At 38.6% G+C, this 144,179-nt stretch overlaps 1 protein-coding gene across 7 annotated transcripts; it reads left to right on the plus strand.

Moving 5' to 3' along the window:
* Window positions 1-2,107: 2,107 nt before the first annotated feature.
* LOC126194660 (uncharacterized) lies at window positions 2,108-120,706 on the plus strand. Of its 7 annotated transcripts, none has more exons than XM_049932859.1 (9): window positions 2,108-2,210; window positions 8,389-8,466; window positions 39,143-39,178; window positions 96,295-96,345; window positions 96,576-96,641; window positions 99,843-99,946; window positions 101,436-101,498; window positions 109,512-109,606; window positions 120,543-120,706. In XM_049932859.1, exons 1-7 carry the CDS (start codon window positions 2,111-2,113, stop codon window positions 101,496-101,498), a joined length of 498 nt encoding a protein of 165 aa, XP_049788816.1. In that variant the 5' UTR covers window positions 2,108-2,110; the 3' UTR covers window positions 109,512-109,606; window positions 120,543-120,706. The 7 variants fall into 7 exon arrangements, with proteins under 7 accessions (XP_049788816.1, XP_049788811.1, XP_049788814.1 ...); XM_049932854.1 differs by having other exon boundaries at window positions 99,843-99,936; window positions 101,393-101,498; XM_049932857.1 differs by having other exon boundaries at window positions 99,843-99,936; window positions 101,423-101,498.
* Window positions 120,707-144,179: the final 23,473 nt, after the last annotated feature.

The raw sequence follows: 144,179 nt of genomic DNA on the forward strand, positions 1-144,179 counted from the left end.
TGTAGGATATTGGTGTAGGCTTTATTTGTGACAGTTTGCTTTTGTGGTGTTTAAGAAAAAGACTAACCTACTTTTACCCAGCAATTTTATCTTTGAAAGGGTGTTCAGAGTTATTTCTGTTTGCCATTTGTATGACCATTCCTCACAAGTCATTATGAATAAGCTAAAAGATAGAAGCTTCGACAGCAAGATGATGCTAAACCAGCTCTTCTTCAAAATCTTTACCCAAAATTGCAGGTCTGCCTCTTTTTGGTTTTTATGGTTCCACTGGTTTACTGTAATTCATGACATCATAACATTACATCATAACTGTTGCTTTTGGAACATTAAGCTATTACCAGCCTTCTTCCAATCCATATTCTTCTTCTAAATTGGATCAATCACTTTAGTCATTTCCGATGGTCTCCAGTCTCTGTGATCAGCCTTCCTTAGTATCATCTTGCAATCTGAAAAGGGATTCCAAGAGAATAAGAGAGTGTACTCATAATACAGTCAGACTTTAAACATGAAAAAGTGTGTGTGTGTGGGGGGGGGGGGGGGGGGTTAGTTTAAGCAGCTGAAGGGAGTCCAGTATACATGTTTCAGCCTACATTTTGGTGATAGAATAAATTTTTAACCAAACATCTAAATCAAATGGTTTGGTCATAAAAAGTAAGTTTAAACCTTGCCATTCAAGAATACGTATAGACTGAAATGCTCACCTGCCAATATGTAGCAGGAATAATGAAAAATATAGTACAACGTATAAACTTTTTCCATTGTCAAAACATGTAGTGGCACACTGATAAGCAACAAGTGGAGCAGGGGACCTGACTTGTGCATGCTGCTAAAGAGTGGCAGAAGCCTAAACTGCTATTTACATTTGGTCCCACTAAAGTTCAGGAGAATTCAGGGCAAGCTGTAGGAGGATGGTGGTGGTGGGGGTGGTGGGTGGTGGAGGGGGGGGGGAGTCTAGATTAGAGCAAAAAAAAAAAAAAAATGGTTCAAATGGCTCTGAGCACTATGGGACTCAACTGCTGAGGTCATAAGTCCCATAGAACTTAGAACTACTTAAACCTAACTAACCTAAGGACAACACACACATTCATGCCTGAGGCAGGATTCGAACCTGCGACTGTAGCGGTCGCGCGGTTCCAGACTGTAGCGCCAGAACCGCTCGGCCACCAGCGGCCGGCAGATTAGAGCACTTCCCTCTAATATTACTAGAGTTGTTAGCCATTGTGTCTATAGATACCTACACTATGTTCATCTAGTTGAACCCTCATGTAATCAGATAGTGCTCACTGGTCATCAGCTACATTGCTCAAGCATCCAGTGTCATTAGACCATAAAAAGCAGGCCTTGCTTAGGTATAAGGTATTTTGTTGTTATTCTAATGTGACTGAAATTCTGACACACACTAAACTAGTGTAGTTGTTGTATCAAATCTCACAGGGCAGTCAGTTTCACCATTTGTATTAAACCTACTTACAAAAGGATAATATTGGTTAAATCTGTTTAGAAAAATAGCGGAAACTCAATTTTACAGCAGGAGGGAGGGGATGGAGGCAGCTTTGTCAGTTTTATCAGGGGTGCTGGATCACCATGGTACAGCTCTGACTTCATCTCTGTGGGAGATAGGTGGTTCTTATCCCAACAGAGCTTCTTTACAGATAGTAAGTGATTCATGTACTTTGTTTGGTTGAATTCAATCCAGTGGTTTAGGAGGAGACACGGAGTGTACATACACAGATATAGTTATTTTTATTAATATAAACTGCATAAATATATACTGCATCAAGATCTGCTGTAACCAGTATCTATGCTACTGAGATGTTGCACCATATTCAGAAATTTAACTCATGGTGATGAAAATGGGGATAAATTTGGTAAACTAAAGATTTCATTATGAAAGGACCCAGTTTATTTTGTTAAAAATGTCATTCTTCTCATATTAATCTCTTGAAATACAGTCTTTAGTGGCACTATCCAGGCACCTCATAAAACATTAAAACACAATAATCTCTTACTAACTGCTTACTTTATCACTGGTATATCTTTTTATTAATTAACTGGTTGTATATAATGCATTCAAGAGCATATCAATTTTTAATTCCTTACAGAAATAAGAATGCTGCTATTGCAGTTTCTCTCTGGTTGGCTGCTACTGGTGGCTTCCTTCAGTGAGTTTGGTGTTCTTGCCCTTGCAAATGGACACAATATCTACAAAGGTAAGCAATTTCATTGAAAATTTATGCTGTTACAAATGGTACAGTCTGAATTATAAATGGAACCTTAAAATTTAATCAAGAATGCTCTTTTGTTATTGAAGGTTTGCAATGGATTAGGCTTTTTTAGAGGGACACAATAATATAGTGGTCAAGTAAAGTACTATAAAAGTCTTAAAAGCAAATATCACCATTGTGCATATCAGAGACTAGATATAGTGCATTAGGGGAACCCAGTGACCATCTTGTAAACAAAATTCTTTTAATGTATATTTCAGTCTGTAGTGACATAAACAGTGTTATAAACAGTTTTAATCTCTTAACAAGTTATCATCAGACTGGTGAAAATCACCTTAGACTACTTGCCAAGTAATTGAAACAAAGCATAATACCTATTTGTGATATGAGGCTGAAAAATACAATTAAAATATATGCTTATCAAAGACCTCTTCAGTACTGTTGTTTATTATAGATTTGGAGAGCATCCTCTTTCTCAGAATTTTCAGTTATTGCCTTAATATATCCAAATTAACCTCAATTCTGACAGATGGTGAGCTTAAACTTTAACAACTATTTCTAACATAGATTTCATAAACAAAAATAAAGAAACACAATCATTCATTCATAGCTGAGTGACTTAGAAACATGTGTCTTCACTGAGAGATTACTAGCCTTCAGGTTTTTGTCTAATTTAAATGTTCCACACAAACACATAATCAAACAGACAGCCAAACATAATCTTCTGAAGCTGTGGTAACACTGACTGTTTATGAGTGACTCGGCAGTCAATGAGAGACATGATAGAGTGAGAGACAGGTGGTTCTCAGCAACCATAGCAAAATAACGACTGAAAAAATAATGACAAAACTGAAAAAGAAGTAGAGACAGAGTGAGAGAGGGAGGAAAGAATGAAAGGGAAAGATAAGTGAAGGACTTGGGCAGGGGAGGAATGGTGTAGAAAATGACAAGAGAGAAAAAGTAAGGATAAGGTAAAAAGTGTGAAAAGGGACATATAGAGGATTGGGACCAAAGGGATTCTCAGAATGGAGGGTATACTGGAGGAATAGTTCTTACTTACGTATTTCAGGGGAGCTGTTGCTAGGAGAAGCATCAAAATGGCATGGGCACTGAAGTAGCTGCTGAGAAAAAGGAATGAAGATCAGAGTTTAATGTTCTTTCAACTGTATAGTCACTGGAGAAGGAGTAGAAGCTCAATATACAAAAGGCATAGGAAATTGGCCATGCCATTTTTGAAGGCACCATCCAGACATTTGTCTGAAGCAATTTAGGGAAATTATGGAAAACCTAGATTTGGGTGTCTGGACAGGGATTTGAACCATTGTCCTCTCAAATGACTGCACCACTGCACTCATCAAACTCTTGAAATCATAGATTTGTGGTGTAGAGCATGTTGAGAAACTAGGTGCTTGAGTTTGCAGTTAGCCACTGTTTGTTGGTTCGTAAACAGTTAGTTAGTTTTTATCCCTTCATTGATATTTACTGCAATATATTACATGGCTTCTTTCACATGTGAATCTTCTTATTTTGTGTTCCATTTGTGTTGACCACAGGTGAATGACCTGTGTGAAGAAAGATTAAGAAAAGAGTTGAAATAGGAAGTCATGACACAGTATGTGCTTGAGCTTTTCAAGGCCTGAATACCGTTGAGTGATACGAGGTGTACTGTTAAGGGACTGGTTCACGCTGATGGTATCTTTGTTGGTGTCACAGAAAGCTGTTTCTGGACTGTTCGCAAAGCTCTGGCAAATGTAGTGTCATATTTGACAAACTCCTACGTCCCATTGCGAATGACTCTCATGGGCAGTAAGGCCCTAGAGATGGTATTTTTGAAATATGGGATTGGTGAAAGCTGTGAAAATGTAGAGGTTTGCTAAGTGATGTGGTGGGTAGTTTTCAGATATCCTCAGTAAGAGACAGACTCACCGAAGTCCAAGACCAGAGTCACAAACATTGTGTTTTGGAAGAATGATAAGCTAAATATTGGTTTCAAGGTCATGAACAACTGTTTATTCTGTAGCTGTGATGTTGGAATAGTTAGGAGAAACTTAGGGAATAAAGTAGAAGCCAGACTGGGGGTGAGAAATCCTTGCATAGTTGTCAGAGTGTGACTGTTTGGGAGGGATTTTGGACAATTTTTAAGGCAAGTGGGAACAATTCAGAACAATGTTCTTTGTGCTCTTTCAGCTGTCTGTGGTCAGTAATACGGGAAGCAAAGAATTCCTTCTACTCATAGGAACAAGTAAGGAAAAATAGATCTTTCACTAGTCCAGTTTGGTTAAATCAGGTTTTGCGCTAGGGCCTGTTGAGAGAACTGAATCTTCTGTAGGGGGCGAATTTTAGAAAGCTAAATTGATGAGAGTGTTGGATATTCAGATCATTGTAACTTACAAGGCATGAAAGAGGTTTCAGGGGCTGAAGAAGGTAGAGTAGATTGGCAAAGCAATATATAGGGGTGAGAATGGGACTGCTGAGTGAGGTGATGGAGGATTTTGGAGGGGACTGATAGGTTATTTGCTGGCTGGAGATACTCACATACAGGACTGAAACATGAAGAGCTATGATAGCTCCCTCAGGTGTGGTTGGGAATGTTCTTCAAGCTTTTGGGGGGCAGCAGTTTCCATCTCAGAAATAAGATGCAGGAAAGTACTGCCACACAGTAAAAGGGTTTTGTGAATAGAAACAGGGGTGAGTAATTAAGATCTTAACTTGGATGACATTGTTATTTGGAACAAGAGTACATGTTACTTCCTCAGCAAGTAACAAATAACATGACTACCTTCGTCCAAATTGTCACATAACTTTCCCCTCAGACTGAGCAGCCCCATACAAAGTCAGTCTCACTGCAGTTAGAAATAGAGCAGTAGTTTCAAAGCTAAAGCTGTCTCTGTATTGTTGTATATTGTTATGCATGAATCATCAATAAACTACTGGTGAATGATTAACAAACTACATTTTTGTTTATTGTATCGATCTTGGAATTTCTATTAGTGAGGCATCGATTTATAAATTCATAACCACAAATGTTCTCAACATGGTAAACTGGAAACTCTTTTTATAATGTTAATACATTAACAATGGAAGGAAAATTTGCCCATACAAGCAGGCATTATAAAATAACTCATTGGAGAAGGTGAAAGTATATTACACATAGATAATCACTGTGTAGTGGTAGGGAGCCGGGTTGTGTTTGGCGCCATAAGGTGCTAGACCATAGTAACAACAAATATTCAATTTAGTCACCCTCAGTACATTTATTAAAACAACTGCTCAATTTAAAACTGAACAGTACAAGTGGATGTCACAACAGGGTGTCCTGGGTGGCTGGGTTCATGGACTTTAGGAAGCATCTAGAAAGTAGGAGGACAGGGAGTGGTAGGTGTGAGGAGAGAACTGGACCCCAGGAAGAGGTCCTGGGATGGTTCCAAGGGTTTCAGAAGTGACTGGAGATCCAGCTGGATTCCTGGAATGGGGTCATCATGACAGGGTTTGTACGTGGATGAATCTGACAGCTGCAGGAGTCCTTCTGCCCAAAAATCATTGCAGTTTAAAACAACAGTGCTGAAGCCTTTGTCAGCAGGTAGGATTTTGAGGTTGGGATCAGCTTTTAGGTGGTGGATTGTAGATGTAAGGTAAGCTTGCATGTTCAAGGATTTGGGGAAAGAGGGTGAGGCAATGTTTGAGGTTAAGAAATTCTGGAACATTAACAGGGGATGATGTTTGGGGGGGGGGGGGGGGGTTGGTGTCAGTGTGTGTTAGTGGATCTCAGTTGGATGGATGAGTGAACTGAGTCAGGCAGGGTGCAGCATTGGTCTTTGGGTGAGTCTGATTGGTAGAGTTGATGGCAAAAAAGTGTTTCCACTGTAGGGATTGGGAGAAGGAGAGAAGGTTTTTAACAAGTCCTGCATGATTGAATTTCGGAGTAGGGTAAAAGGGGAGGCCTCCAGAAATGACTTAATACATCTGTGGGGCCAAGGCTTTGGGAGGAAAGGTTCATGATGGCATTTTGGGTCTTTTTATGTTACTGGAATCTGTATGGTGGTGGGAGAGAGTTTTTGAGGGTGGGGTAAGCATAGTATGTCTGTGAGGCAGGGTTTGTCAGCTATGACTGGAATGTGGGGGAGTTTTGGAGGTTGTTGTGTGGGTGGTGGATTGTGGTAGTCCAAGGTCAGAGTAGGAAGTGAACACAGTGGAGAGTTTTTTGAGGTGGCATTGTGCATGCTGCTGTAGTTCCTAGAGGGCAAGAGTTTGAGTGTGTGGTATGGAATCCAGAGATTTGGGATTGGATAGCAGGAGAATTTTGTGGATGCAGAGGAGGTATTGCAACATTGTTTGGGCTTGATTAACATGGTTTTGCAGGACTGTGTTGATGAGAATTAAGGACTGGTAGAATCTGAACAGATATGGGTCATTGTGGAAGGAGGGATTGCATCCAGAGATGGATAATTTGATGGTAAGGCCATTTGGGGGGATTCCATGTGACAAGCAACAACACAGGAACATGATCTGGGACTGGGTTCTGGGTAGGACGACAGAAACTTTTCTGTATTGAAACAGATGGAAGGAGCACTGATCCATGGTAGAGGATAAAAACGTGTAAAAATACATAAATAATATTGAAATACATGCAAAAAATTCACAAAAATACACAAAAATTGTGGGAAAAATCATGAAAAGGATGAAATGGATGAAATATGGGGAAATAAGATGAAAATTGGGATTAGCCCGATAGTGAAAGGCGAAAACCAACTGAAATCGACATGAAAACATAAAGAGATCTAATAAATAAATAAATATATAAAAAATAAAAGATTGTAATGATGGTAGCAGATCTGTGGGTGGATAAGTTGAAGAAGAGGGACAGCAGATTGGTTAGATCAGTGAAATTAGTACATGCAAACTGGAATAAGAGAGGAGAGGGAGTGTGAGGTGGGAAGGGTTTGGTAGGATGAGGTACAAGTTTGTGTGGCACAGGAAGGTATGGAAAATAACTTGTGAAAATACTTCAGTATTACATCTCTGAAGCAGTAAGTTGCATGTTGCGAATTATTTAGCTTTGTTTGTCTTTATCAATCTGCTGCAAATGTTCTTGACTTGTTGACCAATGTTGGTTAAGAGGGTTTGGCAGTTTCTTGATTCTCTGACATGGATTTGCTTCCACTTCCACAGCAGTCCCGTGTTTGTGGCGAACCAAAATGAGCCCATCAGTTTCAAATAAATGGAACCTGGATTCATCCTAAAACACTGTCTGATGCCATTATTGTCCCCAGTAATGTCGTTCCATACACCATTGCCATCTACCATCTAGCATGTTTCTCCACATTGTCAAAGGTAGGTGGAGAAGTGGACGACACGCATGTAACCATGCCATAACAAACAGAGATGGACTGTCATCCCTGATGGTGTATGATGTATTCCACTGTTCCACTAGAGCTGAGGAGGATACAGATCTGTCCTGCAATGCCATTCGGATGAGGTGTCAATCTTCTTGGTGGGGTGGGGGGATGAGGGTGGTCTGGGTGTTGCGACCTGACACCCATCTCATTGTGTTCTGTGGCCTTCTGTGAACCAATCTACACACATCCATTGCACTGCCAAAACACTTTGTCCCATGTGAGCAGCAATTTCCTGGCTGGATGGATCACATTCTCTCATGCCAACAAAATGCCCTCTTTCAAACTCACTAATCTGACAGTACAGTTTGTGCATGCATCTTTGAGGCATCCTGCATGACTGCTCAAGTTGTACTTATCCATTACCTTCAGTTTATAGTGACAATGAGAGTTGCAGTCACATTTTATCCATAGATGGTGGTGTCTCACGATATCGATGTTAACCTCGAACCCACAGGCTGCTATGATTCAAATACTAATAATTTCTACAGAACATATTAATTTACTTGTCTTGTGAATATGAACTTTGTACCTCTAGTCATTCAAGGTGTTCTGTATTTTTTTTCTGAACATGAGTGTATATTAATACAGCACTATATGTATGATCTGTCTGGTATGAGAAGTACATAACTTGGATTCAGTAAGACAAGTCAGAGTAATTCAGATTGAAATCAAGGTATGTAAATGATCGTATAATATTTCTATAGATTAAAATAAAATCTTGGAGTGTAATGTTTTCTTGTTTATTTACTATATGTGCTATATTTTAGACATGCTGCGTGGGAAAACAAATGAAGCATCTGAGATGGAGGATATAGCTGTACCTGGTCATTTTCCTAAGTTAATGTGTGAGTAATCATAGATAATCTCTCTTGAATTAGCTAATATAAGAACTTAAGAACATTGTCAATGAGTAGTAAAGGTCCATAAATGAAATGTCTTAAATTTATGACACTCCAGAATTATTGCATGATTATGTAGACTTTATTCTTCTGTCAACATGTTCCACCAATTTTTGAGTTAGAATGAGTCCAGGACATAATTAAGGGCTACCTTTATAAATCTTCACCAATGTATGCAGCAGTTTACAATCAGGCATTCCTCTATAAGTGATACAGTTCAGTTATGCTTTGTGACTGACTGATGTCGTTAAGTGGGAGTGGAGCTTCAGGCTCATACACTACATGCCACATGCTCATGGAATTGATAGTTGTGCACACAGAAAAAAAGTACATGCCAAGTGTAAGAGTAACTAAGTAGGAAGAGCACAAGTAAGGGATGGGGATTAAAGAGATTTCAGCCACAGGGATAGTGATAATGGAGGAATGTTTTGAGGGACAATTTGTGCCTGTACAGTTTGGAGGAGCTGGCACTGAAGACAGGATGAAGTCATTAGTGTTGTGGTGTCAATCCTGTTCACTAAGTGGTACTCAAGTTTCCTGTTTGCCACAGTTCAGCACTGACCATTCCTGTGGGTAGACAACTTGTTATTTGTCATACTCACATAGAGAACTACACAGCAACAGCATAATACCTAATGTACAATGCAGCTGCTTTCATACATGGCTGTAACACCGATTAGATAGGAAATGACTATGACTGGATTGTAGTGGTAAGTGGTGAATGGATCTGAGGGACAGGCCTTGTATCTTCTGGTCATCCTGAGGGGACTGGTTTGTGGGATGCAGGGCTGAGGGTAGGGGTGGAATGGGGATTACCATAAATGTTTTATTGACTGGGTGCAGGATTGAATACTACTTTTGAGATGAGTGTAGGATTTTGGACAGGATACCCCTCATCTCAGAGGTTAGTGAGAGTTAGTTGATGGCCTTGCAAAGTATGTAGTTTCGTCTTTCAAGGCCATTTGTGACAATGAGTGATACTGGGAGTAGTATTTGTGGTTACTTCACAGTGGCAATGACTTTTCTGCAAATAAATGGCATTATTGTCTCTGGATTAGTTGGTAAGGATTGTCTACAAGCAAAAAAAAATTGCATAAATATGCCAGAAAAAATTTGAAAGTGCAGTCAATCTGAACATGAAATCTTTCCTTACATATGATGTTATAGTACTTCAAATGTACTTTTCATTTTAGGAGTTTTATGTCAAATTGGAAAAGAAATTGAAAAAGTGGTTGGCTAATGTCTGAAATCAAAGGTTTTTATTGTAGAAAGAGAGATGTCATTATTGAAATATTAAATTCAACCAACTCAGTGTTATTTAAGAATGATTTGTTCATAGAATACAAATGATTCAATGTCAAATGAATTACAAAGAGTTTTTATAAAATCAAGAATACTTCACATCACTGTGGAATGACACAACAGTTACAGTGAATCCTCAACAACTTTTCATTTTATGACAACATTTTCTCCAAATGGAAAATTGACCAGATAAAAAGTGAAGGAATCCTGCCTCATTTTCTGCACATCAGTCTCTCTATGTAGCAAACTAAACTGAATGTGTTTCATGATCTTTGTCAGAAGATCAGCCAACTGATTTTTTGCATTGATATGTTTCAACATAATTTTGCAGTTTAGAAATATTTTAGAAATATAGACATGTTGGACCTCTATATGTTTTGACTGTCATTGATATTCAACATTTTTTACTAGTCTTAATGCATCAACTTTGTAAATGTAAAGTGTTGGGGGAAGTTCTGGCATTTTAACCTATTCAGACTGTAAACAACATGATCAAATTAATTTTTTGCCCCCTGCGTTTGCTGAAATAATTTCTACTTCAGTTGTAAAGGTGGTCATTAGCTTCTGCAACTGACTTGTCAGTAATATTTCCCCACCAGTGTAGGCCTACCTTGCCGCAGTGCTGGTTGTTGACTGGCTTCTCCACTTGTCATCTGCCAAATCAGCATCACTGTAAATTCTCAAATCATCTCTCTCATAAATAATACATAAATGGATGTGCAGTTCCGATATCAGGATATCTGTTTCACTTGATTCTAGTCTCCATTATGTGGTTTATCCATGGCCTGAGCAACTTTAATCAATGAGCAAACTGGTCTTCCTTCAGGAAGACATCCAACACCTCTATGAATTGTCGTTGAAAGATACATAAGACATCAGACTGCCTCATGGTAGATGACAGAATTGAATCTAATTTTATTACTGTAAAGACCTAAGAGGTCCAAGACATTACAGGCATCAGTAGAGTGACAATATACATTGTGGCATTGCATATCTCAACATATTACTGATTGGAATATTTACAACCTTAAAATAAAGAATGCATTATGTTACATTTTACTGGTAGGTCATATCCTAATTCTACAAGTGCTGTTATAAAAATTTACAGTCACATCATTTTCTTTCTCTCAAATAAAAATTTATCAGCTTCCTAAGGACTCAGTTGTAGTAGAAATACATGAAATCAAAAATTTTTGATTAAAAATTTTTTTTAATGCCTAGATCACAAACTCTTTTTCCTTAAACAATTACAGCATGATAACTAGTTTTGGTTGCTTTCTTCAGATCATCCAAAACATAAAAAGCAGTGAATATGCAATAAAAGCTATCATCATTAGCCGTAATCATGCAATTGCATGTATTTGTATTGTGGGTCAACAAGACTATGACTTTATGCAGTCACAAATATCATTGTGAGTGAGCCAGGTTGTAAATCATCATCTCACAATATGTCAGCTTGATGCATATGGCATCACAATTAACAAGGACAAGTGTGTGTTTGCTAAGGACAAAGTACAATTCTTGGGCTACCTTGTGTCAAGAGAAGGTATTTCTCCTACTCCTCAGTGGGTCTAAGATATTTTGCAGATGTCCCTTTCTGTGATATTCAAAGAGTTATGGTGGTTTGTAGGTATGGTCAATGGTTGCCAGCAACACCTGCCAAAGTCTGCAAATGTTAAAAAAACCTATCAGTGATATGCTAAAGGGCCAACGTACTTCTGGTGTCAGAAAACTCCCCAGGACAGGTCCAACTGAGGAGGCTTTCAAGTCTGTGAAATTGTCTTTAGCAAAGGCTGTCTTATTGGTTCACCCAATTTCTGGTACACAGGTGGATCTTTTTATTGGTGCCAGGAAATCGGCTGTGGAAGCAGTACTCCAAGAGTTGGTATCAGGAGTGTGTCAGCCACTGACTTTCTTTTCAAAATGTCTATCTACACAGCAAAAAAACTTTAGTGCATTTTTCAGAGAGTACTTGCTATATATCTCTCTATCAAACATTTTTGACAGTACCTCGAAAGCATGAAATTCAAAATTTACACAGACCACAAACCCTTAACTTCACTTTTTCAGCAGGTGTCTGATTTGAACTCCCAACATCAAATCTTTTACATGTGATTTATTACCGAATACTCCACTGATGTGAGCCACATCTCTGGGTCCAACAAAATTGTCACGAATTGATTATCACACTATTGTGCACCTTTCGCATGTATAGTCTGCACAGATTCATTTTTACAACAGCATCAGCTCTGTCCTGCATCCACTAGTCTGAAACTTGAATGTGTGCCAGAACAGGGTTCCCAATCCTGTCTACGATGTGACACTTCGCTGAATGTTTTGCACCCGTTTATTCTGTTACATTGGAGATGCAGCATCTTTGACATTTTGCATGCCTTGTCCAATCCTGGTGTCAGTGCTTCTGCTAAGTTTGTGGCCTCCAAAATGGTGCAGCAGGGAATGTGGAAAGATTGCCAGCACTGGGCGTGTAATTGCATACCATGTCAGAAAAACTAAACTGATTGCCAGACGACCTCTCCCATGGATGCATTACCCACCCTGATAGGTCGCTTTCCCCACATTCATGTTGATGCTGTAGTACCCCTTTCTTGCTCAGAGGGGTTTTGCTATGTTGTCACCTTAATTGACAGGTTTTTAAGGTGGCCGGAGGTGTACCCAGTATCTGACATTTCTGCTTGCACTATTATTTGAGCTATCATCTCCACATGGTTTGCTCTGTTTGTTATTCCTACAGTAATTACATCTGTCAAAGACTGTCAGTTTGATTCCCAATGATTTAATGAATTTCTATGTATGACAGGTTGCAAGTACCTGCAAACTATGATCTACCATCCCTGTAGTAATGGGATGGCAGAACGTATAATCTGGACTCCGAAGGGTGCCTTGGCATGCCACTATGGGGTGTGAACAGTTGCCTTGCCTGTTGTTTTTTTTGGACTCTATAGCGTTGGGAGTTCTTCAGTGCAGTTAGTCTACGGTGAAACATTGAAGGTACCCAGTGAATATTTTGCTTCATCCCCTTTGAGGGACATGGGAACAAGTGACTATGACCAATTTGTGCATCAGCTACAGGCTGCAATGCAACAGCTACAGCTTCCTCCACCATTGTGGCATGGTTCTCAAGCATTCTTTCTCCCCAAAGACCTCTTTGCTTCCCTTAGGTATAGATCAGGGATGACACCATCAGGCCCCCATTGGCTCCTATTTATTTAGGACCGTGCACTGTGATTTCCCATAACATCAAGATCTTCATAGTTGATAAGAATGGAAAACATGTTACAGTCTCAGTTGACCTCCTGAAACTGGTGTTTACTGAGTTACCACAGCCCCCCCCCCCTCCCCCAACATGTAGATTCTCTGACCAATCTTCCTCAGCCTCTTGTGCCAGATATCCCTTCTCCTTCAACTCCTCAGACCCATTTTGGCTGTTGTATCAAATGCATTTACCATGAGGTCCAGGGCACTGTAGGTTCCCAGAGTGACAGTGTCCTGTCTGTTTGAGCATAGTCTCCAAAATGGGATGGAGGGGGGTGGGGTGGGGATGGGGGAGCTAATGACATGAATGCAGTAGTCAACAACCAAAAAGTTAAATGTTATATTGTAAGTTACATCTTTTGTTTTATTATCATTTGTCTCTTCTTTGTATTATTGTCTAGGTGTGAAAATGTGCCTGTGTTGTGCTCATTTGTTGGGATGTGGGTAAGTAGATTGTGATAAATAAAGAAGGATTCATTAAAGTGCATATTGTGTACACTTGTAACCTATATTATTGTTTCATTTTATTTCAAGGCTTCTCATAAGCACTGATGAGAGATTGAGCCCTATACTCTCATTATTGTTCATCTATACTGTAACATTTCTTTAAGCAGACCAGGAAGAATTTCTGAATCATACATGCATTCTGAATCAATGATGGAAATTTCTCTTGGCAAGCAGTGTAACTCTCCAGATGAATGTTATAGTCAAGGTTTCAGTGTAAAACATGCCACTCTTTTTTACATATTATCCTCTCACTGCATATAGTTCCAGGATAACTGAACAGTACAGCTGTACTTTTCTATATCCAAAGGGTTTGTTTGTACTTTTCCTAAGTCCAATCACTGAGGGATGAAAAGGCACACATCTAAGGCTAGACACCTTTTAATGCATCTAGTCCAACTCACATCTCAGAGAAACATAAACTTCTCTCCAGTTTCACAACTGGCTCTTTGTGTCACACTCCACTCACTAACTATTTTTGACCTACACCAAGAACAGCACTTCTCATACCTATTTCATGATCAGATTTGGTTGATTAAGCTGGCCATTTCCAGGTCTGTTTGTCTTTCTGACTTGAAGGAGCGCTGTTTGGCAATATATGAATGTCCAATATACAGGGTGTAACAAAAATGCATGGCAAAAATTGCAGGACACATTCCTCACCTCATAGATGAGGAAATTATTTTATATGAATGTGGGTCTGGAGATACTTTGTTTCCATGTTGCAACTCATTTTCTCCAACTCAGAAATCACAAGAAATATGGTACACACAAACAGAATGCACCAGCATACCACATGCAACTCTTTCTCACAGGTGATGTTCAGTATGCCCTCCATGGGCATTGATACATGTATCAATTTGCTGTCACAGTGAATCTCAGATGCACTGATGTATCCCTGGTGTACTACATATGGTTTCAGAGCCTTTCATAATACAGGCATGGAGACTGTGAACATCTTGTACTGGGGTTCCGTACACAAGAGCTTTCAAATGCTTCACAAATGAAAGTCCAATGGGTTTAGATCTGGAGAATGTGGAGGCCAGGCAATTGGTCTCTCTCTACCTATTCATCTGTCATCAAATCTAATATTTAGAAACTGATGGATATTGAAATTAAATGAGGGAATGCTCCATTTTGCATTATGTATATGCTTTGTTGCACAGTTAAAGGCACATTTGCTGACAGATCAGGTAGAATATTCTCTATGAAATTAAGTTGACTTTGTCTGTAGAGCCAGGGTGGAAGAAAGTGAGCCCCTACCAAACAGTCACCAACAATGCTGGCTCAAACATGGACAAAAAATCTTTGTTAATGACTTGCTTCAACAGTTATGAGCAGATTGATGTCTACCCATACATGCTGATTGTGGACATTTACAATCTGATCTCACTGAGACTCATCAGAGAAAGTGAGTTGTAACATCCATGTTCATATAACATAATTTGTACACCTATGTGTGAGGAATGTGTCTTGCAATTTGTACCTACATTTTTGTTACACCTGCATAAGTTAACCCTTTGACTGCTATGCACAACACGGGCAGTCACACCTCATGTGCTGCATTGTTGCACCGCTCACCATGTGCTGGGTACTGAATGATTTTCGTGCACTCACCATGCACAATGCTTCCAACACACTCACTGTTCTTCAGCTTTCTATTTTGTCCTGGTCTTCTGACTGGCTTTGGAAGAATTGGAGGTATTTATTTACACTTCATTTTCATGTGAGGTGCATTTTTATTATAATATACGAGGTCTGTCTAAAAAGTATCCGACCTTTGACTTTCCCACGCAAAATAGAGATGATAGAGTGGTGCCACTGTACACAATAAAGGTAGAGAACTTTATGTGCATGTGTGAATTTTCTTCCCACCTTCCATTGTGTCAGTCGCTGCCTGTCGGTCACTGAGTGAGGTGCTACACAGTGTGTTCGTCGGGTTACCGATTCTCTCAAGATGACTGAACGTGTTGAGCAAAAATACTGCATCAAATTTTGTCAAAAGCTTCGTGATTCTCAAAGTGAAACAATTCATAAGATTCAGCAGATGTTTGGAGAAGGTTTGGGTGTAACACAAATTAAGGAGTGGTTCAACTGATTCAAAAATGGCTGCACATCAGCGGAGAGTGACCAGTGTTGTGGCAGGCCCCAAACTGCTCAGAGTGCAGCTGTTGTTGAGAGGGTGCAAAATTTGGTGATGGGAGATCATCATTTGACCATGCAGGAGATTGCCCAAGAGGTTGGAGTGAGTAAAGATTCTGCACATGGAATTTTGCATGATGATTTGGACATGCACTGAGTGTCTGCAAAATTCGTGCCCAAGTTGTTGTCGCCGGAACAAAAAGACCTCCATTTTGACATTGCACATGACCTTCTGGACACCTCCAACACTGATGCTGGGTTTCTGAACACCATGATAACTGGAGATGAGTCATAGGTGCACAGGTATGACCCAGAAACAAAAAGACAGTGATCGCAATTGAAGCATCCCGGGTCTCCAAGGCCGAAGAAAGTGTGGCAGGTGCGAAGTAAAATCAAGGTGATGCTGACTTTCTTCTTTGACGTCCATGGAATTGTGCATCATGAAAATGCACAGACGGACAAACAGCGACAAAGGAGAAGTATCAAAAAGTTCTCTGGAGACTCCGTGATGCAGTTCAGCGCAAAAGACCAGATATGTAGACAGAGAAAAACTGGCAACTCATCACGACAATGCCCCTGCACATTCATCCCACTTGATCCAAAATTTCTTGGCAAAACATGGAATTACAGCTGTTTGCCAACCTCCCTACTGTCAAGACATGGCTCCTTGTGACTTCTGGTTGTTTTCAAAATTGAAGAGTCCCCTGAAAGGATCCTGTTTTGAGAGTAGAAAAGAGATAATGCAGAACATGACAACGGAGCTGAACACCATTCCAAAAGAAGACTTCCAGAGGTGTTTACAGCAGTGGAAGGATCGATGGGCTAAGTATGTGCAAGCACAAGGGGCCTACTTTGAAGGGGATTAGTGTCCCAACCCCATCAGGTATTCAAAATATTTTTTTGGGCCAAAGATCAGATACTTTTTAGACAGGCATTATATATACAAATAAAGATGTTTACAAGAGTAATAAACTTCTTCATTCTCTCAAAACAAGATTTAACAGCTTTTTATTGCTGAAGTGGTTAGTGATAAGTTTTGAAGCCCGGATAAGCACAAAGAGTTACATTGCATTCCTTACAGCACAACTTAGTTTGTTTCTTAACACCATTTTTAGCACAGACTATGCATGTCTTGTACTTTTCCCACTGATCTGGTAAATGTGTCGACACATTTAGCCTTGTAGGATACTCTTATCGTTTAGCGCCACCTGCTCTCTTGTGATCAACATAAAAAGTTGCAGAATTTTCTCTAATTACATAGAGATGAAACTTTTAGTACTTCATTTTTGTCCCATATTCGTGGTATAAGCAAAAGGCATTGACCATTACCCATGTCCGAACTATGGAAAAACAATTTTCTGACCACTTAGGTGTCTTCCGTGTACTTTCCACTATTATTATTAGCATGTCACTTCGGTCAACTAGTCCCACTGATTTATCTATTATCACACTCAGTTTCATTTTCAGATAACTACTCTTGTGACCTCTTTTTGAAGTCAAATGCATTTCAGCTTTGTGGTATGTTGATAGCATCCAGACTTCCTTATTTTCCTGCCACTTCAGAGAGATTAGCTTTTCTGATTCTGAAGATCGGAAAGTTATTTCTCCTTGTTTCAGTTTCTCCTCCATTACTGGCATTTCCTTCTGTGTTTGCCTAACTGTACCACATGTGTTTGTCGCCCTATCATTCAACCAACAAAATAGATCTGGGCTGGTATACCACCTGTCGACAAACAGTGAATGCCCTTTCTCCAAGTAAGTTTGGAGTAATGTGGCTGCTGTGTTTCCACACACTACCATACCATGATTATCAGTGTCTGTCTGTGTGCCAACATAAATGATAAAATAGAGTATAATTTGTCTCGAAATCACAAGTTACAAAAATTTTAATTGAAAACCTATTTCTCTTTGCTGGAATATATTGCTTTACTTTCAGGTGGCCTTTGAACAGCATCAGAGATTCATCTATACAGAGTTTCTCATAAGGATAGAAAGTTTCCTTGAACATTTCCCAAAAATGTTCTGCAATAGGCCGAAGTTTCGACAAGTAATCCCCATTTAGGGGCAAAATTTTGTCATTGAAATGCAATAAATTCAACAGCAAAAAATATCGGTCTCCAGAGATTACTTTGGAAAAAATTTGTGTTTCCAGCAAAGGATCTGTTGACCAACATTTACTCTGTTTTAACTTTTTTACTCTAACCATCAGAAAAGAAGACACTATAAAAATATACATTTATGACACATTTGTGTCACTCCACTTGTTTATACTAGAATTTGTCTTTGATTTGAAATTGGCTGATTGATATGTATAATACTTATTTGTTTCCTGGCAAATCTTTTCAATAATGTCTGTATTTATAAAAAGTTGAAAGAAACAGAGGCAGTTCTCATTTTCACTTATATGAGCTTTCATTCCTAATGAGGATTTGTTGAATTGATGCTTCTTTGGATTTATGTTTTCACATCTCCATTTGTTTTCTGTCATCCTTGTGGGTTGCTGTGCATCTTCATTTGAAGATGATGAGCGTTGAATAGATGTACTCAGCTGTGGACTACCTCTTGATGTCATAGGCTTTGCACTAGTAATTACAGATGGAGGTGAATCAACAATGTCTGTAGATTGTAAACTATTCACAAGAGAATCGTCTTCACCTGAATCACTGTCTATTGATGAACACAGAGATTTGTCAGAGTCACTCTCCATTTACATCTGTGTTATCTCTACGGAGGTGAGGAGCTTTTTGCATCCCATCACAATACATAAATTCTCTATGCAAACATAAGTGAATAATAGGCAACTGATGTCTGAACCAAGAATAGTCTCACAGAAAGGCATGAAACTACAGTTTGACAGAAACCACAGTAGCATCATCTGTTGTGTCTAAAGCAAATTACTCATACAAGTGCTGTGAGGGTCTGCCAAAAGTGCTGACATTGACTTCAAATGTAGTCATGTTCCGTGTATTGAAACACTATCTGTTGCGGTTAGAGCAAATGATAAGATGTGGCAAGAATCTGCCAGTACTGCTGCAAGTAGACATCTTATTCAAGCACAGCTAAACAATAAGCAAGCGAATATCTCAGAACTCCTACAGCAGTCGGCAGCACCTGAGGCACAGCACGCTTGGCCTCTGTAGCAGTCGTCTGCAGTCAAAGGGTTAAACCATGTGCATCCACTGTGCTGTTTTAAATTACTGTGGTTTCCTGAAAAATGGTATGTTTTTGACAGTTTCCACGACTTTTTAACAAAATCTGCATTAATTTTATATATCTGTGTACATTAGTAACTTTAATATTATAACCTTCTGTAGCTTTAGAGCAACAAGTATCAGTCAGTTTCCATGTGTATATCTCAGTATAATACAAACACATTATGTTATGATTTTCAATTACTAGCTGGAGAACTACTGAATGGATTTACCTCAAATGTTTTAAATATAATTCTTCAAACATTGTGAAAATGAAAATAAAATTTATATCTTGTCATACAATCCAAACATATTAGAAAATGTTGTTCAGTATGTTGAAACTTACTACTTTTGCTTCTTTACTTGGAGATTTTGCTGTTCAAGCCATGGCAGATATTAATCTTTTGTTTTGGTTTCTGCATCCTGCTATGGGACCTTTCACTCATCTTACAAAGGACCACCAACCATATGTTTCCTTTCAAAGGGTTTACTATGAAACAGAAAAGAATTTGAATCACAGTTCTGAAAACCTATTTTCTTCCTGACTTCCAGAAAATGGTTGTTGCAGCAGTGCAGTGTCCTTCCACTTAACTGTTCTGATTAAACTCCCTGACAACCTTGTTGTTCAGGTGATTTGCATAACATTTGCGACGATGCTGCATTAGCCACTTTGCACATGCAAAAGGCAGGTGGTGACAGAATAATGTCACTTGTGGTAGATGCATGTTCTCTGATGTTGCACACTAATGAACAGTTCTGCCATATCATCAATTATTTGTAAGGTGACACCACAGAGTCTTCAATGGGAAACCAAGTTTTGGGGTCTTCAGGCAAAAAATGTGCAGTTTAGCTAACATATGCTGTACTGTATAGACATTCTTGAAAATATGCCCATATGGCATCAAGTTATTTGAACCAAGGATGCTGTCAAACAACAAGAGCAAGTCAGCATTCACAGTTTATGGGAAACTATTTTCAAAACTGTACAACACAAATGTTACCCTAATAAACATACCAGTGTGACATTATCTCCTGCAGTGGTCGTGTGCTAATACAGAAACTGAGCACTATAATTTAGAACTGCAGAAACTACACAACAAACTAAATCATGTGCACTTGCTAGACATAAGCAAACTGAAACGTGAAGAACATACCAGACACAGACTTCTCTTAAACAGAAATGGAAAGCTCAACTTAGTGAACCAAATAACAGAACTTCATAAGGAGCTCCATAACCACAGACCCAATCATCTTGGATTATAATCAGCAAGCTTTTTGGTCTCAATTTCAAGGAGAACTTAACCCATTGGATTGGAAAGAAACCTTTTCACATGCCAAAGAAACCAACTTAGAAGTGAGTAAATTGTCATTACAGTGTAATAATTTGACTGATTCAGAATACCATATCATAAAGTGTTGTAAAATATCAGTGCCCTTTAGGATAATACATCTGAATGTGCAGTATCTAGGAATAAACTCAATTTGCTGCAAGTATTTGTGGATGAGAATTCACCACACCTGTTAGTAATTACTGAACATGTACTAAAAGACAATGAAATTGAGTATTGCAAATTAGATGGTTATGTATTATTAGATAGTTACTGCAGGCAACGCAAATGGGGGTGGGGTGGCAATATTTGTAAATGAAAATTTTCCATTTAAGAAAATCTCATTTGTTGAACAATACTGCAAAGAAGGAACATTTGAAATGGCTGGTGTTGTGGTCCACATAAACGCTCATTCAGGCAGGTTAACTAAACATAAAGTTATTGGTATGTACCACCCACCAAATACAGATGTGTTATACTACCTTGATAGACTTAACAGGGCAATTAGACACCCAGACCCCACTGACCTTAGCATAGTTGGAGACTTAAATATTGATGCAAACTCCTGTAGTATAACCTATTTGAAAATAACAGATATATTAAACTCATATAATCTCACAAATATAGTGAACTCTGACACTTAGTAACCAAGTCAAGCTCCAGTGAGACAGATTATGCAATAGTCAACAAAAATGTAAAAGACACTGTTAACTTTCAAAGTGTTGATTTTCATTACTCAGATCACTATTGTCAGGTATAAGATAATTGAGAAGAAGCAGGTCCTGACAATCACCAACATCAGCGCCTTCAAAACTAAATTATCAGAGGAGAAATGGGACACTATTTACCAAACCAAAAGGTCATAAAACAAATGGTAAAATTTTATAGGACACTACTGAAGCATTTCAACTGCTGCTGCCCTCTCAAAGAAATAACCAGGGTATGAACTAACACTCATCTTGAAAGTAATATTAGGCTGAAACTTACACCTAGGCTGATTAAGTTAAGGCAGAATATAAATGATCTTGACTGTTTATGTAAGGAAACAAAGCTACATACATTTAAGGATAAGTACAATTAAGCCAAAGAAACTTTTAAGACAGACTTCTTACACTTGAGGAAACAGATAAACAATGATACAATAGAGCTTTCAGAAAACGTAGGTAAGGTATCCTGGAGACTAATCAACAAACTTCGTAAAGCCACCAGCAAGGGACAGAGTGAACCGATTTGCATTAGACATGAGGGTAATCAAGTGAAAGATCCAAATGAAGTATGTAATTTATTCAATAAGCGTTTTATCTCTCCTTTTGACCAACCAGCCCCTATTGTAAATCTACAGGCTGGCACACTAAATGATGTCACAGATTGTATAGAGCCTGAATTTTTGGAGGTGAATCAACAGGAAATATTTAACACAATACAAAAGCAAAAGAACAAGCATTCATCTGGATGGGATGGTATCTCAAGTGTGGTGTTAAAGAAATGCGCCAATGAAATAACTAAATCACTTACCTTGTTAATGAAAACATATACCCAAATGCCTTAAAAATAAGTGTAATTCAGCCAATCCATAAGAAGGGAAGTAAAGAAGTTTCAAATGTAGACCAATACCACTAATCCATACCTTCAGTAAAATATTTGAAAGAGTTATCCTATCACACACAACATTTTTCTCAAGAAACGAAATGCTTACTGAATCGCAGCATGGGTTTAGGAAAGACCTAAGCATGGTCACTGCTGTTACCAGTTTCTTCCATGAAGTATATAGCAATATAGAATGGGGTATGCAGACAGCCAGAATATTCCTTGACCTGAGCAAAGCTTTTGAGTGAGTAAACCATGAGCTTCTCTTAAAAAAACTGCGGGGGCACAATATCAGTGATGCATCAATGAAACTTCTAAACCACATCTCTGGTGAATCAGAAACAGTGTGCCAAACTTACACATCAAATTGACAGTAAGATCTTAACTTTTAAATCCACAAGTGAAACATGACACAGGGAGTCCCTCAAGGCTCAATTCTTGAACCGTTCCTCTTTTTAGCATTTATTAATGACGTTGTACACCCCATTAACTCGCACGCTGATGACACCTCAGTTTTATTTCATGGTAAGGATTGTGAAGAACTGAAATTTTCAACAAGTAATGGGCTACTAGAATTAAATTCATATTTTAATGCACAAGGATTAAAGGTCAATGTAAATAAATCCCAGATGCTAATATTTACAACTGGCAGCGCACACAACTCATGCATAAATGAGATATGTGGGCGTAGAGTTAGAGGAAGCAAATGAGTGTAAATTACTAGGGATCCGCCTGGACTCAAACCTCTGGTGGATTAGCCACATTAACACTATATGTAAAAAAGTCAGCAATGGGCTGTATCTTCTTAGCCAACTGCCCAAAATGGTGCCCACCCACACGCTTAAAACTGTGTATTATGGGGCAATCTATCCCCATCTTATCTGCTGTATAGAAATATGGGGCTGTGCTGCAGACATTCACCTTAACATAGTACTATTGCTACAAAAAAGAGGGTCAAGGATTATTCATGGACTAGGCTATAAAAACACTTGCTGTGATGTTTTCAGACAACACAAGTACTTCACCATATATTCTTTGAATCTTTGTAAATTAATTACTTTTTTGTCTCACAAGAAACTGAAGTAACTGATTGTAGTGATAAGCATGACCACGACACCAAGTCCAAAGAGAACTACTACCGACAAAAAAACAGATTAAAAATGATCAACCAGAGCCCATGTACTAATGGACTGACATACTGTTATAAATTGCTAGAGTCCATGAAAAACAGTAATCGAAAGCAATTCAAATCAAAACTAAAGGAATTCATAATTGAAAAGTGTCTTTATTCACTCAACCAATTTTGAATGGTTAAGTTTAAGAGCTGTGAACCAATGTATAAAAACAGTTGGCAGTATTAATATGTGTAAGATGTAATGTATTTTGACAAACATCAATTTACTGTTTAATTACTACCAGTAAGGCTAAGATCTAAATGTATTTTATGTTTGTAACTGTACTTGACATTTGCAAAAGCCATCATCTTGATGACTCCGCGCAAAAAATCTAAATAAATAATCCTGTTTCTCAGTTACAACACAGCAGATAATTTGGAAATCTTCATGTGTGATCCTCTCAGCTAGATTACAAAAAGAGGAAGAAATGGGTCTGTCACCTTAATAATCATCATGGAAGCATGGTTGGATTCATAAAGGAAATGATCACAATGACATGCTTTTGCACAAAAATGTGGTGCAAGTCCAGGAACACCAGTCTGTATCAAGCTATTTACTCATCTTACATAAGGAAAGCCATAAGATGTAAAGAAGATAACATGGAAACTGTGATGTGCATGCTCTACATGTTCTTGTACACAAGTGGGAAAAGAATTGTTATCACTCTCACTCATAGCTTCATACTTATACTATTCCTAATTGTTCATTGCACCCCACTGTGCATCAGAAACAGAATAAGCATAGGCAAAATGACTCAATAACATTTGTTGGATATCACTGTTATTGTTTGGTAGAAAGGTAATGGTGAGCATTTCCTGAGTTTATAGAAACTGTACGGTTGTCATGGGTCATGAGAGCGGGTTTTGCCATGATAGTGAGTAGACAAAGTAAGATGCACATACTTTTTCCATGAAATGTAACTTTATTAAACTTGAACACAAGACACATGCTTTATTACAGACATTCCAAAATGAATTATAAAAAGAACAAGAATAAACCAAAAGACATTATGCATATAGTATTCTTAGGGCTTGGTTTTGCTTACTTGTATTTTAACAGGCCTCTTGCTCTGTTGGGCTCAGTAATAGAAAACCAACTAATATAGCAAAAATAGGTATTTAATAACAATGGGCCCATTTGTGTGATAATAAAAAATGAGCAAGTGGCTGTTAAAAACAATAAAAGTTACTTACCTTGGTATCCTTCACATAGAATTCTTCTTCTGCAGTTTGTCTAGGCCCATGATTTGCTTCCTCTGAGAGGGGTAGGTTGTTGCTTTCATATATGTACAGTGAAATGTAATAATGAAGCAGAAACTCTATTCAACTTTTTTAATGTATGTTGATTCTTTCACTTCATGGCATCAGTCAGAACACTTTGCATAATTTGAAGAAAACATTTATAAAAACCAACATTTAATGCAGCACATCATGGCTGCTTGCACCTCATTCCAACATAACTGTAAAACACCAGATTCCAGAATCCAACCTACTACATCATCATACAACCATTAGTAACTCATAAATTGACTAGACTCAGACTGATGACTACTTGCTACATACGCAAATCAAAAAAGTGTAGTAAATGATTAAGTGGCTGTTCAGGGATCTTTTATGTTACAAACATATTGTACAGTATTGATATGATCAAAATTATTTCCAAAACAATTTCATTTGCTGTGGAAAAATGTTGTTTGCAAAAGACCATGATCTACTTTCAGGCTATGGCCACACAAAGTATTACAGTCTGTCAAGAAGTTTTTTCATCAGTTGTTAACATTGGTCTGATACAATTTTACACTTTTGAATGCTTGATAACTGAGCTTGTGGAGACTGATCATTGATTCCAGTTACTGTGGGTGTTCTCATAGAATAAAAGAGAATGGTCACTGTGTTAATACCTGTGCTGCCGTCGAACCTTTGCCAGTAATTGAGATCTGTGAACTACATGAACATTAACCCAGACCACCTTCATCCCTTCATACTTGATGTCTTTGCCAATGGTGATTGTATCTTCCAACAGGATAACTATCCATGTCACAGGCCAGTATCACACTACAGTGGTGTGAGGAGTGTGACAGTGTACTCAAGCTTTGTACTGGCTGGAAGATTTGCCTAGTCTGAATCCAATGTAACACATGTGGAATGTTATCAGGTGCCCACTCTGTGCCCATGAACCACCAGCCCACAGTTTATGGAAATGGTGTTATCTTTGCATAGATATCTAGTGCCACATACCACCAGAAGCCTACCAAAGCTTGTCAAATCTAATGCCACAATGCTGCTGTCTTGCATTCCAAAAGTGGATCAAGATGCTATTAAGCAGATGGTTGTAATGTTTTGGCTCATCATTGTGTCTTTGTAGCCTAACAACCATAGTCTATGTGTACTGGTTTAGTGCATACATTCATAGCATTTTTCCATAAGTTTAAACGCAACAGATATACATAACAGAGATTTTAGTCATCAGTAATATATTTCCCTTCACTATTTGCAACAGTCTGCCAGTGCTGGGGTAACTTTTCAATTCCGTAACTGTAAAAATCATGTAGGTTTGGGGCAAAGAACTTGCCAAGCAATATTTGCAGCACATTTTTGTCCAGAAAAGAAGTTTTTGAAGGCTGTTTGATAGAGACTAGAAAAGGTGGAAATCTGAGGAAGCACGATCAGGTGAGTAAGGTGGGTGTGGAGTGACTTCCCAACCCAATTCCTGTATAGTGTTTTTTTGTGTCTATCAGAATGTGAACAGGCATTTTAGCAACATATCTTAATCTTACATTTGTCTTTCCTGTAATTAATTTGACTTGTTATTCCAGTTCATATCATTAACAGATATTTGTACAATGTGAAAGGGTCCAATAGTTTTAACACTAATACTGTGAATGATTATACAGGATTCTTTTATTTTTACTTTAAGCATTATCTTGCATTTGTCTCAAATTAAAGCTGATGTTTAAATTCACTTTTCTAGTGACACATAATTTTACAAGTGTGGGCAATGTCATCCAAGTAGAATTGCATTATGATTTGTGCCCACAGAAATGATTTTTATTCTATTCTGCAATTTTGTAATTCGTGCAGTATGATAATAATTTACTCCATAGTGGTCTTATGGTTTGATATCCAGTTTAATACAACACTTATTCCTGTGAAAAGGTGTAGCTTACATTATTATTTGCTTTAGTTTCAGTTTGTATGAGTATTTATGGATAAGCCACTGCTTAAGTCACTTTTTAAAAGCATCTCCCACCAACATTTTAAAACTGCTTGGCAGCAAATTATGAAAGAAATGTCCTTTGTCACAAGTATTTTTTGCTGTTAATGTTAATCACCTAGTACCATATGGAAATTTATTTTATGTTCCACAACACGATTTTGAATTTGTGTGTTCCTATTTGTGATGTTAGAATCATCTTTAACTAATGTAATGCTTTGTAGCACATACATGGCATAAATTGTAAGAATTTGGAAACTGACAAATAGGCTTTTACTAGTTGTTACTGCAGGTCCAGTTTATGACACAAGTGACATGAGCCGTTGCTTGGGGAGTCAAGCTGAGAGCCAGAGGTGTCACAGTTGTAAGATTTATTTTCAGGATGTGTCACAATGATCAGTGCCACCTGGGGAACCAAGCTGAGAAGGGTGCCAGGGGCACCCAAATGTAAGAAAAACCACAATCACACTGTGTTTTGGTGAAGTAAAAAATGTTTATTATGATCTTACTTGCGGAAAATATATGTTATATTTACATATGCATCACTGATGATGGCACAGTGATGCTGAAACATGTTTGGGTACTGAGAAGAAAAGCTGTTTTGCATAACTGACGGACCTCACATCCTACAATTTTAACTGCAAACATGGTCAACACAAGGAGCTGCAAATCCAAATGTTGAATATTTATAACTTCTTTTTAATACTGTCTGTTTTTAATCTCCTGCCTTCTTTGGGGAACTATTATTTGCACTGCTTTTTGTGTTCATTATGTATCTCAGAGTTAGTCAAACAATGAAAAATCCAGGATGGAATGTCAGGCAGACTGTGTAGGCTATTATTGAATGGTTTTCTGTGAATTGTTTCACTCTCTATTTTGAAAGACACAATATATTTAGTTCTACACATCTGGAGGTACTACACCAAGAAGTTTAATGTATTGCAAGGAAATAATAATTAGAGTAGAAGCTTCAAAATTTTGAGGTGTACATATTGATGAGAATTTGACCTGGAAAAAAACAAATTTTGTAACTTCTAAAACAGATTAGTTCAGCCATACTTCCACTTTCAATCATTGCAAATCTTGAGGAGAAATATGTGAGAAAGTTGACTCATTTTGTGTACTTTCTTTAAGGGGATACGGAATCACCTATCCCCGCAATGTTAATATATGCCTACTATAGGGAACATTTTCTCACAAACTACTGGAGACAGAGAGGTAAAAATTTTACTGTATGTGCATTCATATGTTACAACAATACTGAAACAACAGTTTATTGTCAAAGTATTTTCTTACAGAGATATTGTACATTTATTTTTAAGTAAATTTTTTCCATCTCTTTTTACCAGACTATCACCCCTAAGTCTTTTGTAAATCAAGTAATTAAAAAATCGTTGTTTCAGTATGTAATAGGGACCTATGTCACTACGTCATAAAAATTTCAGACTTCTAGGTTGACCAGTACCTGAGATAATGTTCCTAGATGAAGTAAAAAGTAAACTTACGGGAAACGGAGAAAGAAGATTAAAACATTCCTGATCCGTAGCTAATACCCCCTTCACAGTCTTCATAATCATCTTCAAGTCTTCTTTTGGCACCCCTCTGCACCTGTCTTGCTTTTTTCACTAATGTCTTGATTATATTATCAGCATGCCTTAGTCTGTGCTGATCTAAAAAGAACATAGCACGTACCGTACGGGAACCAACACACATACCCAACTTTTGAAGGACCTGGCATTTAGTTATATTTCCAAGATTGAAGGTTGCCACAGCATCATACACACCAAAATGTAGTGTATTAATTCCGACAAACACTGTTTTTGGGAGACGATGCCATATCACACTATTCAAGCACTCGTTGGGGTTCTGCGTTTTTCCGTGAAGACATTTCATCAGAAGACTTCTGTCAGCCAGATCTCTGAAAATGGGCTTTATTTCTGCCATGATGGCTGATGGTAGACTGTGGTGGTGAATGTATTTCTCTCCTGTTGTTAGTCCCCTATTGTATTTACACCAGCTGTTTTCACCTTTGGGGCACAAACCATGTTGTGGATGCTCATCCGTGGATGCAGTGTGGAAATATAAAGCCCATATAGCTCTCCTCATTTCTTCAAGATTGCCTGTATTTTGCCTGATTGCAAGGCCATAGCAGTTCTGAATGTAGTCTATTATGGAATCAGTCAATCTTCCTCTGCCATCCAAGGTTTTCCCATCATCTAGTTTTTTCCCTTTCATAACTGATTTTAACCTTCTCAGCCTGGCACCCATTCTCTTCTGCACATGTCCTATACATTCAAGTTTGCTTATATTTACACTGTTCCCATATGGTTTGCTTTCCAAAACTTCTTTGAATGCTTTAGAGTCACCATCTCCCAGATATTTGACATAGCGAACATTATACCACTGTGAAGAGCGATGAAAAATTTTCTTCACCCCAGCAACCTCCATGCCACCACTACTACCATAATAATTAGCAATACAGTCATCACTGTGTTCATTTTTCAGCCTGCCTGTGCACCTACAGTATTTAGACATTATTGCAACATCAATAACCTTGCCAGTATCAACACTAGTTGCTGTTACAACACCATTGTTGGAGGTGTGGCCCCTTTTCTGCCACGTGCCATCAAACGCCACTGTGAGGTCACGACTGCCGTCATTTTCTTCCACTGCTTCTTCCACAGCAACCTGCATTGACTTCTGTGCTACATCTTCAACTGCAGATCCTAGTACATAATTGTAAGCTTCAAACTTTGAAGGTGCACTTGGAAGATTTAGAACACCACATAGCATATCACCAGCTGCTTTGCCCTTACCAATTGCTCGCAATCCATATACTAACCTAATATTTACACTATAAAGTTCAGTTTTCTTGTATCCATTATTTACAGTTACTGAAACCGAACTTGGAAACTTACAGCTGTATTTACAAACACTGCATATTAAATTAAACTGGGCAGCCAGGCCAACATGGGATTCTACTTTCAGAGAAACGTTTCCATGACATTTTTTGCAGCACAAACTGTTTTCAAGAGCTTCACACAATATATTCGTATCAATGAGTTCAAAAACTTCATTCCCTCTATCAAGTAAATTATATTTCTCTTCCAAATCTCTTAGTTTTTTATGAGAAGCACTGTTTTCATTTGGTGTAAGTTCGTTCGGCAAATCAGTAATAAGTGGATTCACATTTTCCAACAGTGATGATGATGAACTGCTTTGCTTTGCTAATGAATCATTATTTCTTTTCTTTTGCCAGTTCACACGCTTTTTCAATACTTTTGCTTTAGCTCTAGGCATTTTCACTGCGAAAAATGAAGCACTAAATACGAAATAACTCAACAACAACTACTTTCTTATATCACACTGTTTACAAAACAGTCCCGCCACAAAGTCAAAGAGTAACTTGAGGAAACCAGAGAGAAACATTTTCGGGCAACTAGTGTATAAATAGTCACTGGAAACCGGGATATTTGAATTCATGTCACTTTAAAGGTACTGCCAAAAAGTTCATGGTCAGCCACGAGAGACGTGTATAACTAAAGCGCAATACCCGATCTCACAAATATATAAAAATAAAATAGTTATAATTGTAGTAGAGCTATGTATGATACGTCATTTTAAAGAGGAAACATGGCAGAATATAATACGCCAATAAAAAAAATTCGATTTTTTAACCCAAAATCCGATTCCGTATCCCCTTAAATAAAGTCATATGGAATAATTTTCTGAGGTAACTTACCATTAAGAAATAAAGTCTCCATTGCTCAAAAATTTTCTGCAAGAATAATATTTGGTGCTAACCCACAGTCATCTTGCTGAGATCTGTTTAAGGAATTAGGTACTTTTACTACAGCTTCACATTTATTTATACTCCCATAAAGTTTTTTTGTAAATAATCCACCATAGCTCAAGAGGAACAATGATGTACGTATTTACATTATTAGATCAAAACTTATTACTCCACATTCAGGTTGTCTTTGCACAGTAACTGATGTACAATGTTGCCATCAAAATTTTTAATTGCATACTTAATGATATAAAATGTCCGACAGACAGCAAAAATAAATTTTGAAACAAACTGGAAATGTTTGTTCTTGATATCTCCTTCTGTTCATAGGAAATGTATAAAATGTGGTGGGTCGGAATAACTAAATAATGTTTGGGGGGAAGGGGGCAGGGGCAAATATGAACATATAATGTGAACGTGTAGGGACTCAGCTCATGCTATGAATAATCATACAAAGTGCAAAATGGCTAAGCAGGGATGGCTAGAGGACAAATGTAAGGATGTAGAGGCTTGTCTCACTAGTGGTAAGATAGATACTGCCTACAGGAAAATTAAAGAGACCTTTGGAGAGAAGAGAACCACTTGTATGAATATCAAGAGCTCAGATGGCAACCCAGTTCTAAGCAAAGAAGGGAAGGCAGAAAGGTGGAAGGAGTATATAGAGGGTTTATACAAGGGCGATGTACTTGAGGACAATATTATGGAAATGGAAGAGGATGTAGATGAAGACGAAATGGGAGATAAGATACTGCGTGAAGAGTTTGACAGAGCACTGAAAGACCTGAGTCGAAACAAGGCCCCGGGAGTAGACAACATTCCATTAGAACTACTGATGGCCTCGGGAGAGCCAGTCATGACAAAACTCTACCATCTGGTGAGCAGGATGTATGAGACAGGCGAAATACCCTCAGAATTCAAGAAGAATATAATAATTCCAATCCCAAAGAAAGCAGGTGTTGACAGATGTGAAAATTATCAGACTATCAGTTTACTAAGTCACAGCTGCAAAATACTAACGCGAATTCTTTACAGACGAATGGAAAAACTGGTAGAAGCGGACCTCAGGGAAGATCAGTTTGGATTCCGTAGAAATGTTGGAACACGTGAGGCAATACTGACCTTACGACTTATCTTAGAAGAAAGATTAAGAAAAGGCAAACCTACGTTTCTAGCATTTGTGGACTTAGAGAAAGCTTTTGACAATGTTAACTGGAATACTCTCTTTCAAATTCTGAAGGTGGCAGGGGTAAAATACAGGGAGCGAAAGGCTATTTACAATTTGTACAGAAACCAGATGGCAGTTATAAGAGTCGAGGGGCATGAAAGGGAAACAGTGGTTGGGAAGGGAGTGAGACAGGGTTGTAGCCTATCCCTGATGTTATTCAATCTGTATATTGAGCAAGCAGTAAAGGAAACAAAAGTAAAATTCAGAGTAGGTATTAAAATCCATGGAGAAGAAAAAAACATTGAGGTTCGCCAGTGACATTGTAATTTTGTCAGAGGCAGCAAAGGACCTGGAAGAGCAGTTGAACGGAATGGCCAGTATCTTGAAAGGAGGATATAAGATGAATATTAATAAAAGCAAAACGAGAATAATGGAATGTAATCAAATTAAGTCCGGTGATGCTGAGGGAATTAGATTAGGAAATGAGACACTTAAAGTAGTAGATGAGTTTTGCTATTTGGGAGAGTAAAATAACTGATGATGGTCAAAGTAGAGAGGATATAAAATGTAGACTGGCAATGGCAAGGAAAGCATTTCTGAAGAAGAGAAATTTGTTAACATCGAGTATAGATTTAAGTGTCAGGAAGTCGTCTCTGAAAGTATTTGTATGGAGTGTAGCCATGTATGGAAGTGAAACATGGATGATAAATAGTTTGGACAAGAAGAGAATAGAAGTTTTCGAAATGTGGTGCTACAGAAGAATGCTGAAGATTAGATGGGTAGATCACATAACTAATGAGGAGGTATTGAATAGAATTGGAGAGAAGAGAAATTTGTGGCACAGCTTGACAAGAAGAAGGGATCGGTTGGTAGGACATGTTCTGAGGCATCAAGGGAACACCAATTTAGTATTGGAGGGCAGCGTGGAGGGTAAAAATCGTAGAGGGTGAACAAGAGATGAATACACTAAGCAGATTCAGAAGGATGTAGGTTGCAGTAGGTACTGGGAGATGAAGAGGCTTGCACAGGATAGAGTAGCATGGAGAGCTGCACCAAACCAGTCTCTGGACTGAAGGCCACAACAACTTCAATAACAACCCAGAAATCGAAGCACCTTTATTATGAGAAAAAGATAATTACACCATCTTGTGGCAAAGCCATGTCTCCACTTTATCCTTTCTTCCAGGAGTGCTAGCTCTGAAAGTTTCACAGGAGTGTTTCTGTGAAGTTTGGAAGGTAGGAGACATGGTACTGGTGGAAGTAAAGCTGTGAGGATGGGTCATGAGTAATGTTTGGGTAGCTCAGTTGATAAAAGGTAAAGGTCCTGAGTTTGAGTCTTGGTTTGGCACACAGTTTTAATCTGCCAGGAAGTGTTGCAAACTTCTTAAACAACTACTTTCTTTCTGTTACTGAGAGCTTGCAGTTATCAGCTTCAGTAAACAGTGCAATGGAATATCTGAGACCAGACTCTACAGATAATTTCAGTGAAATGGAAGTGACACTCACTTCTCCCAAAGAAATAGCATCCATCATAAAATCCTTAATATCAAGTTAATCAAAGAGTACTCAAGTGAGTTAACCTTGTCCTTAAGTTATTTGTGTAATCAATCTCGTATCAGTGGAACATTTCCAGAGTGGCTAAAATATGCTGTAAGAATCTTTGCAAGAAGGGAGATAAAGAGGTACTGTCAAACTGTGAACCAGTTTCACTTTTACTGAATTTTTCAAAAATGTTGGAAAGGGTTGTGTTTAAGCATCTACTTAAGCATCTGACCACAAATAGTATATTGCTCAAGTCATAGTTTGGGTTCCTTAAAGGTTCTGATATAGAGAAGGCTATTTATGCATAATTAATTCATTAAATAACAAATTTGAGGCTAGTGACATTTTCTGTGAATTGTCAAAGCCATTGACTGTGTGAATTCCCTTAAGTAAATTAGAATATTATGGTGTCGCTAGTAGTGCTGAAAAATGGTTTGTGTCTTACCTAACTAATAGGAAACAAAGGGCGTCATTACAAAATACCTGTGGAGTAAGCAATCAGTTTTCATCTGACTGGGAATTAATTACATATGGTGTTCCTCAAGGTTGCATCTTGGGTCAGTTTGTTTTTTCTTGTGTACGAGGGCTGTTCTGAAAGTATGCAATGTTCCTGTCGGGTGCCACTAGCCACTCACCAATCATGTATATTTTGGTATGAGCATGCTTGGCAGCTCAGTCAGCATATATCCATGAGAGTGGGAATGTCTCTGCGTGTCTGTTTTTTTTTTTATATTCGAATTTGAAATGTGTGCTACAATCGAAAATCCCACCAATTGTGAGGTGCGGTCTGTGATATGGTTTTTGTTGGCAAAAAACCTAAAACTCATAAAAATTTATCGTGAACTGTGCGAAGTGTACAGAAACAATGTAATGAGTGAATGTTCCATCTGGAAATGGTGCATTCAATTTAAAAATGGTGGAAACAACGTTCATGATGAAGAGAAGAGTGGACACCTGAGCATTGTGACTAACGATCTTGCTGCCTACGTTGATGAAACGATTTGTGAAAATGGTCACTTCACAATTACGGAGTTTCACGGACTTTGTTGTTTAAAATTGTCACTCAAGAGCTAGGCTACCACAAATTTTGTGCACAATGGGTGGCCAACATGCTCACAGAGCACTGTAGAGAACAGTGAAAGGGGGGGTGGGGGGACGTTGACATTTCTGCAGGCCTACCACAAACATGGTCATTCATTACTGGATCAAATCTTAACCGGTGATGAGAGTTGGGTGAAACATGTCAATTGCGAGACAAAATTACAGTCCATGGACTGGGGGCACACTAGGTCCCCCCAAAAAACCAAGAAAATGTTTGCAAACCTTGTCAGCAAGGAAGTTGATGGTGACAGTGTTTTGGGATAGGCAAGGTGTGCTTCTTATTGATTTTCTTGAACATGGAGCAACCATAAATTGTGCTCGGTACTGTCGAACTAAATATTGGAACACGTGAGGCAATACTGACCCTACGGCTTATTTTAGAAGCTAGATTAAGGAAAGATAAACCTACATTTCTAGCATTTGTAGACTTAGAGAAAGCTTTTGACAATGTTAACTGGAATACTCTCTTTCAAATTCTGAAGGTGGCAGGGGTAAAATATAGGGAGCGAAAGGCTATTTACAATTTGTATAGAAACCAAATGGCAGTTATAAGAGTTGAGGGGCATGAAAGAGAAGCAGTGGTTGGGAAGGGAGTGAGAAAGGGTTGTAGCCTGTCCCCGATGTTATTCAATCTGTATATTGAGCAAGCAGTGAAGGAAACAAAAGAAAAATTTGGAGTAGGTATTAAAATCCATGGAGAAGAAATAAAAACTTTGAGGTTCGCCGATGACATTGTAATTCTGTCAGAGACAGCAAAGGACTTGGAAGGGCAGTTGAACGGAATGGATACTGTCTTGAAGGTAGGATATAAGATGAACATCAACAAAAGCAAAACGAGGATAATGGAATGTAGTCAAAGGGATCACCAATTTAGTATTGGAGGGCAGTGTGGAGGGTAAAAATCGTAGAGGGAGACCAAGAGATGAATACACCAAGCAGATTCAGAAGGATGTAGGTTGCAGTAGGTACTGGGAGATGAAGAAGCTTGCACAGGATAGAGTGGCATGGAGAGCTGCATCAAACCAGTCTCAGGACTGAAGAGCACAACAACAACAACACTGCCGAACTTTGCACAGCCACAGAAGAGCAGTTCAAAACAAATGCCAAGGAAAGCTGATGTCCAAAATTTTGTTTTGCATCACAGTGCCCTACCTCACATGGCAAACTGTACTAAAGAACTTCTTAATTCATTCAAATGGGAAATTTTCCCTCATTTGCCCGATCTTGTACCAAGCGACTTCCACTTGTTTCCCAAGATGAAGAACTGGTTGCAACACAGTGCTCTGATGATGACGCAGAACTCCAGGTGGACATGATTCACTGGCTGAAGTCTCAGGCAACAGAATTTTATGATGGAGGTATTTCAAACCTTGTCCACCGTTATGATAAATGCCTCAATGTGTTTGGTGACTATGTGGAAACGTAGTATGTCAGTTGCTCTTTCAGGTGTATATAATAAAATGTATTTCTTGTGCTTAGTTTTATTTTAATGCCAGAATGTTCCCTACTTTCTGAATAGCCCTCATACATTAATGACCTCTCATCTGTTATGTCACAGATGCTAAGTTTGTTTTGTTTGCAGATGAAGTAAGCAATGCAATAAATAGCAAGTCAAGTACAGATTTAGAAATGGCTGCTATTCAAATTTTCATTGATGTTAATAAATGGTTTAAAGTAAATTCCCTGTCATTAAACTATGAAAAGAGCCACTATATGCAGTTCAGAACATGTAAGAGATTTCCTTCCAGCATGTGTATAAAATTTGAAAACAAGTGGGCAGAAGAGGTTGACAGTGTTAAAGTTCTAGAATTACAGGTCAATAATAAATTCAATTGGGAAGGGCATACAATAGAATTGCTGAAATGCTTAAGCAAGTCTGTATTTGCAATGTGAATGATGTCAGATGTAGCAGATATAAATATAAAAACAACTTGCTTACTTTCATTCTAGTATGTCATATGGGATCATAAGCTGGGGTAAACTGAGAAGAGTTTTTGAGTGCAATAGTGTGTAATAAGATTCACTTATGGTGTAAGTTCAAGAACATCATATAGAAACCTCCTCAAGGAACTGTGTGTCCTAACCACTGCTCATTAGTGTATTTATTCCTTAATGAAATTTGTTGCAAATAATATGTCTCTATTTCCTACCTACAGCTCAATACATAGTATCAATACTAGGAATAAGAACAATCTACATAAAGACCTAAAAGCACTTACTTGGGTCCAGAATGGGTTGCAATATTCAGGAACATACATTTTCAATAAATTCCCAGCAACTGTTAAAAAATTGGTTTCAGATAAAGTACAGTTTAAACAGAGTTTGGAAGCCTTTATAGATACTCTATAGATGAATATCTTAACAGGGACTGTTAGACCAGCTTAAGTAAAAATGTCTGTTATATTTCAGTTTTCATAGCACTTGGTCACAACAGTCAAGGTTAAGTATTTTTTATATGATAGGTTTATTAAAAGGGCATAACTATGTTTCATTCTGACAGTGTATTAATTCTGTAAATATTTGCAGTGCCAATTTACTATAATGTGTTCACATATTTTGACTATCTTCTGATGAACAATCAGGGAAGTGAGTATTATATTCAAATTCACATTTTTATGTTATGCTTTCTGACATGTTCCACACCCATGAGAATCATCCCATTTTTGGGCCCTTGGGATAAGAACTTAATCTAATCTAAGGTTTGACACATTACAACATTTAATCTACTTTTTTTCTTTCAGCTCTTTTATTGTAATAACTAATGAAATGTTTTAATTTTAATGGTGGATTCTTATACACATTCACTTTTTAATTTTTGGCTAGAAATATTATGAACATTTTCCACAATGATCTGTTACTAGTTACCAAGAATCCTGTCTTAGTATATCATAATATAAAAATGTAGTTTGCAGGGAGTATTCTCTTGCACTTGCACATTTTCCTCAGTTTGCATTTGGTGTTACATTTTAGCTCTAAGGAAAGAGCTGACCATTTACAGTGCCTTTACAGTGATGCGCTCATAATTTATTGGAACAATGTTATTCTGATCTTTAGGACATACATGCATGTCCAAAGAAACATTGCACCATTACTTGGAATTACACAGGCACTGAATAACAAAATGTTTCCAATTCCTAGAGCCTTGTTCTTCTTTTTGTTAAAGCATAAAACCAATTCTCAGAAGCCAAGGTTTCTTATATTTTTGGGGTAAATTTTTGCTGTACCTCTGCTGGTTCTTCTCAAGTATATACATGGTGGTCCATTGATAGTGACCGGGCGAAATATCTCACAAAATAAGCATCAAACGTAAAAACTACAAAGAATGAAACTCGTCTAGCTTGAAGGGGGAAACCGGATGGCGCTATGGTTGGTCCACTAGATGGCGCTGCCATAGGTCAAACTGATATCAACTGAGTTTTTTTAAATAGGAACCCCAATTTTTTATTTCATATTCATGTAGTATGTTAAGAAATATGAATGTTTTAGTTGGACCACTTTTTTCCCTTTGTGATAGATGGCACTGTAATAGTCACAAACGTATAAGTACGTGGTATCATTTAACATTCCACCAGTGCAGATGGTATTTACTTCGTGATACATTTCCCATGTTAAAATGGACCATTTACCAATTGTGGAAAAGGTTGATATTGTGTTGATGTATGGCTATTGTGATCAAAATGCCCAACGGGTGTGTGCTATGTATGCTGCTCGGTATCCTGGACAACATCATCCAAGTGTCCGGACCGTTCGCTGTATAGTTACGTTATTTAAGGAAACAGGAAGTGTTCAGCCACATGTGAAATGTCAACCATGACCTGCAACGAATGATGATGCCCAAGTAGGTGTTTTAGCTGCTGTTGCGGCTAATCCACACATCAGTAGCAAACAAATTGCATGAGAATGGGGAATCTCAAAAACGTGGGTGTTGAGAATGCTACATCAACATTGATTACACCCGTACCATATTTCTATGCACCAGGAATTGTGTGCCGATGACTTTGAACATCGTGTACAGTTCTGCCACTGGGCTCAAGAGAAATTATGGGACGATGACAGGTTTTTTGCACACGTTCCATTTAGCAACGAAGCGTCATTCACCAACAGCGGTAACGTAAACCGGCATAATATGCACTATTGGGCAATGGAAAATCCACACTGGCTGCAACAAGTGGAACATCAGCGACCTTGGCGGGTTAATGTTTGGTGCGGCATTATGGGAGGAAGGATAATTGGCCCCCATTGTATTGATGGCAATCTAAATGGTGCAATGTATGCTGGTTTCCTATGTAACATTCTACCGATGTTACTACAAGATGTTTCACTGCATGACAGAATGGTGATGTACTTCCAACATGATGGATGTCTGGCACATAGCTTGCGTGCGGTTGAAGCAGTATTGAATAGCATATTTCATGACTAGTGTATTGGTCGTCGAACCGCACATTCCCCGGATCTGACGTCCCCGGATTTCTTACTGTGGGGAAAGTTGAAGGATATTTGCTATCATGATCCACTGACAACGCCTGACAACATGCGTCAGCGCATTGTCATTGCATGGCGAACATTACGGAAGGTGAACTACTCGCAGTTGAGAGGAATGTCGTTACACGTGTTGCCAAATGCATTGAGGTTGACGGACATCATTTTGAGCATTTATTGCATTAATGTGATATTTACAGGTAATAACGCTGTAACAGAATGAGTTCTCAGAAATAAGTTCACAAAGGTACATGTATCACATTTTAACAACTGAAATAAAATGTTCAAACGTACCTACATTCTGTATTTTAATTTAAAAAACATACCTATTACCAACTGTTCGTCTAAAATCGTGAGCCTTATGTTTGTGACCATTACAGTGCCATCTATCACAAAGCAAAACAGTTGTCCAACTAAAACATTCATATTTCTTTACATACTGCATGAATATGTAACAAAAAATGGGGGTTCCTATTTAAAAAATGCAGTTGATATTCGTTTGACCTATGGCATCGCCATCTAGCTGGCCACCCATAGCACCATCTGGTTTCCCCCTTCGAGCTAGACAAGTTTTGTTCTTTGTAGTTTTTTCATTTGACACTTATTTCATAAAATATTTGGCCCAGTCATGATCAATGGACTATCCTGTATATAATTCGCCTACCACCACAGATATTTGTTTCAGATTTAAAACTCTATCTTTGTGTTAGGCAGCTACTGTAAATATGACAACATGTCTTATATCTTGTCATGGACATAATACATGAAATTTATTTCTATATTGACTAAGAATGTGTCACACTTATTGTCATTATTTTTTTTTGTTTCAGATTTTTATCGCATACCAAGTGGCATTGATAGTTTTGGTGAGTCCTTTTATTGACAAAGAAAATATTTATTAAATGTTTACAGTGAGAATAAAAGTATATGCTCATTAAACACTAGAATAACTTTCAACTTCCTTGTAGTTGAAGGGCACTGTAGCATAGACAGCCTATTTTATTATATAAATAGTCAACTGGCTTCAAGCTGGATGAAAATTCATACCAGGTCACTATTATTTAATTTACAAAAACGTTCAGCAACACAGCTGTTTTTAATAGCTTCATACACATCTGTATCTGTGTATACATCTGCATCAACATCTGCATCAATGTCTATGTGCATGCTCCGTGAATCATTTTGAAGTGCATGGCAGAGATTACTTTCCATTTATATTGCTCCTCCTCACATATGGAAGAAAAATCAAGGTAACCTTTTAGTTCAGATATATTATGTATTTACAGTATTCACATCATGTTATACTGAGTCTTGCAAAATGAGAAAATGAATTTTGGAGGCGGAAAAGTTACGTAAATAATTTATTATCTTGTTGACTTGGAGGTGACAGTGATTGTTGGCCACATTTAAATATTATTCATGTTCACTGCAGGAGTGTTGAGGTGATTTTTTGGTTAGTATCATATTATATATTATAGCGAGCATTTTGCTGTGTAAAAATCTTTGTGACAACTCAGTTCCTTTTTCTGAAGTTCTTCATTTATTCATTCTTACTCTTTGTAACAAGCGAATCAAACTTACTGACATTCACTGACAGACAAACTGAAATGAACTGAACATGACAGACAGACTGACTCCTGTGGTCCCCTTTAAGATCTTAACAATACACAAAATATACCTTTTACTTAAGACTGATATATAATTACAAGTTCAACTTCCAAATGAGTTTGCTACAGGAATAACATTAAAATTTACTTGAGATTTTAAATGATTATGATTACAATAAGGATTCCCATCATTTTTCTCTTTTTGATGGAATGGCCAGGCTACTGCCATATCAAATATTTTAATTTTTTTGTATTTACTTTTGGTTTTGACATTTGACTATAATAATTAGAATAAATATTAGTACTAGCTTTCTTCCAACAACTGTAACTTTTTCAAAATTGATGGCTTTATAATTTAAATTACATGAATTATATGTTATTAACATTCCTGTGTCTAATGTATCCGTACTATTGATAAATTTTGTAAATTATTTCATTTATAAAATGAACGAGAGCCTTTAAAGGATGTCTTTCTTCAGAGCTAAATTGTGCAAGACACACACACACACACACACACACACACACACACACACACACACACACAGATGTACACACACATTTGCACAGAGAAATGCAATGTTACAGTGTCCTGACTGACTGCAGTGTAGTGGCAACTGTATAGAAGTAACAGAAGAAACAGACAATTCTGCACATTTTCAGGATTTCAATGAATAAGAAATAGTAGTTGATTTCATAGATAATGAAGCTGGTCTAATCAGACTAATGGACAATATCAGCAAAGACAGCACAAAAGCTACCAGAGTTATGTCACTGTTTTGGATACTGTAAAGTCAGACACATGCGAAGAAACAGTTACACGTGATAATCGGTGTGGTCAGGTGGAGTGAGGAGGGTATGGAGGGAGTGTGCTGAACATAAGTGTATTTTCCTGCATTTCAGCAAGACACTGATAACCACAGTGTCTACAAAATCAAGTACTCTAGCAGTGATAATGCTCAACATTACAAGGCAAGCTTGATGCCTATAGGTTTCATACAACTTGTAGAGGTAGATTATAATAAAAATTTCAATTCCAGTGACTTGATTTTATGCATTTGTGTCCATAATATCCACTGCAACCTCAATAAACATGTTTTGAGTAAAGGCTGTGCAAGCTGATTTCTTTGTGGAAACTTGTTTCAATCTACACTGATGACCATTAAAACATCAATGTCATAAACATGACGTACAGCAAGTATCAAATGTGCATGAAGAGTACTACATGCTTAGAGATGCAAATCATTAGCATTTTAGTGCCTCCCACACAAGTTAGATAGGAGTAAAACAATCTACATTCTGTATATAAAGAAAGATTACATAATGGGTTTGTAGCACTCCTCTACACATGTTTAGACGTATACTGCGCTAAGCTAATATAAGAAAGTAACTGCAAAATTAAACTTGGCAGAAGTAAAGCTGTGAGGACAGGGCATGAGTCGTGCTTGGGTATCTCAGTTGGTAGAGCACTTGCCCCTGAAAGGCAAAGGTCCCGAGTTCGAGTCTCGGTCCGGCACACAGTTTCAATCTGCCAGGAAGTTTCAAACTTGTTTTTGTTTTACTAATAAAGAGAAACTTATGAATCTTGACCTCATGATTACAAATACTCTCTGCATCAAAAGGTCAATTATGGAACAACTGCTTTAATCATTCAAGCACAATTCTGAAGTGATAAAAATGAATTGAAGCCCTAGCTGATACTCAACAACATGACAATTAAGTACAATGAAGGATTTGAATAAAAAATCTATTCCAATTAATATACACCAGATAATTCACTGTTCACGATACATTTAAGTTAACCCAATACATTCAATGAAAAAGAAACCTTTTAAAGACTGGCTCTTTCATTACAATACTAAATCAACATTTGGCCTGGTGGCAATGAAATGAGGAGACAGTTCATTACTGACACTAGCTGTACCAACCACGTAGCTCCAGTAGTTAAACAGCTCACACGTGACTCTTCTGAACATTTCATTTGTTCATTTATTCATCAACATTGATCATGTACATGATATGGGTTTTGGTATGGGCACAATAATTAAATTTTACATTAAAAATTAAACATTTGGTTTAGGATGCCAGACTATTATACAATTCTTCTACTTTGTAAACACATCTGTCGATTAATAAGTTCTATACATATGAGTCAAATGAATTGTATGGTAGTTCTCTTACTCCTAGGGGTAGTTTTTTATACTCCTTTATGCCAGTATATTTGAAACTATTTTGGGCCATCTTTAATCTACTATGTTGTAAGTCTATGTTATTTCCATAACTGTAGGAAAAATTTTTGTAAGTTAAAGTCTCTGGCTCTTTTTGAGAGGAGACAGACTTTGATATAGAGAGAAGATAAAGTTAATATTTTTATTGCCTCCAGCATGACTCCCCATTTGAAATGCCCATGTGTAGATATATCAACCAATCAACCACTGTCAGTGTTTTCTTTTTCACTTCAGATGTAAACAGTAATGAAATTTTAAACTCAGATTGGAATGTACACCACAGAGACAGGCTCGACAGTGAAGGGGAAGGTGTGTTTATAGTGATAAAAAGTGCAAGAGTATCAAAGAAAATTGACGGAGATCCGAAATGTGAAATAATTTTGGTGAAGGTCACGGTTAAAGCAGGCTCAAACATGGTATTTGGATGTCTCTATAGGCCCCATGGCTCTGCAGCTGTTGTGGCAGAACACCTGAAGGAAAATTTGGAAAATATTTTGAGTAGATTTTCCAACCATGTTATAGTTTTGGGTGGAGATTTTAATTTACCAGATATAGACTGGGAGACTCAAACATTTATAACAGGTGGCAGGGACAAAGAATCCAGTGAAATTTTTTTAAGTGTGTTATCTGAAAACTACCTTGAGCAGTTAAACAGAGAACTGACTTGTGACGATAAAATGTTAGACCTTCTGGTGGCAAACAGACCTGAACTATTTGAAACAGTTACTGCAGAACAGGGAATCAGCTATCATAAAGCGGTTACAGCATCGGTGATTTTGGCTGTAAATAGAAATATTAAAAAAGGTAGGAAGATTTTTCTGTTTAACAAAAGTGACAAAAAGCAGATTTCAGAGTATTTGAAGGCTCAACACAAAAGTTTTATCTCAAGTACAGATAGTGTTGAGGATCAGTGGACAAAGTTCAAAACCATCATACAATATGCATTAGATGAGTATGCGCCAAGAAAGATCGTAAGAGATGGAAAAGAGCCACTGTGGTACAACAAATGAGTTAGAAAACTGCTACGGAAGCAAAGGGAACTACACAGCAAACATAAACATAGCCAAAGCCTTGCAGACAAACAAAAATTACACGAAGTGAAATGTAGTGTGAGGAAGACTATGCAAGAGGCGTTCAATGTATTCAAAAGTAAAGTTCTATGTACTGACTTGGCAGAAAATCCTAAGAAATTTTGGTCTTATGTCAAAGTGGTAGGTGGATCAAAACAAAATGTCCAGACATTCTATGACCAAAATAGTACTGAAACAGAGGATGGCAGACTAAAGGCAAAAATGTCTTTGTCCAAAGATGTTTCACAGAGGAAGACTGCACTGTAGTTCCTTCCCTAGATTGTTGCACAGATGACAAAATGGTAGACAGAGGCATAGAGGGATAGAAAACAATTAAAATCACTCAAAAGAGAAAAGGCCACTGGACCCGATAGGATACCAGTTCAATTTTACACAGAGTATGGGAAGGAACTTGCCCTCTTTCTTTCAGTGGTGTACCGTAGGTCTCTAGAAGAGTGTAGTGTCACAAAAGATTGGAAAAGGGCACAGGTCATCCCTGTTTACAAGAAGGGACGTCAAACAGAGATGCAGAACTATAGACCTATATCTCTAACGTCGATCAGTTGTAGAATTTTGGAACACATATTATGTTCAAGTATAATGACTTTTCTGGAGACTAGAAATCTACTCTGTAGGAATCAGCATGGGTTTTGAAAAAAATGATTGTATGAAACCCAGCTCGCGCTATTCGTCCACGAGACTCAGAGGACCATAGACATGGGTTCCTAGGTAGATGCCGTGTTTCTTGACTTCCGCAAGGTGTTTGACACAGTTCCCCACAGTCGTTTAATGAACAAAGTAAGAGCATCTGGACTATCAGACCAATTGTGTGATTGGATTGAAGAGTTCCTAGATAACAGAATGCAGCATGTCATTCTCAGTGGAGACAAGTCTTCTGAAGTCACGGAAGTCACGGCATCTACCTGTGAACCCGTGTCTATGGCCCTCTGAGTCTCGTGGTCGAATAGCGCGAGCTGGGTTTCACACGACCGTCTTTTTCAAAACCCATGCTGATTCCTACAGAGAAGATTTCTAGTCTCCAGAAAAGTCATTATACTCGAACATAATATGTGTTCCAAAATTCTACAACTGATCGACGTTAGAGATATAGGTCTATAGTTCTGCACATCTGTTTGACGTCCCTTCTTGTAAACGGGGATGACCTGTGCCCTTTTCCAATCCTTTGGAATGCTATGCTCTTCTAGAGACCTACGGTACACTGCTGCAAGAAGGGGGGCAAGTTCCTTCGCGTACTCTGTGTAAAATTGAACTTGTATCCCATCAGGTCCAGCGGCCTTTCGTCTTTTGAGCGATTTTAATTGTTTCTCTATCCCTCTGTCATCTATTTCTATATCTACCATTTTGTCATCTGTACGACAATCTAGAGAAGGAACTACAGTGCAGTCTTCCTCTGTGAAACAGCTTTGGAAAAAGACATTTAGTATTTCGGCCTTTAGTCTGTCATCCTCTGTTTCAGTACCATTTTGGTCACAGAGTGTCTGGACATTTTGTTTTGATCCACCTACTGCTTTGACGCAAGACCAAAATTTCTTAAGATTTTCTGCCAAGTCAGTACATAGAACTTTGCTTTCGAATTCATTGAACGCCTCTTGCATTGCCCTCCTCACACTACATTTCGCTTCGCATAATTTTTGTTTGTCTGTAAGGCTTTGGCTATGTTTATGTCTGCTGTAAAGTTCCCTTTTTCTTCCGCAGCAGTTTTCTTACTCGGTTGTCGTACCACAGTGGCTCTTTTCCATCTCTTACGATCTTGCTTGGCACATACTCATCTAACGCATATTGTACGATGGTTTTGAGCTTTGGCCACTGATCCTCAACACTATCTGTACTTGAGACAAAACTTTTGTGTTGAGCCATCAGGTACTCTAATCTGCTTTTTGACACTTTTGCTAAACAGAAAAATCTTCCTACCTTTTTTAATATTTCTATTTACAGCTGAAATCATTGATGCCGTAATCGCTATATGATCGCTGATTCCCTGTTCTGTGTTAACTGTTTCAAATAGTTCGGGTCTGTTTGTCACCAGAAGGTCTAATATGTTATCGCCACGAGTCGGTTCTCTGTTTAACTGCTCAAGGTAGTTTTCAGATAAAGCTCTTAAAAAAATTTCACTGGATTCTTTGTCCCTGCCACCCGTTATGAACGTTTGAGTCTCCCAGTCTATATCCGGCAAATTAAAATCTCCACCCAGAACTACAATATGGTGGGGAAATCTACTCCAAATATTTTCCAAATTATCCTTCAGGTGCTCAGCCACAACAGCTGCTGAGCCAGGGGACCTATAGAGACATCCAATTACCATGTTTGAGCCTGCTTTAACCGTGACCTTCACCCAAATCATTTCACATTTTGGATCTCCGTCAATTTCCTTCGATACTATTGCACTTCTAATCGCTATAAACATGCCTCCCCCTTCACTGTCCAGCCTGTCTCTGCGGTATACATTCCAATCTGGGTTTAGGATTTCATTACTGTTTATGTCTGGTTTCAACCAACTTTCTGTCCCTAGTACTATATGGGCGTTGTGACCGTTTATTAATGAGAGCAGTTCTGGGACCTTTCTATAGACGCTCCTGCAGTTTACTATTAGCATACTAATATTGTTATTCCCTGTTGCATTTTGCCTACTCCTACCTTGCCGCGTCTCAGGAGGCGTCTTGTCGGGCCTAGGGAGGGAATTCTCTAACCTAAAAGAACCCCATGTGCACTCCACACGTACTCCGCTACCCTTGTAGCCGCTTCTGGAATGTAGTGCATGCCTGACATATTCAGGGGGACAATACATTTCTCCACCCGATAGGTCAAGAAATTTGCACCCCAGATCTCCGCAGAATCGTCTGAGCCTCTGGTTTAAGCCTTCCACTCGGCTCCAAACCAGAGGACCACAATCAGTTCTGGGAACGATACTACAAATAGTTAGCTCTGATTCCACCCCGCGAGTGAGGCTTTCCGCCTTCACCCATTCCACCAACCGCCTGTACGAACTGAGGATTACCTCTGAACCCAGACGGCGGGAGTCATTGGTGGCGACATGAGGAACAATTTGCAGTCGGGTGCACCCAGTGCTCTCTATCGCCGCCGGCAGGGCCTCCTCCACATCTCGGATGAGACCCCCCAGCAAGCAGACAGAGTGAACACTGGGCTTCTTCCCCGACCTTTCTGCTATCTCCCTAAGGGGCTCCATCACCCGCCTAACGTTGGAGCTCCCAATAACTAATAAACCCCTCCCCCCGTGTGCCTGCTCGGACCTTACTGAAGGAGCAGCCACATATCCACTCACAGGCAGAGTGGGCAATGCCACACGGCCAGCCTCCACATTTACCCCCCGCCTCGTGCACCACGAACGCCGCTGAACCCGCCACTCCCCTTGGGTGGCTCAACTGCGCCCGGTACCCGCGAAGATGTCTCGACAGCAGGGACAGTGGGTGAAGCATGTAACACCTGGGGTGTACCATGCGATGCACCAGACTCCCCACTACCGCTACACTCTGAGGCAGCAGCCTGAAGACGGCTGACCGCGGCCATCAACACGCTCAGCTGTTCACGAACAGTGGCCAGTTCGTCCTGCATCCATACACACCAGTCACACATCCTACCCATCCTAAGGAATCAATTTACTGTAGAGAGTTAATCAACTTTTAACTAGACTGCTAATTCACTAAAGGTGGCTGATTGTTGACTAAACTGTGATTGCTAGCCACTTCTTGTAGAACGCAATGAAAATAGCACTACCTGTCTCTGGACTGTATTCAAAACAAACACTAGCACTACTGGCACTGTGGCTGACTAAAGGGACTCTCTCTGACTGTATTCAAAACAAACATGAAATCTATGGAACACTATTACTAGCACTCGACAATTAAAGCTTCATAAAAGCAAACACACACGGAAGAAGAAGTGACAAGTAAGAAAAATACAGTTCATACTTAAATTAAGGCAGCTCGCTGCACAGCAGACGTGAAGCAGGCGGCAGTTACGACGACACTGACACTACTGGCACTATGGCCTCCTTCAGTTTACACTCTATGTATCACAGATGCAAATCCTGTGTGGTGTCTGTTCTTTTAAACACCTTGCATTCATATAATTTGTTCACTTTGATGGACAATGAATCTTCAACCTTCATTGTGGATGCACAGTTACATTTGACCTACGGTGGGAATCTAAAATTAGCAAGCATGGAGAACATGAGTGGGGACTGGGGGTAGATGGTGCTAAATGAGAGTGTGAGTCAGCTGAATAGTGTGCTAAGATAGTCCACACATTTGTGATAAACGTTGTGTCCAGGTGGTGCAGTGATTAATGTAAATGCCTAGTAAGCAGGAGATCCTGGGTTCAAATCCCAATCTTCCACATATTTTTGCTGGTCACCGCTGATTCTACACAAAGTCTAGATGCAGCTGATATTGTTAGTTCCTACCCTTTCCTTTCCTTTCTACTCCCTCTCCCTTCTATTTACATAATATGGAACCATTTATTAATTGGGTCTGTTCCCACAACTTTTAACACCTATGATGGCTCATTCTGCCAAGAGTTGCTTACAGCTCAGCAGCTTTTGTACGACTCCTCAGATGTATTCAATTGGTGTACACTCTTCCCCCATACACTCCTTTTGTATTGTTATGTAACCATACAATAATTCTGAGTGATCTTAATCGTTAACATAAACTGACTTTGAAAATGCCGGGTGATTTAAGCGGAACAAATTGCCAATGCATATCACAGACAGGTAATAATAATGTTGATGTACAGTGAAAACATACTTGTCTGTGGATAATAACTTAATTCTTGTCTGGATTTTTGCATGCAAAATGATAACAAGAAAACTTTTTGCATGCACTTTTATTAGCATGAGATTACAACAAAACTTTTCTTCAAAATTTCTCTGATTAAAATGAATTTCAAATAGGGATGAGTACAGTCACTGTCTATAACTTCCTAGTACTCTCAAACAATTCATTGCAGACTAACCATTACTAATTTGGTGTAACCTCAATTAACTGGGTGGGCCCCATTGCTGAGCCATGATTATAATTACAATTACTGTTGGAATACTTCACAGTATTATTGGAAAGTGTACACAATTCAACTTATAACTAAAATTTGACATTCTAATTCTGTCAGGGGCAACAAAAGACCTAGAAGCCCAGTTGAATGCAAAGGACAGTACCTTGAAAGGACAAGGGTAATGGAATGCAGTCAAATTAAATCAGGCAATGCTGAGGGAATTAGGTTAGGAAATGAGACATTAAAAGTAATAGATGAGTTTGGTTATTTGTGCAGTAAAATAACTCATGATGACTGAAGTAGATAGGACATAAAATGTAGATGGGCAATGACAAGAAAAGATTTTCTGAAGAAAAGAAGTTTGTTAACACTGAAAATGAATTTAAGTGTTAAGAATGCATTGCATGGAAAAGAAACAGATGATAAGAAGTTCAGACAAGAAGAGAATAGAAGCTTCTGAAATGTGGTGCTGCAGAAGAATGATGAAGATTATATGGGTAGATTGTGTAACTAATGAGGAAGTACTGAATAGAGTTGGGGAAAAAAGCCAAACAAAAGAGCATGTACATAAATCATTGTAACATAAAATAGTTTTTGTACCACGATATACAAGATTCTACAGTGGAAGGAATTTCTTATGCAATTGCAGTTTCTGTAAGAAAAGTTCAGAGTCTCCAATATCAAGATTAGGGAGAGGTGTGGGGGAAAAAAATTCATCTGGTATGCTCAATGTTTCTCCATAGTCATGCTGTGCTATAGAGCACCTGGTATGCTCTTTTACAGTAGTGTGAAGGCTCAGAAGAACCATAGGTACGGCATCAGGCCAAGGAACAGAATAACATGTCAGGGCCACATTCAAAGTATGATGTAGGTGGCCTACCATCCTGTTGCTGGCGGGATGGTAGCTCATAGTATGAATGTGACTATGGCCATAGAGATGCATAATCTGGTCATACAAAAGGCACTCAAATTGTTTATCTCTATTGATAATAATAATCTGAGTGATGCAAATCATGAAAACTAAGAAGTAATCAGGGCCTGGGCAATGGAGGGAGCAGAAATGTCTGCAACCGGAACATCTTCAGGCCATCTTGTGAATCTGTCTGTCATTGTCAGTAGGTGGTGGAAACCACAAAATGGAGGAAGGTGGGCCAACAATACCCAAGTGGATGTGTGAAAATCTCCCTGATAGGAGAGGAAAGAAGAGATGAGAACAGACACTTGGTAATTTTTTAATATTGACTGTGGTGACAACACTTTGCCCAATCCCTTGGCAGCCCAGCCCAAAAGACCGTATCAGCCACTAATTTAATGCTAGCCTTGAAACCTGGGTGAGATAAGACGAGAAAAATGTAAAAAATATGGTGACACCATTTAGTTGCAATAAGGAGGCAAACCTGATTACAGGATGTGTCACACTATACCATTTGGTCAGAACCTAGCAGAGGAAGGAGGTCAAGATGCAAACAAGTTGATGATGGAGCCTGGTGATGACAAAGAAGGATGGGATTCAAAAACTGATCAACAGCTAGAGTGTTCCAATCAATGGCTGTGATCAATACTCAGTCCAGAGACAAAACAGTCAGTGGCATCATTGTCCTGTCCAGAGATGTGTCAGATGTCAGTTGTAATCTGAGCAATGAAACCTGCCTGCTGACATTGACACAGGGAGTTGAGCTTCCTGACTCAGTGAAGCACTGACACAAGGGGCTTATGGTCTGTAAACACAGAAAAAGAGTGTCCCTTAAGCCATGGCTGGAACTGGTTGATGGCCAAGTAGATGACCAACAGCCTTCTATTAAAGATGCTCCAGCATTACTAATGAGAGGACAAACCTTATGAGAAAAATGCCAGAGGTTGCCAGGTAGAGGAAACACATTGCTACAAAATAGCCCTGGTGGCTATCTGGCTTGCATCATTCATGCAGCTAGATGTGGGAGCAATGTAGCTTTAGCAAACACAGTTTTCATGGAGTTGAAAGCAGATTTGGTTGTGGGATTCCACAGGATGTGTTGGTTGCCTGACATGTTTTTGCCAATTAGTAAGAGGCTAATAGGTTTTTGAAGCACAGACAAGTGAGGCAGATGATGTCTGTAGAAGTTAATCATTCCCCAGAAACATCGGAGACCTCTGGAGGTGGTCAGTGTTGACAGCTCCATAATGTCATTCATTAAGGCAGCAGCATAATACCAGCACACAAGACAGTATATCTGAGAAGCAGAATGTGTTGCCTGGTGAATGTGCATTTCTCAGTATTTATCATAATGCTGAAACTCTGTAACCTCTCAAACACTTGATATAAATGATGGCAGTGTTCCTCATGGCCATTGGAATGACCAAAATATCATCCACATAGCAAAAGGTGAATGGCAACCTATGGAAGACCTCATGCATGAAGCACTACCAAGTTTTGTGGCATTATGCAACGAGAAAGGCATAGTGTTGTGCTCAAAAAGTCTGAATGGTGTTGTAATGGCAGTTTTATGTTTGTCCTTCTTAGGCAATGGAATCTGAGAAAAAGCTTTAATGCAACTGACAACACTGAAGACACTTTCATCAGCCATGTTACTGTTGAAATCAGTCAAATTTGGCACAGGGTATCTGTCTAAGATGGTAGATGCATTTAAACCTCTGAAATCATCCCACAACCGCCAGTAGCCATTCCCCTTTTTTACCAGGTGAGAGATCAAAGCACTAGACCATTGGAAAGCATCTCATTAAATTCTGAGTGAGCTGCATGCAGTTTATTCAGAAGCAAGCATCTGAGCTTTGCAGTGACAGAATGTCCAGTAGTAGTGGGAATGATATGCTGAGTTGAATGGCAGCAGTTACACCTAGTCAAGACTGGGTATGTAAGTGCTGGAAATTCCCATAGTATTCACAGGCCAAGGTCATCATCCATCATTGTACCATTGGTTAGAGGAGAGGGTGTGGTGGCAAGATACTGGTTCCAGCTAAGGATCATGCAACAAAGGCCATATAGTTGGGTGTGGACTGCTTCAGTTGTTTGGAAATGGGTGGAGATCTGCCGATACAACGAGAGATATGTCAGATTTTTCTTGCTTAATACACTCATGTGCATTCTGCATCGAAGTGAATGTAATAGCTAACACTGTTAGCTTGAAGCATAAGGTGCGGTTAGCATGGAAATCTTTGTGTGATGTGACCTGGTAGCATCACACAACATGCAACCTGGTGTCGTAGAGTGAACAGTAGAGTGTGACATTCTAACTAGACACTGTTTCAGTAAATCAGCCAAAATGGAGAAATAAGGTAAGAAACAGGCACCCAAGATAGCATGCTAATATCCGCCACAGTGAATGTCCATGTAGGGGGAAGTTATTGTCGATATAAAGAGTCAAGTTTATCCTTCCAAATGTAGCAATCAGTGATTTGGTGGCTGCTGTTAGAATAGGTACTGGTATGAAAGAAGGATGCAGAGCTTGTGATTTTGGGTCCACACTTACCTCTGACCTGGTATCAATTAGGAAAAAGTCACCAGTTACTCAGTCTTTCACAAAAAGTGTAGCCAAACCTGTCACTGCAGAAACTGTGTCATTTCACATTGGTTGGAGGTGCTTCAACTGGTGAAGACAAGTGTGCATATGTACTGCCACTTGTCTTTGGAGTTTGGATAGGCACATGACTTGGAACATTGTCTTACAGCTTTACCAAAATGTTGACGAAACCGCCTCCATATGTGGCATGCACGGGCAAACCTGCTACCTCTTCCTCCCTCTGCAATCTAGAATTGAGGGAAGCTAATTCATTGACAAGTTCCTCATAGATGATTCCAGTGAGACGGTAGCATTTTAATGCATGATGTGGATCCACCCAAAGCAACTGCTGCTTCTATATGTGGTTGAGGGTCACCCATCATAACATCTATCACCATTGCTCTCACATTTATGTCTGTGTAAGGCAATAACAATAGCATCAGCTTTGCATATTGTAATGCACCTCTTTCTCCAGGGGACAAATATTAACTATTATCAGTAGTAGTATATTAAGCTACAAATTATCATTTTAAACCTTTGCCGTCTCCCTGGTGTGCCTAGCCGACCACAAGTCCTTGTCATGCTGTTCACTCTAACAACAGAGTACATACAGGGTTGAAGACATGGAGAAAGAAAGGTATCATCACAATCTGAATTTACAGTAATATAACTTTCTTACCTTCATTGGTCATTGTTGCACGCTCGTGGTCTAGTGATGAATCTCGCCATCCGCTGTTTGTTAAATCAATTTGAGGTCCAGGGTGTGTATTCTGCTGCATAAGAACTGACACATATTTAAACTTCCAACTTTTATTTTATAAGTGCTGATCGTGATGATATTCAATAATTTTCAATGTAACAGCTTTTCCAATACATAATTTTGTTCCTTCTATCCTTGACCTTCTCAAAGCAAGTATAGTACAAGAGGTCTCAACACCAACTGCCCATTGTCTCTACACCCACCAACAACCGGCTACTGTTCACAGACCTTACAAACTGTGCAGTACTGCCAACCTTGGTTGTATATCGATATTTTACACATTGCACGTATACATATATGAAAAACATAATATGAAAAATGAAAAGTGTTTATAATATAGTTCTGTGGAAATATACCTCATGATTGCCCTCATATTAACAGTTTTGTAACAAAATAATAATATTTCAGTTTTATGTTTACGTAGTTAAAGTTCACTTGCTCCTTCAAGTTGATTGACGGCACCGCACACCTCGCCAGCAGTTGGTATTGGTAGTTTCAGTAGTCCGTTACATTACAATATGAATTCATCTTTAGGCAGATCTGTGAAGGCTGATAAAATAGCCAAAACATGCTGAAGTAAATGATGGAACCAAAACAATTTGAGAGATTGTTATGATAGTAGGCCCTGTTAATCCAGCACGTGCAGCAAATGGAGCACTTTGGAGGGGAACCCCTGGCACTCTCTTCAGTGTCAACAATCTTATGAACCATGATTCTGACAGCAGCACAAAATGTTGCAAAATTATTTTTCTTAGAACTGCAAAAGGTGGAACATGTTTGCTGGTTGCTCATTGTCATTTAAGTGCAATTGTGCAATAACTATCTTGAATTGTTCCATGTCTGACATAATGCTATGGGAATGGAAGATAACTTCCACTTGCTTTAACCACAACTGAGGACTTGTGGCTGAAACGCAGAAATCTTGACATTCCTGTTGACCATGTTATTGACATTACTTGCAATCACCACAGGTGTTGTAGTAGAATCTTGCTGTTGAGCTTGAGGTTCTTTTTTTACAGAAGTGGAGTTGCCGGAAGCCATATTGTGAACGGTTTGCAGCAATACACATATAGAAGACAATCATCCAGTTCAGGATCACCACTGTGGGAAATTTAGGATTTCATTTTCAATAAAATGATGTACTTTGGATTTGAATGCACTCTACACTTAGCTTTCACAGTAAATATAGATTTACTGAACACATGTATGAACTCCACAGTACAACACCTAGAACCAAATTTGACTGTCAAAGATCAAAGGTACCGAGATAACACACAGAGATCCTTAAACTTTAGTGCTCACACCATTTTGACTTGTGTCAGTCTTCATGTCTGACATTACCATAGTTTAAATGCCTCTGTGATTGCTGTAGTTAATCTAATCTTGTCTTTATGATCCCTATGGAACTCACATGTAGGGGTTTGTAGTATATTCCTAGAGTCATTATTGAAAACTGGTTCTTGGGACTTCATAAGTACACTTTTTGTGGATAGTTTATGTCTCTCTGTGACACTCTCCCCTGCATCAACTGTGACTGTTCATGTTGACTGTCTCTGTATACAGTCAGCATCCCCTCTTAGTCCTAGTTTGACTTTTAGGACACATTCTGAGACATCAGGGAATCGCTAGTTTAGTGTGGGAACATGTATGAGGGGTAGTAATTACAGAGGGACATCAAGACACAAGTACAGTAAGCAGGTTCAAATGGATATGGGTTACAGTAGTTATTCAAAGATGAGAAGGCTGTGTGGATAGAGCCATGTGGAGAGCTGTATCAAGCCAGTCATTGGACTGAAGACCACTACCATCACAACAACAACAATTAATGGTTGTCATCCTAAACAAATCCTGGTGCAGAGTTGATTTTTATAAAATGTACTAACACATTTTTCACAATCAGGATTTTAGTAGAAATACATTCTCAGCATGAAAATTTATGTAATGTATTTTTCAAACAATAATGCCAGAGTAATTCTAATTTACATTTTAATTCTGTGATTATTTTTGTTGTTAACATTCTCACTTAATATTGGACATATGATGAACAAGTTATTACAGATAGATATTTTGTGAATATATTGAATATAATTTTAAGTTAATTTCAATTTATCATGGTATCTTCCAATATGTTCTACTAAAGCTGTTTTATGTGAAATAACAGTAATTTGACATTAGATAATTTATTTAAATCTAATTATGTTTGCAATTGGTGAAACAGCAGAATTATAAGTAATAAAGGGTAACAGTGATTATGAAACATTTCCTTACTTATGACCTGCACATTGGTTTGTACACTGAGCATAAGGACCAATTGTTGCATTAATCTGTACCATTACATACATTCTCTCCCCCCTTCCAGAATTCTGATGCATTAAAATTTTGCAAACTCTGACAGAATCTGTGTGCTACATAGTAACAAGGAAACGACAAAAAATACAATATTGACAAGGATACATAACTACTAAAAAACTACAGTGTTTCCATATGTACATTGTCCTAAAGTTGTCTCAAACATCTTGCACACTAGATGGAATAGTTTTGTCATGGCTGGCTCTCCCAAGAATATCAGTAGTTCTGAGGGAATTTTATCTACTCCAAGGGCTTGTTTCAACTTACGTCTTTCAGTGCTACGACAAATTCTTCTCGCTGTGTCACATCTCCTGTCTCATCTTCAGCACCTTCCTCTTCCATTTCTATAATATTGCCTTCAAGTTCATTTCCTTGTACAGTTCCTCTGTATATTCCTTCCACCTTTCAGCTATCCCTTCTTTGCTAGTACTGGTTTTCCATCTGAGCTCTGGACATTCATACAGCTGCTTCTCTTTCCTCCAAAGTCTTTGTTGATTTTCCTATGGGCAGTATCTATCTTTCCACTGGTTATATATGCTTATATAGATCTGATATTTGTTGCCACATGCTTAATTGTATTTTCTGCAGCTTTAGATACCCATGTTGCACTGTAGCCTGATTGGGATGTGCTGAAACTGTGAATGGTGTTTATGGTACTCATTTTACCTATACTATTTGTTTCTGTTTTTATGTCTCCATGCAAAATTATATTAACAGTTTTGGATGACACTTAATGTTGAACTTCTGTTATTTTAATTGAAAAAATAACCATGCTACAACTAGGTGATTTAAATACACAAAAATGATCAATTCCTTTCTGGTGTCAAGCCCTATTAATTATGCAGCTGATTTTTCAATGAGTTTGTCTTCTCTAACTCTGCTGAAGTTATGCCTTAATTTAAACTGTGTTCCTTTTCTGTCATAAATACGTGGTCCCACCATTTAACATTCTATGTGACTACTCTGAATTCACACTTACATGTCTGTCAGATGGTTCTTCAAATCACCTTCAGACTGTTTTTTTACTATTCCACTCTCTAACAGCATGTGGAAAAGATGAACACTTAAATCTTTATGTGTGAGTCCTGGTTTCCCTTATTTGATTACAATGATAATTTATCCCCAAGTAGGTTGGTGAAAACAAAATATTTTCACAATCAGAGGGGAAATTTGTTCATTGTAACTTCATGAAAAGATCTCACTGCAACACAAAAAAGGCCTTTGTTTTAATGATTGCCAGCCCAATGCACTTATCATATCCATGAGACTTTCTCCCATATTTCATAATAATAAAAATGAGCTGGCCTTCTTTGGAATTTTCTGATGCCCTCCATCAATCCTATAAGGGCAAGCAATTTCAAAGTGTTCTGCGAATAAAATAAAGTCTTTGATTTGTCTTCCCCACTATATTATCTCTGTGATCATTCAAATTTAAGTTTGTTTTTAATTGTAATCCCTAGGTATTTAACTGAATTGACAGCCTTTAAAGTTGTGTGAACTACCGTATAATCAAAATGTAATATATTTATTTTTGTGCTAATGTGGATGACCTCACACTTTTTCTTGTTCCAAGACAGCTTCTACTTTTTGTGCCATATGGATATTGTGTCTAAATCATTTTGCAGTTGGTTTTGCTCTTCTGATGATTTTATTAGACTGTTAGTGACAGCATCATCAGCAGACAATTAAGAGGGTTGCTCAGATTGTCTTCTAAATTGTTTATATAGATTAGGAACAGCAAAGGATGTATAATACTTCCTTGGGAAATGTTGGGTAATTTTAAGAATCACATTTTCACTCTGCAGCAGAATCTGTGTGCCAGACTGTGAGTCGAATGTGGAGCCATTATCTGTCTTGGGCAAGTGCTCTACATACTGAGCTATCCAAACATGACTCATGACCTGTCCCATAGCTTCACTTTCACCAGTACCTCATCACCTACCTTCCAAACTTCACAGAAGCTCTCCTGCAAAACTTACAAGACTAGCACTACTTGAAGAATGGGTATTATAGAGACATGGTGTAGCCACAGCTTGGGGTTGTTTCCAGAATGAGATATTCACCCAGTAGCAGAGTGTGCACTGATATGAAACTTCCTGATAGATTAAACCTGTATGTTGGACCAACACTCAAACTCGTAGCAGAGCATCTGTGAAGTTTGGAAAGTAAGAGATGAGGTACTGGTGGAAGTAAAGCTGTGAGGATGAGTCTTGAGTTGTGCTTGGGTAGCTCAGTTGGTAGTGCACTTTCCTGCAAAAGACAAAGGTCCCAAGTCTGAATCTCAGTTTGGCACACAGTTTTAATTTGGCAGGAAGTTTCATATTAGTGCATACCCTGCTGCAGAGTGAAAATATCATTCTGGAAACACCCCAGATGTGGCTACACTATGTCTCCACAATATCTTTTCTTCCAGGAATGCTAGTCTTGTATGATTCACAGAAGAGATTCTGTGAAGTCTAGGTGATGAGATACTGGTGGAAGTAAAACTTTGAGGGTGGGTCATGAGTTTTGTTTGGGTAGCTCAGCTGATACAGAACTTGCTCACAAAAGATGAAGTATGAGCGTTTGAATCTTGGTCCAACACACAGTTTTAATCTGCCAGAAAGTTTCACTTCTATTTTACTTATTCATTTTCCATTACTATCTGCAATGACCTATGTGGCAGGAAATCATGAATCCAGTTGCACAACTGAAGCAATTTCTGTGAAAATTGATTAGAAGTATCATGTGAGGAGTGGCATCAATAGCCTTCTGGAAATCTAGAAATATGGAATCAACATTAAACAATAATATGGGAATTCATACCAGTTCAAAAGAATATTACAAGTGTACCTCATTAGCGAATTTCTCTGCAAATTGTCTTAATATCTAGATTGAAGGATTGATAAGTTCTTTTATCTACATGGTGTACATGGCAAGTAGTTGTGTGCTTTGCAAACTTGCATGACAAGAAAGAATGTACTGATGATAGGCCACATTTTCTGTGAAAAATAAAATTGTAATCAAGTAATATTAACCCACCAATTGTAGGTAAACAGCAGCTACACAGTATAGTATAGTATAACTCAGAAAGCAACAGATTTTTTTTTCAAAACAGCAGCTTTCTTTGTAATTTATTCAGTTATATTAAGCTGTTACCAGCATGAATAGCATGATCTGATGTAGTGATAATTTGCTGTTAATAAACATTCATTCCTTTCTTCCTTCATTCATTCTTATGCCATGTTAAGTAGATCCCCTTGAGAAGGGGAATATTCAAGGTTGTGGAATGAGTCAAGTTATACATTAACATGAGACAAAGACAACACAGAAACTTATTCTCTGTACTGTATTAACAATAAACTATCATGATAAATAAATTGTGAAGACTAAATTAATAGCAAAGCTGCTACTTCAAAAAAAGTTGCTGTTCCTCAGATTTAATGCAGTTTATCTACCATTAGTAGCTTAATTAGCTTAATATTGACATGTTTACAATGGTGCTTTTCAAAGAAAATATTTTTTACATCTACACTGTCAGTCACACTAATGTGAAAACCAGACCGAGCGAGGTGGCGCAGTGGTAAGACACTGGACTCGCATTCGGGAGGACGACGGTTCAATCCCGCGTCCGGCCATCCTGATTTAGGTTTTCCGTGATTTCCCTAAATCACTCCAGGCAAATGCCGGGATGGTTCCTCTGAAAGGGCACGGCCGACTTCCTTCCCCATCCTTCCCTAATCCGATGAGACCGATGACCACGCTGTCTGGTCTCCTTCCCCAAAACCAACCAACCAACCAATGTGAAAACCTGTCAAAAGCCTGAATAACCACATTTTGCAGTGCAAGACATGTAGGAAGAGAGTCAGTGAAGTTTTGGAATGTACCACCAGGGATGTGGAGCCATGCTAACTTCGGTGCTGTGGCCAGCTGTGCTAGGTTTGTCAATTGAGGCTCAATGGTGTGAACAGCCCAATTGAGGTGGTTCTACAGATTCTTGATTAGCTTTAAATCCAGAAATTTTGTGGCCAAGGGAGTATGGAAAACTTATCCTAGTGCTCTTTGCACCACACATGTAAACTGTGAACTGTGTAACACTTTGCTTTGTCTTTCTGGTAGATGCCATCATTATGAGAAAAAAAAAGAAAAAAAAACTGCATTTAGAGATGGACATAGTCCCTCAGAACAGATGCACACTTATGTTGATCCATTGTGTCTTCTGGAAGGATGAGATTAGCCAGGAAATATCACAAAAAAGTTCTCCAGATCATGCTGCTCCCCTTTTCCAGCCTGGACCCTTTGCTTTCAGACGTTCCACATCATGCATGCCAGCAGACAACTATCTGGGAGCATAAAATGTGATTCATCTGAAAAGTCCTCCTGTTACCACCACTTAGTGGATGTCCAGTAACAGTACTGCCATGCATGCATGAATGAGACACATGCTGTGGAAGCCCATACTCAGCAAAGTTCGCTTAACAGTCATTGAGGAAATACTGTTGGTAGCAGCTTTGTTCATCTGGGTGGTCAGCTGTTCAGCATTTTCATTTCTATTCTCCCATACACATCTCTGCAGTAATTGTTCACCCCTGTCATCTATGGCCTGTGGTGTAACATAGTTGCCTTGGAGCTGGTTTTGGATAGTGCCATTTTGGCATGCACAGTATACTTTAACCATGGTGGCACACAAACAGTTTACAAACTTAACTGTTTCAGAAATGCTTCCATCCTTGGTCCAAAAGGCAATGATGATGCCCTTTTGGACATCAGGTAAATCGCTCTGTTTCCACATTATGATGATTGCACAGGTTCCTGCTTCTCCCCACCATGCTTTATGTACCCTCAATTGCTTGTGCTGCCACCTGCCATCTGTGGGTTGTTGTTGCACATTGATGTCAAACATACACAGTGGTCACATTAATGTGACTGGGCCATGTATAAATACTAAGTCCTGTATATACTATGTTATTATTTGTCACACAATTTTATAACTAACATTGCTACTTGCCATCCATCTTACAGAACCTTTGAATCCCTGAATCTAGATATTCTGGTAATTTGTAGGAAGTGTGGCTAACGAGGTATGCTTTTAATTTTCTGTAATGGAAATTCCTGGAGAGAGCAGTTCATAAAGTAAGTGAAAAGCAAACTACTCATATGCAAATGATTCAAGCATAATGGTTGGACCACAGTAATGTATAACAGAAAATACATATTCACACATACAGTCATACATACACACAAATATTTGAGTGTCTGTGTTGTTCTGTGTGTACTATTGCCAGAAAAAGAACTAGTACTTGAAAGGTAGTGTGAATACTGTTTTTCCTATGTGTTACTGTGCTCCATGCATTGATTTGCTGTAGGTGAGTGGGTGCTTTTCCCTCATATTATGTGTTTTTTAAATTTTCTCTTGAAGTGATACAGATTCCTAATTTCTTGCTTTGTGTTGGATAGCAGATTATTGAATTCTAACCATCAGAGTACATAGCACTATTCTGAATGCTGGACAAGGGGGAAAGTCTACATGAAAATTATTTCTGCATCTTGTAAAGTGACCATGTATTCAGTCAAAAAACTGGTTTTATGCCTTGTGTTATGACTGTGTGTTCAGTTGAAAAGGTTTTCTACAAAGTTTTCTGCAAGGTTTCTACAAGATGTATGGTTATCTATTTTAACATTCTTCGCGATGCTCACTTCTGCTGAACAAACAATGTATTTGCTTCCGGAGCTCTGCCCCAGAAGATAATGGCACAGGGGGACTGGAAACACAGAAAATAAACCAACACTCTTGTCTTTTGACCAACACAATGAGAGATGCTTCTAAAGGACATAACTCACTGAACTGAGCTTCTTGATTAGTTTGTCCTTAAGTTGACTCCATTTGAACTTCTTGTTGTATAAAGATTAAATTTCTATAATTTCTTTGACTTTTGTTAATGTATTTCGTGACTTGTTTCACATCTCCTTTGTGATGATATCTACAGAATATGATGAATAAATGAATGAAACCATATAAAATGGTTCTATAACAAGAGTTTCCTCCTTTGTTATGAAGATAATACTATGTGTTGGATATCTATTTCTCTATACTAGCATTATGTGACACATATTACTGTGCAGTCAGAAGACTGAAATTTAAATTGTTATTGCAGATTTTTAATTATTGCATGTTTTAATGAAGGATTTTAAGTGTGTGATATATCCAGGGTTACATTCATTAATGTTTTATTTTTTTATGACATCTGGTAAGTTGATCTTTTGGTGTGTCAGAGTCTAACCTATGTGGGCTGCTGTGGAAGGTTTTAAACTGACGTAAAATTTTTTTTTTTTGGTAGAGGTACATGTTGTCTGAATTAATTCTGAAAAACACCTACTTTTTCTAACCATGACTAAAGGCCTGAAATACAACCCTGTACATTCACTAATCAGCTTCCCTTCCCTTCCCAGCATTGTTTAGGTGTAGGCTGTGTGTAGTGAAATGCCAACTATTGATAATGATTAATTGCTCTAGCAGAACAGACAAGTCAGCTGTTGGTACTATTTCCAATCCTGAATTAAACTGTTTCACAGTGATATTAAGTTATGGCTGACTGTGACACAGAAACAACCAGACAAAGTGCCTGCTGGTGACCAAAGTCAGGGAGGCTATCTTGTCATGTGCCCTGTTTTTCAGTCACCAGTTAGATCTCAAAAGTAATTTATTATCTGTTATCTGAATAGACTGAAACACAACTGATATTGTGGTGATGAGGCTGAAATTAGATAGTGGTAGACAGATGCTGCTTTACTCAAGTTGCAAGCAGGCCCAGCCAAACACAAATAATCAAAAAAATAACTGGTGTACCACAGAGCTTTTTCTCAATGCTTTCATTGGCCATGAAGACATTTGCTTGAGGACAGAAGTGAGACTGGACTGGCTGCCACTTGGCTTTAACTCAGCATGCTGGTGGCCTCATCTGACCAGCTCAAGATCTATGATATTTCGAAACTGAGGCAAAATCTTGATATTTGAGATAGGATGCCAAAATTTTAAAAAATCGATTTTAAAAAAAATATATTCATTTTGTAGTGCACATCTTTCTGAAAGTTTGACGTGTAAAACACATATGATCAAGGAAATGTAAGACATGTTATTTGGTCTTAAGTGAGCCAAAGTGCAGCCCATGCCTCTTCACACATTGTTCTTCTATTGCACGTCACTGTGTTTTGTTATGTGGAATTCAAATGTGTATATTTTATAGTAGAAACCATCAGACCTGTATTCAGGACAGAATAAATTAAAATGTCGTATGGTCCCTCTCCTACTCCCAGTCAGTCAGTCTGTTTAACATCCTACTCTCCTTACAAAAAAAGTTACAATTTATACTGGATGGGATTATTTGTGACTGGGAGAACAAGAATTCTTCAGAAACTTTGTGCTCTTTATTGCCTATTAGCTAATAACTTTCTCTTTTGTGTGACATACAATTAAATGTAGAGAACATAAAACCATTAAATACAGGAAACAAACAAGACAGTACACATTTTTTCAATCCTTAGGTTCGAGCACTTTTTTTTTCTCTCTAATTTTGCTACAGCTTTACACAGCATGCTCTCCTTTCTGCAAAAGAATCTATTACCTCATCGAAGTAAGTCAAACCTTTTGCTACATGGAAAATCAAAATGTTGCTGTCCAATATGGAAACAGCTCTTAATACAAGTAGCACCCAAGAGTGGTGTGGTTTCTCTATTTGATTATGTCTATTTTGTCACTGTCAGCTAGATAAAGTGAAATAGGCCTTTCTAATATTGCAGCAGTTGTAACACACGCCAAAAAGCAAGACTGTATGGCCCAAATGGTCATTTTTATCTACCTCATTTACATAAATAACATGACAGAATATAATTCACAAAGTGCCAATATCAAATGCCTATTAGGCCTATTACAAGCAAAAAAATTTATGTTAGGAAATAGTTTCACATTTCATTCATAAGCCCCAGTTTCTCAAGTATGAGATTGAAAACTTGTAGCAGTACAAAATTGTTATATAAATGTGGAATCGTTGTATTCTTCCATATAATTTGTGGGATACCCCATTTCTTCTCCTTCCTAATTCTAACAAACAATCTTGTCATCACTAATTCTGTAACTGTTACTGCCATTGTCAATACTTATTCTCTGCTTAACTTCACAAACCATGCCAGAACACTGATTTAGTTATCTCACATTTATTCTCATGTTAGGTGATATTAGATTAGATTAGATTAGAATTACTTTCATTCCAATTGATCCGTAGTGAAGAGGTCCCCCAGGATGTAGAACATGTCATAAATGTAACAATACATGACAAATATTTACAACTAAAACAAATAAGCTAATGTACCATTCCACAGGTCCCAAGTGTTTTAATGAACACTATATGAAAGAGTCATTTTACAAATACTAATGCACTGTATTTAAAATAAAAAAGTTTTTTATTTATTTATAAGGTAATAAACATTACACCTACTATAATACTTATTTACAATGAACACATTACTGCACTTAAATGGTGCAGAAGTTAGATTGTACTTACACACACACACACACACACACACACACACACACACACATATTTACAATGAACACATTACTGCACTGAAATTGTGCAGAAGTTGTATTGTACTTTCCCACTCATCAGGAAAGAGGGAAGGAGAGGGAAAGACAAAAGGATGTGGGTTTTAAGGGAGAGGGTAAGAAGTCATTCCAATCCCGGGAGCGGAAAGACTTACCTTAGGGGGAAAAAAGGACAGGTATACACTCGCACACACACACATATCCATCCACACATACAGACACAAGCAGACATATTTAAAGACAAAGAGTTTGGGCAGAGATGTCAGTCGAGGTGGAAGAGTAGAGGCAAAGAAGTTGTTGAAAGACAGGTGAGGTATGAGTGGCGGCAACTTGAAATTAGCGGAGATTGAGGCCTGGCGGATAGCGAGAAGAGAGGATATACTGAAGGGCAAGTTCCCATCTCCGGAGTTCGGATAGGTTGGTGTTGGTGGGAAGTATCCAGATAACCCGGACGGTGTAACACTGTGCCAAGATGTGCTGGCTGTGCACCAAGGCCTGTTTAGCCACAGGGTGATCCTCATTACCAACAAACACTGTCTGCCTGTGTCCATTCATGCGAATGGACAGTTTGTTGCTGGTCATTCCCACATAGAATGCATCACAGTGTAGGCAGGTCAGTTGGTAAATCACGTGGGTGCTTTCACACGTGGCTCTGCCTTTGATCGTGTACACCTTCCGGGTTACAGGACTGGAGTAGGTGGTGGTGGGAGGGTGCATGGGACAGGTTTTGCACCGGGGGCGGTTACAAGGATAGGAGCCAGAGGGTAGGGAAGGTGGTTTGGGGATTTCATAGGGATGAACTAACAGGTTACGAAGGTTAGGTGGACGGCGGAAAGACACTCTTGGCGGAGTGGGGAGGATTTGAGGAAGTCGTATCCCTGCTGGAGAGCCACATTCAGAGTCTGGTCCAGTCCCGGAAAGTATCCTGTCACAAGTGGGGCACTTTTGTGGTTCTTCTGTGGGGGATTCTGGGTTTGAGGGGATGAGGAAGTGGCTCTGGTTATTTGCTTCTGTACCAGGCCGGGAGGGTAGTTGCGGGATGCGAAAGCTGTTGTTAGGTTGTTGGTGTAATGTTTCAGGGATTCCGGACTGGAGCAGATTCGTTTGCCACGAAGACCTAGGCTGTAGGGAAGGGACCGTTTGATGTGGAATGGGTGGCAGCTGTCATAATGGAGGTACTGTTGCTTGTTGGTGGGTTTGATGTGGACGGACATGTGAAGTTGGCCATTGGACAGGTGGAGGTCAACGTCAAGGAAAGTGGCATGGGATTTGGAGTAGGACCAGGTGAATCTGATGGAACCAAAGGAGTTGAGGTTGGAGAGGAAATTCTGGAGTTCTTCTTCACTGTGAGTCCAGATCATGAAGATGTCATCAATAAATCTGTACCAAACTTTGGGTTGGCAGACCTGGGTAACCAAGAAGGCTTCCTCTAAGCGACCCATGAATAGGTTGGCGTACGAGGGGGCCATCGTGGTACCCATGGCTGTTCCCTTTAATTGTTGGTATGTCTGGCCTTCAAAAGTGAAGAAGTTGTGGGTCAGGATGAAGCTGGCTAAGGTGATGAGGAAAGAGGTTTTAGGTAGGGTGGCAGGTGATCGGCGTGAAAGGAAATGCTCCATCGCAGCGAGGCCCTGGACGTGCGGAATATTTGTGTATAAGGAAGTGGCATCAATGGTTACAAGGATGGTTTCCGGGGGTAACAGATTGGGTAAGGATTCCAGGCGTTCAAGGAAGTGGTTGGTGTCTTTGATGAAGGATGGGAGACTGCATGTAATGGGTTGAAGGTGTTGATCTACGTAGGCAGAGATACGTTCTGTGGGGGCTTGGTAACCAGCTACAATGGGGCGGCCGGGATGATTGGGTTTGTGGATTTTAGGAAGAAGGTAGAAGTTTGGGGTGCGGGGTGTCGGTGGGGTCAGGAGGTTGATGGAGTCAGGTGAAAGGTTTTGCAGGGGGCCTAAGGTTCTGAGGATTCCTTGAAGCTCCGCCTGGACATCGGGAATGGGGTTACCTTGGCAAACTTTGTATGTGGTGTTGTCTGAAAGCTGACGCAGTCCCTCAGCCACATACTCCCGACGATCAAGTACCACGGTCGTGGAACCCTTGTCTGCCGGAAGAATGACGATGGATCGGTCAGCCTTCAGATCATGGATAGCCTGGGCTTCAGCAGTGGTGATGTTGGGTGTAGGATTAAGGTTTTTTAAGAAGGATTGAGATGCAAGGCTGGAAGTCAGAAATTCCTGGAAGGTTTGGAGAGGGTGATTTTGAGGAAGAGGAGGTGGGTCCCGCTGTGACGGAGGACGGAACTGTTCCAGGCAGGGTTCAATTTGGATGGTGTCTTGGGGAGTTGGATCATTAGGAGTAGGATTAGGATCATTTTTCTTCGTGGCAAAGTGATATTTCCAGCAGAGAGTACGGGTGTAGGACAGTAAATCTTTGACGAGGGCTGTTTGGTTGAATCTGGGAGTGGGGCTGAAGGTGAGGCCTTTGGATAGGACAGAGGTTTCGGATTGGGAGAGAGGTTTGGAGGAAAGGTTAACTACTGAATTAGGGTGTTGTGGTTCCAGATTGTGTTGAAAGGAATTTTGAGGTTTTGGAAGGAGTGGAGCTGGAAGAAGGAGATTGAGTAGATGGGAGAGACTGGGTTTGTGTGCAATGAGAGGAGGTTGAGGTTTGCTGGAAAGGTTGTGAAGGGTGAGTGAGTTGCCTTTCCGGAGGTGGGAAACCAGGAGATTGGATAGTTTTTTGAGGTGGAGGGTGGCATGCTGTTCTAATTTACGGTTGGCCTGTAGGAGGATGCTCTGAACAGCCGGTGTGGATGTGGGAGAGGAAAGATTAAGGACTTTTATTAAGGATAGGAGTTGACGGGTGTGTTCATTGGCTGAGTTGATGTGTAGGTGAAGGATTAGGTGGGTGAGGGCAATGGACTGTTCAGTTTGGAACTGGTATAGGGACTGATGGAAGGAAGGGTTGCAGCCAGAGATGGGAACTTTAAGTGTGAGGCCTTTGGGGGTAATGCCAAATGTCAGACAAGCCTGAGAAAATAGAATATGGGAGCGTAATCTGGCTAGGGCGACGGCATGTCTGCGGAGGGAATGTAAATAAAACTTAATGGGGTCGTTGTGGGGGTGTTGTGCGGGTGACATGGTACTAGAAGAGCCACTTCCTCATCCCCTCAAACCCAGAATCCCCCACAGAAGAACCACAAAAGTGCCCCACTTGTGACAGGATACTTTCCGGGACTGGACCAGACTCTGAATGTGGCTCTCCAGCAGGGATACGACTTACTCAAATCCTGCCCTGAAATGAGATCCATCCTTCATGAAATCCTCCCCACTCCGCCAAGAGTGTCTTTCCGCCGTCCACCTAACCTTCGTAACCTGTTAGTTCATCCCTATGAAATCCCCAAACCACCTTCCCTACCCTCTGGCTCCTATCCTTGTAACCGCCGCCGGTGCAAAACCTGTCCCATGCACCCTCCCACCACCACCTACTCCAGTCCTGTAACCCGGAAGGTGTACACGATCAAAGGCAGAGCCACGTGTGAAAGCACCCACGTGATTTACCAACTGACCTGCCTACACTGTGATGCATTCTATGTGGGAATGACCAGCAACAAACTGTCCATTCGCATGAATGGACACAGGCAGACAGTGTTTGTTGGTAATGAGGATCACCCTGTGGCTAAACATGCCTTGGTGCACAGCCAGCACATCTTGGCACAGTGTTACACCGTCCGGGTTATCTGGATACTTCCCACCAACACCAACCTATCCGAACTCCGGAGATGGGAACTTGCCCTTCAGTATATCCTCTCTTCTCGTTATCCGCCAGGCCTCAATCTCCGCTAATTTCAAGTTGCCGCCACTCATACCTCACCTGTCTTTCAACAACTTCTTTGCCTCTACTCTTCCACCTCGACTGACATCTCTGCCCAAACTCTTTGTCTTTAAATATGTCTGCTTGTGTCTGTATGTGTGGATGGATATGTGTGTGTGTGCGAGTGTATACCTGTCCTTTTTTCCCCCTAAGGTAAGTCTTTCCGCTCCCGGGATTGGAATGACTCCTTACCCTGTCCCTTAAAACCCACATCCTTTCGTCTTTCCCTCTCCTTCCCTCTTTCCTGATGAGGCAACAGTTTGTTGCGAAAGCTTGAATTTTGTGTGTATATTTGTGTTTGTTTGTGTGTCTATCGACCTGCCAGCGCTTTTGTTTGGTAAGTCTCATCATCTTTCTTTTTAGATATATTTTTTCCACGTGGAATGTTTCCCTCTGTTATATTCATATCATTAATTTGAACCCAACAATGACGTTTGTTATTGTCACTGTTACATTTCGAAGTCGTTTCTGTCGTCTTATTTCCTCCTTCTGTTTTTGCCAGTAGTTTCCCTTTGTATTCACCTTCTCCTTTGTACCGTAATCCACTATACAATTTTATCCCGCCGATATATACTCAACAATACGTAATAATACGTAACCCACTTCCAAACCATAACCAAAAAAATTTTTTCTTCCGCTACTGCTATAAAATCCACCGTTTCTAGTTCACAAACAGTTCCTTTCAGCTATTAAACAACCTTTTCGGCTAGTTTTAATAACTTTTGCTTTATTTCGATTTCCGTTTTTTCACATCACCGATCATTTTTAGCCGCTTCCCACAGGTTTTAACGTCATTATTTCTCCACCAGACAATTGTTAGCCTCATTTCCATAATCTGCCACCACCATACCACTACTTTTTATACATCCTCACGTAGTTTTTTCGAAATTTTCCCGAATTTCTCCACCCTTTAACGTGTTTTGGCGGCAACACAACCACCTAACCTTTATGCACATCGTTATCTACCTACACTATTTCATCACGGGATCAACATAACCCAGCTCCAACCAACCCCTTTTCGCCTCTTTTCACACCAGATCTCCATTTGCTTTCTACTTCACCTTTATCTCTCCCCACATATTTTTATATTCATTTTCATTTCAGCCTCATGTTACACTTTCGACCTTCTAGTACCATGTCACCCGCACAACACCCCCACAACGACCCCATTAAGTTTTATTTACATTCCCTCCGCAGACATGCCTTCGCCCTAGCCAGATTACGCTCCCATATTCTATTTTCTCAGGCTTGTCTGACATTTGGCATTACCCCCAAAGGCCTCACACTTAAAGTTCCCATCTCTGGCTGCAACCCTTCCTTCCATCAGTCCCTATACCAGTTCCAAACTGAACAGTCCATTGCCCTCACCCACCTAATCCTTCACCTACACATCAACTCAGCCAATGAACACACCCGTCAACTCCTATCCTTAATAAAAGTCCTTAATCTTTCCTCTCCCACATCCACACCGGCTGTTCAGAGCATCCTCCTACAGGCCAACCGTAAATTAGAACAGCATGCCACCCTCCACCTCAAAAAACTATCCAATCTCCTGGTTTCCCACCTCCGGAAAGGCAACTCACTCACCCTTCACAACCTTTCCAGCAAACCTCAACCTCCTCTCATTGCACACAAACCCAGTCTCTCCCATCTACTCAATCTCCCTCTTCCAGCTCCACTCCTTCCAAAACCTCAAAATTCCTTTCAACACAATCTGGAACCACAACACCCTAATTCAGTAGTTAACCTTTCCTCCAAACCTCTCTCCCAATCCGAACCTCTGTCCTATCCAAAGGCCTCACCTTCAGCCCCACTCCCAGATTCAACCAAACAGCCCTCGTCAAAGATTTACTGTCCTACACCCGTACTCTCTGCTGGAAATATCACTTTGCCACGAAGAAAAATGATCCTAATCCTACTCCTAATGATCCAACTCCCCAAGACACCATCCAAATTGAACCCTGCCTGGAACAGTTCCGTCCTCCGTCACAGCGGGACCCCACCTCCTCTTCCTCAAAATCACCCTCTCCAAACCTTCCAGGAATTTCTGACTTCCAGCCTTGCATCTCAATCCTTCTTAAAAACCCTTAATCCTACACCCAACATCACCACTGCTGAAGCCCAGGCTATCCGTGATCTGAAGGCTGACCGATCCATCGTCATTCTTCCGGCGGACAAGGGTTCCACGACCGTGGTACTTGATCGTCGGGAGTATGTGGCTGAGGGACTGCGTCAGCTTTCAGACAACACCACATACAAAGTTTGCCAAGGTAACCCCATTCCCGATGTCCAGGCGGAGCTTCAAGGAATCCTCAGAACCTTAGGCCCCCTGCAAAACCTTTCACCTGACTCCATCAACCTCCTGACCCCACCGACACCCCGCACCCCAAACTTCTACCTTCTTCCTAAAATCCACAAACCCAATCATCCCGGCCGCCCCATTGTAGCTGATTACCAAGCCCCCACAGAACGTATCTCTGCCTACGTAGATCAACACCTTCAACCCATTACATGCAGTCTCCCATCCTTCATCAAAGACACCAACCACTTCCTTGAACGCCTGGAATCCTTACCCAATCTGTTACCCCCGGAAACCATCCTTGTAACCATTGATGCCACTTCCTTATACACAAATATTCCGCACGTCCAGGGCCTCGCTGCGATGGAGCATTTCCTTTCACGCCGATCACCTGCCACCCTACCTAAAACCTCTTTCCTCATCACCTTAGCCAGCTTCATCCTGACCCACAACTTCTTCACTTTTGAAGGCCAGACATACCAACAATTAAAGGGAACAGCCATGGGTACCAGGATGGCCCCCTCGTACGCCAACCTATTCATGGGTCGCTTAGAGGAAGCCTTCTTGGTTACCCAGGTCTGCCAACCCAAAGTTTGGTACAGATTTATTGATGACATCATCATGATCTGGACTCACAGTGAAGAAGAACTCCAGAATTTCCTCTCCAACCTCAACTCCTTTGGTTCCATCAGATTCACCTGGTCCTACTCCAAATCCCATGCCACTTTCCTTGACGTTGACCTCCACCTGTCCAATGGCCAACTTCACATGTCCGTCCACATCAAACCCACCAACAAGCAACAGTACCTCCATTATGACAGCTGCCACCCATTCCACATCAAACGGTCCCTTCCCTACAGCCTAGGTCTTCGTGGCAAACGAATCTGCTCCAGTCCGGAATCCCTGAAACATTACACCAACAACCTAACAACAGCTTTCGCATCCCGCAACTACCCTCCCGGCCTGGTACAGAAGCAAATAACCAGAGCCACTTCCTCATCCCCTCAAACCCAGAATCCCCCACAGAAGAACCACAAAAGTGCCCCACTTGTGACAGGATACTTTCCGGGACTGGACCAGACTCTGAATGTGGCTCTCCAGCAGGGATACGACTTCCTCAAATCCTGTCCTGAAATGAGATCCATCCTTCATGAAATCCTCCCCACTCCGCCAAGAGTGTCTTTCCGCCGTCCACCTAACCTTCGTAACCTGTTAGTTCATCCCTATGAAATCCCCAAACCACCTTCCCTACCCTCTGGCTCCTATCCTTGTAACCGCCCCCGGTGCAAAACCTGTCCCATGCACCCTCCCACCACCACCCACTCCAGTCCTGTAACCCGGAAGGTGTACACGATCAAAGGCAGAGCCACGTGTGAAAGCACCCACGTGATTTACCAACTGACCTGCCTACACTGTGATGCATTCTATGTGGGAATGACCAGCAACAAACTGTCCATTCGCATGAATGGACACAGGCAGACAGTGTTTGTTGGTAATGAGGATCACCCTGTGGCTAAACATGCCTTGGTGCACAGCCAGCACATCTTGGCACAGTGTTACACCGTCCGGGTTATCTGGATACTTCCCACCAACACCAACCTATCCGAACTCCGGAGATGGGAACTTGCCCTTCAGTATATCCTCTCTTCTCGTTATCCGCCAGGCCTCAATCTCCGCTAATTTCAAGTTGCCGCCACTCATACCTCACCTGTCTTTCAACAACTTCTTTGCCTCTACTCTTCCACCTCGACTGACATCTCTGCCCAAACTCTTTGTCTTTAAATATGTCTGCTTGTGTGTGTATGTGTGGATGGATATGTGTGTGTGTGCGAGTGTATACCTGTCCTTTTTTCCCCCTAAGGTAAGTCTTTCCGCTCCCGGGATTGGAATGACTCCTTACCCTCTCCCTTAAAACCCACATCCTTTTGTCTTTCCCTCTCCTTCCCTCTTTCCTGATGAGGCAACAGTTTGTTGCGAAAGCTTGAATTTTGTGTGTATATTTGTGTTTGTTTGTGTGTCTATCGACCTGCCAGCGCTTTTGTTTGGTAAGTCTCATCATCTTTCTTTTTAGATATATTTTTTCCACGTGGAATGTTTCCCTCTGTGTGTATATATATATATATATATATATATATATATACACAAAATTCAAGCTTTCGCAACAAACTGTTGCCTCATCAGGAAAGAGGGAAGGAGAGGGAAAGACGAAAGGATGTGGGTTTTAAGGGAGAGGGTAAGGGGTCATTCCAATCCCGGGAGCGGAAAGACTTACCTTAGGGGGAAAAAAGGACAGGTATACACTCGCACACACACACATATCCATCCATACAAAGGGAAACTACTGGCAAAAACAGAAGGAGGAAATAAGACGACAGAAAAGACTTCGAAATGTAACAGTGACAATAACAAACGTCATTGTTGGGTTCAAATTAATGATATGAATATAACAGAGGGAAACATTCCACGTGGAAAAAATATATCTAAAAAGAAAGATGATGAGACTTACCAAACAAAAGCGCTGGCAGGTCGATAGACACACAAACAAACACAAATATACACACAAAATTCAAGCTTTCGCAACAAACTGTTGCCTCATCAGGAAAGAGGGAAAGACGAAAGGATGTGGGTTTTAAGGGAGAGGGTAAGGAGTCATTCCAATCCCGGGAGCGGAAAGACTTACCTTAGGGGGAAAAAAGGACAGGTATACACTCGCGCACACACACACATATCCATCCATCCATCCATCCACACATCCAGTTTGTTGCGAAAGCTTGAATTTTGTGTGTATATTTGTGTTTGTTTGTGTGTCTATCGACCTGCCAGTGCTTTTGTTTGGTAAGTCTCATCATCTTTCTTTTTAGATATATTTTTTCCACGTGGAATGTTTCCCTCTGTTATATATATATATATATATCTAAAAAGAAAGATGATGAGACTTACCAAACAAAAGCGCTGGCAGGTCGATAGACACACAAACAAACACAAATATACACACAAAATTCAAGCTTTCGCAACAAACTGTTGCCTCATCAGGAAAGAGGGAAGGAGAGGGAAAGACGAAGGGATGTGGGTTTTAAGGGAGAGGGTAAGGAGTCATTCCAATCCCGGGAGCGGAAAGACTTACCTTAGGGGGAAAAAAGGACAGGTATACACTCGCACACACACACATATCCATCCATGTGATGTTTGTTTGTTGTTGTTGTTGTTGTTGTTGTTGCAGTTTTCAATCCAGAGACTGGTTTGATACAGGTCGCCATACTACTCTATCCTGCGCAAGCTTCTTCATCTCAAAGTAACTAATGCAACATACATCCTTCTGAAACTGCTTAGTGTCTTCATCTCTTGGTCTCCTTCTATGGTTTTTACTTTCCATGCTGCCCTCCAATACTAAACTAATGATTCCTTGATGCCTCAGAACTTGTCCTATCAACTGATCACTTGTTGCAGTCCAGTTGTGCCACAAATTCCTCTTCACCCCTATTCGATTCAGTACCTCCTCATTAGTTACATGATCTAGCCATCTAATCTTCAGCATTCTTCTGTTGCATCTGATTTACAAGGGTGCAAAAATTCCAATAGAGCTACTATGAGATGCATTTTAGCAGAAAAATGAAAATATGAAAAGGACAGTAGCTAATTGCCATATAGTTGAGATGCTGAGTCACAGGTAGGCACAACAAAAAGTCTGTCAAACAAAACTTTCAGCAAAACAGCTTCATTGGAATACACATACACACACACACACACACACACAAAAGAAACTCAAACACCTATGAACAAAGTCTCTGGCAGCCAAACCAGAGTCTACCAGAGAGTATGGCCATGTATGTTTATGTGTGAGTTGCATTTGTGTCTGTGCGTTGTCTGTTCTGATGAAGTTCTGTTTGGCCAAAAGCTTGATTTGACAGAGTTTTTGTCATGCCTATCTGTCACTCAGAACCTCCACTATGTGGTGAGTAGCAACTGCTCTTTTCGTAATATTGTCATTATTCCATCCTGGATTTTCCATTAGTAGAAAAATATTTTGTCAGCAAGACATAAATGTCTGGAAGAGGTAACTGTGAAGGTTCCAACAATGGTTCCAATTTCTACACAAGACATTATGACTGAAGATTGAGCCTGTTCTCGTGGTGGGCACTGAATGTCACTCGCATGGAAATGTAGTGGCAACCATTTCTGAAGAAAAATGTCCTAATGCTTTCATGGGTCAGTAAATAGGTAGAAATCCAAAATATCTGGCAGGACTTGTAGCTGCTGGTGAGCTGAGCTGGTTCAATGTTGCACCAACACGTGGTGTTTATTAAGCTGCTATTGTCACAATTCCAAAAATTTTTCAACCATGGTTGTTCATCATATCAAACTAAACTGGAATCTCCTTCAACTCCTGTTTTGTAGTCTCCAATCAGATCATGAAAGTCATTTATTAATACGTGCCTGAACACACTGAAATAAAGAATTATTATGGAAAGTCCACATGAGTCTCTTATCCTGTTTTTATTTATTTATTTAATTGTGTCAGAAACACACACTATAGCTTACAAGTTATACAAAATGTTCCAAAATATGGTACTATAAGCATTACAATCGCAATTAAATGTGGTGTGACAAGTAACCTGTTTGTCTTCTAGGACTACAAGTCAAAATAACTTGTAGTAGCACAACTTAAATTGCAGGTGAGGCTGAAATTAGTCACTTAACTGAGTGGTATAACAGTTCACTGAAATAGAGTTAATAGCGATAGGTGGTCAGCACAATGCTGAGATCCTAATCAGGCAGGCCCAGTTGTAAAATATGTGGGCCAAAGAACAACTGGAGTAGCTTATGATCATTGTCAGTACTTCAATTGGCCATGGAAATGAACACATTCATTTGTGGACAGAAGTGAGTCCCGGATGGGCTGTTTGACATTAAATCTGCCAGCTGGTGGGCTCATGTGACCTGCTGGCTGAATATACTGTGTTTTCTCCACTTCCAGTGATCCCACTGGATGTAGGTATGCAGCATATTGACAGGACGCCGGCATCCATTAATATGTCTGGTGGGATTTTAAGATCCTATCTTTGTACAAACTTTTCCCATCCTACCCACTATCATTACATGATCCTTTTCTTGGAAAATACTCATATAATAGCCTTAAATCCTCTAGCACATTATTGAGCTTTGACATTTCAGAACTATTTTGTCAAGATCACCATTGTTAGTTCCATTCAGTCTTTTCCAAGCCTGTCTTTTATTTACTTCTTCTGAAACAATATGTTAAGAAAGTAAATGCTTATCCTTAGCTCAAATTCAACTTACATTTTACATCTGTCATTGGCGTGATTGTTGATGCTAAAATGCACATCGTATTATATGCATGCGTATTACATGCATGCATGTCCAAAGGAACTTTGCATTGTACTTCTGAGCAACATAGACACTGCAATATTGTATTTATCTTCTGAAACCATGCAAGCAACTTTTAATTTAAATGTCTCCCCAGTACGGGAATATACATAATGGATGTGCAAGTGCAGGTTGTAGACACACACTTGATGACATGTGGAAATTTGGCTCTAGCTTTGAGTCATGCTCAGATAGCCTAATGGTAAGGCAATTGCTCATGATAAGTGGGAAATCCAGGATAAAATGCTGGTTTGGCAAAAATTTTCATTGTCAGCATTCCATTATATAACTGATGGTCATCCATGTTCACAACTGTGAATACATTTCAACTACAAATGATATTGCATGAAGTATCAAGGTAAAATTTTTGAGCAAAGTAAATAGAGTTGTTTGAATTGGATATTTCCACAAGTGATCCAGAATGTGACCCTTATAAAAATAAAGGGACAAGTGTAATGAAATGAGACGTTCCATAGTTGTGTTTAGATGACTCTTGTATGTGTCAATGAAGGGCCACACTATACAATGAATGAGAGTGATTCACTGATGTTGACTGAGTAGGAATGAGGAGTGGACTATTAGGGGAGAAGAGGAAGAGAGTGACAAAGAGTGGTATGAATGGAAAGAAACTGAGAGGACATGGGTCATTATCTGAAGTTTTATTTTTCATAATTTGTTGCAATGGGTTGCTGTTAGTTTGTGATTTTTTGAATATTGTATACTATAATTAAATGTGTGGACAGGGAATAATAACAAAAGCAAGGAAATATAATTTGATTATTGATGATTATGAGGCAGCCTTTGTCATTTTGGTGTTATAGTTGTTGTTGGTGTTGTTGTTGTTGTTGTTGTCTCCAGTCCAGAGACTGGTTTGATGCAGCTCTCCATGCTACTCTATGCTGTGCAAGCCTCTTCATCTCCCAGTACCTACTGCAACTTACATCCTTCTGAATCTGCTTAGTGTATTCATCTCTTGGTGTCCCTCTGCGATTTTTACCCTCCATGCTGCCCTCCAATACTAAATTGGTGACACCTTGATGCCTCAGAACATGTCCTACCAACCAATTCCTTCTTCTAGTTAAGTTGTGCCACACATTTCTCTTCTCCCCAATTCTGTTCAATACTTCCTCATTAGTTATGTGATGTACCCATCTAATCTTCAACATTCTTCTGTAGCACCACATTTTGAAAGCTTCTGTTTTATTGTACTCTACCATTTTTCATTCTCTTTTTTAATGTGAGAATTTAATTTATTGTCTTATCTAATGAATGGTATCAGTTGTGCTGGGTCTCATTTTATAATCTGGAAGGAATATGTTGAAAAAGATAAGTTCCATAAGAGATCATTTTATTGTCAGTTAGCTGAGGCATATTGGCTAACTTTGGATTGACAGAAGTTGGAATAAGGCTGATGTATTGTGTGGTTCTGTTGCTTTCTTTTGAGAGCAAATGCCAAGTATTCCTTTACAACATTTTAAGATTTACAATAAGAACATTTTTAAGTTAAATTCAAATGCTTTCCATAGTTTTCATTATACAAAAAACAGAACAAAATACAATTCCCTTCAACTTCATTATTCCAATTTCATCACAGTTATATTTCTTTAAGCTGGTGACTAGGTTTGAACTAGCAAGTTCACTTGCAAGCCAGGCCTATTAAAGCTCTTTATTTTATTTATTTATCCATCTGTAGACAATAAATATTGAATAGATGTTGTCCAAAAGTACATGTAAATTTATGGGAAACAATTTGTGCAAAAGGAACATACAAAATTTCACATTAAGTAGTACAAAGAATAATACATACAAAATTGTACAAAAAATGAACAAAGAATAATACTTGGTCATACAAGACACAATAACACAACTTTTCATACATGTATACCAACAGTATTGTAACTGCATAGTCTGTTTGCCCTAAGGCTTTACTTTTGTCTTCTCCAAAAAGGAAGCCCTTATATTCACTGCAATAATTCAGTAATGATTTTACCACATTCAGCAGTTCTCAATCAGATATACAAAATTAATGGTAACTTTAGGAATTGAAAGACAGTGTTTCCAGTTTTGACTTAATATAAATATTATCAGAATTATTAATTGGCCTAAATAGTCATTTACCAAGTAAAATCATTGTTCAAGTACAAATTCTACTTTAAATCTGTTTTCATCTTTTAGCTTTATGATGTTAGCTGGCAGTGTGTTGTAGAGTTTTGTACCAATATGGCTCACATGCCTTTGTGTGTGTGTTCTTTTTGTTCGCTGAGTGTGAAATGCTGTGCTATTTCGAGTATTGTAGTTATGCGAGTTGTCATTTGCATAAAAATCTGCAAAGTGGGCCCTAACATATAAAACACATTTGCATATATATAAGGAAGGTATTGTTAGAAGTTAAAGCTTGTTGAATAATGGTTTGCATTGTGTCTGTGGATGACTGTGTGTTATTATTCAGAGAGTTCTCTTCTGTAACAGAAAGATTTGTTTTAGACGGCAAGTGGTGGAACCGCAAAATATTCTTCCTTATGTTGCAAGAGACTGAAAATCGCCAAAATGTGCCATCCCGGCATTCTCTGCAGTACAGACATTTGCAGTTATTCTAAGAGCAAAACAGGCCTAGTTAAGTTTCTGCACAAGTTTCATTACATGGTCATTAAAATTAAGATTTTCAGCTACATGAATCCCCAGAAATTTTGTTGATACCACCCGTTCTATGGCCTTGTCACCCAACAACAGATCAAGATTTTTCATTTTGACATATTTACCAAAACTGCATATAATTTGTTTTCTTTGCATTTAATGTCAACCAGTGTGCATTGAATCAAGTGTGGACATTCTTTATCACTTGATCAGTAGTTGTTTGCAGCAATTGCTTTGATGCACCTATTATCACACTAGTGTCATCTGAGAATAGTATGGCCTTTGCTGCACCATCTGAGGTGCGGAACTCATTTATGTAGACAAGGAACAGTAAGGGACTTAGAATACTCCACTGCAGCACTCCTATTTCCACTTTTTTTGCACCTGATACTAAATTTATTTTGAGGTTGGAGAAATCTGACATCAGTCCTCCATTCTGCATTCTGTTTTGTAGGTATGATTCAAACCACTTTTTCCCTGCCCCATGAATACCTAATGCTTCCATTTTTTCTAAAAGAATGCCATGATTGACAGTGCCAAATGCTTTGGAGAGATCTAAATTTATTCCTGCTACGCTGTTGTCTTTTTATAGATTTTTGATTATTTGTTCAGTGTAGCACATTCAAGCTGTTTCTGTATTTTTACCTGCCTGGAAGCCATGCTGATTTCTATTTAGCAACTTATGGTCATTTAGATATTTGTTGATTCTGTGCTTCATTAATTTTTCTATTATTTTATAAAATGCTGGAAGGAGGGATCTTGTCCAATAGTTTTCTAATAGTGCTTGGTTAAATGACAGTCAGTTCACTAATAGGTGAACTGACTGCTGCCTAATCAAGCACTTTTAGTGTAATTCACATGCAAGTGATTTGATCATTGCCTAACCAAGCACTATCAGTCCAGCTGTAATAAGCCTGTCTTGAAAATGAACTGAGTGGTTTGAAACTAGTCACTACATAATAAAACACAACTGTGATTTAATTACAGTAAAGAATTTGATATCCAAATTACTGGTCCTGCTCTGATTTCATGTTGGAAATGTGTACATAATTCACTTGTTCAAGCTGTGAAACCGTCATCACTGAATTCTTCAATAGAAAAATAACACTTCTCCAACAGAAGAGTAAAGAGCAATCTTTCCAGTGTACCAAGCTCCATGTTAAATATATTACCTAATTTTATTGTAAATTTTAAATCTCATATACTCTGGAATTTAGGCTAAAGTTTTAACCAGTGCATCAGAAGTTTAAAATTATCTCTGTGGTGGTTGCCATAGGTGTTGTGGAAACAGAAGGTGTGAAGTGTATGTTAGTTTCTATGTAACAAAATCAACCCCTCTTATATGTAGAGGGAAGGAATGGTTACTGTTTTTAAATTTTTTCAATAATGGTTTTGTTTGGGGAGACTCATGTTGCAAATTATTTTCTTTTGTAATATTATGAGCCTCTTGACATTCTCTGAATTTCCCAGAAGTTTATCCCTTAACTAAAAACCATCTCAAAGTAGCAGTGATACACTATCTTTTTGGTGACCATGTTTGTGGCACGTGACAAAATACATGTCACAAATGATAAGTTATTCAGTTTATTTGCTAGGTAGTGAATTTGGACCTTTCAATTGAAATTTTTATGAAGTTTTTAGACTGAGAAATGTTCATGGTTTGCCTCTGTGATACCCTGATCAGTGCAAAATACTTTTATATCACTGCATCCTAGTGATTTAGTTTCAAATAGCATTATTTACGTCTTTGTCAATAAATAAGAATTTTTGCAGCAAAAATCACATGTCAAAATATTTTTATACCCTCAATGAGTGGTTTCAATAGAATCTGTCATCTTCAGATCTTCTGGAAATATTATTGTACATTCAACACTTCTGCTGCATGCCTGCTCAGTCTTTCGTGATGAGCTGTAGTTATAATGGCTCCACAGACAAACTTGCTTCCGCTCTGAGCACAGTTTTGGTACCATGGACTTTTTATTTATCCTGTTTTATGCATGTGACAAGCCAAAGTGCCTTTCTTTCATAAATAGTGTGTACAGTGATATTATGTCCAGAAGGGGAAAATGACAGCTAGACTCTGTTGAAGATGGTCATTGAGGAAATAAAAATATTTCAACACATAATCTTGGCTGCAAAAATTCTTATGTATCACTAAATATCAGATTGCACCCAACAACATGTGCAACTTATATTTAGGTACCTGTTATATTTTGTTACATCCGTTTTGATAGGCCAAGATTCAAGTTTTTCTAAAGTAACAGTGTTGATTATGAAGTTGAATGACAAGTTGTAGTAAAATGTGATCACCCTGTTCTTTCAAAAAAGCTGTTGTACTCATGCAAATATTAAATTACCAGCAGGAGATAAACAGAAGCTATTTGTAGTAACTAAGGACTCAACACCATTTTTCAAAGTAGGAACTTTACATTTAGCTGTTGTAAGATCAAGTAATACTAAACTGCTGTGGTGATAACATAATGTCTGATTTTTCAGTACTGGTGGTAAGGAAGTTTCTAATCTTGATTATAGCCTGTCCTCTGAAACAGGTATAACTCTCTCTCTTCCAGCAGAAAGTACTGTAATCCCATCTTTTGTGGTCATAGTGATCATCAGAACATAGTCTCAGTTTATATGTCATGAATCAACCTGTGTTGAGTCTTCTCATCAACACAATCTGCTTCCACCTGCATAGGTGGAGACTGTCCCTCAGATTCATAGAACACGCAATGTCTTTAACAAAATGTGAATTATATCACAGTCATGGTGTTTAGACAAAATTTACAGCAAGAACAGCAGGAAGAGATCTACAAAACAGTCAATGCTGACAAAAAATGTACCTTTGTCAGAAATATTTGTTTATCATCTTGAGCCCCATTTTATCATAAAATAAGTAAGGTTAAAATTAGACTAATGGAGAAACAAGAGATGAATGACAAGCAAATAAAAATACTCTTCAACAAGACTGGATACCACTACCAAATTCAAGTGATGCAAACTGTAGAAGTTAACTGTCCATTACCAAAAGAGCTTTATATTTCTCCAATGTATTATTAAAAATTACAAAATTAACTTACACCATCTGATCACCACCTGATGTAACCATAAAATTTTGACAAACCCTTGTGAGTGTACAGAATTTTTGCATAGTTAAATTCAATATTTTCCCTTAAGAGTCAGATGTGTAAAGTATGTAAATGAGTGATTTTGTTCTTTATTAATGTTATGTTAAATTCTATGCGTCTTAAAACTATGCACACGTGTGCCTTAAATTTTAAGTGTATAATATTATGTGTAAATACTAATATTTGTTTGAGGTATTCCTTGTGTGGTGTACAACAGTTGGAGTTTACCAGCAGACGCCTTTACATCATCACAAGCATGGCACAGAGCTTTGAACTTGTGTGGATGGTGTAAGAAGCCTCTCAGAATAAGAGATGTTGAAAATCAACAATGAAAACTATACACCAGGGCATAAACAAGATGACAAAAGTCATAGGCTAGTGATATTCACATGTACAGATCATGGTAGTATTATGTGCACAATTTATAAAAAGACAGTGCTAGGTGGAGCTGTCATTTGTACTCAGGTGATTCATGTGAAAAGGTTTCTGGTGTGATTATGACCGCATGATGGGAATTAACAGGTTTTGAAAGCAGAAGATAGATGGTGCTAGACATGTTGGACATCCTATTTTGTAAATCATTAGGCAGTTCAATATTCTGAACTCCACAGTGTCAAGGGTGTGTGGAGAAACCAAATTTCAGGAATCACCATGGACAACACAGTGGCAGACAGCTTTCACTTAATGACCAGCAGCTGTGGCATTTGTGTAAAATTGTCAGTGCTAACAGACAAGCAACACAGCATGAAATAACTGCAGAAATCAATATGGTATGTGTGATGATCATATCAATTAGTACAGTGCAGAGAAATTTGGTTTAAGCAGCTATGGCAGCAGACAACTTTCACGATTGCCCTTGCTAACAGCACAACACGTGCAGCACCTCTCCTGGGCTCATGACTATTTCGATTGGTCACTAGATGACTGGAAAACTGCAGCCTGGTCAGATGAGTGCAGATTTCAGTTGGTAGGAGCTGATGGTAGGATTTGAGTGTGGCACAGACCCCACAATACTGTGGACCCAAGTTGGCAACAAGATATTGTGCAAGATGGTGATGGCTCCACAGTGGTGTGGACTGTGTTTACATGGAATGGACTGGGTTTTCTGGTCCAACTGAACTGATAATTGACTGGAAATGGTTAAGTTTGGTTAGCTGGAGACCATTGGCCCCATTCATGGACTTCATGACCCCAAACAATGATGGAATTTTAATGGATGTCACCAGCCACAGTTGTTCCTAACTGGTTTGAAATAGACGGTTCAAGCAAATCATGTGGCCACCCAGATTGTCCAACTTGAATCCCATCAAACATTTATAGAACACAATCAAAAGGCCAGTTCAATCCTGCAACAGTAACACATTCATAATTATGGACAGCTATAGAGGCAGCATGGCTTAATATTTTTGCAGGGTACTACCAACAACTTGTTGAGTCCATGCCATGTTGAGTTACTGCACTACACTGGGCAGAAGAAGGTCTGACTCGATATAAGGGATATCCCATGACATTTATCACCTCATACAGACAAGCAGTTAGTTTGTTTCAGTATTAAAAATGCTTCCACAGTGAGAAAATATTGTTCATGATCATGCAATAAATTTACATGGTTATACAATCCAATGGAAACCTATTTAAATTAACCCTCCCACCCTCAGGTCAGTAGTACATCTGTTCCTCAACTTTAGTGTCAGCATTAGAGGAGACTTTGATCACTGAAATATTAATTTGCATAGTTGCAGCTTAGTAAGTTTTGAGTATGACAAAAGACCCTGCAAAACATTAGTAAATGCATTCTGTGACAACTACTTATAACAAGCAGTTCAAGAGGGCACTGACAATGGAAATATATTTGATCAAATAGCAGCTAATATACCTGTCTTCTTTGAGAATGTCAACTGTGAGACATTTGTGGCAATATTGATTAACAGGGTACAAATGATAACTAAAAGAAGTAGAATGGTTTAAATGTTAAATAAAATAAACCAGATAAAGTGGCATTTGTGTGGAATTTCAAAGAGGAATTGGAAGCAGTTGAAGATGAGAAGGGGAAGTCAATAAAAGAAAGTCAATTTTAGTTTGCATGTGCCTCAGGTACTGATGAAGACAAGATGCAAATAATATAATTATTAGAAGAGGTAAAGCTACTTTTAAAGATGGAACTACTGGAGACAGTAGTGTGCTTGCTTCTGTGACTGTGCGTGTGTTTTTTAATCTGTAAAAATGTTATGAGTCATCTCAGTTTATATTGGTTTTCATTCTGTAAACAAGGGGTGATGATGAAACTTCCTGGTAGATTAAAACTGTGTGCCAGACTGAGACTCAAACTCAGGACCTTTGCCTTTCATGGGCAAGAGCCCTACTGACTGAGCTACGAAAGCACTACTTGTGACCCGTCCTCATAGCTTCAATTCTGCCGGTACCTCATCTCCTACCTTCCAAACTTCACAGAAGCTCTTCATGAACCTTGCAGAACTAGCACTCCTGGAAGGAAGGATACTGCAGAGACCCAGCTTAGCCACAACCTGTGGGATGATTCCAGAATGAGATTTTCACTCTGCATAAGAGTGGGCACTGATGTGAAACTTACTGGCAGATTAAAACTGTATGCCATACCGAGATTCAAACTTGAGACCTTTGCCTTTCATGGGCAAGTGCTCTACTAACTAAGGTACCCAAGTACAAAATGCGACCTGTCCTCACAGTTTTAGTTCTGCCAGTACCTTGTCTCCTACCTTCCAAACTTCGCAGAAGCTCATCTGCGAACCTTGCAGAACTAGCACTCCTGGAAGAAAGGATATTGTGGAAACATGGCTTAGTCACAGCCTGTGGGATGTGTTTCCAGAATGAGTTTTTCACTCTGCAGCTTAGTGTGCACTGATATGAAACTTTCTGGCAGATTAAAACTTTGGCAAAAGTCTCAAGTTTGAGCCTCAGCCTGGCATATGCTGCAGAGTGAAAATCTCATTCTCATTATGATGTGATAATTCTCTTAAAAAGCTATTTTGACATAAATAAATGAGAAAAAAGTGTTTGAGTCATTATATAACAAACCTGGCCTTGGAAAACAAACTGGAAAGAAGAATAAAAAATAAATAATTGTTGCTTTGTCTCTGATTGTTTCTTCCCAGTGTTTATTATATAGTGCAAGAATGGTACAAGGGTGGTTTGAAAAGTTCTTGGGGTGGAATAGAAAAAAAGTACTTACATCACTGAAACGTATTTATTTTTCAATGTATTCCCCATGTAGTTTAATACACTTGCTCTGCCGATGTTCCAGTGAATTGAGAATTGAATCCAACTTGAAAATGAGTTTCCTCCACGCCTGCAAAATAGATGTCAACTCGGGCTATCAATTCTTTGTCTGAATTGAATCTTCATCCACCAAGAAAAATTTTCAGTTTTGGGAAGAGATGGAAGTCTGATGGAGCCATATCAGGTGAATAAGATGGGTGTGTCTTGATGGAAGATGACTTTCTTCCTTGGTACACCTGGGCTTCTTTCACATATCTTATGTTGCAATTTCTCCAGGAGGTTAGCATAGTATTCTCCAGTAATTTTTTGCCCAGTGGGGAGATAATCTACAAACATAATACCATCGCATCCCAGAAAACTGATACCAGGACCTTTCCCGCTGAAGGAATTGTCTTTGTTTTTTTATGGCAGAGGATGAGCATGTTTCCACTGATATGACTCTTTTTGTCTCTGGGGTATAGTAGCACACCCAAGTTTCATCTGTCATCACAAAAAATCTTGTTTGTTTCTCCAAAAATGTGCCAAACATTTTTCTGATATGCCCCTTCTCATGCATTTTTGATCCAGCATCAAGAGTTGTGGCACCCATCTTGCAGATAACTTTTTCATTTCTAATTCTTAAGTTAAAACATAATATACCCTTTCAGATGACATCTGGCAAGCATGAGCAATTTCATGCACTTTCAGTCAGTGATCCACTGTGACCATTTTGTGCACTTTTGCAATGATTTCTGTAGTTGTGACACATCTTGGCCGACCACTGTGCGGATCATCACCTAAGCTCTCCCAACCAAATTTAAATTCATTTATCCACTTGGCAACAGTTGAATATGAAGGAGCAGAGTCCCTGAGTGTATTCTGTAAATAGACATGAATGTCCTTTGCTTTCATACCTTTTGATACAAAATACTTAATCACTGCTCGAATCTCAATTTTTTTTCTATCTTCGTAAATCACTATGTGGGAACAACAACAGAGCCATGTCGCTGCCACACCTCTCTTCCAAGAACACTGACGTGGCACGCGTTTACAGGCAACAGTCCACTGAATATCATGTGAACAACTCGTTATGCTAGCGCTGACCTCTCTTGGTGATTTTGTAAACTTTTCAAACCACTCTCGTAAATTCTAAAACCTGAAATGCACTAACTTTGACTGATGTTCCACTTCATGGCTTACTGATATAGCAAGGACTATTACATCATGTAATTACTCAGGTGTAACAGTTTGTTTGGGTATTGAGTGGATTGATTACATAACTTTCTGGCATCAGCTAGAGTCAACCTTAAATTGGCCACCAATTGTGAAAATCCAGCAGTAGGCACTGGAGCACTGCTACCTCAGCATCCTGGCACTCTGCAGGCTGCCTTATGATGGACCATCCAGCTTGATGTACAGCACCTGGGGGAGTGCTTTCCAGGTGGACATGACAACTAGCTGGGCTTTTCTGCCCTATCAACACCATCTGTATGAGTTTATGTGGGTCTCCAGCTCAGATGAAGATCACTTGCACTGAGACTTGCTCTGGGAATGCATTTCACATCATCTCCAGCTTATTTAACCTGGATAGATGGAAACTGTTTCTTAAATGTATCCTGGTACCTATCAGCTCCCCTTACTTACATCTCCACTAGTTTTACTCCTCCTTCTGTCTCTGATTCTTTCCACTTTCCCTTCTCTGCTCCACTATTTACATTTTCCTTTTATGTTCCTACTCCACTACTCGTTTTTTTTTGTCCTCAAACTGTAGTAATACTTCTTGCCTATTCCTTGCTATTTATTAGTCCTAATTCACTTCATTTTATATTTATTTACTGCCATTAGGTATTTATTTCCTTGGCTCCTCTCCATCCCATTTCTGCACTATTCCCCTTTTCATTCTGCTGAATGGACTGTTCCTACCAATATTTAACTTAGGGAATTATCTTTGTAACTTGATTTTCCTACCATGCTTCTCTTTCACTATCTGTTCATCTCCCTGTTACTTACACTTTGTAACTTCCATCCTTTCACATACTAGACAGACATTTATGCCAGTTATTTTGTAATACACAAAGCATGTGCAAATTTATGAGTTTAAACATTCAGTTATAAAGAGGAATGCGAGTTTGAAAGAATAATAAAGCAGTTATCTTTTCTTTTTATTTGTCTCCCCATTGCTCAGCATGTTGTGATAAAGATGAGTGGATGTTTATTTTCCATAATTCAAATAAGGAAGAGAGGAGAAGAATGCGAATTTGACCATTTCTTCCCATACATGTCTGCTTCTCTCCCTGTTGGCAGAAGCCTGTCCTCTCCTGTGCACTAATCAGGCAGAGCAGGTGCTCATAAATAGTCAATATCACACCAAACCCTAGGCATTGAATGTGTACATTTAGGTGTCTGTGGGTTTGCATTCATGAGACCATAAGAAGTTCTTCAAATGTCTTTCTTTATTTTTGTGTGTCACATGTGAGTGAGTGTTGCTTATCAATAAACTGCAGAAGAGTAAGTGCCTTTCCCAACTTTTTGTTGTTGTGTCTGCTCTGGAATTCCCTTTGACATGGAAATACCTAAATGAAAGGAAAGGTTTCAAGTACAGGATGTTATTTTACAAAGTATGATAATTAACTTCAGTGGGCAGCAGAAATCACTTTAGAATGGTACTAGTTTTACCTTTATTCAGGCTGTTTCAAAAGTTGTGTCATTTCAGGAGACTGAGAAAATTAGTTGCTTTTTTAGAATCTCCCATTAAATCTGGATTGAATCAGGCAATATGAAACAAATTGAAGGAATGACTGCATGAATTACAACTAGTGATGTTGATTGGTAGCCTTGCTGGACATTGTTTGGAAAATACATCATCAATCCGTGTGGCTGCTATAACATCTTGTGGTGGCACTACGAGCCACAGCCAACCAAGGGGCACTTCAGTATTTGTGCATGCTCATGTAGTATACTAATATTGATGAGCCCTTCTTTATGGCATGTGCTGTACTCTGAACGGTGTTTGTTTTGCTTAATCAGACTGTACCTTTATTTGCTGTTGGTAGAGACATGCTTGGGCTTGGACTTTGTAACTGCTCTTTTCTCACATGATAGTAATACTATTGTTTGTTAGCACATTACATTCAAATGGAATTGAATATTTATATATGCTCTACCTCAGATTCAATGAGAATTGGTCTTATAAAAAGTTACAAATTAACTTTATTCTCACTGGAGTTGAGTTGTTGTAGCTGTTCACTTTAATCTCCACAAAGTTTCTTTGAATTGTAGTACTTGTTTTGATTTGGTTAAATCAAGGAATTACAATTTCATTCCCAGATTCCATTTCTCTGAGGTTCTTCTTCCACGCACTCTACAATACCATTTCTAACGCTATTTGGGTATTACTGAACAGTGAGCAGATTAAAATTAGTCACAACTACCAAGACATAGAAAAAGCTCCCTCAGTCAAAATCTTAGGATTCAGTCTAGATGAAAATTTGAGCTGGCAGGCACACATTGTGTACCTAACAAACAAACTGTGCAGCTTTGCATTTGCAGTGCAAATATTATCAAACACAGCTGACATGAATACCCAAATAGTAGCATATACAAGCTACTCTGAATTCATTATTAGGAATGGTATGGTTTTTCAGGGCGACTTGACAAACATAGTGTGTGTACTAAAATTACAGAAAAAAATCATTTGAAATATGTGCCGTCAGTCATGTTGTTCGTTATTTAGAAAACTTAAACTAATAATCAACCATATCTGTACATATTTATGAGATTATTATCTTTTTGTGTATCAGACATGAATTGTTTGATGGGAACTATATTGTTCACTCATATGTACAAGAAACAAAGAAAATTACATGCTTCCCACCCACCACTTCAATTGTATGCCCAGAGACCTCAATACATGGGGACGAAAATTCATAAAAAATTAAAAGTGAATAAGTTAATGCAGATGAATTTAGGTCCACTTAAAAGAAAGCTAAATGAGGCATTGATACTGAAATCTTATTTCTCAGTGGATCAATTCATGCAAGAGCAACTGGAAATATGAGCTCAATACAATGTGGTACACACCTCAGTAAATATCATTTTAGTGTTGTGTTATCATTTATTAGTGTAAAAATCATTCAAACTGTTTTGTAAATTTTTGAACTGTCTATTGTTTGCAAACCAAATGGATTGCTAATATATGCCACGAGATGAATAAACCACAGTTCCACAATTCCATTGTCCTACATTTTAAATGTTTTGACTGAGTTTCTACATGAACTTATCCCAACTGCAACATATGACAAACTTCTCATTAGTAAAAAAAAAAAGAAGAAGAAGAAGAAGAAGAAGAAGAAGAAGGGAGAGAGAGAGAGAGAGAGAGAGAGAGAGAGTGAGAGAGCTATTTGGCAGCTTCATTCAAGATTTTTTTGAACCTACAAGCTCTTAAGTAATCTTGATTTTAGTTTATAAAAAATTATTTTTTATTATTTATTTATTTTTATAAAAAATAAAATAAGTAAATGGTTTTTCATTTCTTTCAAACATGTGTTTTTATCAACCTGACTCAGCTATATTGTTATGTTTGAATTTCAATATAATAAAAATGCCAAATTTAGCAGTTTGGTGGCACAAAAAACACTGAAGCAATTCTACCTATTACCAAATGATTAAGACAACTGTTTTTTGTCTAGAATAATTTTTGTTGAAAAGAGGTGAATTATGTTGTAGGTCCTATGTCTTGTATACAAGCTTACATTTTACTACATATGAGTCCCTCACTAGGGTCATCAGAACATTATCATTGTCTAGTAACAAACACTATCTGGACAATTACATTGCAATGATGATAAGATTTCTTACTGTGATTTTCCCATCTTGAGGTTGATGAGCTTACCTGTTTACAAGTTTATAATGACACATGTATTAATGTGCTTGCACTGAGTTTCAAGTGGAAATAACTGTTTAGTGTTGTTTATAGATGAAGTATCTAGCTAATTGTGTGAAGAACCTTTGATATAGCACACATGAACATTGCCAAGGTATGAAATATTAGTTCTTGTCAGTAGCTGTAACATCTGCTTAAATTCAAAGATAACTATCAGTGAAATGAGACATTGTGAAGGAATGGAAGTATTTCAGAAGAGTGTCAGGTACACATAACCTAATAACACGGAATTACTCATATAAAATAAGTATAAGATGGAATTGTTCAGGTTATAATATTTTAAATTCAGGTGTTTTGCATTTACAGATGAGTATCTAGTAGTGTACTTACGATTTTATTGAAGTAATGGTGAAATAGCTTTATTGTTTCTAACACTGTGCTTAAATAATTACATGAAATAATTTATGCAAATGAACTAAAATAATGAAATTGTGTTCAGGAATGTGTAAATAAACATATACAAGTTTTATAAGAAACCAGCTTGTCTTTGACATCTCAGAATGAACTTGGTTCATTAACGGAAATAACAAAATGTTTCGATAACTGACTATGATAACTTGAGCACTATTTCAAAAACGGTTCTGAGTGGTAGAGTAGTGAGAAAACCATTTTCATAACATTTATGTTATCTATGTTGAAAAACTACTTTTTACAGAAAGGTTATGTCAGGTGTTGATATTAAAATAGTAAGCTGACAGCTTTTCCTGATATCAAAATAATTCAGATGTTAGTAATTCATCTTAATATTGCATTGATACAAATTGTAATATTAACAATTAAACCACCTCATTGATATTTGTCTTTTATGGTATTGACTAATAAAATACTTTTGTGTAGAGTAATTATTTAATTTTGATGCTGTCACAGCAGTTTCCTCCTATAATGTACTAATCTGATATCAGTAAGTATCAAATAGATATCAGCTTGTTGTGAGTTTAAGCAGATTTACTTTATTTGCAACATTAAACACCATAACATAACTTGACATTTTGCAGTCCAAGCAACTAGATATGAACACCAGCAGAATACTAAAGAAAAGCAAAGAACAAATGCATGTTAGAGATCAAATGATGTGGAATATACACTTTGTGTTTGGCTCATGCTTGTCACTACATTGCATGATAACTTCAGCCCTCCTCCCTTAATGATAACAGTATCTTCTGTTAAAATGGACATGACCTCCAGATTGTATAATGACAGGCTTTGTGCTAGCCACTGTTGAGTTGTCAGTGTGAGCATCTGAAGTCTGTTGTGGCTGGTCCATGAGGGCAGTGGAGCATCGAGCAAGTCAGTCCTATCAATGGAAGGTCTATCTGTTGATGCCTTTGTATCTCTGTAGCAGGTGCTGAGGGCAGATTTGAAGTGGTCCATAGAGATTGTTGTTGGCATTCCCACAACACCAACCTCAAACATCACTTGCACTCTGCTGATAACTGGATAGGATCTTTCATATGATGGGTGCAGTGGCTTGTGTACTGTGTTGTGTCAGACAAAGACTTGATTGAGGTGGTGAGTCTGCTCATCCCTCAGGGCAATGGGACTTAGCTGCCAAATTTGTGAATGCAGACTGTGGCTGAAATATAATGCCTCAACGAGGTTGTTTGGCATGTTTTTGAGGAACCTGCAGGGCAGCCAAATTGGTTGGCCATAGACCTGCTCTGCATTCATGGCTTTTTGGTCTTCCTTGACTGATGTGCAGAGGCCCAAACAGATGATTGGTAGTGATTCTGCCCATTAGTCCGAGTCATGACAAGGAAGGGGTACTTTTAATTGTCTGTGCATGCATTTTACTAATCCATTCTCTGCTGGATGGTATGCTGCAGTCCTAACACACTTCATGCCCAGTAGTACAGTGATTGCTCTGAATAGGTTTGACTTGAACAGTTCACCTTGGTCAATAGTAATATGTAGCAGTACTCTGAAATAGGCAATCCATCCATAAAAGAATGTGGTTACAACTGTTTCTGTGCCAGTGTCAACCATAGGGAACACTTCAGGCCAGCAAGTGAAGCAGTCAATGGCTCTTAGGCAGCATGTACATCCTTTGAATGGTGGGAGAGGGTGGACAGTGCCCAGATTTACATGATTGAATCGCTGCTTCAGTGGGACAAATGTGTCAAGGGATTCTTTGGCATGATGATGTATTTTATTACATTGACTTGTTACACACTTGTGCACAGTGTCTCACAGTTTTTGTTCATGTTGACCACATGTACACGCACTTCACTAGACTCACCATACTACAAACCCTGGGATGAGTTAAGTTGTGTAATTATGCTATTGCCTGTTGATGAAAGTTACTGGTCACAAAGAGTCTTGGTTTTGCTTAGCAACCTAACAGTATAACAGTGCACTTATTGATGGTAATTGGACATGATGGAGATGCAGACTAGATGGTTGTGACAGCAAATCATATAGATCAACGTCAGATTACTGTGCCAAAGCAAGTGCTTCAAAAGCTATCATATGTGTGATGAGTTCCATCCAAGAGAGAGCATCCACTGGTATATTCAGTTCTCCCTCAATATGGATGATGCAGGAGGTGAACTGTCCTACATAATAAAGGTGGCACAGTTGGCATGGTGATGGTGTGCCTGGTCACTGACTGAAAGGGTGCATCATGGCTTGTCATCTGGGACCAGTGTAAACTGTTGTCTCTCAAGCCTATGGCAGAACTTCTCAATGGTGGCACATGCTGCATGTAATTCACAATCATGGTTCACCCAGCTCTGTTATGATGATGATAACTTATGGCTGAAAAATTCAAAGGGCTGCCAATGTACATCTTCTCAGTGATGCAGTATGGTACTAATTATAGAGGTACATGTGTAGACCATTAGAGCAAGAGGCACCTGCAGAACTGGGTGTGCTAACAGAATAGCATCTGCAATGGTGATCTTCATTCTGGTAAATGTCAACTCGGCCTCACTAGTCCACAGCAGTTTATCATTTACTTTTGGTGACCCTTGTAGCAAGTCACTCGAAGGAGTATCTAAGAATGTGTGGTGGCAGATGAATCAGCAGTAAAATTTGATGTTGCTGAGAAATCGTTGCAACTCTCAAACTGTTGAAGTCTGTGGGAAGGTAGTGATGGCCTCAGCCTTATCCTGTAGTGGCCATATTCTGTAGGCATTGATGGTATAACCCAGGAATTGGACCTCAGCTGCTCCAAATTGCACTTTGACGGATTGATAAGTGATTCAGTTGAATGGAGATAACTAAAAGCTTGGTGTAAGTGTGTTGGTTGTTGTCATGCCTGACTTCGTCCATGAACTATTGAAAAGATGTGTGCAGTACTTTATAGTTCGAGAGGCATTCTGGAAAATTCATAGAGTCCGATTGAGGGGCAGACAGCAGTTTTAGCTATATCATCTGGAGCAACAGGTATCTGATAGAATGCATGTACCAAGTCCAATGTGGAGAAAATGCTTCTGCCATGGATATTGAAAGCAAAGTCTTCAATGTGCAGTACTAGATAATGAGCAGGGATGGTCCTGGTGTTGAGCTGTCTATAATCCCTACATGGGTCCATCTGCTATTCATCAGGACTACATGGAGTGGAGACGCCCAGCTACTGCTCGATAAGCAGCAAATTCCTTGTGCAGGCATGAAGGAACTCCTGCTCTGCTACTTTCAACTTCTCTACTCTGTTAAATGATGAGGTCAAGTGTGTACTGGCGATACTAACATGGTCAGTATGTAATACATCATCAAATGCATTACTAAGTGATTTCCAGGAACTGCTTCAGTAGTTATACAAACAGAGAATCACGTGTGAACGTATGCAATGTGGTATCATCTGCATAATATACGCATCCATGACTAACTAAGTTTGTAGTAGTGTCAAGGAGGGAACCATGATGGAGGTCATGGAAGAGTCCATAGAAAGAAAAAAAGTGTGGCTTGAGAACAGAGTATACCACATCTGCCCCAACAAACTGCCACTTGAACTTATGACGGAGGCCGAGATTTAGTACCAGTATGACATGACCGTACACCAGGAAGGTGGCACCACTAGTGGTGAATAGGTGGCTGTCATCACTGTTGTAGTGAGTAGCTGGCCAGATGGATATACTGACACATCAGCACTTGTGCCCACTAAGAACTGCAACTTCATGTAATGTTTCATTATGAGCAGTCGACAATTGTCATCTGAGGAGCCAATCACCATCATTAGTGACTTCGTGATTCATTTCCCATTTCACACAGGGGACTGCATTTCCTTACCTCTAAACTAAACCATCTATGGTACCAACAGACTCTCATGGTGAGATGAGAGCATCAGCACTTCCTTAGTATGCAGTAATGATGGGACTGGTGACTGAAACACTGTCTGCAGGTTAGCAATTTGTGCAATAAGTTTGTGTGAATGTGGCCAGATTGCTGGTGCATGCTGTCAGTATCTTCTGTGCATTAAGTGGAAGATGGGTCAGTAAGATATTCCATAAAATGTTCTTGTTAATGGCTTTACTCACTAGAGTCTACAGGTAGTGCAGTGACTACAAAGGAATGCAAACGCTTAGTTCTTCAGTGCAGAGTAACTTCTCTAGCTGTTTTGTTTCAGATTGTGATGGGTAGATGAGGAAGGCATTCATGATGGTCATGTAACAATGATGCTAGAATGTCCAGCACCTCTGTAGCCATGTCATCATTTAAAGCAGTGACAATGTAGCTGTATTTTGTGCCGTCAGCAGTTATGTGAGCTAGCACAAACTGAATCTCTAGATGCAAGAACCATAAAACCAAGTTCTGTTGCCAGAATGGTAGTGGCTTAACCATAACATGAAATGTGCCTGTAGGCAGGTCAACAGTTGATGGTTGCATTCCAAACTTATGATGGTGAAATACGTAGAAGATGCATGGCATGGTTGATGCAGATGTTCCTTATGTAGCACATGATGCAGTATGGTATGAGACATCAACTAACATTGGATATCACATTGGGATAACCAAAATGTTGTAGATTTAAAACATGTACTTTCTTCACAACATAAAATACTGTAACTATGACTTGACATTTTTCAGTCCTAGCGACTAAATACGAGCAACAATAGAATACTTACAAAAAGCAAAGAATAAATGTGTGTCAGAGATTATACATTTTGTGTTTGGCTTATGCTTGTCACTATGCTGCACAGTCACCTCAGATGTATCTCAGAGATTATACAATGAGAAGTATACACTTTGTGTTTAGCTCATGCTCATCACTAAATAGCATTAATTCAAGCTCTTCACATCTCTTGTCATGCAGTCTCATGTTTATTTACTGCATATTGTAATAATTTTGTGCCTGCAGTGTTGTATGAAGCTATAGTCCAACCAAGAGGATTTGTATTTAAAAAAAAGAAAAAAAAAAGAAAATAAAAAAATTGTGTAATGTCAGTTAAAGCAAAATAGAAAACAGAGGCATTGTCTACTTTTTGTATTAGCTCTTCTTTGCCCTCTCTATCTATTATTCTTTCTTTCTTTTTATCACTAATTTTTCTCCAATTTTTCCTATCTGCTTATTCTGACTCATTGACTACCAACCTTCTCACAGTATATTTTTGTTGGTAGTTTCTGATTCATGTTACCACGTAGAATGTTCTTTGTTCTCTTTTCCTCCATTCTTTCCATTGCCATTGTTTTATTAAAAGTTTTATGAGGGTTGACTGAAAAGTAATGCCTCCACCTTCATAAATCTTCAACAGTTGGCAGCATTGGTATGTGGTAAGACTCTTCTCTTCAACTCCAGCTGGTGGGAAGCCTTAGAATTGAATGGTTGTGTTGTCACAGTGTAAAGTATGGAATCCTTCACAGATGGTCAGTCAATGCGATTTAAGCATTGTGCAGTCATTGCATTCTTGACAGCAGAAGGTGTCATCCCAAAGAAAATTCATCAGAGAATGAAAGCAGTTTATGTGATTGTGTTGATGTGAGTACTGTGCGTTGTTGGGCAAGTGAGTTTAAAGATGTTGAGGTGGGAACATCTGACCTGTGTGACAAACAAAGATTTGGACGTCCTGTGACAGCAACCACAGTTTCACAAGCAAAACGTTGACAGATTGATTCACGACAATTGTCATATCACTCAGAGAGAAATTTCAAGCACAATTGGCATTTCACAAGAACATGTGGGTCACATTATTGCTTTGCTTGGCTATTGGAAGATCTGTGCATGATGGGTACCCCAGATGATGGCTCCTGAAATGAAAGCACACAGACTTGAAATTTGCAAGAACTTCTCTCACATTATAGGAATAAAGGTGACACATTTCTCCATTAAATTGTGACATGAGATGAAATGTGGGTACACCATTATGATCAGGAGACGAAACGTCAGTCTGTGGAATATTGATACCAAGACTCACCCCAGAAAAAGAAATTCAAGATGCATGCCTCAGCTGGAAAAATCATGGCCACAGTGTTCTGGGTTGCAGATGGTGTTATTCATGTTGATTTCCCTGATCGTGGAACAGTAATAAATTCAGAGTGTTACATCACATCACTGCAAAATCTGAAATGACAGCTAACAAGGGTCCGAAAAGGAAAGGGAAATGTTTTCCTGCAGCTTGACAATTCCAAACCTTACATTTCATGTGCCACTGCAGCAGAACTTCAGGGACTGAATCTCACTACCATACAGCATCTTCTATACAGTCCAGATTTAGCATCGTCTGACTGCCATCTGTTCCTGATAATGAAAGACGATCTGCAGGGACATCATTATGCTTCTGATGAAGACACTGAGAGTACTGTGAGACAATGGTTGCAGAAACAGTGTAGACTTCTTGTGTGATGGCTTCAGAAAACTTGTTAATTGTGGGCAGTAATGTATCCAATTGACTGGTGATTATGTGGAAAGTGAAAACAGGTAATTAATGATCACATTCTAAGGATTATTTCTGCATTTGATTTATTAAAATATTCTTATCCAAAGCCAATTAATGAAGGTGGAGGCATTACTTTTCATTCAACCATCATATATGTCTTTCTGCTCTTCAAAATAAAGTTGTTAATGGTCTTCCTCCTCATTAGATTCACCAGTATTACAGTATTACCATTTACCTTTACAGAGTTCGATATTCTATTTCTGAGTATTTATTTCTAAAGAGAAGAATTTATTGTGTTATCAACTGACTTTCCATGTATGTTGTTCTGTTTTCAAATGCTAATCAATACAATAGTTCATTTTTATTGGAAAAAAGTCTTTGCATTACATAATGTTTTAGAGACATACTCATATTTACTAAATGATGATGTTTTGCATTCTGTGTTCCATGCTTCACTTTCTGCAAATCAAACAGTGATGCAGTTCTTTTAGTTTTACATATTGCAAATAAAATCTTTCATGAAAAATTATAAATGAAAACCAATCTTTTTAATTTCAGAGCAGCCATTCACTGAAATTGGGAAGAGGGCAAGTGATCATGTTTTTAAACGTAAGTTTTGATTAGATTAATGGTCTCAACAGTTATTTTCACTTTATAGCAAAAATTCGTTGTAATCAATACCTATGTAGAATTGAAATGATGAATGTAAAATCCAGAGTAGTTAGATTTATTTTGTATGAAAATAAAAATAATGTACATTATGAACTGCTTTGTGACTATAATTGTTGTTGCACAAACATTTATTTATGTCTGTCAGCCAAAAGATATTACATTTCCAGATTACATGCTGAACCGAGAAAAACCAGAAGAGATTACTGACGGAGAAACGGATGACACAGATACAGGTACTACAAAATATTTTGCTTTTACTAACCTTGTGAATTCATGCTTTCTTGCTCTCTCTCTCTCTCTCTCTCTCTCTCTCTCTCTCTCTCTCCCTTCTCTCTTTTTCATTACTAATTTTGAATATAGTTTTTCTACTCTATTTTAATTTGAATGTATATAGACGTAAATGCATGCAGATGATCTCATGCCACCCATATTGAGCTACAGATGTTTTTTTTTCTTGCCTTTCCTCATATTTGTTTGTTAAATGTTCACATTGCTCAGTGGAAATATTTAGACAGGAATGGCTGGTATTCCAGTTTTGTATAAAATATTCCTCCCTCTCCCTCAAATTTGTAAAATGATAATAATAATAAGACACAGAGAGAGAGAGAGAGAGAGAGAGAGAGAGATCATACAATTCATTGAAACATAGCACACACATCCTTCCTCATCTTTGGTTGCTATCTTTATTGCAAGAGCTACCTAAATCTAAACATTCTAGCTTTATCTAATCACTTACTTAATCTATCTTACTTCCATTCTTTTAGGACACAAAAACAGAAAATCATGAATTTTGACCAAAATTTTACTTTGTGAGATCCAGCATGTTGTTTCCATTAATTTACAATGAAAAAGGAATCTGAATATAGATTTTGAAGTTTCTAGCTCCTTCCTGTTGCGCCGATGATTTTTACATAAAACGTGCAAATTTTGAAATCTGTTAAAGTTACTAAACTGAAACTTAACACATTATTATGTTAGCATCACTCCTGACATGCTATTAACTTTTCAGATCATTTACTTTACTTTTAAGGTATTGCACAACATTTGTGACATGATAGCTAGTTAGAGTGGACTAGGCTGCCACACAATGGAAAGAATATGAATTCTGTATGGCACGAGTAGGCTGCTTCCCTATTTTTTTTGAAAACTGATGCTAACAATGTTTCCCTTTTATAAGTAATGTGTATGTTTATGTATTATATGTGTCAGCCCAAGTGTTTTTTAGTATATTGTATAAAAATGTGAAGTAAACTGCTCAAGAACTTTTCAAGATTTTTGGCAACAATATTAAACAATGTGTTGTCTTTATGTAGTAGAATAGATTAAGGGGAAACATGTGGTGTTCCTGTTGGTTATAGATGACCAGCTCATTCATGATCTATGACTACAGGATATTAATTCACTCACCTTGATACTTATTCAGACCTGCCAGTCTTGAAAAGCTTGGATTTCACTTTTCAGGTTCTGCAGTAGCCACTGAATATGACACATCTAAAATTAGTGTGCTGTGTATTCATACTCTCAAATACAATGACTGTTAATATTAATACCTTGTTACAGGGCACATCACAATAATCTCAGCATGACACATCAAACTGACAACTTTAGATACAATGACAGAATGAATACATACCCAACAGATAATGAGATTCTTCTCTTGTCTTTGATGATGCCATCAGTACTGTCACATAGTATTACATTCCATGGTGTGACCCACTCTCCGAGCCAACACCACAGTACAGAATAAATGAAGAAGATACCATAAATTGTGGTAAAGCTGCAGCCACTGTCCCACTTTGAAGATGCACGATATTCATCCATGTATAAATAATGTCAAAAACAAGCAGACCATTTGCAATCCTAAATTACTCAACTAATTCAGACACATCAGTTAGATAGACATTTGGTAACACAGCACTTTACCAAGGTGATATGTCACACCATACACAATTTCATGAACTGTTATGCATAACACGCGTAAGCTTCTGAGTACTCAAAAAAAATGTACATTCAGTTATGTAGATACACACTGAAATTAGAGGCAATGATTGCCTGAATAATAACACAAATGTAGTTTACAGTTTATGATCTAATACAAATGTTCTGTGGCACTCATAATGATTAGGAAATACATGACATATCAACATAACACAAGCTATTATAAAATTGCATAAAGACAGTGGAAAAATGGCATGACTGGCATGTTTAGTGTGTGTGTAAAAAATTAGAATCTAGAATATCAAAACCAATTTACCTGACATACATCTTGCTCGTACATAGAGAAACAAGCAGAAGTCAGTTTACAAGTGTGAATAAATGTGCAAAATGTTTGAATTTTGCAATTAGCTGAGTTAGTGTCACATTCTACACTAGCATGCCAAAGACAAACGAAGTAGCCTCTGTAGATTAGTAAAGATGAAAAACATGAGCTGTGAAAGAAAAGTATTGGTAAAAAAAGAAAGAGAAGAATACAGACATATAGAAAACACAAACTGCTGATGAAAAATAACAAATTAAATTATGAACCAGTCAGTGGGCAGTGACAGACAGTAATAAGGGAGATTATTACTGACTAACATGAAGGGAATGGCAATCAGTAAGTACATGCTAAGGATCACGTTCTCATCTACAGAGTTTTGACACTTTTCATTTGTTTTAAAGGTTAGTAATCTAGACATATTTATGTTGTATCCCTTAGAGATTAGAATCAATAAGAATGTGTAGGGAAGAGAATGATGTTGGATACCAGATTGACAGTTCTGTACTATGTTCATGTTATGAGCTTCGAAGAGCTGCACATTTTCCAAGGTAAACAAAGTAAGAGCAAAAATGTCATCTTCATCACTCACTTCTATACTGTGTACAAAAAACTGAGTATAAAGGTATTAAAGTCAAGTAGTTTGAGAGGGTAGGACACACTGGTTAGTCAAACAAAAAGCACAATTGTAATCAGTAAAGATAGAGGAAGGATTAACAACTTCCATTTCTAACATTATCTAGGCTTACAATAAGCACAATTGTAATCAGTAAAGATAGAGGAAGGATTAACAACTTCCATTTCTAACATTATTTAAGCTTATAATAAGCCTAAATAATGTTAGAAATGGAAGTTGTTAATCCTTCCTCTATCTTTACTGATTACAATTGTGCTTTTTGTTTGACTAACCAGTGTGTCCTACCCTCTCAAACTACTTGACTTTAATACCTTTATACTCAGTTTTTTGTACACAGTATAGAAGTGATTAGAAATCCGAAAAGTCTTAGCTAAGTCCTCCCCAGCTATTGTCAAGTTGTCACTGCTCCATTCTGAGCATAATTTTTACATTATATCACCATGAGAGTATGTATTCATACATATTAATTCTTTCCATTGAATGCACAATTTGTAGCAAATGCTAAAGGACTTACACTGAACTTCTCTGTACTGTTTTCAGGTGAGGATCCTGTGTTAACTGTAAAAAGGGGTCCTGGGGCTGCTATATCATGGGCTCTTGCTTCGAAGAGACCAAACATACAAGCTGATTTGAGGCAAGTGAATGTATCAAATGTTTGCTACATTTTCATTTTTCTCTATCACCAATGACTGTTCCAAAGAGATTGTTTATTGGTACTACTTTCCACCAGTTCCAGAAATAACTGCTGGCATAGTTGTGTGGATTAATCAGAAATAAAATATAATTGACTTTCATTTAGTTTTGATGTGCTTGTATGTTTTCCTTATTTTAATCTACTGTAAATGTAACAATTTTTAGCTAGTGTTTTATTTAGCTCTACAACTGTATGGAATTTCTATCATTTAATTCTGCAGGTACAGATAACCTTTCCTGTAATAACTTTCAACACAATTTCCTCACAAGAGATGCAATTAATTTTGGAGCACATCAGCTTTAGACCATTTTCTGAACAGTTTCATGTTACATGACCATGTGCTTTTCTAATACAATTAATCTACAGAAAAAATGTTTTATGCTTCCATGTGAATACCTATTTCTTCTTTCTATTACATTTCTGCACACATTATGGATGTGTAGCTCTAGCTCATATGATCCCAGGAAATAAATATCATATATTTTTTGTAACTTGCCTACCAATACTGTATTGATAAATCTCAAACAGTACAGATCACCAAATATAAATAACATTACTTTATATTCACTGAATCTTTTATTATAATAAAAAATATATAATAAAATATTTACAAGATGGTTACTGGGTTTCCCTAAGGCATATGCATAGCATGTGTGTATTTACTGAGCTCATACCTCTAAATTCAGTTGTGTAAAGGAGAGAGAAGAAGTTTTTGAGTTTATTCTGTTATTGATATTGATATTGGAGGTGCCGGATGCATCCATGAGCAACTGAGTTAATGTTTGTGCATTGATGGAGAAGACATATTGAGGTATTAACAAAATTGAGAGAAAATATATAGGGGTTCTCTTTCATAGTTAGAAGAACAAAGAGAAAACAACAACCTAATGTATTCTGACTCAGATGTATGAGTAATTGACAACATGGTAGAAAGAGGATGTAAGGTAAAAAAACACTTAAGTTAGAAAGCATTTAAACCCATTAAAACTAATGTAAAATTAATAAAAGTATAGAAAATTAGTAAAAACAGATGTCAGTTCTGGAGATGTAAGTTAAAGATTGGGATAGCTATTTCATTTATGACTTGACAAATCCACAAAATTTTTTTTCTGGTTGTGACTTAAAGGATAACATGAAAATTAGTTCCCTAAAAGCAACAAAAACATATTTTACCGAGTCTCTCCAAACATATGTTGATACCTTATGTTAAAAAGTTTTATTCTTATTCAGAATTAACAATCACATTGTTTGTTTTGTTAAAAAGTTTTATTCTTATTCAGTACTAATGATAACATTGTTCATTTTATATATTTTTTTCCCTTAATCTCTTTCACAACAGACTTTCAATTATTTAAGATGAGATTATTTCAATTTTCTTGATACTTACTGTGCACAGTTTCTTGATCTCACTGTTATGGCCATACAGCAGGGCAGTGAAGCAGCCAACGTATGCTCTACCTAATGCCTTCTATGCAACAAAAGGGAAACGCTCGATAGCCTGAGTAAGTATTTCCTTTCTTCATCCTAGGTTTTTTTCTTCTGAGCAAAGCAGGCACATTTGTAAACATTAGTGTAAAATGATTTCATTTAGCTCTGTGATGTCTACACAAAAAATAAGTAGCTGGTATGAACTTTGATTAATAGAAACAAGCTCTTTTTAAATCTTACTGTCTTTAATAAAATAGCTGTGAGTCCCATGGAAAAAAAATTATCTGATCATGATAGTCAAACATCAGCAACAAAGTATCCACATCAATCAGGCTTAATTAAGAAACGAAAAATAAAATTTCCTAGGGTTGTAAGTGGTAACTCAGTTTCATTATTCAGCTGGAACTTACATGAATAATAATGGAGAGAAGTTTACCAAGAGCATATAGTAGATGAGAAATGTAATTCTTCCCGAAAATGTTCCAACATTATGGATCAGGTTTCCTTTATTAAGGTATCTGTGACATTCACACTGGAAGCCAAGAAAAAGGGTCACTGATGTGTGGGATAAAAATATCTTGTGCTATGAAGAGAGAGTGTTGTTTAGTACAAAGAATTAGCTCTAATTAAGATTTAAAAATTTAATAAAGTAGTATTGCAAGATTCTTCAGCATATCATCAAAAAGAGAAAAAAGCTATGTACCTAGCTCAAAAAAATTCAAAATTCCAAGAACGAGGCAGGGACACTTTGGACCATTATTGACCATGATACAAATAAACTTGCAAGGCAAATGATATCAAACATTCAGATAGCAGCAACAGTGAAACAGATGACAAGCAGCTCAAATCACTGACTACTAAATTCAATGGATTTTTCTTAACAGTAGCTGAAAACATAGTGAAAAAATTGTCCATCAAAAGAAGATCCAGTAAACGTACAGTGACAGGCAATGCATATCCATCAAAAGACATCAGTTTTGTCAACTCACCTGTTAGAGAGCTCCCAATGAACTGTGAACTTACGCAAGGTGCATATACAATACAGATAGCCATACCCTAGATGCAGCCATGTTGAAGATATGCTTCTGAAAAAGGGGCAGCAGACTTTTCAGTAGTTTCAGGGTCACCTGTATGGATTGTTGAGAGATCTGGCCTAATGATTTGATCAACACTGCCTTGCTAGGTTGGTACTGCGAATGGCTGAAAACAAGGGAAAAATAGAGCCATGACATTTCTCAAGGGCATGCAGATATACTGTATGGCTTCATGATGATGGTAACCTCTTGGGTAAGGTATTCTGGAGATAATATAGTTCCCAATTCAGAAATGTAGTCCACTATTCAGATATCAAGGTGGAGACTATTCAAGAGGATGTTGTCCTCAGGAAAAACAAATCTGGTGTTCTACGGGCTGGAGTGTGGAATGCTAGTTCCCTTAATCAGGTAGGCAGGATAGAGAATTAAAAAAAAAAAAAAGAAATAGATAGTCAGAATTAATGAAAATGCAGTAGGAGGAAGATCAGAACTTCTGGTCAGGTGATTACAGGGCTATGAACACGAAATCTTATAGGGGTAAGGCAGGAATATGTCTAATAATAACACAGAAAATAGGAATGCTGGTAAACTACTGTGAACAGCACAGTGAACACATTATCATAGGGGACAGATACACTATAGTAGTGCAAATTAATATGCCGACCATATTAGGAAAAGGATGGATTACTTCTCAGCATAAAGATGACGTGTTGAGTTGCAGACAGACACAATGAAAAGACTGTTACACATTTAGCATTTGGGCAAAGCCTTTTTCAGAAAAGAAAACACACATATTCATGCAAGTCAGCACACATCATGTACATATGACTGCTATCTCCAGCAGACAGAAATTGAATGAACGCAGCAATCTGGAGAGGGCAGGGAAATGGGAGGGATAGCATGATAGGGGTGCAGAGAAAAAAGAGTACTGTCTGTTGAAATGTGCAAGGACTAGATAGTGGTGTGATAAGATTGCCAGGTGCAGCATCAGGAGGCTGGGAGCTGGAGGGGGAGTGGGGAGGGGGAGCAGAGAAGAAGAGGAACAGGGAAGGGGAAAAGACAGCGCTGTGCACTGGCAGAGAGCTGCATACAATAAGGGTAAGGGGACATGTGAAATGAGAGGTGGTGATAAGGCAGAGGGGGTGGAAACTGTGGGTGAAAGGTGTGTGGATAGTAGGTTGCCATAGGTTGAGGCAGAGATAATTTCGTAAGCGAAGAATGTGTTGTAAGGATAACTTCCATCTACACAGCTAAGAAAAGCTGGTGGTGGAGGGTAGGATCCAGATGGCCCAAACCATATTGCACAAAGGACTGCAATACTACCCATACAAAATTCATATAGGAAAAAACTGAATGCAGATGACCTCACAAATAGACTACGCTTTTGCTGGAAGTTGTTGAAACTCATGAACAACAACCCAATCCTATGCAACAATCTGAACATGAGTGATGAAGCCAATGTTATTTCTCAGGTTTTGTTAACAAGCAAAGCTTTATATAATGATCACATCAAAAACCTGAAATGGTTCATGAAATGCCACTTCATAGTCAGAAAGTGGTAGTGTGGAGAAACATATCGTAATTTGGAACCATGGGGCCTTACTTCTTTTAAGATGATCACAGTGATGCTATGTCCACATGTTCACATGTTGAACCATTTCCTAGTATGACAGCTTGCCGATCTTCCTGTAATTGCAAACACAATGTTCCATGTGCTATACCTCATAGCATTCCGTTAGTATGGTACTGAACATCTTTCAGGTCATCTCATTTCCAGGAGTGGGAACATTTCCAGGCCTCCAAGATTCCCTGACCTTTCAACATGTGATTTCTTCCTTTGAGTTAATTTAAATGTTAGATATTCAATTGTGACCCTTCACACAATATCCAAGAACTGAAGGATCAATTTAGGAGGAAGTTAATTGAATTCCAGTGCCAGCCCTGCAAACTTCTGTAAATGACTTTAAATGTGCGTGAAGGAAAATGTCATGTCATTTTCAAGTGATTTGCATTTTAAATTGCAAGCACTTAAATTCATATTGTATTTCTTTTATATTGCTCCACCATGCATATTATAAAGGGAACAGGAAGTTGATGATGATGATATGGGAAATATAATGCTGTGGGAAGAATTTAACAGGGCACTCAAAAGCTAAAACTGAAACAAAGCTCCTGGAGTAGACAACATTCCCTCACATTTATTGAGATCCTTAGGACAGCCTAGTATGCAAGATATACGAGGCCGGTGAAATGTCCTTGTCTTCAAGAAGAATGCAATAATTCTTATTCCAAAGAAAGCAGGTGGTGACAGGCATGGATCTTACAGAACCATTAGTTGAGTTAGTCATAATTGCAAAATACTGACACACATTATTCACAGATTAAGAGAAATACTGGTAGAAGATAAGTTCATGGAAGATCACTTTGGTTTCCAGAGAAATTTAAGAACACAAAAGGCAATACTTGCCCTACAACTCATCTTAGATGATGAGATGAAGGAAGGCAAATTTATGTCTCTGGTGTTCATATATTTGGAGAAAGCTGTTGATAATGCTGTCTCAGTACTTGCAGACTGCAGTTATAATCATTGTAGGAGATTAATGGAAATCAGAAGTTGAGAAAGCAGTGTTCTCAATGTTATTCTGTTTGTACAGTGACCAAGTAGTTAAAAAAAAAAAAAAAAAAAAAAAAAAATAATTCTATCATAGATGATGAAGGGCTTGGAAGATCGGTTGGGTGAAATGAATAATGTTTTAAAAAAGAAGTTGTAAGCTGAACATAAACAAAAGTGAAACAAGGGTAATTAAATGTAGCTGAATTAAATTAGGTGATCCTGAGGGGATTAGGTTAGGAAATGAGGTACTAAAAGTAGTAGTTCAGTTTTGCTATTTTGGGTACAAAATAACTGACAATGGCCGAAGTACAGAGGACAAAAAATGCAGACCAGCAATAACAAGAAAAGTGTTTCTGAAAAGGAAAAATTTTTTAGTATTGAGTATAAACTGAAATGTTAGGAAATTTTTTTTGAAGATATTCATCTGGAGTGTAACACTGTATGGAAGCGAAACATGGATGGTAACTAGTTCAGACAAGAAGAGAGTAGAAGCTTTTAAAGAATGTTAAGAATGTTGTAGATAATACATGTTGACTGAATAAATAGAGGAGATATACTAAGCTGAATTTGGGAAAAAAGAAATTTGTAGCACTTTGTGACAAGAAAGGATTGACTCACAGAATGTATCCTGAGGCATCAAGGATACATCAATTTGGTGATGGAAGGAAGTGTGGGGGTAAAAATTGTAGAGGCAGACCATACTTGAGTACAGTAAGCAGGTGCAAAAAGGCTTCAGTCGAAATAGTTATGTAGAGGTGAAGAGGCTTACCAGTTTTCAATATGATGGACATAACAACAACTGTTAGAGAATTCACAAACATGGTCTGGCCATTAAAAAGTAGTAACTTTTATTGCTAGAATAGTTTGTTAGTGAAAGTACTAAATTTTTGTGGTGACTTGCTAGTGCCATCCTTGAGCTGCTTTTTAATGAGTCACTGCATTTCCTGAAAGTCTTAAGTATGAAGTAGCAACAGTAATATACAAAATTGGTGATAAGTGACTGACCTCTGATTATAAACCGATGTCCATTCTTAATACGTTCTCACAGATTTTTGAGAAGATAGCTTACAGCTGAATACTGTATCATCTTTTCTGAAAATAACCTTTTAACAACAGCTCAATTTGGCTTTTATAGAGGCACTTCTAATGAGCAGGAAATAAATGATCTCTCAAATTCAGTTCTGGTTCAGCTAATAAGAAAAATTAACTTTTTTGCATTTTCTGTAATCTTGCCAGAGGCTTTGACTGTGTAGATCAGACTGTGTGAAAGCTGTCCCAAAGGGCACAGGCAAACCTCGGCTTGCTCACAGGCTGTTGCAGCTAGTATAGCCTATCCACCAGGTGACCCAACTGTACACATTTTGTGTATTGGTGAGGCATGTGGCCACCCTTGTCCGCTTACATTCTACTGGTGCAGTAACATCACGTAGGCTATGGCTCACCAGCTTGACTGCCATCACTTTGGCTGTTTACCCATCCATACCCTCCTGTGTTTCATTATCTACATTGTGCTGTTCCAGTTTGTAAGCTGGAACAATCTAATGTAGATAATGAAATACTGCTTTTTCTTTGAGTTATTGGTTCTCTTGCCACCATGAATTCCTCTCCTGTAGCCACCTACATCCTGAATTATTTGCTGAATGTAATCTAGTCACTGCTTTCCTCTACAGTTTTTACCCACTACAGCTGCCTCTTGTACCATGGAAGTTAGTCCATGGCGTTTTAACAGATGTCCTACCATGTATTTCTCTCTTTGCTGATTCTCCAGAAAACCTCTCATTCCTTACTTTATGAGTCTACTTAATTTTCAACATTCTTCTGTAGCACCACATCTCAAATGCTTCAGTTCTCTTCTTTTCATTTTCCCACAGCCCAAGTTTCACTACCATACAATGCTGTGCTCCCAACACACATTCTCGGAAATTTTTTCCTCAAATTAAGACCTACATTTGATACTAGTACACTTCTCTTGGCCAAAAATACCAACTTTGCCAGTGCTAATCTATTTTTTATGTCCTCCTTGCTATGTCCATCATGGGTTATTTTGCTGCATAGGCAGCAGAATTCCCTGACTTCATATTTTGTGATCACCATCCTGATTATAAGTTTCCTCTGCTCTCATTTCTGCTACTTCTCATTACTTTCCTCTTTCTTTGATTTACTCTCAATCCATATTCTGTTCTGATTAGACTGTTTGTTCCATTCAGAAATCCTGTAATTCTTCTTCACTTTCACAGAGTATAGCAATGTTATCAGTGAATCTTATTGTTGATATTTGATATCCTTCGCTTTGAATTTTAATTCCACTCTGGAACCTTTCTTTTATTTCTGTCATTGCTTTTGATGTATAGATTGAACAATAGGGGCAAAGGACTACATCCCTGTCTTATAACCTTTTTAATTTGAGCACTTCATTCTTGGTCTTCCACTCTTATTGTTCCCTCTTGGCTGTTGTAAATATTTTGTATTACCTGTCAACTATAAGCTGATCCCTATTTTCCTCAGAATGTCAAACATCTTGCACCATTTGATGCTGTCAAATGCTTTTTCCAGGTCAAAAAATCCTATGAGTGTGTTTTGAGTTTTCATTAATCTTGCTTCCATTATCAACTGCAATGTCAGAACTGCCTCTCTGTTGCCTTTACCTTTCTTATTGCCAAACTGACCATCATATAGCAGATCCTCACTTTTCTTTTCCATTCTTCTGCATATTATTCTTGTCAGCAACTTGAGTGCATGAGCTACTAAGCTGACTGCGCAATAATTCTCACACTAATCAGCTCTTGCAATGTTCAGAATTATGTGGATGATTTTGGTCCAAAAGTCAGATGGTATAATGCCAGACTCATATATTCTATGCACCAACATGAACAGTCATTTTGTTGCCACTCCCCCAAGCGGTTTTAGAAATTCTGACAGAATGCTATCTATCCTTCCTGCCTTATTCCATCTTAAGTCTTCAAAAGCTCTTATAAATTCTGACTCTAAGAGTGGGTCCCCTATTTCTTCTATATCAATTCCTGTTTCTTCTTCTATCATGCCATCAGACAAGTCTTTCTCTTAAAGAGGCCTTCATTATACTCATTCCACCCATCAGCTCCCTCCTCTACATTTAACGGTGGAATTCCCATTTCACCCTTAATGTTAACAACCCTGCTTTTAATTTCACTGAATGTTGTTTTGACTTTTTTGTATGATGAGTCAGTCCTTCTAAAATACTATTAGGGTAACTTAAATGGTAGGCTATTAAAGTTCTCCTCATTGTCCAGTGGAGTCATATCTTAACATTAGATACAGATTGTCATGTTAGCAAATGATACTAAATATAGAAGATTAATTTCAGAGTGGGAAAACATTAAGTATGGTGCACCACAGGTTTCAGTGCTTGCTTGGCTCCTGTTTTTGGTCTACATAAATGATTTATCTTTGTCACTGAAGAATTCTTCAAAAATTGTAATATTTGCTGTTGAGACAAGTCTACTGCTAGAGGGCTCAAACTCACCCACATTTGTCACAACCAGAACAATACTGGAACAGGTTTACAACTGGTATACAACCAACAGCTTATTACTCAATCTTACAAAAGCTCTCCTATTCGCAACTAAGACTTTTGACAAAGCATTTATGTAACATTATATATACCACTATCAGCTCTCTATATACTGGAAAAGTTAAGATCTTTGTAATACAAACATTTAAGTAATGTGGAATATATATTCCTGAGTGGCTAATGGGGTACACTTTTACTTTCTTTTTGCATATTTGCGGATTTTCAGCTTTCTGCCCGAAGTTCACTGGCATGGAACTATAAAACTCCATTTCAAAATCTAGAGGAAGTTGCTTAGGCTATGTGGAAATTATTTTTGCTTCTCATATTGTGGTTGTTACTTGCTGAATTCTTCCAAAACTCATCCTAGTTGTTAACCACAGATACGGTAAGGGAGTAGGTTTATGTGCATTGGTATGTAACTCTAAGAATCCCTAGGTGTGAAGGCACTTCTGCAAAATGTTCATTTATCAACTTTTCACAATATTCTTGTTGCACACTTTTGTAGAATAAATATTTTTCTTGCCTTAGCTGCAGCTGCCTTAAGATTGTGTCATGGGACAGAAGTCAGTGAAAGTATACAAATTGTGCTAGCAGTCCTGTTTGCAAGTTGAGACAGTGAGAGAGGTTTCTGAGTGCAAAGCAGTCAGAACAGAGTTTATTTTTCTTTGATTAACTAAACTACATACTGGTGGTTATTTATTGGATTAATAATTTGGATGCGAAGATATTTCATACATGGAGCCTCATCAAATGTGTGCCCACTGATCTCTATTTCTGGGATCTATATGGGATTTTTACTTCTTTGGAGCTGGATTATATAAGTCTTTGTTTGATAAAGAGTTAAAGTGTTTGCTGTGAACAACTTGTATACCTGTTCATTGTTTTCCAGGTGGTGTCTGGTCTGAATTACCTTATGCCTATTTATCAGTATACTTGTCTCATCAGCAAACATCGCCATTTCTGAAGAACCCTCCAACATCTTGGGTAATCATTTATATTAATCCATAACAATAGTGAGCTGAGCACCAAACTTGTGGGATACTACATTTAACATTTCCCCACTCTGAATTTTGACTTATTCCTGTGCTAACATTTGTTACTGCGGCCCTCTGCTTTATATTGTTAAGATGCTTGGGGAATGTCTTTAGTTTCTATAGCAGAATTGTAAGCCCTAAAAAAGGACCTTGATAAGATCACAGAAAATGTAAACAAGATATTTCTCTTGTTAGTTCATGCAGAACCGAATATGTGAGCTCATATATTACTTTCCCAACAGAGAAGACTCCACAGCAGGTTATTCTTACAAAGCTGCTTCAGTATTCTGTGGTAAACTATATCCTTAGAACATTTTGGGAAAATGAGAAGGAAGGGACATTAGATTGTAACACTCTACCTAAGAACTAAAGAGATAAAGTGCAATTTATGACATTTTTGCTGAACTTAATATATCTGTAATACCCACACATTTCATTTATTGATGTGGGATGCTAATAGTGCTCCAGTCCATGGTCAGTTTCAGTAGTGTTACAAAGGTGCATGCCCATTTAAGACTGTCAAAATCAGCTGCTGGCTGGAATATGACTGGTGCTCTATACAGAAAAATGAAGTACTGTATGGATATTACAAAATCAGTCTTACATTGGAACTGGAGAGACTGGACATGTGCCCTTCACCTCTTAGACACAGAATTTGAGGCCATCTGGTCATCTCAATTTTTATTATCATGTGCTTCTAACATCTACTTCAGTCTTTCAGGAAATACCCCTGTTCTTGTCAGTTAGATACAAAGACAACTCAAGGGGGCCATTATCACATCGGCACAAGATTTTAGAAGTTTGTTTGAAATACTATCAACAGCAAGAAGATTCACAAATTTTAGTGGCCTGGAGATTTTTGTGGTCTTGTTTACAGCTGATTTGGCAAAACTGATCTTACCTGGTAGAGTACACAACATCTGTACAAGTTTCACAAGCTGTGACATTGTGCAAACAAAACAGTGACCTGAATATAGAATAAATTTCTTTTACTTTACTTTAGGACAGCATTTATCTGAAACTGGTCATTCTATAGGGAGCATTGAGAACTGAATTCTCCACAGAGTGGAAAAAGGCCGTGCTCTTAATTTGTTAGAGGAGCTTGAAATTTATAAAGCAAAAAAGGAAGAACCAACAAAACTGCTTAACTGGCTGAGCAATTTCATGCCCATTGCCTACTTTTTCTTTGTTTGACATTTTATTTTAATCACTGAATGCCTCTGTTATATATAGTTTCACCTAGTATACAGTGCCTTACACATTTACTCCATTTTCGTATCTTGTTCGCATAACTCTAATATTTTCTTGTTCCTTTTCTGCTTATATAATATAATGCATTAACTAGATAATCTTGTTCATGCACTGGTATGGAGTTTTATCATTCTTTCCTTGCAAAGGCATGCTGCAGGGTATGAGGGGCCCTCTGGTGGTCATGTTCCTCTAACCACTTCTCACCAATGCGTAATTCTGGCATTACCGCTAACAGAGGTCACTGTTTATGTGCGGCAGTATGTTTTCTTTCATTGTGGGTTCTTTAACTATTTGTTTTATAGTTTTTATATTATTTGGTGCACTATGAAAGCTGTTTATTCTTTATTTCATTATTTATAATATTGACACTTGAGCATATGTCAATTATTGTCTCTTAACTCTTCCTCTTTTTAACAATCTAACTTTTGTCATTCTTTAATTTCCTTGTTTTTTGTTAATGTAATGCCTCTTATACCTTATAAGTCAATTACAGACTTTACCGATTGTATCCCCCCTTTATTTTATGTTGTTCTATTAATCATTGAAGACTTGTGTATGCCTACAGTAGAGGCATATGGTGAACTTACAACACAAATTTCTTGTGGCTACTGTATGGCAGTTTGTTTTGAACAGTAATGCTGCTGAAAAGATGGCACTTGTTATTATTTATATATATTTGACAATGCTGGTGCTGATTTTTCATTTATCATTTGACAATGCCATTATGGCTGCAGTATATTAGGACATTGTCTTTTAGAGCAGATCTGAAGATGGTCATTATAGGCTAAAACCAGTAATCTGTTGACAAAAAGTTTGTGAGAATAGACATAAAGTAAAGGAAATTTAATCTGTGCAAGTAGTAGTCTGTTGCTTTGAAGTATTAACAAATTCAGGGGCAAATAATACTTATTACACTCTGTCAAACACTTTGTGCGAAGAACAATATGCAAATGATCGTAATCTGCATAAAATCATAAATGATATAAGTTCTGCTTATCTTTATTTTAATGTTCAGTAATTTTGTTTGTTCCTACATGTGCTTGGGAAATTTAAACACATGTCTGGTAAAAACTGCAAGGAAATTCAGCATTTCCTTCTAGTAATTCTGGCCAAAATCAAGTGTCTTAGATCAAGTTTGTGTTTCAATTGGGGTGGGGGGGAGGGCAAGAAGGGAAGGGAGCAATGTTAAGGCAGTGATTTCTTGCATTTGAAAGCAACAGTATTTAAATTCCAGTTTGGCCATTTTAATTTTGTATTTTTTTCTCACACTCGTGAGTTTAATTAGTAATCCTGGATAAGGTCATGGTTGATTTCTTTCCCCATCACTTTTGTCCTACAATGTGTAATAGGTGTTTCATTCTGCTATTGTGTTCTATGATTCACTACATTATTGTGAATTTTATTATTTCCAATTTAATATTAGAGAAACATTGTGAAACAATGTTGGAGATCATAACCAAATAATTACATTACGAATAACAATAAGTGCTTGTCATAGTTATTAAGTACATTGATCTATGCATTATCTTCCAATACAAATAATCCCACCTTAAACCCATGTATAATTTAATTTTAGAGATGCCCTCAAGCTGGGATCTATGGTCTCTGGACCAATTTCATCACTATATTTTTGTAGCTGTGAGTGAGTGGATAATTATTAATACAAAACTCTATGTGTGAATCAGTGAACGAAGAGTGTAATGGCAGATGTTCTTGTATTCTCTTTTCTCCATTCTATTTTCTTTATAATAATATTCCACAATATACTTGTGTGAGTGAATATAGATATATATGTTTCAAAGTGACTGAAGCACACCCTGTGGTGTTATTCATTCCTTCTTAGGATTCTGTCTATGAATGGTGTATTATTTTCAGCAATATGTCAAAGCACTGGCCCTAACTCAACCTCATAACATGCGGAGTTGTAGAGCAACTGGCATATAATGTTGTCGTTTGATCTTTCCTGAGTGGAGGTGTTTTATGCTGATAAGGCACCACTTATTCTCACTGATTTAATTAAGAACAGTTTACTATTCAGATTGTTCTGGTCTCAATGGAATGGGAAAGAGTGTATTAAAATTATAGTGGTGGCTTTTTCTACAAAAGTTCTACTGCGCTTTTCTTATTTTATTTTTTTTATTTTTTCACTGACAAAAACTGTCTATAAACCAAAGAAAAGATATTGATTCTCAAAATTCAAAACCCATCAACTGCTTTTTAATACCTGATTTACCTTAATACATTGATGGTTGCAGTATTATTTAATGAACTGCCCCTATTTGAATTAGATCATTGGTACAAAGAACAATTGATAAATATTTTACTGAAACCAGTTTTTGAATTCCAGAATGAATTTTTGCCATGGAGCAGAGGTTATGCTGATTTGAAACTTCCAGGTAGATAAAAACTGCATGCCAGACTGGGACTCAAAACTTTCTGCTTCCAACTGAGCTATCCAACCATGAATTGTGACATACCCTCACAGCTATACTTCTGCCATTGCCTCATCTCCTACTGTAAAACACCATGGAAATTCTCCTGGATATCTTGTGGGACCAGCACTCCTGGAAGAATGGATATAGTGTAAACATGGCTTAGGCACAGCCTGGAGGATTGTTACCAGAATTAATTTCAGCAGAGTGAATCTGCCACAAAGTTTCAGTTTTTGAACTTATTGCTTGTTAAATGTTGGTAAACTTTCTGTACTATCCCAGTTGATGTGTTTCTGTCCAATAACTAAAATATATAATTTCACTAAATATCACCATAACTCTTGATGTGTAACATGTACACTGTTCCTTGAGTGTGAATCTCGCTTCAAACCCCCCCCCCCCCCTTTCCCCCAATTGCTTTCTAACTGTTGTTGCAATAGCCATTACAGTTGAAATTACAAATGTAAAAGAGCTCAATACAATAGCCTTTCACCAGTTGAACTAAACAGCAACTGATCATCAACGCAAATCAAAAGCAATATTTCTTTTTCTGTTAATGAGATAATTATGTCAACTGACAGGCAACACTGTGAGCCAAAGAAGTTGGTCTTCATGCAATTAAAGATTCACACTGTGCATTCATATAAAGGCCAGCTCCAAAGAATGTCTGTAATTTACACAGTTGCACTTCACCCAGCTGACATCTCATTAACTGGGCATAAATCATAAAAAACTCAAATTAGAAAATCAGTTTTTGTAATTAACAATGATTAATAAATTATAGAATACATATTATAGCTCTCATTATCTTCTGTTTCTGTAGACCATATTCTGTGATGCTAAAACCTTATACATGATCTACATCTACATCTACATCTTCATGGATACACTGCAAATCACATTTAAGTGCCTAGCAGAGGATTCATTGAGCCACCTTCACAATTCTCTATTATTCCAATCTCATATAGCTTGTGGAAAGAATGAACACCTATATCTTTCCATACGAGCTCTGATTTCCTTATTTTATCATGGTGATCATTCCTCCCTATTTAGGTCTGTGTCAACAAAATATTTTCGCATTTGGAGGAGAAAGTTGGAAACTGGAATTTTGTGAGAAGATTCCATCACAACAAAAGACACATTTCTTTTAATGATGTCCAGCCCAAATCCTGTATCATTTCAGTGACACCCTCTCCCATGTTTCGTGATAATACAAAACGTGCTGACTTTCTTTGAACTTTTTCGATGTACTCCATCATTCCTATTTGGTAAGGATCTCACACTGCGCAGCAGCACTCTAAAAGAGGATGGACAAGTGTAGTGTAAGCAGTCTCCTTAGTAGGTCTGTTACATTTCCTAAGTGTCCTGCCAATAAAACGCAGTCTTTGGTTAGCCTTCCCCATAACATTTTCTATGTGTTCCTTCCAATTTAAGTTGTTTGTGATTGTAATACCTAACTATTTAGTTGACTTTATGGCTTTTAGATTAGACTGACTTATAGTGTAACTGAAATTTAATGAGTTCCTTTTAGCACTCATGTGGATGACCTCACACTTTTCGTTATTTAAGGTCAACTGCCACTTTTCGCACCATTCAAGTATCTTCTCTAAATCATTTTGCAGTTTGTTTTGATCTTCTAATGACTTTATTAGTTGATACATTACAGTGGCATCTGCAAACAACCAAAGACGGCAGCTCAGGTTGTCTCCCAAATCATTTATATAGATAAGAAGCAGCAAAGGGCTTATAACACTGCCTTGGGGAATGCCAGAAATCACATCTGTTTTACTCAATGAGTTTCTGTCAATTACTATGAACTGTGACCTCTCTGACAGGAAATCACAAATCCACATCCACATAACTGAGATAATATTCCATAAGCACACAATTTCACTAAGAGCTGCTTGTTTGGCACAGTGTCGAAAGCCTTCCAGAAATACAGAATCGATCTGAAATCCCTTGTCAATAGCACTCAACACTTCATGTGAATGAAGAGCTAGTTGTGTTCCACAGGAATGATGTTTTCTAAACCCATGTTGACTAGGTGTCAGTAGACCATTTACTTTGAGGTAATTCATAATGTTCAAACACAATACATGTTCCAAAATCCTGCTGCATATCAACGTTAATGATAAGGGCCTGTAACTTAGTGGATTACTCCTACTACCTTTCTTTAATACTGGTGTGACTTGTACAACTTTCCAGTCTTTGGGTATGGATCTTTTATCAAATTAATGGCTATATAGGTTTGTTAAGTATGGAGCTAATTCATCAGCATACTCTGAAAGGAACCTAATTGGTATACAGTCTGGACCAGAAGACTTCCTTTTATTAACTGATTTAAGTTGCTTCACTACTCTGAGGATATTTACTTCTACGTTACTGATGTTGGTAGCTGTTGTCGATTTGAATTCTGGAATATTTACTTCCTCTTCATTTGTGAAGGCATTTTGAAAGGCTTGTTTAGTAACTCTGCTTTGATGTCTTCAACAGTATCTCCATTGCTATCACGCAGAGAAGGCATTGATTCTTTCTTGCTGCTAACATACTTCGCATACGACCAGAATCTCTTTGAATTTTCTGCCAGGTTTTGAAACAAATTTTAGTTGTGGAAACTGTTATAAGCATCTTGCATTGAAGTCCATGCTAAATTTTGAGCTTCTGAAAAAGATTGCCAATCTTGGGGATTTTAGATCTGTTTATATTTGGCATGTCTGTTTTGTTGTATCTGCAAATGTGTTCTAACCTGTTTTGTGTACCAAGGAGGACCAGCTCCACTGTTTGTTAATTTATTTGGTATAAATCTCTCAAATGCTGCTGATACTATTTCTTTGAATTGAAGCCATATCTGGTCTACACTTATATTATTAATTTGGAATGAGTGGAGATTGTCTCTCAGGAAGTCATAAAGTGAATTTTTATCTCCTTTTTTGAATAGCTATATTTTTCGCTTATTTTTTGAGGATTTGGTGATTACAATATTCAATCTCGTTATGACAACCCTGTGTTCACTAATCCCTGAACCAGTTTTGATGCTCCTTATTAAGTCAGGATTATTTGTTGCTAAGAGGTCAAGTGTGTTTTCACAACTGTTTACTATTCGTGTGGGCTCATGAACTAACTGCTCGAAATAGTTTTCAGGGAATGCGTTTAGCACAATTTCGGATGATATTTTATGTGTACCTATGGAATGAAACATGTATTTTCGCCAACATATCGAGGGTAAATTAAAGTCACCACCAAATATTATCGTATGAGGCGAATACGTGTTTGAAATCAAAATTCAAGTTTTCTTTGAACCTTTCACCAACTGTATCATCTGAATTAGGAGGTTGGTAAAAGGATCCAATTATTATTTTATTCTGGTTGCCAACAATGACCTCTGCCCATACTAACTCACAGGAAGTATCTACTTCAATTTTGCGACAAGTTAAAGTACTTCTAACAGCAACAAACACGTCACCGCCAACCGTGTTTAGCCTATCCTTTCGGATCACTGTTAGGTTCTTTGCAAAAATTTCGGCTGAGCTTATATCTGGCTTTAGCCAGCTTTCAGTGCCTATAATGATTTGAGCATCATTGCTTTCTATTAGCACTTGGAGCTCAGGTACTTTCCCAACTCACCTACGACAATTTACAACTGTTATACCAATGGTTCCTGTATCTACATTCTTCCTGTTTTCAGACTGCACCCTTTGTGACTGAAGCCCTTCTTGTGTTTTCCCGAGACCCTCTAACCTAAAAAACCGCCCAGTCCACGCCACACTGTCCCTGCTACCCATGTAGCCACCTCCTGCGTATAGTGGACACCTGATCTATTCAGTGGAACCCGAAACTCAACCACCCTTTGTAACAAGTCGAGGAATCTGCAGCCTACACGGTCGCAGAACCATCTGAGCCTCTGATTCAGACCCTCAATGTGGCTCTGTACCAGAGGTCCACAATCGGTCCTGTCGACTATGCTGCAAATGGTCAGCTCTGCTTTCATCTTGCAAGCAAGACTGGCAGCCTTTACCACTTTTGTTATCCACTCGAAACCAGAGAGAATCTCTTCTGATCCAAAGTGACACACATCATTGGTACCAACGTGAGCAACAACCTGCAGTTGGCTGCACCCTGTGCTCTTCATGGCATCTGGGAGCACCCTTTCCACATCTGAAATGACTCCACCCAGTATGCACATGGAGTGCACATTTGTCTTCTTACCCTTCTTGTCAACCAAGTCCCTAAGAAGCCCCATAATGTGCCTAACATTGGAGCTCCCAACTACCATTAATTGCACCCTCTGTGATTGCCCAGATCTTGGTGGGTGAATGGTTTCCTCTGAAACAGGACATGCGGCAGCATCTGGCTCAGTGACAGTGTCAACCACAGACAGCACCTGCAAGCTGTTTGTCAGAAAAACCAGGGAGGCCTTATGTGTGGCCACCTGGGAAATCTTTCATTGCCTTCTTTGCCCCAGCGTGACTTCCCACTCAACCACAGGTGACGGGTGAGCCTCAGTGCAAGCAGTAACTGGGTCGGCCACCAGTGAGGACCGATTGGAGGATTTGGACATGCTGGACGTCCACTGGATCCCCATGGCCGGCCCACAACAGTGGCGCCCATCACAGCCTGAAACTGAGATCGAAGTGTCGCCAACTCGGATCGCATCTGCACACAACAATCGCAGTCCCTGTCCATACTAAAGACTGTGGAAAACTACACTATGCAGATAAACAGACTATTGGCACGTGCTGCACAACTCTACTGCAGACCCTGACAAAAATGCAGGAAATGTGTCTAATAATACACAGATAAAAAACCTAACTACCCAAGCACTCAGGTGAAACTAAATAACTCGCCCCTGATTAGGAACTTGTAATATATCACAAAATCAGTTTACTTTCTGACACAAATGAAAATGCGAGAACAGTGGATATTAGATATTAAATTTAAACACAGAATCTCAAGAAACTAAACTATTAAAGCACACAGATGTTATAATAAAATTTGCTCCTGGTTAGGAACTCGTAAATGCCACAAAAGCAGTTACTTCTCTGTTGCTGCATCTGTCTCAGTCGGTTACTACTGATAATTTATCAGAATTCTGAGAATATGGCATGGTAATTGCTGTTAATATCCACTTCTGTAATATCCTTAGATAAATCAATCTCTATAATTCTTAAATAAATGTTTCAATATTTTTACTTAGAAGCAGTTGTATTTATTTACTAAACTTATTAGACAACAGTGGAAGACCATTGTGCAGTGATGGTAATTAAATTACTGCAGAACAATCCTGATCGTTTGTTGTTAACATGTACTCAAAAAGTCAAGATGACAAGTGTGGAAGTACGATGGTCTCATCACATGCAAACCGCAAAAAATAGAAAAAGGAATGTATATGAAAGGATGATGTTTCTTATATAACTTCAGTCAACTGGCTATCTACAACTGTTTCAGAATGTGTTGATTAATAATACAAATTGTATCACACATAAATGTTTGAATATATGCTACAACATTATTAACCAAAAGCATAAATGTAAACTGGTAAACACTGTACTGTTCGTAAGAAACATTCACACAGAAAAAACTGTCCAAAAGACAGAAAATGAAACTAACAATGTCAGCCTGCAACAATGTCCATCAATGCGAAGTCTGGCCCACAGCACCTTGCAAGAACTGCACATGAGGTTCCAAGATGTCATGAAAATAACTGACAGCAGTTTAATTGTACCAATTCACCCGTGCAATTTGATGAATAGGAGTTCAAGTGGTCAACATAATCCCTGCCCCTGCCATTATGGATCCTCCTCAATATTGGTCTCTTTCTACAATGTTTGGGTCCCAAAATCATATTCCACATTCCCTCCAGTTGCGAATCCATCAAAAATACTCTCCAGACCAAATTGGGACTCATCTGTGAAAAGAACATTGGGCCACTGGCATGGTGGCATGTTGACAGTTCCTCTCTAGATGGTCCCTTCTGTGAAGATGCAACAGAGATAGACATACAGCAGGTCTCCAACAATAAAGGCTACTCCACCAAATCCTTCTATACACCGTTTGCCTTGATATGGGCATCCAGTGGATGCTGCAATGTCAATACCAGTAGCCGTGCAGTACTAAGGCAGTCTCACTATGCCCTTACAGCCAAATAACACTCATCTCTTTCTGATGTCATATGTGGTCAGCCCTGCCCAGGTCTTCAGGATACAGTTTCAGTCTCTATTAACTGTCGCCACATCCAAGAAACAACAGAACAGTTAACTTTAAGCCGTAGGGCCACACCAGTTTGCGACTATCCTGCTTCCATTCTTCCTATGGCCCTACACTGCAGACAGTCTGGTAGGTGTATTCTCTGTGCCATTCTGCACCATCTGTGGCTATGTACACAGTGATAATGGGTGTGGAACTACCTGGAAAAAACTACTCCATTTGATAGGTGCCCTGAGGTCTGTGCTGGTGTGGCTGTACATTGACTGGAAGGTCACCTTCCATGCAGAACATGATTGTAGGGACATCTGTTGAAAGTTCGTATGATTATATCATGAATTAGACACAGGATGGGGAAATAGCTGTTTGCTGCTTTAATTTTGGATTCCAGTGGATTTAACTAAAAGTAAACACTTCTATCCAGGCAGAGCATATTTGTTGTTGGTCTTCAAATATTAAAAATTGAGCAATTATTTGTGTTGCTGTCAGAGAAGATAGTCTCACCACCAAACAAAGAATTAATATATAAACTGGTAGAATTATATTGATGCCAGTGAGTATTCTGTAGTCGTGTTTACTTACTAATGTTACTGGTGATAATGGAAGTTGATTCTTCCTCTGAATGGTGTAATAATAATTGGCCAAATGTGAGATGAGTCTATGAACTATGACTCCATGTGACAGGAGAATTCAAATCTCATCAGCTGTGACTGACTGTTGCCACTGAGATTGATTGTAGTATTTGTATTTAGTGTTATCTGTAGTGGTAACTGTCAAGGAAGTTAAAAGTTTTTGCTCTGATGGTGAGATAAAGGAAGGTAAAAGTTACTGTTGGGAAATACTTATCCATTATACAGAACACATGTATTATAATCATGAAAATAATCCACAAAGTTGGATGAAAAGTAAAACAAAATGTACCTGTGATTATTCATAAAGTACTAATTTGTCCTTATTTTTGGAATCAAAATTTTTGTATCATCTTCTTTTTCTCTTTTATAGGAACTGATACACCAGACTTCAGCAATACATGCACATTTGTGGAAGCAAGAAGCTTGAATTATGGATTGTATTCAGTTTCATACTATGTATTGTCAACCTAAAATAAATATCAAAATAGCTTTGTATCTTATTCTTTCTTTAATAAAATAAGTAATGAAATACTACATTTACGCAATGATCTGCCAAATATATTATGCCTCCATAGTTTTATTTCAAAATGCTCAATGTAGAATGTTGTTCTTCATATCTACCAATAAAAGAACAAAAGTATTTAAGAAAGTATCTGCTAAAATTACTGTCCTTAAAATTTACTGCATAGAAGAGACAGTTAATTTCAGAGAGGTGCATCAGAAAAGAATGCTAGAAATATTCAGCATTCAGACTGAATCCTTCATCGTAACTTGAAAGCTTACATACTGACATGAGCACAACTCATACAAATGTGGCCACTGTTGTCTCTAAGAACTAAGGCTTTACTGTGACTGCTTCTGAGAGGTGAGGAGCAGTCTAGCTGGGGTGGGTAGTGGGGGTACAGAGTAAGTGTGTCATGGGGAGGGGGAGAGAGAGCTGGTTAGGATGGGGGAAAATGCTAATGACGTCTGTGGGAGCAGGAAGGGTCAAGGAGAGAACTAGACAATGCGAAAGGACTATGTAGGTGATTTGGCAGGATAGAATGCATGTGTAGTACTGGAGTGGGCAAAGGGAGGGGATAATGATGATGATGTTGTTTGGTTTGTGGGGCCCTCAACTACGTGGTCACCAACACCCATAGAAATTTCCAAGTTTTACTCGTTCTGGTCTCCCACTTTCGTGAATGACGCTGTTGATGAAATGACGAGGACAACACAATCACCCAGTCCCTGAGTGGAGAAATCAGGGAAGGGAACATAGAGTGAAAGTTGACTACAGGGGTAACGGAAATGAAGGAAAAGTTTCAAAGAGAGTCCATGCCAGTGCAACTCAGAAAATCTGGTGTTGGTGAGGAAAATCTAGGTGACACAGGCTCTGAAACAGTCATTAAAGTAAAGCACATTGCGTTTGGCAGGGTACTCTGCAACTGGTGGGCCAACCATCAACATCTACATAGATACTCTGCAAACCACCATATGGTGCATGGTGGAGGGTACTGTTTGCCACAGTTTGTTGATGGCTGTTCATGTGGACAGATAGCTTGTTAGTTGCCATGCCCACAAAGATTGTGATCCAATGGTTGCAGCAAAATTGCTAAATCACATGGCTTTCACAGCTAGCCCTGCCTTTCATAGCTAGCCCTGCCTTTGTTAAAGTATGAAATCCCTGTGACAGGACTGGAGTAGGTTGTAGTGGGAGGAGTTATGGGACAACTCTTGCACCTATGTGTATTGCTTATGAGCCGTGAGGCAAGGGTTTGGGGGCAGAGGTAGAGTATGGACAGAAAAATATATTATGTAGCTTGGATAAGTGGTCAAATACCACTGTAGGAGGGGTAGGGAGAGTAATGAGGAAGACATTTTCACATTTCACAGCACAATGACAGATACCTCAAAACTTTGGTGGAGAATGTGATTTAGTTACTCCAATACTGGGTGGTACAAGGTCATGAAAGGAGTGCTCCTTTGACAATGGGTACGTAGAGCACAGCAAGTGACTGGGGAGATATGGCATGGGAGATCTGTTTCTGGACAAGGTTGGGAGGGAGATTTCAGTCTGTGAAAGCCTCAGTCAGACTCTTGGCATATTGAAAGAGGGGCTGCTCATCACTACAGATGTGCCTAGGCTGTATGGAAGGGACTTCTTGATGTGGAATGGGTGGCAGCTGTCAAAGTGGTGGTATTGCTGGTGGTTGGTAAGTTTGATGTGAATGGTAGTACTGATGAAACCATCTTCGTGGCGGAGTTCAAAATCAAGGAAGGTGGCCTGTTTGGTTGAGGAGGACCAGATGAAGCAAATGGTGAAGTTGTTGAGGTCCTGGAGGAATGTGGATAGGATGTCTTCACCATTTGTAGGTAATTCCTTTGGAAAAAAAAAAAAAAAAAAAAAAAGGTTCAAATGGCTCTAAGCTCTATGAGACTTAACATCTGAGGTCATCAGTCCCCTAGACTTAGAACTACTTAAACCTAACTAACCTAAGGACATCACACACATCCATGCCCAAGGCAGGATTCAAACCTGTGGCCATAGCTGCATCGCAGTTCTGGACTAAAGTGCCTAGAACCGATTGGCCACAGTGGCAGGCTGCCTTTGGAGGATAAGTAATTGTGGTTGAGGATATAGTTGGTCATGGTGACCAGGAAGGAGGTTGTAGTTTTAGAGTGATGCTTCTTTTCCTTGGCATCATGAACTTCTCATTTATTGTTTCTGACAGCAGTATTTACACAACACTGTTGTTGACAAACGTAAATACTTAATAAACATATACAAACACAAAATAAAAGAAGTAAAGAAATGTAATTTACTGCTCATGACAATATCAGATTGTCATCAGATGCTTGTAATTTCTAACTTTCAATATTAACATTTGCATTTACCTGTTGTTGAAGAGAAGTTTGATGAGAAATATTAATATAAATTACAAAGAAGTAAATAACTGCAAAATGTATAGGTTAGAATGTAGTGTTTACTTCTTATCTGGTGTATCACCAAGGCCACACTAACTTCTGACTGTAGTTTGAGATGTTAACTGCACTTCGTAGTTTATGTAAGCACATTAGACCATAATAGCAATAGGTAAATCACAGTTCAAGGTGGTCATAACAAATATGTTTGTTGTTTTGGAAAGCACTTTCATTTAGAAAAATCAGCTTGTGCAATGGCAGAGAGAATGGACTACTGCAGTGGTCATGGTTAGTATATATGACAATGCTGCATCAAATTATACAGTTAATAAGTACTTTAAAACAAATAAAATGGTATTTGTAATAAAATAATGTGAAAAGGGAGTCTCTTATTCATGATTGATAAGTTAGCTCTATAAAATATAGGTATGAAGCTGGACACTCATGATACCCTTTTTGCTATGATAGTTAAAAGTCCCTTTCATGTTAAAATTTTCCATGAATAGTAAGTTTTAGTGCAAAATCATATGTAATGTCAGTTGTGACTTGTAGAACCTTATTAACAATGCCTCATTCATCCCTGTGTGATTGGAATATGTTGAGAGAGAGAAATATTACTTGAGTGGTAATCTAGATGATCTTTATGAAGAATTAAAGAATATAAGGTTAACAGAAGAACTGATGAGTATTCCCCAAGAATTTCAAATAGAAGTTGAAAGGAAGTCCAGTAGTGGCCACTATCTTCATTTGGTCTCCTAAGCTGCAAGTTATAACATAATTTTATGACAATAACGTTCAAATTTATTGCTGCCATTGCTATTCTTTAATGGAAATGTTGTTCCTTTTATGAAAAGAAATCATCACGTAATTTCTCTTTTGTTTGGATCTGTTATTTATGTTTCATGCTGAAGCTGCCATAGAGTAAGAAGGGTACAATGCTTTAAGGTGCTGACTATAACTGCAGGGTGACTCAAAAGTCAGCTAACATTCAAAAATTCAATACTTCAGAGAATAATGTAGGTGGAGAGGTAAAAATTGATAGACTTGCTTGAAATGACATGCGATTTTATTGAAACCAGAAATAAAGTACACAAAATGACCAACATATGGTTCTTCATATGATACAAAATCAATAATTAGAATAACAATTGATTTTTAGTGTAGACAATGTTCTTTATAACAAATGCTCAGCATATTGGCCATCATTAATCAACAATGCCTTGTAACATTATTGGATTTAAGATACTTTGCAAATGAGATACTTGTCATAAAAGAAAGGAACAGTCATCAGGCTGTAGTTTGTAAAGATTTTAAGGATCTCAGTGCATATGTAAAGAGACGAAATACTTTATAATGTGTGCCTACACCAAGATGCGTGTCCAGTGTTAAAATATTTCAAATAAACACTATGACCCACTGGGTGAAGATATTTAAATCATTGCCGTAGTGCTCGATAGCAATAAGCTGCGAAACATTTGAAAGAACAATCCATTATTTGTTAAGAAATGTTCTAGAGACTTCATTACCTTTGTACATTTGGTCGCCGACTTGTTAAGATGTGTTGTGTAGCACCGCAACAAGTTATATTTTGTTTAGTGTCAAAAACCATGTGAATCACCAAGCAAAATGCTTTGGTAAACTGTGTGATGCTAAAAAGTACTTATGCGCATAGCAGAACATTTAATTTTAAGAAATCTCGGACAGACAAAAGCAATGATTGTTGAACTACTTACTCCATTTATAAGAGAAACATGAAAATGTAATTTTCGTATTCATTGTATATTTGCTAATGTCTATTTGTTTACCACCTTTGTTCTTTGAGAATATATTGATGCTTCACTTTACAGAACATTTCTGCTTATTCTTTTTTTTAAACTCACCAGGTTTTTTCAATGTATGTAAGCTTTGTTACAGGTTCGCTCTTCATTGCGGTATCTTGATTGTATTTGGGAGGACATTAATGTGTTCCATTTCCAATCTGACAACTTTTTTACAAAATTTCACTGTTTTGCATTCATTTCCATTTTTTTATTATTCAAATAGGTCCCTTACATATTTTCATCAAAGATTCTGATTATGTGAAGGCAATCTGGGTCAAAGGTCAGTCGTGAAACCACCTTCGTGTAATCAAACCTTACGTCTCCTGAACACAATCGAGAACCAATGCATTGGCATCATCCATTAATTTTTCTCTCTTTCCAAGTCATACCAAAAGCAGCAAAGCAGAACTGCCGCGAGTATGCAGTCTAGTATTATAGGTTGCATTCTTTATCTTGTTGGCAAACATTGCCAGACATTATCATCATTACTGTTATATTTGATTAAATGTGTGTGAATAGCAAAATCTATAACAATATTACCTGTAATCAAGGGACAATGCTGTGAACAGCAGTGTGCAGTACATCACTAGGTATGATGAGAAATTGCCATTGGATCTTGTCTTTAGAATCCCTGTTGAGCTCAGATGAACTTGGTAGACTAGTGACTTCAGGTAACCTCACAGCCAAGAATCACATGAATTGAGGCCTGGGGACCTGGGAGACCAAGCATGATGGAAGTGGTGACTCAGCATATGATCCTCACTAAATGTACCCAGAAGCTCTGTCACACATATTGCAACATGGGATGTAGTGCAATCCTGCATTAAAGTTGAACCTTCCAGAAGGCATTTATCAGTCATTTTATCAAATACCTTGCTCCACTATTAATAATCATACCAGCTAAAGGTGATTGTGGTAGGTCATGTATGTTAAGTAGTGTAGAAAAAAGGAAAGAAGAAGTTTAAAATTATAGACCAATATCACTAATCCCTACCTTGAGTAAAATATTTGAGACAGTTATCCTATTACAGTTCACAATATTTTTCTCAAGATACAAAATGCTTACCGAATCGCAGCATGGGTATAGGAAGACCTAAGCACGCTCACTGCTATTACCAGTTTCTTCCATGAAGTATATAGCAATACAGAATGGGGTATGCACACAGCTGGAATATTCCTTGACCCAAGCAAAGCTTTTGACTCAGTAAATCATGAGTTTCTCTTAAAAAAAAAAAAACTGTGCACATACAATACGAGTGATGCATCAATGAAACTTCTATCCACCTACCTGGTGAATTGGAAACAGTGTACCAAACTTACACATCAAATTGAGAAGAAGATCATAACTTTTAAATCCACAAATGAAACAGTGACAGAGGGAGTCCCTCAAGGCTCAATTCTTGGACTGTTTCTCTTTTTATCATATGTTAATGATGATGTACATCCCGTTAACTCACGCATTGTAAATTATGCTGATGTCACCTCAGTTTTATTTCATGGTAAAGATTGTGAGGAACTGAAATTTTCAGCAAGTAATGGAATACTAGAATTAAGTTTGTATTTTCATGCACAAGGATTAAAGGTCAATGTAAATAAATCCCAGATGCTAATATTTACAACTGGCGACTCACAGCAATCATGCATAAAGTGAGGTATGAGGCACAGTGGCAGAGGAAGCAAATGAGTGTAAATTTCTAGTGGTCCATCTGGACTCAAACCTCCATGGATTAGCCACATTAACACTGTGTGTAAAAAAGTCAGCAATGCCCTGTATCTTCTTAGTCGACTGTCCAAAATGGTGCCCACTCACACTCTTAAAACTGTGTATTATGTATGGAAATATGGGGTTGTGCTGCAGAAATTCACCTTATCAGAGTACTATTGCTATAAAAAAAGAGGGTTAAGGCTTATACGTGGACTATGCTATAAAGACTCTTGCTGTAATGTTTTCAGACAACACAAGTACTTCACCATATACTCTTTGTATCTTTATAATTTAATTACTTTTTTGTTTCACAGGAAACTGAAGTAACTAATTGTAGTGATACATGACCAAAACACCAGGTCCAAAGAAAATTACTACCAACAAAGAACAAGATTAAAAATGATGGACCAGAGCCCATATACTAATGGACTAATATGGTATAATAAACTGCCAGAGTGCATGAAAAACAGTAATAAAAAGCAATTCAAATCAAGACTAAAAGAATTCTTAGTTGAAAAGTGTCTCTATTCACTCAACGAATTTTAAATGGTTAAGTTTAAGAGCTGTAAAATAATGTATAAAAATAATTGGTTGTATAATATGTGTAATATGTAATGTATTTTGACAAGCATCAATTTACTGTTTAACTACTACCTGTAAAAGTAGGATCTAAACGTATTTTATGTTTGTAACTGTACTCGACATTTGCAAAAGCCATCATATTGATGACTCCAAGAAAAAAATCTAAGTAAATAAATAAGCAGATACAGTACACCTGGTCCTGATTTTGTACAGAGGGTCTGGGAGCAGTAACAATAAGAGCAGCAGCAAGTCATGAGGTGACAAAAGCCACTCACTTGCTGCCCAAGGACATAGATACACTTTGACACTCAAGTTGGCAGTGTAATGGATGGCTTGCAGTAAGGGGGCCACCAACAACATCAGTGGGATCTCAAAACAGATGAATCTCTTTTTGATGAAAAAAGGTGGAACTTTGGTGTAAGGCCTATGGGCCACATGTATAATATTGTGTTGAAGATTTAGACTTTTTCAAGATGTAGTTAAAGGTATATGTGATTGAGAGAGAGGAAGAATTTAAAATATAGAGGAGTGAAACTCAAGAGTTTGAAGTTTATTTTGTAGCTCAAAGTAATCATTGTGACCTCGTATTTCGGTGCTACCATCCAAACTATTCAAGTCCATAAGAAGAGAAAGTTCATACAAGCCAGTGGGACAGAGTAGCTGGACCATCACAACAATTCATAAAAGTGACCTTACATAATCAAAAATAACATAAAGGTGAGTTAAAGATCCAACATGGTAAAACATACCAAGCACAAGCAGCTCATGATGTATGGTACTATTAGGATTTATAGTATTATAAAACCACCCACCACCTTTTTCTTTTCACAGTACCACAGTGAGAATACAGTAACACTGCATGGGTTCAAATGGCTCTGAGCACTATGCGACTTAACTTCTGAGGTCATCAGTCGCCTAGAACTTAGAACTACTTAAACCTAACTAACCTAAGGACATCACACACATCCATGACCAAGGCAGGATTCGAACCTGCGACCGTAGCGGTCGCTTGGTTCCGACTGTAGCACCTAGAACCGCACGGCCACTCCAGCTGGCCACAGTGCATGGGGATACAATCACATCAAGAAATTGATGATTACCATTTGCTTCAGAATGTGAAGTTCATAATAACAGGTCTTAAATGGAGATATAGCAATAGAGACATTACATATAAGTTTAGATTATGCAGGTCATTACTCCAGTGTCAAAGAGAGAGAAAGGTCCTAGTAATGCCTCTGCGTGTAAACCAATAGCTTTATCATCTCTCGTAGCAAAGGTGTATGAATGATTGCTAAAGTTAAGGTTGTGTGATGGTACATCACATAAATAGACATTTGGATAAAAGGAAAAGACGTTTTTGCTATGAGATGTGTGAAAGATAAATTATCTAAAGACTAAGTTCATCTGAGCGATGTATAGCAAATAGTAAAGAACATAAGTTATTATTATCAAAACACAAATATCAATGTAATTGACAAAACACAGTTTTTTGGTATAATCTCTGCGTAACATAGGCTATGAAGATCAGAGACAATGCTTTGATTGAACTATCTCTCCTGTTTTGTTTCATCTAGTGGTAGGCAGCCATTGTAGTGCTGTCTGATGATTAATGTAAGTTTTATTTGTATTTTGAAAAATATAATAGAAATTGTTATTTAAAAGCGTGTATTATTGACTTTGTTGTCACCTTGCATGATCACAACCATTAATTATAATTAACAAAGTTTTTGTAGAACTTCGTAGTGCAGGGAGCTCATCTCCCCTAACAGCATTTAGTCGGCCCTTACGCTGACAGTTCATGTTATTAAATGTAAATGCGAAAGACTTCTCAATTTTGATCTTTCATTGATTTCGAAGTTAAAATTAATTTCAGTTACCAAAATTTACAGCACTGAACGAGTTCGGTATGTTTCATTTTGGCCGCCTAATGGCCGATGAGATTCTCTCCAGTTTTGCCTTGCAAATAATGAACAAGAAATATTGAAAATCATTACATTCCACAATATCTCAGTTAATCCTTATGTAGTTTGGTACATAATAACCAGTAGCCCCCTGAGACCCATGTTAATAATTACAGTTTGCATAAGAATATGCATATTTTCTTTTCTAAATAGCAGCTCTCACGCAAACTATTTATTAGAAGGAAATGAATTGCACATTGTGTTTAAAAAAATATTATATCGTACGTAATTTGGGGCAGCCGATGTCCGTACGAGTGTTATTGCAGCATAGGTTAATTAAAACTCTCACGCTAGTCCTCAATATTTAAAGCCACCCCAACCAAAATCATAAAATATATTTATAAAAATAAAAATATATAATTATCCAATGATAAAGTGGCCACACACACATACATATACACTTATACCATGATAAGTGCTGCCCAAGAATGCGGGGCTTGAATTTTTGTGTACCAACACTATATACAGAAATATTGAGTACATAAAATTAACTGAGGTATAGTCGTATTTATCAAATATTTTACAAAAATATTGGTAAAAAATACATATATGTATGCAATGATGTGTATAATGTAAGAACTAATACTATATATGTAACATTGTTCCATGTACCCAATATAAAAACTTTCACCTATACAAGACTGACGCAGTGAAGATTTATGGACCCTGAAGCTGAATCAATACATACAATAGGCTCAACCGAGATATACTCAGCAGCAAGCAATACTAATTACTAAAGGTAAGGGTATAACTGCATCTGCTTCTGGGCTGGAACTGAGAAGAGGAAGGAATCCAGGGGCCATGTACTGTGCTGACTTTCTTGGCACAAATTTGTCATAATATTGTAGATAAAGCGAATAACGTTCTTTTACCACATTGAAAATTTGGTCAGATTCATTTACTATAACTTAATACTAGTGAGTGAATCAGTGCTAGAATTTGCTAGACAGCGAATAGTATTTGAAATACAGGTCACACAATCAGCTGTGTGGATTTCAAATAAACTTCAGTGCAATTAATGATAGGTTCACTTGTGTGTGTACTGACACAAGAAGTATTGGAAAGGATTACGTCATAAAGTGAGTGTAAAAGGATAGGTGATAGCTTCATTTGGAGTAATTAGTAAGATTTCGTTAGATTATTTCAGTATTTTTGTGTGTGTTTTGTATATTTTGTGTATTCCTTGTGTGTGTGACATTTTGGGGGAAACAGATTTCTGTGTATACACTCTTGGAAATGGAAAAAAGAACACATTGACACCGGTGTGTCAGACCCACCATACTTGCTCCGGACACTGCGATAGGGCTGTACAAGCAATGATCACACGCACGGCACAGCGGACACACCAGGAACCGCGGTGTTGGCCGTCGAATGGCGCTAGCTGCGCAGCATTTGTGCACTGCCGCCGTCAGTGTCAGCCAGTTTGCCGTGGCATACGGAGCTCCATCACAGTCTTTAACACTGGTAGCATGCCGCGACAGCGTGGACGTGAACCGTATGTGCAGTTGACGGACTTTGAGCGAGGGCGTATAGTGGGCATGCGGGAGGCCGGGTGGACGTACCGCCGAATTGCTCAACATGTGGGGCGTGAGGTCTCCACAGTACATCGATGTTGTCGCCAGTGGTCGGCGGAAGGTGCACGTGCCCGTCGACCTGGGACCGGACCGCAGCGACGCACGGATGCACGCCAAGACCGTAGGATCCTACGCAGTGCCGTAGGGGACCGCACCGCCACTTCCCAGCAAATTAGGGACACTGTTGCTCCTGGGGTATCGGCGAGGACCATTCGCAACCGTCTCCATGAAGCTGGGCTACGGTCCCGCACACCGTTAGGCTGTCTTCCGCTCACGCCCCAACATCGTGCAGCCCGCCTCCAGTGGTGTCGCGACAGGCGAGTTGTCTACTGTGGATGCTATAGACTTTGTAGTCAAATACTTACATCAAGTGTTTGAGGATAAGGGCTATGCTCAACTCACATTTTGTGATCTAAGCAAAGCTTTTGACTGTGTAAAGCATAAGCCACTCCTAGAAAAACTGGAATTCTATGGCATTAGACATAACAGCCTTAAATTAATAAAATCATATCTTCAGAATCGTAAGCAAGTTTTTTGTGTAGGGAGAGAAATGTCGAGTATAGAGAAAGTCAAGGTAGGCGTTCCGCAGGGATCTGTGCTGGGCCCCTTTTTGTTCCTGATAATGATAAATGATCTGCCGTCATTTACCAAGTCCACCACTGTGTTGTATGCAGATGATACAACATTTCTTCATGCTAGTGAGGATTTCAATAGCCTTAAAACTTGTGGAGCAAAGACAATTGACCAAGCATCCTATTGGTTCAAGGCAAATGGATTCCTGCTGAATGAAGACAAAACACAGCAGATGGTCTGTAGTCTTAGAGACAAGCTTCTGTCAGACGATCCAAGTTATGTCAAATTTTTGGGGGTATACATTGATGATAAATTATGTTGGGGTCAACATGTACAATATATTAGTGGTAAATTGTCTAGAGTTATTTACCTGTTAAGGCGACTTATGGATTGTGTTCCTGAAAAATACACTCCTGGAAATTGAAATAAGAACACCGTGAATTCATTGTCCCAGGAAGGGGAAACTTTATTGACACATTCCTGGGGTCAGATACATCACATGATCACACTGACAGAACCACAGGCACATAGACACAGGCAACAGAGCATGCACAATGTCGGCACTAGTACAGTGTATATCCACCTTTCGCAGCAATGCAGGCTGCTATTCTCCCATGGAGACGATCGTAGAGATGCTGGATGTAGTCCTGTGGAACGGCTTGCCATGCCATTTCCACCTGGCGCCTCAGTTGGACCAGCGTTCGTGCTGGACGTGCAGACCGCGTGAGACGACGCTTCATCCAGTCCCAAACATGCTCAATGGGGGACAGATCCGGAGATCTTGCTGGCCAGGGTAGTTGACTTACACCTTCTAGAGCACGTTGGGTGGCACGGGATACATGCGGACGTGCATTGTCCTGTTGGAACAGCAAGTTCCCTTGCCAGTCTAGGAATGGTAGAACGATGGGTTCGGTGACGGTTTGGATGTACCGTGCACTATTCAGTGTCCCCTCGACGATCACCAGTGGTGTACGGCCAGTGTAGGAGATCGCTCCCCACACCATGATGCCGGGTGTTGGCCCTGTGTGCCTCGGTCGTATGCAGTCCTGATTGTGGCGCTCACCTGCACGGCGCCAAACACGCATACGACCATCATTGGCACCAAGGCAGAAGCGACTCTCATCGCTGAAGACGACACGTCTCCATTCGTCCCTCCATTCACGCCTGTCGCGACACCACTGGAGGCGGGCTGCACGATGTTGGGGCGTGAGCGGAAGACGGCCTAACGGTGTGCGGGACCGTAGCCCAGCTTCATGGAGACGGTTGCGAATGGTCCTCGCCGATACCCCAGGAGCAACAGTGTCCCTAATTTGCTGGGAAGTGGCGGTGCGGTCCCCTACGGCACTGCGTAGGATCCTACGGTCTTGGCGTGCATCCGTGCGTCGCTGCGGTCCGGTCCCAGGTCGACGGGCACGTGCACCTTCCGCCGACCACTGGCGACAACATCGATGTACTGTGGAGACCTCACGCCACACGTGTTGAGCAATTCGGCGGTACGTCCACCCGGCCTCCCGCATGCCCACTCTACGCCCTCGCTCAAAGTCCGTCAACTGCACATACGGTTCACGTCCACGCTGTCGCGGCATGCTACCAGTGTTAAAGACTGCGATGGAGCTCCGTATGCCACGGCAAACTGGCTGACACTGACAGGGCGGTGCACAAATGCTGCGCAGCTAGAGCCATTCCACGGCCAACACCGCGGTTCCTGGTATGTCCGCTGTGCCGTGCGTGTGATCATTGCTTGTACAGCCCTCTCGCAGTGTCCGGAGCAAGTATGGTGGGTCTGACACACCGGTGTCAATGTGTTCTTTTTTCCATTTCCAGGAGTGTATGTTAGAACATCCTATTTTTCATTCTTTCAGAGTATAATAACATATGGAATTATTTTGTGGGGGAACTCTAGCTGTGTACATGACATATTAATACTGCAAAAAAAAAGTGATTAGGATAATTACTGGTTCTGCATATAAGGCACACTGTAAACCATTGTTCTGTGAACAGAAAATAATGACTGTTATAAACTTGTACATATACTATGTTCTAATTTATACGAAAAAGAAATTACCAGAAACAAAAACCAGAGAAAATGTACACAGCCACAATACAAGAAGGAATAAGTGCCTCTATATTCCTTACCACAGGTTGTCAAAGTCACTCAACAGCTACGAAATCCTGGGGTACAAATTATTTAATAAACTTCCTCAATCTGTTCAAGAATTACCTGAACAATTATTCAAACAAACAATTCATGACTGGCTAGTCCTCCACCCATTCTATGACATAAGAGAATTTACCAACTGTAATATAATACTATAATGTTAACAAGAAACCTGTTGTTTCTTTCAAACTATTAATTGTATTTTAGTATGTATATGATGTTGTCTATTGCTGTAATGGCCGAATGACAATAAAATTACTATTATTATTATTATTATTAATGGCGGGACGAATGGAGACGTGTCGTCTTCAGCGATGAGAGTCGCTTCTGCCTTGGTGCCAATGATGGTCGTATGCGTGTTTGGCGCCGTGCAGGTGAGCGCCACAATCAGGACTGCATACGACCGAGGCACACAGGGCCAACACCCGGCATCATGGTGTGGGGAGCGATCTCCTACACTGGCCGTACACCACTGTTGATCGTCGAGGGGACACTGAATAGTGCACGGTACATCCAAACCGTCATCGAACCCATCGTTCTACCATTCCTAGACCGGCAAGGGAACTTGCTGTTCCAACAGGACAATGCACGTCCGCATGTATCCCGTGCCACCCAACGTGCTCTAGAAGGTGTAAGTCAACTACCCTGGCCAGCAAGATCTCCGGTTCTGTCCCCCATTGAGCATGTTTGGGACTGGATGAAGCGTCGTCTCACACGGTCTGCACGTCCAGCACGAACGCTGGTCCAACTGAGGCGCCAGGTGGAAATGGCATGGCAAGCCGTTCCACAGGACTACATCCAGCATCTCTACGATCGTCTCCATGGGAGAATAGCAGCCTGCATTGCTGCGAAAGGTGGATATACACTGTACTAGTGCCGACATTGTGCATGCTCTGTTGCCTGTGTCTATGTGCCTGTGGTTCTGTCAGTGTGATCATGTGATGTATCTGACCCCAGGAATGTGTCAATAAAGTTTCCACATCCTGGGACAATGAATTCACGGTGTTCTTATTTCAATTTCCAGGAGTGTATTTGTGTTCAGTTAGTGAGTGTAAATTTATATGAACATGATTAAACAATATGAAGAAAATGAAAGACAAGAGTGCACGATTCACGAACAGACATTAATTTCACAAGTCAAAGAAATTTTAGCGGTAGATCGAGCAGAATGTGAGGAAAAGGAAAGACAGGAACCCCTTGAACAGGAATGCAGGGAACAGGAGTGTGACACTCAGTTCCTGGCAAAAATGAATGAAATGTTTGAACAACGTGACAAGGCACTAGTGTCATATTTGTCACAAAAGATCGATGTCATAAAACAAGTCGCAGAATTGGTTGAACAAAACAAAGACATTCCGCAAAAGATAACACAATTAGATGAATGCATAGATCAATTGGACAAGGTACATAGTGTCTTAGAAAATCAAGTGAAAAATATTGTTTAAACAGTGGACGAAATTTCATGCACATTAGATCAAAAGATTGACTATTGTGTCGCGCAAGCTGTAGCTCAGCTGGAGCTTGAGGCACAGTCATCAGTTGGCATGACACCTGGTAGGAAAATACAATATGGAAATGTACCACTTAATATATGTGGGGTAGAAAAATCCGACTGTGAGAGAATGAAACCGCTCTTGCTGATGAATTATACAGGTATTGTCACTGCAAACGAGGCTGGAATACTACCAACTGTAGCACAAGTAAAACATGAGGAATCGTTATTCAAACATCAGCAATTTCAAACATTTGACGATGAAAAGAAAAGCACACATCATGTGATTTTTGTTTCAGAAACATGTTACCTGTGTCATGGACTGAACATCAAAAAATTTAGTTCGTGGTTTCATTTATTATGGGTGAAGCAGCACTGTGGGTGATGGAGATCGCGGAACAGTGTCTGACGTTCTCGGAATTTGAAAGCAAATTCCTAGCCAGGTACTGGTCTAGATCTGTACAGGAGAGGCTGCGTAAACAGGTGTACAACCCTGAACCCTTTAACCCTTGCTGTGGCAACCTAAGGAAATACTTTGAATGATACTTGAACAAGACAAGGTATTGGGATGAACACATGCCAGCAAGAGATGTTTTATGAATACTAAAAGGCAAATTACCAATAGCAATTAGGGAAAAATTAGTGCACTTACCAGATACTGACCTGGAACTGTGCATGGGAACAATAGATTCTTTGGACTTAATACATGAGGATGACCGGCAGAATGAGTAAGGGAACTCAAATAACGGTCAAGGCAATAATAAAGCAAGAAATCAGGGTAGTGATAGCCCTCGAAAAATGGTTATGGCAAAAATAACTAATATTTGCATGGAGAGAACCTCCAAGAAGGCGAACTCAATGAATAATGGGCCGCCTGTGAATAACAACTGGAGTAGCAATGGTTATAATGTGAACCAGTATGCCAGCATGAACCAGTCTCCACCAAAAAGGGGGGGGGGAGGGGGAAACAATTATAACCAAAAGAGATGGAGCGAAGGGGGAGGAAACCCCGACTTCGTAAACAAAAATATGAGAACAAACAATGAGCAGTGGCAACAGAGAGGTCCAGCGAATTGACGGGCACAACAAGCCATGCCAACAGGTCATGTGCCTGTCAATCATATTAACGTTATTCCGATGTCACCGCCCCCACCTCAGCCACCAAATAATAAGCTGCACGAGTATATTGCACATGGTACATTGCAAACTGTGACTGATGGGGTGAAAATCACAGACGTGATAGACCAAGTATCAGCAGGATGCAACAGACCGTCAAACTCTGGCCAACTCTGTAAGCCCTTTCCAGATGGTCGGCAAGGTTAAAGAGGGGGGCAGGCAGAATGTGGGTGCGCATTTACTCCATTATAATAACAGATGCGATATGAGGGAAGAATTAATAGTTGATCGGTGCTCTGCAGAGCAACAGGAGGTAGAACATTTACAGGCTGCATTCAGAGCAAAAATAAATGGCATAGAAGTGACAGTAATACTTGATACAGGGGCGAGTGCCTCTTGCATAAATGAGCAGTTATTTAAATGTATAGATCATGTAAAGAAGTTACACAGTTTACCAGTGGAAAATTGTAAGGTCGTAGGTGCTTTATGGGGCAGAGTGCAAGTAATAAGGAATCAGATGCAGGCTGAGATTGACATGGAAAAAGAAGCCATATTATGCTCATTCCTTGTGGTTAAGAATCTTACAGTACCTTACATCCTTGGACTTGAGGCGCTGCGGGAAATGAAGGCTAGAATTGACCTTCCTGGGCCAACTGCACTTTATCCTTTCGCAACCGGCAAATTGACCTGGCACTGATAAGGACTCCGGATGCGTATATAAACTACTACCGGAAAGTCCGAGTAACTGTGAATGATCCAGATACATTGGATATCAATCACTGTATTCTTAATCAAAACAGTAATGAACAGGAACCCAACTGGGAGTCGGAAGCTGTCACTATCAAACAACAAATCAAAGATAAGTAGCCGAATCATCTTACTTAAGCCTGTCACAAGAAGCTGACTTAAGTCAAGTATTAAATCAATTTGTAAAAGTGTTCTCAGAGAAACCAGGAATCACTAAAGGGAAATAAATTTGATATGCATGTGAAGCCCCATCAAACATTCTGTTGTGCTACCTACTCTATGCCATGGTCGAAAAGACCAACCATGGGAAAAGAGATCCAAAGGAATATAGGTAGTAAAGATTTATTTCATGTATGTTTGATTTTGTGTATGTGCTTATTATGTATGTGGTAATTTTTAAGTATGTGTATGAGTGAGTTGCTTGTGAATGAAGGTCATGCATTTAAATGTGTGCAATCAAACAAAGTACTAGTAAATGAATCCGCATACTGGCACTTTGCAGAAAAGTGGAAATGAAAGAGTGGCATTGTGCATGGTTGTCGGAAACGCATACTAGCAGTGGATCATTTACTGAATGCGAGAAGTAGGATGATTTATACTATAAACAGGATAATACCTGAAGGTATGACAGATAATTAACATCTGTACAGATTCCAGCTTGGAAGTGCTTGCAGTTACACCCGTACAAGCAGGGCAACTGCAAACACAGCAACAATAAAAGCAGTGAATCAGTGTTGAATGAATATAAAGAAAAACCTACTGAACTCATGAGTCTAGAAAGACCAATTGGTCGACACTTTAAATAAGAGGTTCCAAATAGATCAATCACTTAGTACAGAGTGATAAGAAATATCTAGAAGAAACTCCGATTAGTGTAACGTATGAAATATGATCATGTAAAGTCAGAGCCATATTTCTTACGTAGCTCAAGTAATAGGTGTTAAAATATGTTCCAATTTACAATTGAGACTATCCAGATGCTTAGTTAGTGCAATATGGATAAACTGAATCACTAATTGGAATGTGATGGAAAAAGTGAACAGTAAACTGTGTGATAATACACTGAGTGTTGACTGTATTTAGCAGTGACAAACTGTTGTTTGGGTACAGTGAACTAAGATAAATAAAATTAACAGTATACATGGTGGAGCCTTCCACAAGAAACAATTTAATATGCAAAATAGTACTGACTTCCATAGTGTGGAAAAATGTTTCTGTGAACGGAATACTCCCAGTGGACTGTGAATGGATGCTACAGATAGCACACAGTGAACTGTGGATTCTGGGGCCAACAAACGCACGCTAGAAGTGATGCAGGCCAAAATAGTGAAGTGAAAAGTGTCACAGCAAGGTACTAGCATGTACACTCACCACAGTTACAGTGTGTAATGCTGAGTAGTGATCACTTATCAAAAAACAATAGTTAAATGCGAGTAGTGAAATGTGTGAGTTCGAGCCAGAAACTTATTTAAAGAACTGGAATTCATACGTTTGTACATTATATCAGTGCCTACAAAAACAGTAAACACGAATGACTGTGGAGTGCTTGAAAACTAATAACATTTCTTTCAGCACTTGCGATACGTGTATTTGTCTTGTTTTGCTGATGAACTGATACGTGGTCAAATATTTGCATGTTGTGTGAGGCGAGCGGCCAGCAGGTGTTCCTGACTGCACAGCTGGTGCCCCACGCCTGTCGACTGATCATCAGCTGTCTGCGTGGACATCACAGTGGAGGTCAATGAACTGTTGCTAACAGTGGCAGGCTGCCGCACACACTTCTGTCGTCGCCAACAACGATTCACCGACAGCTCAACAATATGCCAGCGTCGACGACTCTTACATCATTGCAATTTTGAAATGTATTTATGGTTCACAATGTATTAATAAACACAGACTACAATGTAAATTTGTAACAGATATAGTGTGCAAAGGACACAGAAATTGAGAAACTGATTGCTTATGTCAGATCAAATGTATGATATATGTAATTACAGTGACTATATATTTCTTATTGTGATGTATATGTGTATGTGAAAGCACAAACAGACATTTTCTGCAAAGATGAGTTAACAGTTCAAGACAAATGTACTGTGTACATTATTTCAAGTAACATATATTTCTTGTTATAATGTATGTACCAGTGTATATAGATATATATATATTTCTTTGTTGATTAATTCAATCGACTTATTATCAGCATAAACAATATAAATTGAGACTGAATGTCAACAATCCGAATGCTCCGGGCGAGGTTTTTGACCCATTTTTCCTTATGCCTGTGACCCAAATGAGGGAGCATAAGCAAATTTGTACCAGGTCTGTAGGATACTGGATTGTTCACATTCCTGATGAAAAATAGAGTTGGAACTAGTAGATGAACTCACCTGTTATAGTGAGATCGAAACATACCTAAAACGCATGAACTATATATCATTTATATTATTGTACACATAACTGTGTATTGAATTAAATGTACCTATGTTAAACATGTAAACATGAACACTTAAATAGTGATGTAAGACAGTAGTGAGTCTGTACATAAAGTAGTAAACCACATTAAGTACACCCTCACTAGGGGGCCCATGTGACATTACATCACATAAATAGACATTTGGATAAAAGGAAAAGACGTTTTTGCTATGAGATCTGTGAAAGATAAATTATCTAAAGACTAAGTACATCTGCACGATGTATAACAAATAGTGAAGAACATAAGTTATTATTATCAAAACACAAATATCAATGTAATTAACAAAACACAGTTTTTTTGGTATAATCTCTGTGTAACATAGGCAATGAAGATCAGAGACAATGTTTTGTTTCGTCTGGCGGTAGGCCGCCATTGTAGTGCTGTCTGATGATTAATGTAAGTTTTATTTGTATTTTGAAAAATACAATAGAAATTGTTATTTAAAAGCGTGTATTATTGACTTTGTTGTCACCTTGCATGATCACAACCATTAATTATAATTAACAAAGTTTTTGTAGAACTTCGTAGTGCAGGGAGCTCATCTCCCCTAACAGCATTTAGTCGGCCCTTACGCTGACAATTCATGTTATTAAATGTAAATGCGAAAGACTTCTCAATTTTGATCTTTCATTGATTTCGAAGTTAAAATTAATTTCAGTTACCAAAATTTACAGCACTGAACGAGTTCGGTATGTTTCATTTTGGCCGCCTAATGGCCGATGAGATTCTCTCCGGTTTTGCCTTGCAAATAATGAACAAGAAATATTGAAAATCATTACATTCCACAATATCTCAGTTAATCCTTATGTAGTTTGGTACATAATAACCAGTAGCCCCCTGAGACCCATGTTAATAATTACAGTTTGCATAAGAATATGCATATTTTCTTTTCTAAGTAGCAGCTCTCACACAAACTATTTATTAGAAGGAAATGAATTGTGCGTTGTGTTTAAAAAAATATTATATCGTACATAATTTGGGGCAGCCGATGTCCGTACGAGTGTTATTGCGGTATAGGTTAATTAAAAGTCTCATGCTAGCCCTCAATATTTAAAGCCACCCCAACCAAAATCATAAAATATATTTATAAAAATAAAAATATATAATTATCCAATGATAAAGTGGCCACACACATGTATATATACACTTATACCGGGATAGTTGCCTGGTGCTTAGAACATTACAATTATGCACCATCATCACATTTGATGTCCATGAGACCCAGAAGACAATCTTAATAATGTCATTGCTGGATTCTGCAATCACTTGCAGTATGAGGCTTCCTGACAGGTATTTTACTTGATGTTTTAGGTGCTACAATAATGTTCCCATACAAGTTTTGACCAACAAAGTGCAGGTCATAGATTTACTAGATCAGTATATAAAGCATATACAACATGATATGTCAGATGAAACACGTGAGGCAATACTGACCTTACGACTTATCTTGGAACAAAGATTAAGAAAAGGCAAACCTACGTTCCTAGCATTTGTAGACTTAGAGAAAGCTTTTGACAATGTTGACTGGAATACTCTCTTTCAAATTCTGAAGGTGGTAGGGGTAAAATACAGGGAGCGAAAGGCTATGTACAATTTGTACAGAAACCAGATGGCAGTTATAAGAGTCGAGGGGCATGAAAGGGAAGCAGTGGTTGGGAAAGGAGTGAGACAGGGTTGTAGCCTCTCCCTGATATTATTCAATCTGTATATTGAGCAAGCAGTAAAGGAAACAAAAGAAAAATTCGGAGTAGGTATTAAAATTCATGGAGAAGAAGTAAAAACTTTGAGGTTTGCCGATGACATTGTAATTCTGTCAGAGACAGCAAAGGACTTGGAAGAGCAGTTGAACGGAATGGACAGTGCCTTGAAAGGAGGATATAAGATGAACATCAACAAAAGCAAAACGAGGATAATGGAATGTAGTCAAATTAAGTCGGGTGATGCTGAGGGAATTAGATTAGGAAATGAGACACTTAAAGTAGTAAAGGAGTTTTGCTATTTAGGAAGTAAAATAACCGATGATGGTCGAAGTAGAGAGGATATAAAATGTAGACTGGCAATGGCAAGGAAAGCGTTTCTCAAGAAGAGAAATTTGTTAACATCGAGTATACATTTAGGTGTCAGGAAGTCGTTTCTGAAAGTATTTGTATGGAGTGTAGCCATGTATGGAAGTGAGACATGGACGATAACTAGTTTGGATAAGAAGAGAATAGAAGCTTTCGAAATGTGGTGCTACAGAAGAATGCTGAAGATATGGTGGGTAGATCACGTAACTAATGAGGAGGTATTGAATAGGATTGGGGAGAAGAGAAGTTTGTGGCACAACTTGACTAGAAGAAGGGATCGGTTGGTAGGACATGTTTTGAGGCATCAAGGGATCACAAATTTAGCATTTGAGGGTAAAAATCGTATAGGGAGACCAAGAGATGAATACACTAAGCAGATTCAGAAGGATGTAGGTTGCAGTAGGTACTGGGAGATGAAGAAGCTTGCACAGGATAGAGTAGCATGGAGAGCTGCATCAAACCAGTCTCAGGACTGAAGACCACAACAACAACATGTCAGATGAAGCTGATGAGACAATATAATGTTTGGTCCCTGCATAAAATCTCTAGGTCTTCGCCAAGGACCAACTCTCAGTTCACTGTTATTTGCCATATACATAACTGTACTCTTTGACAGCTCGATAACCCAAAAAATTATCTTCATAGATGGGCTTTTCAAACCAGACTTATGATAGTGTCTGAAAAGTCATCAGTGGTTATATTCATTAGAAACTGAAGAACATACAATTCACCTCAAGTCCATTTGTGTCCCTCTGTTCCCACTGAAATAAAAAATTCAATATCCAGGTGTTTATGTTGACACCAGTCTTACTTGGAAAAGTCACACAGTTTTCCTTATAACAAAGACTGAAATATTGCTGAATCTGTTAAGAACTCTGTACAACAATGACTCTGTGATCCTTCTAAACTTGCACCAAGCAATAAGTAGATCAGTTTTTGACCTTGGAAGTGTTTGCTTTGGTAATGCACATCAATATATTTTATGAAGATTGAACAAATGCCACTTACAACAATTAATTTATTTCTCGTTGCAATGGAATCCGCACTTACAAATGCTATACTTGTGACAAACAAAGGAAGTCTCTTAATATGTGGCAGAAATTACTGCCTACTGAATTTTTGCTGAAATTCTCAGCAATTATTAATCATCCTGTGCTAATAATAATTAAAAAAACTAGTGTACACATTATACCAGAGAAGCAGACAATCAGCTATTTGAGAATGCTTATCACTTAAAATTTAGTTACAGTATAGCACTTGTTTTACAAGATTATAATAAGAGCTACATGACAATAGCAAATAAACTTTGAAAATTTAGCATTTTGAAATTTGAATTTAACATTTATGTAGCATTCACAATTTTCAGTGTGTTTATACACTTAAATGACCCTAAACAATATATACGTACAAAATGCTTACCTAAAAATTTGATTTTTTCTTTTTCACTATTCAGTTGTCTTTTTTGAACAAAAAATGTAGGAAATTGATTATTTCTGTAACACTATATGATAGTATTCATTCTAATTCAAATTAACACGCATTATAACCCTATATACAAATATTTATCTGTTGAATGCAATCATTGAAGTTGTATCAATAGTGTTTGGCTTTACTGAGCTCCTCATGTCACTTACAACTAAATTGTATGTTTAAGTATCTCTCTGGATCCACACTGTTGACAGGTGCCCAAATTTCAGATAAAGCAGCTCTTTCAAATTCATTGTATTTAATCTTTTCACAGAGTAGAAGTTGTACTACATCAGGCTTCTCATTACATCTCTAACAGTTAACAAGGTGTTGATGGAATGACAAATGTGCTTAAAAGGAAAAAAAAACCAATGTATTCTTTCATAAATATAGTTTTGCACCACGAACTTCAGGGTTGAAGAGCTTGCCAGTGATATTCTCAAGTTCCTCCAATAGAAAACATGCAAATTGGTATGCCTTATTAGTGGGATAACCTGTGTGTCACCCCACTCTGCATTGTTGCCAAATTTATTCAAGATGGCGAACCCAATATGGCGGCTTTAGATGTGGCAATGTCGCAGTGGCATAAGGGCAGGAATTTCAAACTTTGATTGGAAAATAGGTCAATTGGGCTACCCCAATTAATTTAACATTGACACCCTCCCCTCCACTCTCCCCCTCCCCACCCACATCCAGCATGTCCAAACCTGTAGCAACCATATGGGATCCAGTAGATTACACAGCCCACTTGCTGGAACAGGACATGAAGCTGTTATTGCCTATCCCACCTATTGATTTGGGTGATGAGGATGCCTGGCCTGTTCATAATGTTTCAAATGCTACTGGTGGTCCTAAACAATAGCAAGATGGAGATCAGTACTGGTCACTGACTTACAACCCATCGCATCAGAACATCCCTGTGGTAGTGGAGGGACAGAGTGCAGATGCTGTGTATAGGAAGTTTTCACACATAGCCCACTTGCTGGAGCAGGTCACGGAGTTGTTATTGTCTGTGCCACTCATCAATTTGTGTGACAAGGATGCACGGTCTGCTCCAGTGCTTTGAATGCTACTGGTGATCATAAACAACAGCAAGATTGGGGACAGTACTGGTCATCAACATACAACCAATCCCAGCAGAACATCCCTGTGCTAGCGCAGGGGCAGCATGCAGTTACTGTGGATACAAAGGTATCAAATGTGGCCATGCTTTCCAGTTCTATATACAGTTTAATGAAATGTGTAAATGTGGGTAAAGCAGCACATCATGGCTGGGGATGCATGTGATGATAGAAATTGAAAATGCATCAAAGGGTGTTAAAGTGTCTATTTCTGAGTTTGACTGGGACAAAATATGTCATACTGAGCA

Source organism: Schistocerca nitens, chromosome 7, assembly GCF_023898315.1.
Source record: "Schistocerca nitens isolate TAMUIC-IGC-003100 chromosome 7, iqSchNite1.1, whole genome shotgun sequence".
In the NCBI taxonomy this organism is placed as follows: Eukaryota; Metazoa; Arthropoda; class Insecta; order Orthoptera; family Acrididae; genus Schistocerca; species Schistocerca nitens.

What these genes read in the sequence shown, in the direction of transcription:
- LOC126194660 (XM_049932853.1), top strand. Translation starts at nt 68,414, where the DNA reads ATGTTACACTTTCGACCTTCTAGTACCATGTCACCCGCACAACACCCC.